Here is a 126,047-nt window from a genome sequence, read left to right as displayed (position 1 = left end):
AAATTTTTAATGTAATTTAGTCATATGACAGTCAAACATATATATTAGTCGATAAAATTTTGATTGAACGTTTTCTTACAGTCGAAAACGAATTAAATCCTCAAAAATAGTATATGTATAACTTTTGACATTGAACATTTCAGTACTTTAGACTATTTTGGTATTATGACAAAGAATAACTATAAAATCTCTTGCTCTTTAGTAATTGCAGAAATTTATGTACAATTTCAAGCTGGAATATAATTTTTCCGCACATTTATCAGTTTCACTTTATTTCGACCAATCGAGCCGTTACGTTGGGTGGCCATATGATGGCCTGAGTTTTTTTCCGAGTTCTATTTTTTCTGTGACGCTCGAATAAAAAAGGTATATTAGGCCAAATTAAGTACTATTGATGATATAATACTAAACTCATTATGGAAGGGATTGTGCTTGACAGTCATATGATGAAGAAATTATCTTTCAAAAAGTTTAATTGAAGTGTGGAGCTGGCATGTCCGAGTAATTGCTATAAAAAAGTAGTCCTTTGTTAGGGACGACATCAAAAGTTTAATGAAGGATAAACAACTTAATTCACATAGTTTTTTCACTGACCCCACACACCCTTCCTAACTTAATTTGGGAAAAATTTATTGACCAATAGGGATATATGTAAAATCGATTTTAGATTAGTTGGCAATTTTGTTTTACATTTAGATACTGACTATAAAGTTTAAGTTTCTGAAATATCAAATAATCTTTTTCAAACTTTTAGTAATTTCTGAAAACCTTGTATGTATAATGATATTCTTCATAACCAAGAGATATCATCTATCTTTGAAAATAAAAGGTTGCGCTTTCCCTTTCCCACTATTTTATTTATTATAAGTGGACCTTTTCTTTGTAGCCAATGGTGCAGTTCAGTATAAATAAAAATAAGGTGATGAGATATGTTGCCGAATCTTCCATGCATGAGTCCATATGTCATATACGTATGTTACTAAAAATCGCCGTACGGTCTTTAACAATGGTATCGTCAACAATGATCTTAATCAAAACCGCATAGCAAGCATTAAAACATCTTCGCTAGCGAAGGGTTACGATCCACTCCGGATCCGCTCTCTCTTCTCTGAAGAGAAAGCGGGAGTGGATCGTATCCCTTGGCTAGCGAAGATGGCATTAAAAGTCCCCGCTATGACAAAACCAATTAACTAAAATGTTCCTGCCGGGTCAAAAATAAAAAGATTACCTTGTAAAAAGAGTGCACACGCTGAAATGCCTCGCCTAATATCATAATATCATTGAATTTATGTTGAAAGTCTGTTCTATGATCATGACAAACCAGGCAGACAGACACGTACACCTTAAAATCATTCAATTCACCAAATATAGTTAACTTGTTTATATTATCGCATACTTAATCCTTTTGTCTACATTGCATGTTTATGGTTAAATGGGGATTGCAAAATTATAGATTGCGCTTTCAAACAAAATTCGACTCAGATTGCGAACAACAATCACATCTTCTTTTTATATTGGATGTCTTTCAATAGGATTTCTATATATGTACTAGTGATAACTAGTGTTTTTCCTGTGCATTAATCTAAAATTGAAACATTTGGGTGTTTCAGTGTTTTTTCTTTTTTTTTCTTTTGAAAAATACAGCGAAAACCATGAAAAGATAAACTAGAGGCCCTATAGTCTGTCGCTCACCTTGGTATATGCACATATATGAAACAAATGACACACTCCAACATTGTGTACGAGAATTGACTGCATGGCAAAAAATTCTATTTTGTTGATCTTGTATTACTGATATTTAAGACTGTTTTTTCTCTCTCTATCTTCTTTACTTTTAACTCAAAACACAAAAGAGGGTAACGAAATTCTCATTTAAGGGCAAACCATACCTCCCGTTTGCTGTTCTCGCGTGTGTAGTGCCGCTTTATTTTTTTAATGAACCTTTACGTAAACGATCCGGGGTATTAAGATTATTATAATACAGATATGTGCATATACGATCCTGTACAATCTGTTGATACCTATATTTTGGCATTGCACAATGTCATATTTTTCTCAGAATGTTAATGACGTCTTTACACGAAATCATTTTGATGTTGGATGTGTATGGATTGATGATTGAATGAGTGTTGGTTGCTTAAATACAATAAGCATGTCTTGTAAACGACACCATCTAAAATTTAGACTGCACTACAGTGGAAAAATTGGGTATGCGAAATAGGGACAAAAATTGTGTATTGCAATTGCCGCCTACGCACCCCTCTGCTCGAAGAGTGGTTGCAAGGGTTCTTGACATTCAAATTAAAGAGCGTGACACCCTCTCTACACGAGGCATCAAGATAATAACTTGTAACTTTATGTATATCTCTGACATTGTACCACAAGTTTCCATATATAAACACAGGGAAGGTTGGGACTCGTTAAACCAAGGATTTGTATAGTTAACTATACAAATCCTTGGTTAAACTAGAAAAAAAGGCCAATAATGATTGTGGCCAAGTTTGGTTAAATTTGGCCCAGTTGTTTCAGAGAAGATTTTGTAAAAGTTACCGATGACAGACGCCAATTGACGAGAAAAGTTCACTTGGAGCTCTGGGCCACCAACCTCTGCATCCTATTCGCTCCTGGTGGAGTATAAGGTCGCCACAAGATTACGCCATCCAGATCTCTCCTTAACCTTTGTTTCGGCTTCTCCCCAGGTCATGTCAAGCTCCTTTAGTTCTGCCTCAATTGTTCGACGCCAGGTGGTTTTGGGTCTTCCTCTTGTTCTCTTCCCCTGGGGTGTCCATCTAAGAGCTGTCCTGGTTATATTGGATACAGGCATCCTGAGAACATGCCCGAACCATCTGAAGCGCCTCTGTAAGTTCTTTGAGGATACACATGGACTTGGTCGTTTCGAGCAGATGGTCATTTGAGATACGGTTTGGGTAGAGATATTACAAATTCGCATCAGACAATTGTTGTAGAAACTTCAGAGCGATCTCATATCTGTTTTTGTTACTCGCCAGCATTCAGTTCCATACAGAAGGACAGATTAATCATTACTGTTATATAACCTGATCTTTGTTTTTCTGTTGTATTGGCTTGACTTCCAAATGGGTCGTAGTCTTTGAAACCTCTAGGCCAAGTGAGCTGAAAAGGGTGCCTAAGATCACCCCTAGTTTTTTTGTGGGGTTCGTTTTGTTTATTCTTTAGTTTTCTATATTATGTCATTTGTGCTGTTTGTTTTTGTTTTTCATTTTTAGCCATGACGTTGTCAGTTTGTTTTAGATTTATGAGTTTTACTGTCCCTTTGGTATCTTTCGTCCCTCTTTTATACAGGGCTAAATACAGTATTTTAATTTAAAATGTCTGTTATTTCTACCAGCATCAATCTAGTCTTCCACATTTGTTAAAGTTATGGATTAAAATCCAATCATTTTAAAGTCACTAGACTATGCCCTAGGGGTCAGGCTTCAAATTACGTCATACAGATATGTACTGATAGTACTGCAACTTCATAGAAAATATCATTGACCAATCACAGGTAGTACCTATCAAACTGACTAAAGCAAAACAAAATCCAAAGCCACTAGACCATGACCTAGTAGACAAGGCCTCAAAATAGTCATCAAACTGGTATGTACAAATAGTAATGCAACTTTATATTAAATATCAATAATCTATCTCAAGAAGTTTCTATCAAACTAACAGAAAACTAGACTATTGTTGACACCATACTTACCCAAGCTTTTGTAAGAAAAGCCATCCCTGGCCCCGCAGATGAGACAAAAACTAGATTGAACTAATTGTATTGTGCATTGTCAAAGTCGGGAACATTTTCAGTAGGTGTGGTTTGTCATATCTGTATGCTTTTCTCTACTTGGAATACTTGTGGTCATGGCAGATATTGCATTTTCACTTTTATAGATTCTTGATGACCATGAGCTTAATCGTATTGTATAGATACCGGTTTATTGTTAAAAGAGTGGATATTGCTTGCTATATGTCTTTGGTTATTTTTGTTGTTAGGTAGCTGTCTCATTGAGGTATATCAATCATCATTTTTTTTTTATTGTACTCAGAATTTTAATGAGAATATTATTGTGAATGTTTAATATCTTGTTATCATCACCACAGTAATAATCTTAAATCTTCGAAAAAATGGTCTAAAATGCCAATGCAGATAGGAGATAAAAAATAAAAAAATAGGGAATGTGTCCATGGGATAAAGATGTTGCCCCCACTTGCATATAATGTAATAAAGGGACCAATCTCATGAACTGTAAAAGTGGTGCTACCAAAATTTGTACTTGTTCTGATTTTTTGGTTGAGGCAAACTAAAGTTAGAGAAAGGAAACGAAAAAATAAGCTGTATTTTTTTTTAAAGGGGCATTACTCTAGAAAGGTGACTCTAGAAGTGACAAAATCTAAAATTTCAAACTTAATTAGCATTTTGTACAAGTTTCATAAGATTTGGTTGAGGCAAACTAAATTTAGAGAACAGAAACCAATACAGGAGGATGTACTTATAGATGGACAAGGTTAAAACTTAACGCCCCCTCAGCTACAGTAGGAGCTTAATGAGTACAATAGTTCGGGTTGCAGGGCCAGGTAAGCTGAAATAATAAACTGTTAGAGAAATGTCTCACCTTTTTGTAATTCTAATATTGCAAACTTGAAATTAAAATAGCAATACTTCATTAAATATGTGAATAGATATAAGAAGATGTGGTATGAGTGCCAATGAGGCATCTCTCCATCCAAGACACAATTAGTAAAAGTAAACCAATATTGGTCAACATACGTCATCTATGAAATCTTACTGTGCATTGTTTGCTTAAAATTGTGTTGTTTTCATGACTTTTGTACGTGTGTTATTCAGTTGAGTTGTAAAGCTCACTAGAGCTAGTGTTTATTTAGTTTATTGCATATGTATTAACTTTAAATTGTGCAAATATCTCTTAATTTGGCATTAAAATCATATCATAGGGAACATGTGTAATAAGTTTCAAATTGATTGGACTTCAACTTCATCAAAAACTACCTCTACCAAAAATTTTAACCAGAAGCGGGATAGACGGACAAACCAACAGACAGATGAACAGAAAACATAATGCTAATACAACTGCATACCAAAAACCATTGACTTATTATAAGTCATTTCCATTATGCAAACCTAAACCTAAACATTTACTTGAGTTTCATAATTTAATGAAGAAGGGGTGGGGCTATATAATCTCCAAGGAAACAAGATGAGCAAATGCCAATAATTTGCACACCAAATTTCATTGACTTAACATAAGTGGTTCATCTTGAACTGATCTGATTACAAACTAATATATGTAAAGAAAGCAAAAGTTTCAAAGTTAGTAGGCCATGACTGTTGGAGCAGGGCCAAATAATCCCCATGGATCCATGGAAATGAGATTTATTTATGCTTACACAACTGCAGTGCATACCAAATATTATTGACCTAGCACTAGTGGTTCACAGTAATAAGAGATAATCACAAACTAAAACATTGTTGATGCCTCCACCTGACACTGCATACCTTTGTCTCACTTTTTGACTCTGTCAAAGGGAGACAATTAATCACATTCAACTAATTCCTGTAAAAATACTTTAAGTCATGGGAAATATTTATTTATTTTATTTACAAACAAATATATGTATAAAATGTGTAAAACAATAAATCAGAATAAAATTAAGTCTGTATATAGTACAAGGTGACTTCTACTTCTATGACAATATAGATTGATTAATGAGTGTTTAAATTTGTCTGTGCCAAATGCCTAAAGCATCAAATGTAAATTTTTTATTCTTGTTTTTTTTTCCCCAGCAGCATGTTAATCTGTTAAATCAGCCTACTTTAGGGAAATATGCCGCCGCTACACAACAAAAGGCAATAACTTATTTGTCCTTTTGCACTGAAAATTTCAGGCAAGATTTCATAATAAAAAAAATTCTTGGTTTGTGTATTGCAGTCTCATCTACTTTTAAACCAAACTGTGTTTTCGTAATTGAAAACAAAAATTGAGGCTATATATAGAGCAGGAAATTAAGAAATCTCACTTATAATTCATACATCTATACATGTCTACATTCAGCACTTATAGCTTATTTATTTTACAAACCAGGCACAAAAAAAATCCAATTGTCCAAAAAGTACCATAAAAAATAAAAATTTCTCTCAAATTGTATAATATTCATCAAAGTGTAGTTTCTTCTATATAAAGTAATGCTGCCCATTCTTTTTATCCTGAGATCAAGTAAAATATAACAAAAATTACATATTATGATAACTTCTGCTTAGCAAATTCTTTACTCAAAACACTCATGACTTCACCATGCTTCATTGAACTGTCCCGTTTCTTGATCTCTTTATAATTGTTTTTGACAAACAAAGCAAACTTATTAGGTGTCTTAGCTGTACCATCTTTATTTGTAGCTTGGTGGGCAGGTTTACCATATTTATCCAGTAATACAAAAGCTCCTTTACATTTTCCACAAATAAATCTCTTTGTATCTAATGATTTAGAATGTCTACCAACTCTACAATATACACATATTTTACAATATACACATATTTTTCAATATACACATATTTTTATGTTCAAAATAAATCATTCTATATATACAGAAAATGCCATTTTTGTATACTAAAAAAATGACATCGCTACATTGAAGACCTGTTGGTGACCTTCTGCTGTTGTTTTTTATTTGGTCGGGTTGCTGTCTCTTTGACACATTCCCCATTTCCATTCTCAATTTTAATTATTATTTTTATTTGCAATTTATCTCAACTGTATGTTTTTTTGCTGGCATTTCATTGATAAATTTACCTCGATGGACTTTAAGTAGTGACGTTACTGCAATGATACATGACATCATTGCCTAATATTTTCATTGATCCTGTCCATGAACTTCAAAACATTAGGAAGTAAGATGTGAAAATTGATGATAACAAATTACTTTAATTCAAAGCCATCATTCAACCTTAAATGCTTATGTGATTCTTAGCTATTATTTCCTTCTTATTGTTATTGACCCTCAAGTTATTATTAGAAACAGTTCCATGTGTAACATCTGTTGTATTTGGTACTGTTAGAATTTCTGACATTCTTGTCTTGCATTTGCAAACAACATCAAGTTGGTGGAGATTGACTGACACCAGAAAACATGTGACTGGTGTAATGACATCATAGAAATATTTTCTTATTGTCTGCTATTTTGGTGCTGTCAACACTGACTTAAGGTGTACTTAAAAAAGCAAGCGGAAGTAAAACTGATAAATATATCTTTTTTGAAAAAGAATTTTAAAAAAACATGATAGCAGTGTCATTTCAATGGAAGAACATTTAATATTATTTTATTCAGACCTGCTTAAACAGTAACTAAAACTGTGAGAAAAATTACTGTGATTTGGTAGGCTACAAAGAATTGCTACCCCTCTTTTCAATAGACCTCCTGCATACCTGCCAACTGTCACTATTTGTGGGGGATTTCCTCCTTGAAAGCTCCCCAATGGAAATTTTGAATGAGCAATTTTGTCTATAATCTTTATCATAACAGTTAATTTAATAAGCAAATCAGCTATTTAAAGTATAAAGAAGCCAAAAAACAAAATTAAAATAAATTTGAAGGTCCCCTTAGAGAATTAGAGTCCTCTTGCAGGTAAAACCCCCATGGGCATTTTGAAAAGTTGGCAGGTATGCTCCTGGTATAAAAATTTCTTATTCATGTTAATAGACAAACTGTGATATCTAAACAAAAGTATTTACTTACTCATATTTACAATCTACACATTGGTATTTATATTTTGTTTGTATTTTATAACTATGACAACGTGTTACTACTGCAATCTCGGGATGAACCTTATTTGCTTTACTTGCCCTGAAAAATAAAAAAATTCAGATAACATTTATGGTAGAACAAGAATGTGTCCAAAGTACACTGATGCCCCACTGGCAATCATTTTCCTGTTTAAAAACTACCTTGGCCAAAAGTTTTAACATGAAACTCCCACTATTATTATCTATGTTCAGTGAAATTGGGGTCAAAAGAATAATTGGCTTTAAAATTAGAAAGATTATATGATAAGCAACAAGTGCACTAAGTTTCAAGTTGATTGGACTTCAGCTTCATCAAAAACTATCTCGACCAAAAACTTTAACCTGAAGCGAAACAGAAGGGCGCACGGACATACCAACAGACCAGAATACATAATGCCCCTCTTCTATCATAGGTGGGGCATAAAACTGACAATCCTAGTTAATTAAGATTTGAGTCAAGATACAGGATTTAAACTCTCAAACTCAGCGTTCACTGGCTAGTGATACAGTAAAAATATTAATAATTTTGATAACATGTCTGACATGGATAAATTTAAATTTTTACTTAGTGCCAGTGTTAAAATAGTGTCAAAAGTTATCAAAAATATTTCTGATATTAGAACACAAACATTAATGAGAAAAAATTAACTTCTTAATTATTGTACATTTAAATTGATATTTGAAAATTATAACAGATAACTATTGGAATTTTATAGGTACAGTGCATCATAAGCCTATGAAGGCTGGCTGACTATATGTTTCATAATTGTATTATAATGTTATATCAGGCTGCACTTTAATAAAACAATATATATATATAATAACAACTTAAGGACAGAGCTACCCAAAATACTTTTAACACATGTATGGAAACACATCAACAGAAAAAATTATAAGCATCCCCCGACATTCTTGGAAAGTCACAAACATTTCTTTAGGGTTTGATTAAAATTATCTTTTAAAATTAAGAAAATTATCTGATAAAAAGATATAAGAACTATTACAATTTAACTTGGTAACTTTCTGTTCATCAATTACAGTCCACCTTACTTTCTATATTATTATCATACTGACCAGTACTTCCAATAAGGACCATGTCCATCCTTCACACCATTTAATAGCCATACTGCTGCATGGCACAACTCATGTATCAATGTATCTCTGGTTCTCTCTGTAAAATTGGTACCATTCATGTTATTAAAGAGTCAAGTGTTTGCTTTATTTATGGGTATTTTTTTTACAGTACAGTTATCTTTGGTTGTTCTGCTTTAAGTAAGGAACCTTATTAGTGGTTGTCTGTTCATATCTGAGTGTTATTTTTTCCATAAAAACAATGGAGTGATTAGTAGATCATTGAACAATGATTCATTTAAACAGAAATTAACAGAAATAAATATTCAAACTTTTCAAACAAAACTATAGGACATAAATCAACAAATTTCAAAGATGTAATTAATTAATGAATGGCTATTATTTATTTTGAATTTATTGAACCATCAAACTAATTTTTGACTCTTCACATTGAATAATCCGCGAAGCGGATTATGTAAAATGTGAAGAGTCAAAAATTAGTTTTATGGTTCAATAAAATCAAAATAAATTATTTCCATTCATTATAAATAAATTTCTATCAAAAATAAGGCTCAAAGAACTTTTTTATATTATTTATCTTGACAATAACAACGTGCACACATGTTGGCGTATGAATACACAACGTCAGAGTGGGCGTGTCGCCATTGAAATTGGCAACATTGAAAATAAAACTAATAATTTAAACCAATCAGAAGACAGTAAATACACAAAATTTATTTATTACCTGCTGAATCACACACTTTAATGGACAACTCAATCTGGCAAGTCTTTACTGCTTCTCTGGTAGTCTTATTAACACAATACCCTGCTGTCTTTAACAATCTCTTGTTCCATACTATGGACAAGTTTGATGGAAGCTAAAAAAATCAGTTCTTATCAATAATTACCAATATAAATAAAAAGATAAACAAGAATGTGTTCATAGTAAACGGAAGCCTCACTCACACGCCTCACTCACACTTTCATTTTCTATGTTCTGTGGATTGTGAAATTGGTGTTGAAAATCTAATTTGGCATTAAAATTTGATAAAAAAAATCCTTTAATATTACTGTTGTTGAAATGACTCCCCTTCTTAATAGCTTATAGATATTCAACTAAACAATAAACTTTGATTCAAAAGATATGAAAATCTGATCTACGCTCAAATATCAAACAAAAAATGAAGATTTATAATTGATTGTTGGTTTAAATGCCACTTTTGGACTATTTCCTGGCTGCCAGTTTTTATTGGTGGAGTTAGCCTGAGTGCATGGCGAAAATCATGCCTTTTGAAAGGGAAATTTAAAGTCCTAGTCAATTACGATTAGGGCCGAGTGCACCTGCACGATCAGGGTTATAACTCACAACCTAAGTTTTCACTTGCTAGTGATTGCAGTAGTAGAACCACTTGGCCATAGAGGCTCCCAACAATGAAAAAGAGGTAAAGAAGTTGTTATGTAACCTACCTTACAATCAAAGATGGTCTCATTATAAAACTTAAACAGTTTAACTGTTAACTCTTCCTTAGTCTTTGCAAAACTGTTGATATATCTGAAATTGTATAATCTAATGATTATGGCTCCAAAATGAATAAATTTACAAAAACAAGGCTCATTTATCAGTTGTATTGCTTTTTCAAAAAAAAATCCTTTCTCGGCACAGTAGAGGGATATGAAAAATGTTCTCTAGAAAAAAAGGGCACACATGCCATTGTCAACAAGAGGCTGTCACAACGACAGCAAACCGGATTTATTAACATTTATTTGTGTGCTGGCAATATCAGAAGAACCATTACTGATGAATGGTGAAAGTGAAAATCTTCAATATCAAGAACCATAACTCCTGAACGATAAAAGTCAAAATCGTCATTATTGTACTTGACCTCCATTTTGTCATCAGTAACAACATATTAAAATTTGGGAAGCTTTGGTAGAACAGTTCATGAGTTAATGCACAGACAACATTTGATTGCCGCCCGCCCGACCGCCTGGCCTCCCGACCGCCGTACATCCCCAAATCAATAACCGACATTTTTGTCACAAAAATCCAGTTAATAAAATTAACAATGTTGTGATAGATAAAATAGCAATAATCTATAAACATTTAGAAAATAAAGAAAAACTACAAATTTTGCCTAGATACTGTTTTGATCATAAAAAGCTTAAACACATAAACCACAAAACATATTTATAAAGAAAAGCTTGATCCACAGACACTTTATTAACAAAGTTAATTTTTATGAACGAAGTTACAATTCCAACATTGTGGCGATCATTTTTGTGAACGATAGTTGTCTCATTGGCAATCATACCATATCTTCTTTTTTATATTTACAATTCCCAACATTGCGGTGATGATACACTTCACCCATTACCAACACAATTGGAAGTAGTACCTCCCTCAGAGTGAAGCCAGTTGAATTGGTACAGGATGGCCAGTGGGGTGTTGTCCAATTTGGAAATGAACTGACATTATGATCTACTGTCATCATTTCTACAATATTACCACTAGAAACCTCCATGAGAACAACTACACAGACGTGTTAGAATAGCAGCAAACCACATCGTTAATAACTTTATTGACTAACTTTCACTTTCTATTTATATCTATAACGTTGTCATTACAACCTCTATTGTTATGTTACTTTTGGCGAACCACACAACCGCAAAATTTGTACTTCACTGTTTGATTTCATGTTATATTGTCCTGAAGACGCCACCCTTGATGGCGAAACATGTCAACCATAATAAACTCTTACCATGGGGTAATTGATGGGTGTTGTTGTCTTTGTTATAATTTTATTTAAAAGTTTTGTAAAATTCGATGAAAGTTAAATAAATTCATTGAAGAAGCAATCTACTATTATAATACCTGAGTGAATCTTGGTTACAAAGTTCAGTGGGTATACTGTTACTCAGTGATCTTAGGAAAGAGAACTTCTTCACTGGTTTATCATATGGATTGTTGCCTTTGTTTATTTTACTAGCTACATCTACTGTTTTAGGAGTTTTAAAAACATCTTGTGTTTTAGGAGTTTTGATTGGTTGTCTCTTGGGTTTAGGTTTCTCAATACCTGTAAAAAAAAGAAATCACTTCTGAATTTACTTCTTCATGCATAAAGTTTAAATTAATTTTATACCAATAACTGTTAAGTTGCATCTTTCCAAAAAAAAAAAAACCCCAACTATCTTATAAATTTCAATAGAAGTGCTTTCCTATGTTCTTTCTCATATCTCTTCTGAAACAACTCTCTTATATACTATATATTCAGAAATTATTGCATGCATTTATTATGCTATTTTTTTTATAAATTTGACAAAAATGTGAGATTAATAATTTCGATATTCATAAAATCTTTCTACATATATTTGTGTCAGATATAATATGCAGATTTTTAGTTTTGCAATACACAACCAGTTGCATAATTTGCATTAATTAAAACCTCACAATAATTTCTGAAATAACAGTATATAAATAAATTTTGTGTATTTACTGTCTTCTGATTGGTTAAAATTATTAGTTTTATTTTCAATGTTGTCAATTTTGATAGTGACATGCCCACTCTGACGTTGTGTATTCATACGCCAACATGTGTGTACGGAGTTCGCTTCTCAGTTTCGAAGTAATTAACTTTTAAAAAAACTAGCATATATTGATAGGGGATTAATAAAAGAATCCAAACAGCAAATAAAATAAATAGGTAACCGTGCTTGTTTTCGAGATATGAGCCTTTGAAATTTTGGCAGGAAAATATTCTCTCTTGACTTTCCATAGCTTCATCATTAACAAGTTAAAGTTCTCAAAAACTGTAATTAAAAATTTATAAGACTTTAACAGATGGCTTGGGCTTATACATGTAAAAGATTTACAAAAAGAAATATGAGGGTCACCGGGCAAAATTTTTCAAGGCATTCATATGGATAAAACCAGAGGATTTCCGAAAATCTGACAAAAAATCCAAAACATGACAAGCCAGCTTCCTTAAAATTACTGTACAGTGAGAGCTTTGTTTGCTTTATGTTGAAGTCCTTACTTTGACTTTCAATTGATGAACAGCAATAAAATGGCTGATCCTTTGCTTTTCACATGTTTTTTTTTGCTGTGCAGGAACTTATTTTGTGTCATGGATGGATACCCAATGGCCTTTGTTTTTTTTATTATGTCCATTCTCTATAATTGATTTTAATTTGTAATTTTATTTATTCATTGCATAATATTTTATATATTCTTTTAACATTTCTTTAATAAAGAACTGTAATTATAAGCTTCTTTTTGTTATATTATTGGGTGTACAAGCCTGGATGAAACCACTTTTTGTATGAAGCAGCAAAGGGTGCAATACTTCAAATGTGCACAATAAATGCTGTTACATTGTGCAACCTTATTAAGTATAAAATAAAGCATAAAATCCCATTTTTTTTATATTACAACAATAAAACTTGAAGATATATCTAGCTTTCTGTTTGTTTTCCTATGCAGTAATTAAAGTTGTATTTTAAATAAAAATCAATTTTGGAATAAATTTGATTATTGTCTGCCAATCAAATTACGGCTTCTACTATACATACATACATGTAATGTAATTATTATTGTTTAAAATTTTTGTCAACCTACAACACAGACTGACAATAGAATCAGTTTCTTTGCCCAGTCATCAAACTCCTGTCTTCCCTGTTCTTCCTTAAATTAACTTTTTAAATGTAAAATGGTGACTGAAAAATTTGGAACACTATCTATATCTATGATATATTATAATCTCAATTCACAAAAGGTTGCTCAAGAAATAATTGGAGGAATGGTAGATTGATGTGGAACTAAAAAAAATAACAACAAAAATTCATTCATAGATAGATACTTTTAAAACTTTTAAATCAAATTTGCATGAATGAATTGTAATATAATAAGCAGGTAATCATCCTTAACACACAATCTTTCAAAATATTTCTAAGAGATTGCCCTTATTTTAGTGTACTTTGTAAAAAAATTGTGTTCATTCAATGTGAGCTCATTTGTCTATTATGTGTGTGTGAAAAGGGGGAGGTACTTATTTTAAAGAATGACCTTACTTTGAAGCTCTTCATCTGTATCTGAACTTATAACTTCTACTGTATTCACTTTCTTTCTACTAAAAAATAATAATATAAAATCTTTGTTAAATACAAGTGGCTTTACTTAGAAATGAACCATCTATAGTCTTAGATGCATGACTTTTTTTATTAGTAGTTAGTGGCTTTGAACTAGCTGTCAGTAACTGGAAGTACTCTTAAGGATGTACCTAGGTGAGGTTTTGGAATTTGGTTCAAATATTGGGACTCCTCTGTGTTTTTCCATTCAACACAATGTAAAATGTTTTGCCCCATAACACCCATTTATTTTTTTCATATAACATTAAATACCTTATGAAAGGTCATTTACCAAATTTTAGAAGATTCTTAATTTTCTTTCTTCTGTTTTGAGATCCATTTATACTAGTGCAAATATAAGGTAAAAGTCCGAGTCAGTCTTTTCCCACCATATTTTAAATCTCAAATATCTCGAAAAGGAGGTCCATGACCTATCAATATTTTTAGCTTATTTGTATCCTTCTTTGATGCTCTACCAGGTTAAAGTATCAATTTTAATTTCTTAATTTATTAATTTTCACCTAACCTCACCTAAGTACATCTTTAAGATCTGTACTTAGTGTTTTTTTGTTGTTTGGATATACAAGTACCAGGCCACGTCCATTCTGTGTTTCTTGTTAGATGTATGTTATTTATATCCATCTGATGGGTTAAGCCTTTTTAAACTGTTATAGTTTGTTCTTATGTTGTACTGTTACACCACTGTTCCAGGTTAGGGGAGGGTTGGGAACTTGCTAACATGTTTAACCCCGCAACATTATGTATGTATGCGCCTGTCCCAAGTCAAGAGCTTGAAATTCTGTGGTTGTCATTTGTTTATGTGTTACATAGTTGTTTTTTCGTTATTTTTTTGTACTTAAATAAGCCTGTTAGTTTTCTCATTTGAATTGTTTAACATTGTCATTTTGGGGCTTTAAATAGCTGAATATACAGTATTGTCTGTGCAGTTATTGGACTTTTAGCTTAAGATTGCAGTAAAAGCTATAGCCAAGCATTTTCTTAACTTAAAAGATTAATAAAGTAAAACCACAGATTCATATTATTCAGTCAACTCTATAGATTGAATATCATACCTTCTCTTTGCAGGATCAGGGAGGGGTGTAGTATACAAATCATCGTCACTTTCATCACTGCTATCATTGAACACAACAGGCAGATAATCTTCATCCCTTTCATCTTCACTACTTGTTACATCACAATCATCTACTATAAAACTGGACAGGCTGAAATTTTAGAACACATCAACAGAATGCAATTTATCAGGTATTAAAAATAAAGGAGTAGGTTTAGTAAGACTCCTTTTTGGCCACAAAATATAGCAGTTTTACAAAATTGTGAAAATGTAATTTTTTAGCTGATTACTGGAAAGTAGAATGCTTCCGCTACATAAATCTGGGCTGTTTTTGACAATACAATGCACATTTATCGGGTACTAGCATCATTAAGTTATGCTAAATTACTGAAATCTTCACAATGTGAGCATTTTAGTTAAATTTTAGACAGTTTCCATCTTAAATAAAAGTGGCCGCATTCATGTTCATTCATAATATTGAAATGTAAGTTGTATTTGATTATAATACATAACATATATAAAGGTTGAGGATGAATAAGGATGCGGCCACATTCAATTTTGACAAAAACCATCTGAAAGTGATGTTTTTTGGCATATTTCGTTAGATGAACCTGAAATTTGAGGCCAAATTCGGCCCTTACAGTACCTACTCCTTTACATTGTAAAGAAAGTATACTGTGGATTCTATATTACATGTTTTATGTTACTGTGTTTATCTTTATAAGAAGTGTAGAACAACATGAAATAAACATCCAACTCGATATACATTTCACAGGATTATTCTAGGTTGAGATTTTAAATTGGTGGTATGCGATGGCCCAATTGAAAATTGGTATACCACGAATAAAAACTAATCCACAGTATTCAATTTTATAACCTATCTTAGTATCGTCATTAAAACATGTCTCATGTCTGTATTATAATTTTAGTCTGCCTCATACTTCAGAGCTGTTTCACAGTATTGGTTTGCTCATTGTCAACGTCTGTATGGTGATATATTTTGGTCCCATTAACAATCAAATCAGTTAATTATATATGCATGTGTAATTTTATAAGTATGTGTGTTTAATCTGTGTACCATTGAGACTTTTTTGTGTTCCTCAATTTGTTAATGTGATGTTTTTAAAGAATAGCATTTCTACAAATATTCGACCCTGCTTAGTAATAGACCATATAAGTGACTTTTGACTTCCCAGTTTATATTTTTTCAAGAGGTTACCTTCAGGCTTCTATGCGGTAGGACATCCTGGTACACTGTCAAGTAAGAGCAACCTTAAGAAGTAAAATCAAGTCAATTATCAGTATTATTTAGGGGATAATTAAAATGTTAAATGTTTTCTAAACACGCCAAAATCATAAGAAAACAGTAAACTTCCTCTGTAATTTGCTCCATTCATATGTGTACTTTTTTTGGCTTGCTCTTACCTAACAGAGTCGCAGGATGTCCTACAACAGAGTACAGTAGGTAACCTAAAGTCAGTAAAAAAAATAGTCTAATATGTAGACCAAAGTGTTTTGTGGATTAAATCATTAATCATACCTGTCATCAGATTCCTCTTCCTTTGTCACTGGTCCCGGCTTTTTACTTTTCATTTTCTTAAAAACTATCACAATCACAAATTAAATGTAGTAATAATTTCAATAGAGTCAATTTTAAAAATTGTAAACTTAATAAAGTAATTTTATTGGACATATGATACATTAATTGTTTTGTCTGTTTTCTTTAATATTTCATCCTGAATATCATTGAAATATTTGCAATAATTAATCAATCATTCATTACTCATGTTACTTGCAATAGGAACCAAATAGTTTTGATGGTATTACTACAATAAACATGTGTTGAAGGCAAATATTATATTTACATATAATTCATGTAGATCTTTGTTTTGTTTTCATTTGCTAATAGCTGCTTTATAAAGAGTAGAATGACATGGTTTTTATGCCTCTGCATGGAAGCATGCAGTGTCTAGTAGTAAGACTGGTTATTTAATGTGTTTGAGTAAAGATACCAGTCTGCCTTCATACTGTAACCTAGTTAACTAGTATGTTTTAAAAAATCTGACTCAAAATATCAGTCATGCCCAACATGTTCAAAGCAGGGTTCATAGTTATATTTCACATTTACATTTACTAGTATTGACATTGCATTTAATCTAGTCTATTTTTTTTTTACTTGTGAAAACAAAGAATTTTCTTTCATTAAAAAAAATGTCATTACAACATAAAATTGATAGTCTTTATTTTTTGTGTACCTTAAGTTAATACATGATATTTTGCAATGTTTGGGAATAAAATATATAGTTTGAAATAATGATATAACTAAAGCACTTACAATCTTCCAGCTGATCATCACTGCTAGAATCACTGTCAATCTTCTGACTCCTGTAAAAGAATAAACATGATAATTATGTAAATGAGTGGACTAAATTACTCTTACATCATCTTATAATTTTTATTTTTTGTTTTTGGTCATGTCTTTTTTAATTTTACATAAAAGGGCAGGACAAAAATATTTTGTTAAAATTTTATGAAAATTTAACAAGCCAAATTAAATCTAGTCAAGGTGTTTGGTACCATTTTAAGAAAATCACAAAATTGCTGAAAACCCTGTGAAGTATGATCAAATAACAATTCAGTGAAGATAAAAGTTATGCTTATCTGATCTTAAAAAAATTAGACAACTTTTGCTGATATATGTACATGTACATTTGTAAATGACATACCTCCAATTTGTTTTGCTTTTATTTTCTACTGCATCATTAAAGCATTCATCCTCAGAATCAGTCAGAATAGTATCTATTCTACTTCTTTGTTTTTGTTCTAGGCTGTGATCACTTGTTTCATTGCTTAGTTCTGATTGGTTGTCTATGTGACCTGAAACTAGATTTACAAAAGATATCTATATTACTTCAATAATCCAATTATCACAAATCAGAGGGAAAATTTCTTTCCAGAAGCAAATTCAACTTCCAAACTAACAGAAGCAAGCTTGAGGCAAAATCTCAAAAAGAATCCAAAAAAACTTTTTCTAAAACATTAAATTACAAACATGTTTAACCCTGCAACATTCTCTAGGTGTCTGTCCCAAGTTAGGAGCCTTAGTTCAGTGGTTAATGTGTTATATTTGTTTTTTTGTAAACTGTTTTGTTATGAATTATGCTGTTAGTTTTCTGAATTGAATTGTTTCATGTAACAGACTACACAATATCGCTTTCTTTCATTGTTGAAGGCTGTGCGGTTGCCTATAATTTACATCCACTGCATTTGAAATTTGGAAAGTTGTCTCGTTGGTAATCATACCACATCTCCTTTTATTTAAATTCCCGATATTTTGATCAAAACTATTTTGAATGACTAACCTTGTTCTTTTTCACCAGTGTCTTTTCTTACTTTCTTGTTGTCCTTTCTCACTTTCTTGTCGCCTTTGAATGTGTTTATAACCAAGTCTTCCTCCTCATCAGAACTAAATATACTACCTATATGTTGCGGTTTCTTGGGTTTTTCTTGACAATTATTTTCAGTGTCATCATCAGAACTAAAGTTGTAGGAACCAGAAGAAATCATGTTTCTACTCATTTCTTGTTTGTTGTCGTTTAATACACCTTTTTCATTATTAATGCTGATTTCTTCAAAATCACTTTCTGCATCAAAGAATATTGTTTTATTTTTGGAATTTGTTTTGGGTGACAGACTGCCACTTCTATCCAGTGAAGGCAGACTTATTCTTTCTCGTAAGTCATCAGAAGACTTCACATCAGCCTGGGATGAAATGTCTTGAACTTCAACAAATGAACAACTAGTATTATTATCCTGACCAGAACTATTCCTCTCAGAGCAATTCTCGTCATATGTCTTGGAAGAACAATCATTATTAATGCTTGTTTGCAAGGATACATCATTTACCTCAACAAAATCAGAATTGTCACTTCCTGAACAACTACTACTTTCATTATTCTGTAACTTTTCACATTTTGACAGAGATATATTTCTGCTAGTTTGAATTGAAATGTCTGCCACTTCAAATGATGAATGTTCTTCACTATCTGATCTTTTGTTGTGATTTTTAGAAGATGAATTTGAGCTATTTAGACTTTTATACTGTTTATTATCAGGTGGAGACAACTCAGTAAAACTTGAACTTGAAGATGAACTGTTTCCAGTTCTAGCATCAAAATAAACAGATTTTCTTGATTTCTCTATTGAATTCAAGCCGTTTGTATTATGAACATCATTTAACTTTTCACTCATAGCAGTTGTATATAAATCTGTCTGATTGGCTTCCGAGTTATTTGTCAAATCTAAATTTTGTAATTTTGAACACAAATTAGTATTGTTTTCTGTCTGTTCTCTGTAAAGAATTTGCTGAAAATGCCCAATAGAAACTCTTTTCTTTCCAGATTTCATTACATTTAAATCTTTATAAGAATGATTTTTAGCAGAATAAATCTGATCTGATCCCTTTTCCTGTTGAAACAATCCTATTGAAATATCGGGAGTATCCAACATTGTGTCAATACTTGCTCTACTGTGGATTCTTGTGGATTCCTGTACTGGTACCCCTAAATCTAAAAAGTCAGATTCAGGAGAACTGGTACAACTTTTATGATAAGAGTGAACATTCATACTTGTACTTGTTTCCATACTGTTCTGTAAAACTTTTGATTTCTCAGAAGATTGTTTTATTTTTTCATCTTTTTCAAACACAGGATTTTGTTCTTTGTTTTCTTTATTTTTTTTGCTTTTCCTGTTTTTTCTTGTTAAATCTGTTGAGCCTGGTGTGCGACGGAGAGGAATTTTGAATTCATCTGAAGAGTCAGATAAGTGAACATTTTCTTCCATGGAATTGTCTTTTATATCTTTTAACGGTGATTCTGAGCTGAATGAAAGCTTAGTTTGACCAATTTCTTTTCTCTTTCTTATTTTTGTTTTTTTCTTTTCTTTCTGCACAGACTTTGATTGATCTGAAATGATATCAAATCATCTATTATATCTCAGTTTTTTATACAAATTTCTTTTGGAGAAAAATTTCATCTTTTTTTTCTCAAGTTAACATGTAAAAATAGTAACTGAATATAAAGAGATATTAAACAAGAGTGTCCTAAGTACACGGATGTCCCATCCATACTATCATTTTCTATGTTCAGTGAAAAGGGGGTAAAATCTCTTAATTTGGCATTAAAATTAGAAAGATCATATCCTAAGGTACATGTGAACTAAGTTTCAAGTTGATTGAACTTCAACTTCATCAAAAACTACCTCGACCAAAAACTTTAACCTGAAGTGGGACAGATGGAGGAACGGACTAATGAACGGACACACAGATCATAAAACCCAATGTCCATAAATAGGACATAAAAAAAATAGAATAAACAATAGCCATTTATAAACTAAAACTTTGATTGATCAATAACTATTCTTGTGAGTATCATGTTCAAAATCAGTCTCAGCTAAGTGATTCTGACTGTCATAAGGTATAAGTGTTTATCAGTTATTGAAAGTTCTGTATTCATTTGACAAAATTCTGTTGCTAAGTTGCTGTTAATATGTATATGGACCATAATTTGCTATTGGGCTCCGTTTCCTATAACTATAGAAAAGTGATAAAATGTGAATTACTGTAAGAAAAGTTGCAACTACATCTAAAGATGCCATTACTTTTATCAACATACAAGTGTATGCTACTCTTCCCTAGAAAAATTTTTAAAATATACGAATTTCAAGGATTCTACAACCGTATTTTTGTGTCGTTTCTCGCGTTACTTATTGCTTCCGAAGAGCATAACGCTGACTGATTTATAGATAATCGTCACCGGCAAATTCGTAACGTTTGCTTTCAAATAACAAAGAACATCGACCAATAAGAATAGTGAGAAGAAAATGCCGAGAACTATAAGTATTTATGTAGCAGATGTAAGAACAGTGGCGTGATTTTTGTGTCCGATTTCATAATGCAATTTTTAGATAATGTAATCTGCTTTGTTGTTAAAGAATTCTTTAAAACAATATGCAAATATGAACTCTCGCGAGATGTTCAAACAGGTAAATCCGAGATGATTTACATTCTTGTTTTGATCTACGTAATAATTAAGTAAGAAAATTACGTTGTCGTTATGCGTTACATTTCACACGAAACAGAAGTCCAGTTATTTATTAAAATTGTTTTTGTCCCTAAGTTCTAACCATTTCCGGTCATACGTGAAACACGTGACTAACATGTGCTAACGCCTTTACGGCCGGATGTACGAAATACTAGGTCTAAACATTGTTTTTGTTTCCAACGGGATGTTAGCAAACATAATCTGTAGACTTGTTTCGTCTTGTTTAAAAGAGGAAAATACAATTGTCAAAGAGATTGCGCCGGTGGTCTGTTATTTTTCCTATGTGCATAATGTTACATACGATCCTGTGTGAAAATAAATGCCCAATGACTTGACAAAATCGATTTCATATTTGACAGACGTTAAAACACACTTCGTTTCCTGATAATGACGTGAAGAGTCCTTGGAAAAATCAATCGAAATTACGTCTCTTATCATTGTACCAATGCTCGTTGGATTGATTTAACTTCAGCAGTAAATATTACTGGATATTTTAGGTGAATAAATATAATTTAATAACAAATACATGTTAATATACCGTTACACTTAGAATGTACAAAGTTGGAATCCTGTCACAGTTTTTAATTAATATTTTTTATTCATGTTCTGCAAACACTTATCAGAAACGCAATAAACTTGTCAAAGGAGAAGTAAACTTTTACCATGCATGACTTGAAAGGAAGTTCTTTATTGATTTTAGCCCACTAAAGTAGGTTAAAATGTGGAAACCATGTAGATAGTGTACAGGTCACAAGTATCACATTGTGCCTATTTTAAAGATTTTAATTCCAAGTTAAAAAAAATTTCTTTACTGGATTTAAAGAATGTTACATTGCCAATGATTTGGAATAAATTGTATATAACTGGAATATCAAAACCAAATATAAATACATTTTTTTGGCTTAAACATCAAGATACAACGATTATGGTATCCTGTATCAATGGAAAAATATGGAAAATTCTGAATAAATTGTACTAATTGTTTTCAAAACAAGCACATATTTAGGAGTTTTATAATACTGTTACATTTAAGATGGATTTTAAGAAAAAGTATACTGTTCAGATTATTTTAAGCAGATTTTGCAATAAAATAAAACTAAAAAAATGCTTTCGGTTTCTTATGGTTTCCTGTCAGGTTTAAAAAAAACTTTAATATAACATTGAAAATAGATTTTAAATATTAACATGAAGCAAGTAACACTAGTCATGCTAGTAATGGTGTTTATTTATGCCTTTTGAATTATATTGTGCAAAATAAAGAAAATAAAGATTGGTTTCCTGTTTGGTTTCATGTCATGTAAACGGTGAATCAAAATGTATTAATTTTTTCTCGAAAAACTCAATTGTTCCATTCATACTATTCTAACACCAACACAACCCACAAAATAAAAGTTAAAATTTTAGAACTTATAAAAAAGGATACAAAAAGAAACCAAAGGCCGAATACCAAATTATAGTCCATATCCTTCAAAAGCTTTTTCAATAGACCACTTTTGAGTTCATCCGTCACCCGCAAAAACTCGTCAATTATGCACACCTTTATGACGTCATTTACCAGATAGAGGGTGTCGCCTGTATCCCTGCACTATTTACGTTCATCAAGCGTCTAAGTGATCGTCTTTGTGCAGGATAAACTAGAAATAATGGTTGCTCTGTAGGTACTTACTGACAATTCCTTAATGACAGCATTGTTGATTGTCAATTTTGAGAATTCAATTTGCCGAATAATTCGTACAATATAGAATTATAGTTTTCCAACCACTCGCTCAACATTAAAAGGGAAGTGACGACGCCCCTAAACGCACAAATGACGGTGATAAAGGCGCGTATAATTGACGAGTTTTTTCCAGTGACGGATGAACTCGAAAGTGGTCAATTGCTTCAATATTTATACCTTCACCATCTTCTGAATATTCTTTTCTTCTTCTAGATTTACTTGACTTCTTTTTTGTACTATTTGAAAGCTGTAAAATATCAGCAAAAAACTTGATTCTCTATAAGTTTACTATATGTTAGAAGTTAGAAGTTTAACAATAACTATAAACTACATGTAGTATATCTAATGAATAAATTAAATGACCATGATATATCTAAATGCATGTTACAGTTTATTCCATTCAATTTTTAAAAATCAGACGACCACCATTTCCAGTATCAAGTCAATATGTGCTTTTCACTTGGTACTATTAACTAATCAGTATGTATTTATAAATGTTGTATTTTCTCTTGGTGTTCTTTATGCGGAAATATTCATTCTTTGTCACAACAAAGCCTATATACATTTTAAAGAAAATGTAGAAATTTGACAAAATTGTATTTGAACTGGTGAGTCAATTACTATATCAAGAATGTACAATGTATAATTTTATAGAAAAGTAAAAAAAAAATTAAAAAAAATTGAGGTATTTTCCTAGTCTTTTTAGTCATGGAAACTTACAATTTACATCATATATATTATGTAAAAATGACATTATTTCCTTTTTTGCTTTTGGATTAACCCTGGTCATAACTGGTGAGTCCAATTCCTCTAAGAGTAACTAAAAAATATTTTAAGTGAAGACCATGAGTATAGTAGATAATAGTACTTTATTTGGCGTTTTATGACTTCAGTGTCACTGATGAATCTTTTGTAGACTAAACCTGTGATCAGTGAACAACTGTTTTATCCTGGTATTGATGATCAACCAAAGTAATGTGTGGGAAAAAAAATGTTATATTGTACATGTTACATTGCATATAATCTTTTCTCATTTTTTTTATATAGATAAGACCATTGGTTTTCCTGTTTGAATGGTTTTACACTAGTAATTTTGGGGCCCTTTATAGCCTGCTGTTCAGTGTGAGCCAAGGCTCCGTGTTGAAAGCTGAACATTGACCTATAATGGTTAACTTTTTTAAAATTGTTCTTTGGATGGAGAGTTGTCTTATTGGCACTCACACCACATTTTACTATATCTATATACCTGACTGGATAGTCATTTTTTCCTTTAGTTGCTTACTTCTGAATTCTGTTTCTTGTGAGGTTCAGTGGTGTATCATTGACAATTTCTCCATAATCTTTTTTACTTTTAAAATAATATATGTAAACAACGATAGATATATATATAGAGTCACAACTAACACAATTTTTGTTGACATTGTGTTAACTGTAATTTTATCATATTCATAATAAAACATACTGTATGAAGTGCAGAATCCACGTCTTTATACTGAAACCATCCTAATTTGGATCCCATCTTTTGAAACATGGCAGAAACATCAAGTTCATCTTTTGGTTCCATTTAACTCGAAGGAGCTAAATCTTTAACTACTGTTCAGTGAATTTTTTTTTTAACTCATTTGGTTAAACCTGAAAAATAGTTTAATCATACATTATTTATATTATGTATATCGAAATGCAAGTACTGTTTCAAGTCATATACATTATGGAAGTGATAGAATATACATGTACAAGTCAATGAGACCAAAATGACAAAGAAACATTAACCACAACCAAAGCATATTGAGCATGTCTAGATCACAGCAATTTAAAATTTTGTAAACAATGTTTTTTATTTTTAATAATATTTCTCTTTGTACATTTGTATCACATTATTCATGTTATTAACGATTTTAACAACAACATTGGCACCTCCTTTCTTTGTATTTTAGCAATGTGCAGTTTACTCTCCATATCCTTACACTAAAAAATCCTAAAGGGATCCAAAACACCATTTTGAATAGCCTTCCCTTCTTTAATAAAAAATAATATAAAAAAATCTATGCAACTTTATTCCTTTCAAATACACCCATGTCCTTCCTAAATGATTTTCCTAAAACTTTTTTATGTCTTAGCTTTAATTAATCTAAATTGATTTATTTACACAATGGTGTATAATATGCCAACTTTTTTTGTTGGAATCACTCGTAGCAATCCTACCCAAGTATGTCAATCGTAATTATTTTGTCTACTGACCGACAAAATTGTATACATGTATCTTGATTTCTGATTGGTCAAATTTCATGGGAAGATCTAAATGTTCCTCAGAGTTATCTGATCTTATTTCATTTCATACGTAAATTCAAGAGAGAGTCTAAATGACATTGATGTATTGTAATGTATTCTGTATATGATCTTCACCTCCTTTAAAGGAGATAAGTGATTTCTCACTAAAGTATAAATTCATGTATCCATCCACCACCATGTTAAAAATAATCCATCACCAGTTATATACATGTATATATATATATAACATCATGTACATTTGGCTAAAACACATTTTCTATATACAGTCAATAAAAGTGTCTCTCTATACTAGGTATTTCATTGTTATTTAAAAGCTCATATTTTTGATATTTATAAATACTGTGATAAAACATCATAAAAGCTAAAATTCTGATTTTATTTGTATAGCCTATTTAAAATTAATCAGATCTAGTTCAATCTGATAACATAAATGATAAATGATATTTAATATTAAAATTTTAAATAGGGTATAATTAAAACTTAACTTTATTAAATGTTTAAATAGATAACTTTTAAATTATTATATTTAAGGGGTAATGCTAACTTCAGAGGTTTTAATTCTTTCTTTTCTCAAAGGAGACTGACTGACCCTATCGTTTTCTGTTGTTAATATCAGACAGCATCCTATATCTTGCTCTATGAATGTTAAATACATTTCTGCGACACTGAAATTCAAATGCAGATAACATCTTGATGGTTATTTTTCTGTTGCTATGTCCAGCATTTTTCGTATGGAGATAAGAGCAGTCCAGTATAATTTTGATTTATCATTTTCAGTAAGGTATTCCATTTCTCTCAGGCGCGGATCCAGAGGGGGGATATTCCATTTCTCTACTTTTCAGATTATGTTATTCCTTCTGAAGATCTTCTAAAGACGCTTTTCTGTTTGATTCTAACAATAAAATTGAGAATGAAAATGGGGAATGTGTCAAAGAGACAACAACCCGACCATATTAAAAAAACAATAATAACAGCAGAAGGTCACCAACAGGTCTTCAATGAAGCGAGATATTCCCCCATCCGGAGGTGTCCTTCAGCTGGCCCCTAAACAAATATATACTAGTTCAGTGATAATGAACGCCATACTAATTTCCTAATTGTACACAAGAAACTAAAATTAAAAAAATTTGTAAGGGTTACACGGAACCCAGTCTCGCCTATTTTTGCTGTAAATCGCAGACTCAACAATAATAAGGAAAAAAATCAAAAAAAATATTCATCTTGTTACTATTTTATGATTGTAAGAAAATCTAAGTCCATTTAAAAGTAAATTACAGAAAAAACGGAGTAATTTTTTTACAAACTTTACTTCTGGATACAATCTCATGATCATAAAAAAGCTTCTGTCCAAGTTTGGTACAAACCCAGGATAGTTTAAGAAAGTTATTAAAATTTTAAAAACTTTAACCACAGAGTGAATGTAATGGTCGCAGAAAAACTAAGTCCCTTTAAAAGTAAAATATGGAAAAAATGGATTTATTTATTTACAAAATTTACTTCTGGATACTATCTTATGATCATAAACAAGCTTCTGTCCAAGTTTGGTACAAACCCAGGATAGTTTGAGAAATTTATTAAAATTCTAAAAACTTTAACCACAGAGCCAATGTTTTGTTTCCCCGCAGAAAAAACTAAGTCCATTTATAGTAAAATATGGAAAAAATGGAATTTTATTTTTACAAAATTTACTTCTGGATACTATATCTTATGATCATAAACAAGCTTCTGTCAAAGTTTGGTAGAAATCAAGTATAGTATAAGAAAGTTATTAAAATTTCAAAAACTTTAACCAAAGAGTGAATATTTGTTGACGCCGCCGCCGACAACTAAATGTAGGATCGCTTAGTCTCGCTTTTTCGACTAAAGTCGAAGGCTCGACAAAAATGCAAGATTAACAAAGACTAGAGGCTCCTGACTTGGGACAGGCGCAATAATGCGGCGTGGTTAAACATGTTAATGAGATCTCAACCCTCCCCCTATACCTGTAGCCAATGTAGAAAAGTAAATGCATAACAATATGCACATTTAAAATTCAATTCAAGAGAAGTCCGAGTCTGATGTCAGAAGATGTAACCAAAGAAAATAAACAAAATGACAATAATACATAAATAACAACAGACTACTAACAGTTAACTGACATGCCAGCTCCAGACTTCAGTTAAACTGATTGAAAGATTATGATTTCATCATATGAATATCAGGCACAATCCTTCCTGATAGGGTTTAGTATCATAACATATATGAGAATAAAAAAGTGAGGTAAATCTTCAGTTTCTTTTCGGCACAGAAGGCAGGTGGTTTCAACATTGTTCTGATTAAATTTAGATTTGTTTTCTTGAAGTATGTACCAGAAACTAGTTTTAACTTAATAGGATTAGGTAGACGGTTTATGTCTCTTGAAGATGATGTTTTGATATAAATTAGCGGATGCAATGGGAAAATTTGTATCTAAAAAAAGAAAGTTGTAATTTATTACAAATACCCCAGATAACACTTGATAGTTTTTTTTCACAGTATCTTATATAATTTTACTAACTGGGTGATATAATAAGTTCTATTCAGACAAAACCTAACAGTTTTTTCTGAAATTATTTATTTTTATAATTTATCATTTACTGTGAGTTTTGTGTTTCCAATTTGCTGTTGGTAGACGAAATAATTACGATTCACATACTTGGGTAGGATTGCTACTGATGATTCAGGCGACAAAAGTAGGTGTGTTATATACACCATTGCATTGGTAGATAAATCAATTTAGATTTATGATATAACAAGTTTTAGGCTACAGTGGGGTTGACAACCAAGAAATCGGTATATGATGGTATAATTTTCATGACAATCTGACAAATTTTCAAAAATGTGAGTTAAGTACATGTACCTTGTGTTATATTAAATTATTTAAGGCACAGAATTCTATATATTTGTTAAGGGTTGTTCATTATGATAGGAAGCTCATACGAAGAACTAAAGTCTCTAAAGAGCTTGTGTCGCTCACCTTGGTCTATGTGCATATTAAACAAAGGACACAAATGGATTCATGACAAAATTGTATTTTGGTGATGGTGATGTGTTTGAAGTTCTTACTTTACTGAACGATTTTGCTTCTTACAATTATATCTATCATGAACTTTGCCCATATGTAACAGAGAACTATATTTGGTAAAAATTTACATAAATTTACCAAATTAATGAAAATTGTTAAAAATTGACTATAAAGGGCAATAACTCCTTAAGGGGTCAATTGACCATTTAGGTCATGTTGACTTATTTGTAGATCTTACTTTGCTGAACATTATTGCTGTTTACAGTTTATCGCTATCTATAATAGTATTCAAGATAACCAAAAACGGCAAAATTTCTTTAAAAATTACCAATTGGAGGGCAGCAACCCAACAACCAGTTGTCCAATTCATCTGAAAAATTCAGGGCAGATAGATATTGACTTGATTAACAATTTAACTTCTTGTCATATTTGCTCTAGATGCTTTGGTTTCATAGTTATAAGCAAAAAACTGCATTTTACCCCTATGTTCTATTTTTAGCCGTGGCGGCCATCTTGGTTGAATGGCCAGGTCATCGGACACATTTTTCAAACTAGATACCCCAAAGATGATTGTGGCCTAGTAGTTTCAGTGGAGATTTTGTAAAAGATTACTTAGATTTATGAAAAATGGTTAAAGATTGACTATAAAGGGCAATAACTCCTAAAGGGGTCAACTGAACATTTTGGTCATGTTGACTTATTTGTAGATCTTACTTTGCTGAACATTATTGCTGTTTACAATTTATCTCTATCTATAATAATATTCAAGATAATAACCAAAAACAGCAAAATTTCCTTAAAATTACCAATTCAGGGGCAGCAACCCAACAACCGATTGACCGATTCATCTGAAAATTTCAGGGCAGATAGTTCTTGACCTGATAAACATTTTTATCCCATGTCAGATTTCCTCAAAATGCTTTGGTTTTTGAGTTATAAGCCAAAAACTGCATTTTACCCCTATGTTCTATTTTTAGCGGTGGCGGCCATCTTGGTTGGTTGACCAGGTCACGCCACACATTTTTTAAACTAGATACCCCAAAGATGATTGTGGCCAAGTTTGGATTAATTTGGCCAAGTAGTTTCAGAGGAGAAGATTTTTGTAAAAGATTACTTTAATTTACGAAAAATGGTTAAAAATTGACTATAAAGGGCAATAACTCCTAAACGGGTCAACTGACCATTTTGGTCATGTTGACTTATTCGTAGATCTTACTTTGCTGAACATTATTGCTGTTTACAGTTTATCTCTATCTATAATAATATTCAAGATAATAACCAAAAACAGCAAAATTTCCTCAAAATTACCAATTCAGGGGCAGCAACCCAACAACCGATTGACCGCTTCATCTGAAAATTTTAGGGCAGATAGATCTTGACCTGATTAACATTTTTATCCCATGTCAGATTTCCTCAAAATGCTTTGGTTTTTGAGTTATAAGCCAAAAACTGCATTTTACCCCTTTGTTCTATTTTTAGCCGTGGCGGCCATCTTGGTTGGTTGACCAGGTCACGCCACACATTTTTTATACTATATACCCCAAAGATGATTGTGGCCAAGTTTGGATTAATTTGGCCAAGTAGTTTCAGAGGAGAAGATTTTTGTAAAAGATTACTTTAATTAACGAAAAATGGTTAAAAATTGACTATAAAGGGCAATAACTCCTAAACGGGTCAACTGACCATTTTGGTCATGTTGACTTATTTGTAGATCTTACTTTGCTGAACATTATTGCTGTTTACAGTTTATCTCTAACTATAATAATATTCAAGATAATAACCAAAAACAGCAAAATTTCTTCAAAATTACCAATTCAGGGGCAGCAACCCAACAACCGATTGACCGATTCATCTGAAAATTTCAGGGCAGATAGATCTTGACCTGATAAACATTTTTACCCCATGTCAGATTTGCTCTAAATGCTTTGGTTTTTGAGTTATAAGCCAAAAACTGCCTTTTACCCCTATGTTCTATTTTTAGCTGTGGCGGCCATCTTGGTTGGTTGACCGGGTCACGCCACACATTTTTTTAAACTAGATACCCCAATGATGATTGTGGCCAAGTTTGGTTTGATTTGGCCCAGTAGTTTCAGAGGAGAAGATTTTTGTAAAAGTTAACGACGACGGACGACGGACGCCAAGTGATGAGAAAAGCTCACTGATAGCCCGTTCGCCCTGAGTTCGTTCGCCCTCTATTCATTTATGATATGTATATGTTACATCAATGAACGAAATATATATATTAAAATTTATGTATATCTATTAAAAGTTAAATACAGAAGATTTGCCAAATTTTTATTAATTAAATAAAATTGGTCAAAATTTGGTAATTCAATCTCTCTCTGAAAATCGATACTAGAATACCATGTATTTACATTAGAGCTATATATCTGTTTACAACATATAAATGCATCACTTAATAAGCATCTCTGTAGCTTAAAACATGCTTTTAAAGATTTGTTGTATAATTCATCTTTACACTGCTTAAAAATACCACTAGATGTAAATGTGATTTCAAGATATCTATATAATTTTTCACTTCCATTCTCTTTACCTACAAAATGTAAACAGCATTTTAAAATTTTTCCTGGCTTGTTAAAAATTATAGCATAGCAGCTAGCTTTAGACAAATTAACATGATACATCGTAAATATTCGGCAAAATTGTAGACAAACTTCAACAAATTTAATTATATACACACAACGCAACACTATACTGAAAAATAAAATCAGGGCGAACGGACTCGGGGCAAACAGGTATTAGGGCGAACTAGCTGCGAAAACGTAGCTCTTAAGGTCCTTTTGATGATTTTTGATGTTTGCGGACCATATGGCAAAAAAAAAAATCAAAGGACAATAGAGCTACGTTTTCGCAGCTAAGGGCGAACCAGAATCAGGGCGGGCGAATCATACTCAGGGCGGACGGACCCGGATTCTCATGACAGGCCCGGAGCTAAATTTATGAAATGTTTTTGTTCTAGAATCTGTTGGCCTGTAGATATGATTTTTACAGGCCCGAGAGCAATTTTATAAGCCTGGGCTGCCACTCAGCGTGAAGACTGGTTACATGAATTTAGCTCATTTGGAAATAACTTTTTTACCTAAATTTTAGGATTTGTTTATCTTTTTTGACCGGAAATGAATTCTAATTTCCCGCTTTACTCTCTACACAAAAAAAATAAAATAGGATCAAGTAATTAGATACTACAATCTAAATGATGATTAAAGATAACTCAATAACAAATATGTTATATTTCTAAAGTAATATACTATCATCAACATTTACATCTTCAAAATAAAGATAATCTTTAAATCATTGACAACCGGAAATAAACATTATAAATTCAGACACCTGAATTTTGACGGTGAGTTGAATATCTTATTTTAAAATACCTCAAACAGATATTTTGACCCTTTTGCAGGTATTTTTTTGATATTTATCGTTAATTAAGTTGTTCCTGCCGTACACACTATTTTCGTCATATATTATGTGTAAGCACATCATATGATTCACTCTCTGAATTTGCATCAGAAATTTATGTTTCAGAGTCTGACCTGACATATAGCCGGTTTTCAAGTTTCTTGTTAACTTCTATTTATAACACACAACACGAATTATCAGAAATAAAACAAAAACAATCTGTGGGAACAATCAGAGATAGTTTTCATTTCATAATCAGAGATGCGGTGTCTGTTGTATCTATAATAAATAGATGAGTGTTGCTGAGGCTGAGAGTTACACAGTTTTGTGTACAGCTCTTATTATCAGGTCCGTTCGCGCCCAATACACTTTCGCACGTTCACACCCAAGGTCTGTTCGCACTCTACACGTTCGCCCCCAATTTAAGTTCAAATTCCATGATTGTTGTTTTAAATTGCTTAGGTTTAAATACTGAATGTATTTATTTAGCTTGGTATGAGTAAAACATTGAAGATTTTAAATAAAAAAAACAAGATAATTGTTATTAACAGCTTGGTCCCTTTGATCTGAAACAATAAAATATAACCAAAACATGATAAAGTTTATTCAACACACAAGAAAAAAAATTGTTGTCAGAATCTCACTTTATTTTGAAACAAGTCATTGATTGAAACAAAGTTATAGCGATACACTAACCAAAACAAGATTAAGAGTTATTTAACACAAAATAAAGCGTTGACAGAATCCCACTTTATTTAGAAAGGATTGTTATTTTTTTTTTAACTATACACTATCCAAACCTTAAATAAGATTTATTCAACTAAAAAAATAATGCTGTCTCACTTTATAATGAGACAATGACAACAAATATACTTATAGGAATACACTTGCCAAAACTTGATTACAAAGTTATTAAACACAAAACCAATAAAGATTTGGCGCAAATATGTATTGTGTAGGGTGTGTAAGTGAAAGGGGGCGAACAATAGTGGGTGCTGACGTGAATGGGCGCGAAAGGACCTGGATTCTTCCAGGCTCCTACAATCAGGTTGGGTAAATTATTGGGGATTGCAGATTTTTTGTAAGCGTGACATGTGAAATTCAAGTTATTGTGCCGTTAAAATGGGAAATGAAGTCTAACGGAACATGTCAAATTCCCCAAAAAGGAGAATTGCTTACATGTACATACATAATGTAAGCGGGATACGGGAAGCTGACAAAACAGTAAGTGAGATCCAGAATCAGACGCCCCTCCCCAATGAGACCCCCAATCAGGGAACATGTCTGTCAGTTTGGCCATCTGTATTAACTTTAACAAATTGTCTGAGGGAAACCCCGATAATTTGGAACTCTATTGTCTTGATTGATTGTGTTTAATTGTAAGTAACAGAAATACTCCACAGAGATCACAAAGGACTGTATGTGTAAAGGTGTTGCATGGTAATCAAATAACAATAATGTATATAAAATAACTCAGGCATGATCATGATGATTTTGAATTTTCATTTCAAATTACTTGTTCTGTTGAGTGCAAAATTCTGTCACTGGAAAGTGTAATTTAAAAGAAACCTTCTTCACGGGCAAACAAACATTATGCCAGGGGGAAATTCACCAATATTTTATTGTACATTTACTATCAAATTACCTTGGCTGTTGGTATAATAGTTTAATCCATCCTAGGGCACACAACGTGAGAGAGTAACGACCCCTCCGGGAGGGCCTCCCTTTGATCTGCCACTGATGTTCTGACACTACAATTGTAACAAGTTCTTGGTCAAAAGTCATCAATCCTCTGTGATACGAAGTAAGGAATATTGTTTATGTTTTAATGCACTTTGTTTTATCAAGTCTGTATGTGCTAAAAAGCTCAATCTTTTTAGAACACATATATGTGTCAGTTTGTGTATCAGTATGTGTACATACATAATTGAGCACATGCAATTAAGTACAATGTACACTTCAACATGTTCAACATTAGCCTTTAATTTGTAAACACAATAGAACAAACATAATAAAAATAAAATTGAGAATGGAAATGGGGAATGTGTCAAAGAGACAACAACCCGACCAAATAAAAAAAAACCAAACAGCAGAAGGTCACCAACAGGTCTTCAATGTAGCGAGAAATTCCCGCACCCGGAGGCGTCCTTCAGCTGGCCCCTAAACAAATATATACTAGTTCAGTGATAATGAACGCCATACTAATTTCCAAATTGTACACAAGAAACTAAAATTAAAATAATACAAGACTAACAAAGACCAGAGGCTCCTGACTTGGGACAGGCGCAAAAATGCGGCGGGGTTAAACATGTTTGTGAGATCTCAACCCTCCCCTATACCTCTAACCAATGTAGAAAAGTAAACGCATAACAATACGCACATTAAAATTCAGTTCAAGAGAAGTCTGCGTCTGATGTCAGAAGATGTAACCAAAGAAAATAAACAAAATGACAATAATACATAAATAACAACAGCCTACTAGCAGTTAACTGACATGCCAGCTCCAGACTTCAATTAAACTTACTGAAAGATTATGATTTCATCATATAAACATCAGGCACAATCCTTCCCGTTGGATTATCCACAGATATTTCATTTAGCATCCCATAAACCATGTAAACAGGGAAAATTAGAATACTATGTAGTTTCAAAAAATTATAGAATCACATCCAAAACCTGATAACATTATAATCTACAAGAAACCCACCTCAGATAGCATCACATCATCATGATGCATAAAGGCCCTGGGGAGAACATGCTGAATGGTGCAGTGATCACCTAAAAGTTATTTTCTTAATAAATCGATCTGATCTTGTTATAACTATAAGCATGATAAGTCCATCAAGCTACAAAAATAAAGTCCATTGAAACACAAGATACTGCCTGGCAGAATCTTGAACATTATCATGTTTGTAACAAATTAATCACAACACATTTAGATACTGTTCAATATAAAATGATAAAATCTTGAATACAAATATTTTTGTATGAAATAAAATAAATATAAACCATGTCAACTTCTACCTTATTTCTTCTTCTCATTCATGTCACTGGAGGACTTATCAGTTAGTTTTCAACAAACTTGTTTTCTGACCTTATTGAGAAGCACCTTCTGAAGAACACAGTTTTGCCTTTACCATATTTACCTTTATTCTTTTGAAATTGATGATATGTTACTTGATGACAGCCCCCTTTATTTACAGGATTGAATTTATCTTTTCATCTTCCCAGACTTAAGATATTAATTATCAGCAGAATTTATGTTTTTAACTTTTACAATTCTCAACGAAGATCCCAAAAACTTCACAGAAAGATAGTTACTCTTACGGAAGTTGTGCATCTTCTGAGACATGAAATTGCTTAAAGAATTTTGTCATATTTTTCTAGACTGGAAAACTCAGTGTAAAATTTGCAACATAAATATGCAGTATAATACATTTACATGTACAACTGTAAACATTTTTCTTTGATTAGTTAGAAATGATGTTACCCTACATTTGAGACTTTGGTCCATTTTTAACAAGATTTTCGATGAAAATAAATTGGTTATTGATTTTGTTATGCATGTCTGGACAGCATTTGGGCCGTGACCCGTACTGGTAAAAGCTGTTAGAACACACCTGTAAAACAATAGAACTATATATAACCTATTTGACCTTGACTTATTATTGTATATGATAGTTTAGTAAATACACACAGATGATGAAACAGCTGTTGGAATTAGGGTCCATCTGTGTTGACAAAGCATTAGATCAGCTAAACACAGTTAATTTAACACTATAACAAGTGAATATATTTTAAATTTTTACCAGTAAGGTTATGATACAATGTGTACATTTATGTATGTTTGCATGTTTCTTAACAATTCACCTATCACCCATATTGGGTTATGCTCCGCCCATTTATGCTAATTAGCTATTGCCACGGAGACTTAGACAAACAAAGCGAAAAAGATGGCGACCGCCAAGCCTTATCGTGCGGCAAGTTTGTCTGATCTGCCAAACAATTTCCAGTTGGGGTATCTTAATTGTGAAATTTCTTTGAAATGCAAGCAGACTGGTTTCAAATATTTCAGTAATAAGTTATCACACAATGTCTGTAGTACAAAGACAGTTTCTTCAGCAATAGCTTGGACTAAATGATGTTAAATAATTTTATTGAGACTAGTATTTCTGTACTGCACACAACATTTTCATTGACTTTTTTGATGGGATAAACTCCAATAACAAATGATACATATCTTTGGTTATTGATCAGATTATTGATATTCCTGCAAAATGACATGGAAGAATTATCAAACAAATTCTATATAATGAATTTTGTGATAAACATTTTCTTGGTTATGACTATGAGACATAACATTTCTGAATTAAAAATCTTATTGTTACTCCTACAATTTCCAATTTAAATACACCCCATCTTAAGGAGAGGGTATAAGCTGTTTTAACTAAATGTTTGTCCGTAATTTTTTTTAGTTTGTGAGACATCTACTTTATTAATAGGGGCTGTCTTTATTTCTAATGACATATATGGTAGATATATTTAGTATTTTACTGGAATTTAGGATGTATATGTTGATTCATTCAAATTTGTATAAGAGTTTCTGTAGGAATAGTTTATTTCATTATTTCATTGAAATACTGAAAGCGAGATGTCATTCTCACTCCCTCTTTTCCACATAACCCAAACTAAAACTATCCATATTTTGTCATAATCATTTTAAGTGTTACCATAGTTATATGTACCGGGGTATTCACTATTTTCCATCCATTTTAAAAAGAATTGTAGGTGTTGTTGAATTATCTTTCCTAGAATTTTCCATAATGGTTAACCAAATTAAAAGTTAGTCTGAACAAACATAAATTTTGTACATTTTGACATAACATTACATGTTTATAATTATCTTATTCAAATGTTTTAATAAATTGATCAGCTAGTCTTGAAGCAAAGATGATATAAGGAGTGGTACCACTATACAGCAGAATGCCTTAACATAGTTGCACACACAGAATATTAAATAACTTGTGATTTCTTAGAAATTTTGCTCATATTTTCCGAAGAAGTTCATTTAACTTGGATATTACTAATGTATTTGATTTTATAGTTGAACTGATCTAGGTTGGAAAATTCAATATTCTATAATACTGACATCATGTAAGAATTGCACAGGAATGTTAAATCTGTATAACTAAGGATCTATTGTACTAGATTTGTGTTGTTAAGTATGACAAATGTATTGGAATTCAAAACAGTTAACTAGATCAGGCAAGTTTGAAATAGAATAGCTTCACTCTTTGACAATTTTTTTGTTTTTGTAGTAATATCGATAATAAGAGACGTTACATTGTTACTGTCTAATTGGCACTGAGTTGAGATTTTTTATCTTTCAGGATCAGAAAGTCGGACACGTTATTGATCAGCAGTAACAAGTTATCCACCAGCGTAACGATTCAGCGCGGTAGGAGGTAATACCATTACATATATTGTTTATTGATTTCTAAACTAATCAGATCAATTCATTGGCTTTTGTGTTTTCACTATTTTCATTTACTAAAAAATTTATCAATGACGTCATTTTAATGGATTGAAAAGGACAAAATCGTGCATGATGTAGGAATTAGAATTGAATTTACTTCTTCTAATGAATATTGAATAATTGTGACGAAATCAGACATTTAGTTCATTGGCATTGCAATTTGTTCATGTTGGTGATTTATGTAGTACTGTAGAGTTTCCAAGTACAATATTAATTGATTATTTGGAAGGACCCATGATAATTTTAATTCTGCTGCAGGCTTTTAACATATTATATATAAAAACTACAAGGCAATTTTAAAGTCTTTGTTTTCATTAATGTGTTATATAAGCATAAACTTGCAGTTTTATGCCCTACCTACGATAGTAGAGGGGCATTATGTTTTTTGGTCTGTGCAGCTGTCCGTCCTTCCTTCCGTCCGTCGGTTTGTTCCTTCAGGTTGAAGTTTTTGGTCAAGGTAGTTTTTGATGAAGTTGAGGTCCAATCAACTTCAAACATAGTACACATGTTCCCTATAATATGATCTTTCTAATTTAATTGCCAAATTAGACTTTTGACCCCAATTTCATGGTCCACTGAACATAAAAAATGATAGTGCAAGTTTCAGGTTAAAGTTTTTGGTCAAGGTAGTTTTTGATGAAGTTGAGGTCCAATCAACTTCAAACATAGTACACATGTTCCCTATAATATGATCTTTCTAATTTAATTGCCAAATTAGACTTTTGACCCCAATTTCATGGTCCACTGAACATAAAAAATGATAGTGCAAGTTTCAGGTTAAAGTTTTTGGTCAAGGTAGTTTTTGATGAAGTTGAAGTCCAATCAACTTGAAACTTAGTACACATGTTCCTTAGGTTATGATCTTTCTAATTAGATTGCCAAATTAGATTTTTTATCCCAATTTTACAGTCCACTGAACATAGAAAATGATAATGCGAGTGGGGCATCCGTGTACTATGGACACATTCTTGTTTTAAGTAAATTTGAGTAACTTATTATCAATTTGTTAATAAGAATTATAGATGTAAAATTATAGATTAAATGAACTGTTGGTTAACCTTAGAATACAAGGAATCGCAGGACATCTTGAAGGAATGTTCTTTGAAGGTTTCATGGCCCCAGAGAACCAGTGTGAATAGCTACATTTTTTTTGTATATTTCTGTATAGCTACATTTTTTGTTTATTGCTATATTTTAGTATCTGACATCTGTTGTAATCTTTTAAAAAAATATCTTCTACCCTAAAAGCACTGCTAGGAGATTGATCATCCAAAGAGCATCTACAAACACAATCATCTATTATTGATCAGGTGGAAAATATGACAGCATTAATAACATTGATAGGCCAAGCAAAGTAGTTATTGGAATTCTCAGGAAATATGACAGCATTAATAACATTGATAGGCCAAGCAAAGTAGTTATTGGAATTCTCAGGAAATATGACAGCATTAATAACAATGATAGGCCAAGCAAAGTAGTAATTGAATTCTCAGGAAATATTATTTTATCCTCTTTTGTTAATCTAATAGGTCATTTAAAAAGATTTCTGCATAAAATTATAGATAACTAGAATGTATTCATAGTACAAAGATGTCCCACCAGCAGTATCATTTTCTATGTTCAGTGAAACATGAAATTGGGGTTAAACAGGGATCATATCAGGATTTTTTTTACGGGTACTAAGTTGCAAGTTGATAAGACTAAGTGGGGCATAGAAAGTGGGTCATAAAAAGAAAAATCTTTTTCAAGAAGCTTTTAGGGATTGATGAAAACAAAACCATCTGTTTTAACAATGTTACAATTTGTAACTGGAAATGCAGAAAACTAAATGAATATGTTGAATTTTATTAGGGTATTCTTATCCAACTGGTTAATTACATTGTATGTTAGTGACCTAATAGCTAAATACGATATATATGGTGTCTGTAAATTTCATATGGGGTGAGAGCAAAGTATTCAATTGTCTCTGGCAGATGGCATAATACAAAGTCTTATTTGAAAGAGGACTTCAGAGCAATGTCTTGTGTTATGAGAGTGAGTGCTCTCAGCACCTTACAAAATGTAACAAACTCTTGCTACAATCCTGTAGGAGCCAATATTTGGTTAAATTTATTTCCTTATACAACAATAACCTTTGTCTATTTACAGTCATTCTATTGTAAACCTGCTTGGTAAAACCTATTTATAGCATTCATGAATGTTTATTCTTGTCTAAAGTTTGCATCAAATATTTGCAACTGGACATTTAGTATAGAACAATTAATCAATTATTCATTGTATGTCTCAGCCATTAAAATTAAAGTAGCATGTAATAGTATGTGATAAATGCTTCACATGATAATGTGTGCCTACATAAAAGTAACATAATAACATGAGGTAAACAAACATTTCATTGAGTTTTTACAATATCAAATGATATTTTATGTCTTCTTTCACAACACATATTTCCTAGACATTATTAAAATGTCCCAAAACAGCTTTGAGTCATTATTAGTGTTGATTTTCTGTCATAGTTTGTCTGATGTTAAACAAATTGTGGTCATTCTAGTAGACATTATTGATCCCTGTATGGCAGAGTTCCTATGTATTCTGATTGATCACATGATCTTCTCATTCCTATTCTGCGTCATGTGAAAAAAAATTGTATTTTGAATAGTTACAAAGCATTGATTTATAGGACAAGAGAGTCTCACCTGGTCAGTTCATTCTTAATACTTTCTATGCAAATCTTTTATCTATAGTTGTTGTGGTAATTGATTTATCTTTTAATTTTATTGGGATCTATATGAATTTATGGATGAGTGTTGGTTGCTTTAAGTTCAGTGGCAAACATTCTTGCATCTTCAGAATTTTATATCAAAGGAGATATGGGTATTATATTTTGGACAACAAACAAACACAAACAACCATTTGGTTACATATATTACAAAACAACCATTTGGCAACATGTTACAGTTTTTACCAAAAAATACAATTGTTTATGAAGTGTGTTCACATTTTCTCCTCCCTCAAACTATAGTTTCTGAATAAAATAAAGTAATAAGTCTGCCCTGTTTCTTTTTTCAGGACTCAAGTTATGTTTTTTACAGTCCTTATATTATTCGGTCACTTCTTTTTTAATATCTTTCTGTTAAAGCAAATAAATCATTTAACTTTTCCAGATGACTTCACACAACTGGCTTATAATTTCACAGTTCACATGTTATCTTTTGTCAAGCAAAAAGAGTCGGCTATAAAATAAAAAAAAATCACGTAAATACATTTGTAGTTTCTTATATAGAAAATCCTGAGTTATGCATAAGAAAATGCAAAAATCTGAAAAACAATTCAAAGTCATATGTTTAAGAAATACTAGACATGCTAGAAATACTAAAAATTTGTTTATTTTTTATAGTTCATGTAAAGAGAGTTGAAAAATACCAGTAGGCTCAGGCACTGTGTGTTTTTTGGTTGAACTCTTTACTAGGGGCCTAAATATATATTTCTACACTGTATGGGTTTTGCTCATTGATCAAGGTCAAGTGCCTTATATGTGTTTAAATTTTTTTTTTTGGTCTTAAATGTGTAGTTGTCACATTTTCATCATACCACATCTCTTGAAGAAATTCTCTTCATATTTATTAGAAACAAAGATAACGGATGTCATTTTATTTTTACCTATAATGGTATAAATGCCTCTGGCCTTTCTAAGTCTTGTATTATTTTAACTTTTAATTTCTTGTGTACAATTTGGAGTTTAGTATGGTGTTCATTATCACTTAACTAGCTAGTATATATTTGTTTAGGGGCCAGCTGAAGGACGCCTCCGGGTGCGGGAATTTCTTGTTGCATTGAAGACCTGTTGGTGACCTTCTGCTGTTGTTTGCTCTATGGTCGGGTTGTTGTCTCTTTGGCACATTCCCCATTTCCATTCTCAATTTTATATAGCTGTTCTAAAATATATATAGAGTTAAATGATTCTTGTTGTAGCTAATAAGAGTGAGAAATTCCACCTAAATTGTTTTATTAATCTTAAGAAGATAGTTATCAAATGATTGAGTCTCAAATAACCTCTTGGCTAGTTTTAATCAAGAATTGATTTCATGGAATGTATAAAATGTATGCATGGTTTCATTTTAAGGCATTTTAGCAATGGACCATAGTCAAAGTGATGCTAGTAATTTCTTACATTTTAAGAAATTTTGATAAATTATTCACATTTAAAATTAAAGTTTTTGAAATATAACATGTTTAATGAATTATTAATATAATGAATGATAGGTATTGAATAAATTTTCTATAATAGTGAGTATGAACCTAAATAGTACATGTATTATGCTTATGTAAGGAAGTATTGCTAAGGTATATTAATAATTAGGGCCCCGCCGAAAAGGCGGGTCACCCTATAGTGATCAGTCTGTCCGTCTGTCCGTCCGTCCGTCCGTCCGTCTGTCCGTCCGTCTGTCCGTCTGTCCGTCCGTCTGTCCGTCCGTCTGTCCGTCCGTCTGTCCGTCCGTCCGTAACACTTTCGTGTCCGCTCCATATCTAGATAACCGTTATGATTTTATACTTAATACTTAACATGATTATTAACCAACACCCAAGGGTGTGTCATGATGTATGTACAACTTCCTAGGTCAAAGGTCAAGGTCAAAACCTTTGGTTTCAGTTGACAACCCCGTGTCCTGTGGTGAAGATCGTGTCCGCTCCATATCTAGATAACCGTTATGATTTCAAAGTTTATACTTGTCATCCATTTTAACCACCACCAGAGGGCGTGTCATGATGTATGTACAACTTCCTAGGTCAAAGGTCAAGGTCAAAACCTTTGGTTTCAGTTGACAACCCCGTGTCCTGTGGTGAAGATCGTGTCCGCTCCATATCTAGATAACCGTTATGATTTCAAAGTTTATACTTGTCATCCATTTTAACCACCACCAGAGGGCGTGTCATGATGTATGTACAACTTCCTAGGTCAAAGGTCAACGTCAAAAAACTTTGGTTTCAGTTGACAACCCTGTGTTCTGTTGTGAAGATTGTGTCCGCTCTATATCTTGAGAACCATTATGATTTCAAATATTATACTTGACATCCATTTTAACCAACACCAGAGGGTGTGTCATGATGTATGTACCACTTCCTAGGTCAAAGGTCTGTCTGTCTGTTGGTCTGTCCATCCGACGCTAACAAATTTGATCCACACTATATTTTGAGAGGACAGCTGTTATTATTTCATACTTTATACCTGAAAACATTTTCAACTTAACATATATATTAAATGTGTCATAATGTATGCATCCTAGGTCAAAGGTCAGTCCGTTGGTCTGTCCATCCGTTCGTTGTTCTTAACAAATTGTGTCCGCTTTACCTCTCAAGAACCGTTAATATTTCATACTTTATACTTGGTGGGTCATAATATATTGAAGGCATAATTCTAAAAATATGTGACAAATATCAATTGGGCAGCATCTTTAAACATTGTTCAAACATCAATCCATATATCCAGAAGTCACCTTAGAGTAGTCAACAATGAGTTCACATCATGCAGTCATATCACTATTATACTATGAAAGTAAGTTGAGAATATTTATCAGTTTTAACTTAAAATCTTAGATTAAAATCACATGTGAGACTATGTAATAACTTCCAAATAATGCTTCATATCAGATTATCCATACAACTTATTTACCCCACATTATTGACAGCGGGGCCCAAAGAGATGGCTCCCATCTCAATGAAATCTAGTTCAAGCAAGTTAATGAATCTTAAAACTTCTGTTTTAAAAAAAATCATTCCACATCCAATGTCACTCCTCTTTACATCGCATAATCTACTGTTATGTGGGAGTTTGTATTAGATTAGGCTGAAGTATATAAACTAATGTTTAAAAATACATCCATAATAAATTAAAGCAGAAAGTAAAATTAATTATTTAAATTTGATAAAATATGATATTTGATCAAATTTAAATATCAATTTTACTTTCTGCTTTAAAATTTATCAGATTATTTGCAATTATAATTACCAAGCATGTAATCCTAAAAGCATAGTTTTGAAAGTGTTTTAGCTAAATGTTTACATTATTCATGATTATTTTATTCATTCTAAAGTTAGCAAGTTCTTGAATGTATTAAAAATAGTCTTTCTAATTTTGGTCTATTTTAATTTGTTTGTTTATTTTTAATATTCATAACTTAATAAAGTTCCATTTGAAATTATGTCTGGTTGATGAAGGTGGTTCTGGGCAGTTTTTGGGGAAAGACGGCTTCAAGCCGTCAATCGAAGCCGTCAATCCCCTATGGGGTTGACCAGAGTGACACTCCCTCACATCATTCATTTTGTTTTTATACATGTTATAGTGTGGAAACCCCCCAACAAATCTTACTTAGATTGAAGAGAAGGAGACCCAGAAATTAATAGTTTGACTCTAAACACTCTTTTTTACACATTTCCCTTCTGTTTCTCACGAAATTATCGTATCTTGAACTCTCCTTTACACTGTTTACGTTTATTTTACAATCCGGAAAAATAAATATGACGAGATATTCTAAATATATCCAACCTACATTGTATTTTATAGTGACGTCATTCTTGGAAGAAGCAGGGATATCCTTCACCAGTTCACTGGTTATTTAAATCATTCTTAGAGATCGTGCACTAATTACAAATTTGTATTTGTTAAATCTAAACATAATATTGTTTACTGTAGATGATTTCTTTAACATCAACATACAATACTTTAATTTGTAGGTCAACAACTCTCAAAACAAACAAAGATCGTGGGGTTACATGAGACAGGGGAAAGAAACGATTTTATTATTTTTTTCGGGTCTCATTAATTAGAGACAAGAAGCGTCAAAAAGCGACAAGAGGCGTCAAGAAGACTATTTAGCGCCAAGAAAAAAAATATTCCTCTAGTCGCTTCTTGTCGCTAATTGGTGAGACCATTTTTTTCTGTAAAAATTCTGAGAATCTTTTTCCAATTCAGGAGCACCTCAATTGATGAGAAATTATCCACTGAAATAAAAGTAAATGTATTTAAACACTTCAAATGTGACATTTTATTGGATTAGTAGTCTTCTATTAAAACTAAATTTTTGTGTACCTACATAATCATTGTAATAGTAAAAAAAATAATAATAAAAATTTGCATTTTGTAGTTTAAACATATTTATTATTTACAAATATTTCAAAATTAAGATTTGGAAACAAGCTTCACACATTTTACATCACTCATATTGTTTTTATACGACCGCAAATTTTGAAAAAATTTTCGTCGTATATTGCTATCACGTTGGCGTCGTCGTTGTCCGAATACTTTTAGTTTTCGCACTCTAACTTTAGTAAAAGTGAATAGAAATCTATGAAATTTTAACACAAGGTTTATGACCATAAAAGGAAGGCTGGTATTGATTTTGGGAGTTTTGGTCCCATCATTTTAGGAATTAGGGGCCAAAAAGGGCCCAAATAAGCATTTTCTTGGTTTTCGCACTATAACTTTAGTTTAAGTTAATAGAAATCTATGAAATTTTGACACAAGGTTGATGACCACAAAAGAAAGGTTGGGATTGATTTTGGGAGTTTTGGTTTCAACAGTTTAGGAATTAGGGGCCAAAAAAGGGCCCAAATAAGCATTATTCTTGGTTTTCGCACAATAACTTAGGTTTAAGTGAATAGAAATCAATGAAATTTAAACATAATGTTTATGACCACAAAAGGAAGATTGGTATTGATTTTGGGAGTTAAGGTCCCAACAGTTTAGGAATTAGGGGCCAAAAAAGGACCCAAATAAGCATTTTTCTTGGTTTTCGCACCATAACATTAGTATAAGTAAATAGAAATCTATGAAATTTAAACACAAGGTTAATGACCATAAAAGGAAGGTTGGTATTGATTTTGGGAGTTTTGGTCCCAACAGTTTAGGAAAAAGGGGCCCAAAGGGTCCAAAATTAAACTTTGTTTGATTTCATCAAAATTGAATAATTGGGGTTCTTTGATATGCCGAATCTAACTGTGTATGTAGATTCTTCAATTTTGGTCCCGTTTTCAAATTGGTCTACATTAAGTCCAAAGGGTCCAAATTTAAATTAAGTTTGATTTTGACAAAAAATGAATCGGTTGGGTTCTTTGATATGTTGAATCTAAAAATGTACTTAGATTCTTGATTATTGGCCCAGTTTTCAAGTTGGTCCAAATCTGGGTCCAAAATTAAACTTTTTTGATTTCATCAAAATTGAATAAATGGGGTTCTTTGATATGCCAAATCTAACTGTGTATGTAGATTCTTCATTTTTGGTCCCGTTTTCAAATTGGCCTACATTAAGGTCCAAAGGGTCCAAAATTAAACTAAGTTTGATTTTATCAAAAATTAAATTCTTGGGCCTCTTTGATATGCTGAATCTAAACATGTACTTAGATTTTTGATTATGGGCCCAGTTTTCAAGTTGGTCCAAATCAGGATCTAAAATTATTATATTAAGTATTGTGCAATAGCAAGTCTTTTCAATTGCACAGTATTGTGCAATGGCAAGAAATATCTAATTTACAATATTGTGAAATAGCAAATTTTTTTTTAATTAGAGTTATCTTTCTTTGTCCAAAATAGTAAGTAAGAAATATCTTATTGCAAGATTTTTTTTTAATTGGAGTTATCTTTCTTTGTCCAGAATCAACTTAAATCTTTATTATATATAATATACAATGTATATTCACTTTTTACTACCAACTGATAAATTTAAATAATCTTTACCATTCAGTGATAACAAGCAGTTTTTTTACATCTTAATATTCTATGATGTATTTAAATGAGTAGTTATTGTTGCAAACTCCATTAGAATATTTTAATTGAGATTAGTTTTGGAATAAGGGAAAGGGGGATGTGATTAAAAAATTGGGTTCAATTTTTATACGACCGCAAATTTTGAAAAAAAATTTCGTCGTATATTGCTATCACCTTGGCGTCGTCGTCGTCGTCGTCGTCGTCCGAATACTTTTAGTTTTCGCACTCTAACTTTAGTAAAAGTGAATAGAAATCTATGAAATTTTAACACAAGGTTTATGACCATAAAAGGAAGGCTGGTATTGATTTTGGGAGTTTTGGTCCCATCATTTTAGGAATTAGGGGCCAAAAGGGGCCCAAATAAGCATTTTCTTGGTTTTCGCACTATAACTTTAGTTTAAGTTAATAGAAATCTATGAAATTTTGACACAAGGTTGATGACCACAAAAGAAAGGTTGGGATTGATTTTGGGAGTTTTGGTTTCAACAGTTTAGGAATTAGGGGCCAAAAAAGGGCCCAAATAAGCATTATTCTTGGTTTTCGCACAATAACTTAGGTTTAAGTGAATAGAAATCAATGAAATTTAAACATAATGTTTATGACCACAAAAGGAAGATTGGTATTGATTTTGGGAGTTAAGGTCCCAACAGTTTAGGAATTAGGGGCCAAAAAAGGACCCAAATAAGCATTTTTCTTGGTTTTCGCACCATAACATTAGTATAAATAAATAGAAATCTATGAAATTTAAACACAAGGTTAATGACCATAAAAGGAAGGTTGGTATTGATTTTGGGAGTTTTGGTCCCAACAGTTTAGGAAAAAGGGGCCCAAAGGGTCCAAAATTAAACTTTGTTTGATTTCATCAAAATTGAATAATTGGGGTTCTTTGATATGCCGAATCTAACTGTGTATGTAGATTCTTCAATTTTGGTCCCGTTTTCAAATTGGTCTACATTAAGTCCAAAGGGTCCAAATTTAAATTAAGTTTGATTTTGACAAAAAATGAATCGGTTGGGTTCTTTGATATGTTGAATCTAAAAATGTACTTAGATTCTTGATTATTGGCCCAGTTTTCAAGTTGGTCCAAATCTGGGTCCAAAATTAAACTTTTTTGATTTCATCAAAATTGAATAAATGGGGTTCTTTGATATGCCAAATCTAACTGTGTATGTAGATTCTTCATTTTTGGTCCCGTTTTCAAATTGGCCTACATTAAGGTCCAAAGGGTCCAAAATTAAACTAAGTTTGATTTTATCAAAAATTAAATTCTTGGGCCTCTTTGATATGCTGAATCTAAACATGTACTTAGATTTTTGATTATGGGCCCAGTTTTCAAGTTGGTCCAAATCAGGATCTAAAATTATTATATTAAGTATTGTGCAATAGCAAGTCTTTTCAATTGCACAGTATTGTGCAATGGCAAGAAATATCTAATTTACAATATTGTGAAATAGCAAATTTTTTTTTAATTAGAGTTATCTTTCTTTGTCCAAAATAGTAAGTAAGAAATATCTTATTGCAAGATTTTTTTTTTAATTGGAGTTATCTTTCTTTGTCCAGAATCAACTTAAATCTTTATTATATATAATATACAATGTATATTCACTTTTTACTACCAACTGATAAATTTAAATAATCTTTACCATTCAGTGATAACAAGCAGTTTTTTTACATCTTAATATTTTATGATGTATTTAAATGAGTAGTTATTGTTGCAAACTCCATTAGAATATTTTAATTGAGATTAGTTTTGGAATAAGGGAAAGGGGGATGTGATTAAAAAATTGGGTTCAATTTTTATACGACCGCTCTCGTCGTATATTGCTATCACGTTGGCGTCGTCGTCGTCGTCGTCGTCGTCCGAATACTTTTAGTTTTCGCACTCTAACTTTAGTAAAAGTGAATAGAAATCTATGAAATTTTAACACAAGGTTTATGACCATAAAAGGAAGGTTGGTATTGATTTTGGGAGTTTTGGTCCCAATATTTTAGGAATTAGGGGCCAAAAAGGGCCCAAATAAGCATTTTCTTGGTTTTCGCACTATAACTTTAGTTTAAGTTAATAGAAATCTATGAAATTTTGACACAAGGTTGATGATCACAAAAGAAAGGTTGGGACTGATTTTGGTAGTTTTGGTTTCAACAGTTTAGGAATTAGGGGCCAAAAAAGGGCCCAAATAAGCATTATTCTGGGTTTTCGCACAATAACTTTAGTTTAAGTTAATAGAAATCAATGAAATTTAAACATAATGTTTATGACCACAAAAGGAAGATTGGTATTGATTTTGGGAGTTTAGGTCCCAACAGTTTAGGAATTAGGGGCCAAAAAGGGACCCAAATAAGCATTTTTCTTGGTTTTCGCACCATAACGTTAGTATAAGTAAATAGAAATCTATGAAATTTAAACACAAGGTTAATGACCATAAAAGGAAGGTTGGTATTGATTTTGGGAGTTTTGGTCCCAACAGTTAAGAAAAAGGGGCCCAAAGGGTCCAAAATTAAACTTTGTTTGATTTCATCAAAATTGAATAATTCGGGTTCTTTGATATGCAGAATCTATCTGTGTATGTAGATTCTTAATTTTTGGTCCCGTTTTCAAATTGGTCTACATTAAGGTCCAAAGGGTCCAAAATTAAACTTAGTTTGATTTTAACAAAAATTGAATCCTTGGGGTTCTTTGATATGCTGAATCTAAAAATGAACTTAGATTTTTTATTACGAGCCCAGTTTTCAAGTTGGCCCAAATCGGGGTCCAAAATTAAACTTTTTTGATTTCATCAAAAATTGAAAAAATGGGGTTCTTTGATATGCCAAATCTAACTGTGTATGTAGATTCTTCATTTTTGGTCCCGTTTTCAAATTGGCCTACATTAAGGTCCAAAGAGTCCAAAATTAAACTAAGCTTGATTTTAACAAAAATTAAATTCTTGGGCCTCTTTGATTTGCTGAATCTAAACATGTACTTAGATTTTTGATTATGGGCCCTGTTTTCAAGTTGGTCCAAATCAGGATCTAAAATTATTATATTAAGTATTGTGGAATAGCAAGTCTTTTCAATTGCACAGTATTGTGCAATGGCAAGAAATACCTAATTTCACAATATTGTGAAATAGCAATTTTTTTTTTAATTAGAGTTATCTTTCTTTGTCCAAAATAGTAAGCAAGAAATATCTTATTGCAAGATTTTTTTTTAATTGGAGTTATCTTTCTTTGTCCAGAATCAACTTAAATCTTTGTTATATACAATATACAATGTATATTCACTTTTTACTACCAACTGATAAATTTAAATAATCTTTACCATTCAGTGATAACAAGCAGTTTTTTTACATCTTAATATTTTATGATGTATTTAAATGAGTAGTTATTGTTGCAAACTCCATTAGAATATTTTAATTGAGATTAGTTTTGGAATAAGGGAAAGGGGGATGTGATTAAAAAATTGGGTTCAATTTTTCTCATTTGAAATATCATAAATAAAAAGAAAATTTCTTCAAACATTTTTTGAGAGGATTAATATTGAACAGCATAGTGAATTGCTCTAAGAGAAAACAAAAATTTTAAGTTCATTAGAACACATTCATTCTGTGTCAGAAACCTATGCTGTGTCAACTATTTAATCACAATCCAAATTTAGAGCTGAATCCAGCTTGAATGTTGTGTCCATACTTGCCCCAACCGTTCAGGGTTCAACCTCTGCGGTCGTATAAAGCTACGCCCTGCGAAGCATCTGGTTCTCATTTGAAATTTCATAAATAAAAAGAAAATTTCTTCAAACATTTTTTTGAGAGGATTAATATTGAACAGCATAGTGAATTGCTCTAAGAGAAAACAAAAATTTTAAGTTCATTAGAACACATTCATTCTGTGTCAGAAACCTATGCTGTGTCAACTATTTAATCACAATCCAAATTTAGAGCTGAATCCAGCTTGAATGTTGTGTCCATACTTGCCCCAACCGTTCAGGGTTCAACCTCTGGGGTTGTATAAAGCTACGCCCTGTGAAGCATCTGGTTTTATTAGTACCTGTTTCCCTGTGATAAGAGTTGTAACTCGGAACTTTAACAATGGAAATTTAAAACTGAATAGATTTTTCAGTTCACACTTTCTAAAGAAAAAAATTAAAAATCCAAGAGTACTGTCACAAAAAATGGAAAATGGCCCTAGCCTGCAGTTCAGTGGTACACAATCAAGATTTCAAAAAATATTGTAGTTGTTGTGAAATTACAGAATTCAGTTGTTTTAGATAATTAGCTATCAACTTTAATCAAATGTTTAGATTTAGAAGATGCAGATCTCTTCCATTGGTCCAAATTGAATCCTAAACTAAGGAAATGAAATTACATAAACAACAATTGATTTCAATATTGTCAACCTTTCTACATGTTCTAGCTGTTCTCTTTTTCATTCTTCATATGAAAACTATCAAAAGATACCCCCCCTTTTCCAAAAACATAATTAAATAGAAACAAGGGCCGTCTTTCCCCTCAGAGCTATTCAGCTCTTTGATTACTCCTCCTGATCATTATAAAATATTGTAATAAGTAAACATTAGAATAATCCTTTTATTAAGAACATGTTTCACATGTACTTCATCACAAATTTAAAAGAAACATGAGATAATTCTATGTTGTTGGTTTTACTAGCACTCAATTATAGATAGCTATAGATATTCATAAGGAATCATTAGGTTTATATAAATTTACATTTTGGTGTCCAAGGAATGTTTGTGATTGGACATAACACATGTATCATAATCTGTGTTATGCAGATGCATACTTAAAAAATGTTTACAGGGGAAAAATAATAATCCAATATAAAAGTTTAGATGATATGAATTGATTATAAAGAATGAATAAAAAGTAAGATGTAAGACAACAAAACATATGTCTTGCCATAGGGTAGAAAATAATCCATCTGTATCATCATTTTGATGCAGCATATTATATCATGTCAAAACCTCCTGTAGGAAACTATGTTATTGTTATATATTTACATTCAAACAGTTTACTATTTTGTCATAATGTACACATTATAATTGATATATTTTATAAGTGTTTTACAAAGGTGTACCCTGGTATGGACATACAAAGGAGAGAATATCACTAGTGAATTTTCATAAGCAATATTTGTCATGATAATTATCTCCCTTTGATGAATTAATATTTATTTCTATGTCAAAGATATTTTAAATTATTTTGTTATGTAGAGTTCTGTGCATTTTTAAAGAATTCTTTATGACAGGTTTTACTATTTTTGTCAAGATTAGATTTTGAGATTAAGGATTTAGATATTTTTCAGTAATATTTAACAATTAGTTTTATAGAATGAATTGATGAATAAGGTGAATTAGCACCTCTTAGTTTGTCATGTCCTTTGTGGATTTTCGAGTGTGGATTCAGTAAAAATGTATTCATTATGTGATATTATGTTTGAAATTAATGTTTGGTAACCCTCTAGAATATATAGTCAATAGTGGTATTATAAAGAAATAGTCCAGCATTTTTTCATGAAAGACTACATCTGAATAATCAGTCATTTATTTCATGAATAACAAGAAGAAATGATTAAAATAATAATAATACTTTATTCAGAAGTAATACAGCTTATAGAATATACAATTTTACAATATTTTTTGAATGCATCAGTGAAATATAAATACAACAATTATACACAATACATGCATGGCGGAGAATGAGACAAAAATTCATATGATAAATAAATAATACAACTACATATTACGAATTTTTTCAATATTAAACAAAAATTTACCTAAATTATTAAGTTCTTTTACATTGTGAACTGATAACAACTGTATAAGTTTAAAAGTGGATGGATATTGCCAATAATATTTCTTAATGTATAGTTTTCTTACATCACTATATCTATTACATTCTAGAATAACATGGTATTCATCTTCTACAATATTGTTAGTGCACATAGTACAAAATCTATTTTCTCTATCTACATTGTAATATCTGCCTGTTTCTATATTGAGGCTATGTGCGGAGATACGATATTTACATATAAAAGGTTTATATATTTGATTAACAGGTCTATCTAAATAAAACTGCAGTATATCTGTGTCATATATATATCTATAAAGTATACATTTTGATGAATTATTAAAAAAAGAATTAGCATCAGCAATAAAGGTATCTTTCATTCTTTGTTTTAGCTCATGTATGAATATATCAACATTATTTACACTTTGTTTTAGCCATACATCATGAAAACCATAACTACATAATATATCTTTGACTGAACAAGCCCAATTCGATTTGTCATTGGGTTTTTTAAATGAACTCTCCAACATATCTTCATAACATGCTTTAAGTATACAGTTATCAGTATTTAATAATTTGAACCAAAATTGAATCAGTCTTCTTTGTCTTTCATAATACATTGGATAACGTCCCAATTCACAGTAAACCATGTAATTAACAGCAGTTTTTCTAACCTTTAGAATTCGTTTTAAAAAACATAAATGTACTAAAATAAGGGAGTTAATTTTTGAAAAAAAGGTGAAGGAGAATAAAAGCTTATGATTATTAAAATAATGAACTTAATGGTTATGTAGGCAAGAGCTGTAATTGGATTCTACTTATAAATGTATGAATATATATTATAGAGTTGAAAATTTATTGTCATAACATTGGTTGTAAACAAAATTTTGGTGCATGTATTTCAAAAAGCACAACAAATAGGTCCTGCAGATTTTGGGGTTCACTTTTTAGTTGGGGAAAACAAGGAACTAAGAACAATATATTACATGTATTATGTATAGAAGTTAGGTTCTTAGTTCATTCTCACCTGAAATTTAAAACAATTTAGAAAAGTATAAATCATGTGAATGATGGTTATCACAGATGATTATTTTTACTTACTTCAGGTAAATGGCTTCATACATTTTATTAATACCACTACAATACATGGTATCTTTGGTTCTCAGTAACACAGATTATATTGTTAAGGAGATAAGGGAGATATATGCCCATAATTAAATTGAATACAAAATTGATTTTTTGAAGGGGATTACTTTACAAAATTGAAAAGATTCCAGTTGATATATAAATTAAGACAAATGCACACATTCAAAACAGAGAAACGATCATTATATAATTCTCGGAGGAGAAATTTACACCAAGTTACAAACTCTAGTGAAATAGACTGCTTCAAGTAAAGATTAGAATCTTTTTATTCAATTGTAACTGATCATTATTGGAAAGTCTATTATTTGCCATAGGATATGCACATACATTTTTGTTATACTGTAACTGTTTTGGTGTAAACAAGAGTGAGGCCCATTCACCTTATTACTATTTTGAAATCAGGGCCACTTGACACCAGAGACTGTGGGTCTTGAACTATTGACAACTACCATACAACAATCACTTTTCCATTGTTGTGTCAAATATTTAATATTATGATGAAAGACATTTTCAGAAACCTCTGTGATGTCCAGTAATGGCAGACATTACAGTGATAAGGTGTATCAGGAAATTGCAGTAAAACAGCAAATTAGGCAAAAAAAACCAAACTTTCAAATTGACACTTTCAAGTCTTGCACCATTGACAAAAATAAAAAAAAAACAGGCAGCAGAAATAATGTGTTGTGGATTTAACTTGGCATATATATAACGCTTTTTAACATAATTATTTCTAAGGTGATGTATGACAAACTTTGAAATATAATGTCAAATTCAGGCCCTCCTACATTGTCCTAGTTTAAACATTTATTTATAGTGGATTGGGAAACAAGTTTTGCAACTTATCCCTTTCCACTTTGCAGGTGTGGGTGCTGCCTTGTAGAGGCATTAACCTACTCTTTTTTCGAAAATCTACAAGATTGTCTTTAATATGGCTCTCTCTTAACACGGGTCAGCCAATTATTGCCCCCTTCAGACGGACTATCATCGTTTCCTGAAGACCATACTTACAAATGTCCTAGTCTTAATTCTTTGGTAATGTAATTGTACTTAAATATTGGATTATTAAATGAAAATCAGATATTTTGTCCTCTACACCAAAGATAAGTGTTATGTCAAGGCAAATTATCAGACAATTTTTAGAGATCAAATGTTTTAGATGCACAGAGGAGATTTGTGTCTGCAAAATTCACATTCAATGTTGACTTTGATCTTCAATAACATGCACAAATTAAATAGATTATTCCATGTTTTATTACCATTCTAAAAGCTTAGGCAAAGAAATCCCAGAGGAACTATTGACGTATATGAATATTTTGTATTGTAATAGATCTGTAAACCATGTTTGGCTTGATTAGAAAAAGAGTGGGATGTTCTGGTTTATATTCTCCCTGATGTCTTAACCATATTTTAGAACAAGTGACCAATTTCTATATTTGTTAATCCATAAAGGGACACTACAGTTAGCTGTTTGTCTGTTAATTCATCCAGGTGTTGATCAAGTGTCACAACATCAGTAAATCTTTGTCAACAGACAACTGATTTTGATTAAATTGGGAAGAAGTTTATTATATACGAATAAAAAACTATTTGGTTTATACATATGAGAGAGACAAATAACCAAAAATACATCCAGAGGAACATAATCTGAAGCAACATAATCAACATAGACTGTGAAATATGTCTTTTGGAAACTGCTCTGATATACTGTAAACCAACTTATTTTCGCGGATACTTTATTTCGCGTTTAGCCCTTTCGAGTCCATTTCGCAGCAATTTAATTTCGCAATTTTCTAATTAACTTGATGTTGTCAAATAATGAAAGATCCAAGTTTTCCATATTTGCGACGATTTAACTTAGCAATATTTTTCTACTCGCGAAAATAAATCGCTCACGAAAATTAGTTGGTTTACAGTACTTTATATTGAATACAGACTAACAAAGATCTGCCATCAACAACTGATTAAATGAAGGCATTAAAATATGACAAAGGGCAAACACTGACGAAGTTCCAGACTTTTGGAAAGGGCAAAAGAACATGTGACAGGGTTAAGTTCTCCCTCTTTTGATTTGAATATTTGAATTTCATAATATTAGACTAATCTAAGATCACTAAAAGTTTTACTTATTCAGACAAATCACTCTTTTAGAATAAATTTTGCATATATTTCAAGCATATTCAGGTCATCATTGAGTTCAACATTTGCACTACATTTTCCAACAGTATAAATGGTCTTTTTGGAGATGTTGCACATGATCATCAATTAATCTTGACTTCAATTGAAATGGCAGGGCATTTTGAGTTGAATTGGTTCTTGAAGTGTACTGAAGGACAATGAAGGAGTGTTAACAGTGTAGATAGCATGATATTCTAGCTACCTGTAAAGGTCCCCATTTAGGTTCAGCTTCTCATCAATCACAACTATCAACAACAGATATTCCTTAGGTTTTGGATTGTCTTGGCCAATTTGAAACTTTTCAAAACCTCTGTATACTAAACACTTGCTGGATGTTACCAATTTAATAGGATACTTACAGAAACTTTCTTCCTACATGAATGGAAGCTTATTGATTTCCAAAGTAATTAGCAAGTTTATTATATATTATGATTCACATAACAATTACCAATCATTACAAATGCATTACACAGGAACAGAGATCAAATGATTGGAATAAACCTATTTTGATGGGATAATTCTTTAAAACTTTATGACTTCTTATGTAAATTTTATCATTTAATGTTTCAGATGATGTCTTAATAGATTCAGAAGTTTAGAAGATTAACAGACCACCCATTACAAAGTACCATGGCACAGTCACCTATTGACAGTAAGTTTCCATGTTGTGTATCATTTATATGTGAAAGTGAGTACCAGCACACCAACAGCTACATGTATATGAAAATATGGTTTAATTGCCAATGAGACAACTATCAAAAAGAGGAAAACAAATGCTGATGTAGGATAGCCTGTATCAAGGTGTTTCTCAGTAGGCTTTTATTTCATAGGGATCCATCCTGTCTAATGCGAATCATAGGCAGATCCAGTGGGGGCCCTGGAGGCCCGGGTCCCCCCTTTCGTGGAAAAAATTTGGTTAATTATATAGGGAATCACTGAAGTGTGACTTGAGCAGGCCCCCCTCTCTTAGGTCAGTCAGTGGGGTCCCCCTTACAAAAAGTTCTGGATCCGCCACTGGTAATCCCTATGTTATAGAAGATATTGTTCTGATAAGACAGGTAATTAATAAACACAAGTCAAATTACTTAAAACTATGCATTTACATTTTCTTATACAAAATTTTAGTTTAGACAGCCCTCTGGCTTGCCAAGGTTTGTTCTAGAATTTCTTAATGCTTTCAACAGATTAATTGTCAGTTTGCTGGAATCTTCTGAGATTTATTGGCCCTATATCACAGTAAGACCAATTTAATTAAAGGCTGACACTAATAATCTGCCTTTACTGTATCCTACAATATATAAATTAAAGTTTAGGAAACAGTTTTCAAGGTGAATTAAAGAAAAAAAGGTAAGTCATCATATAGCATTTTCACAAAGTTGTCATGGTGTACATCGTGTAAACACAAATATAAACTACAACCATGTGCCATGTTTTGAATGGCACAACTGAAACCTTGAATCTTGAACTCTTGTTTTAGTTTATTTTCACAATTTAAATGTGAACAGTTTGTGGACTAAAAGTCATTTTAGAGAATGCTTATTTCATTTGATAGTAATATGTATGTTTATTTGATAGTAATAAATGTTTGTTGATTTAGTGAACTTGTATAAGTTTTAAGGCTAATTTGCCAATTTGGCAACAAGCTTTTAAATGGATAAACTTAAATTAAAGCTCATAGAGTAGTCTTATGAAATTGTTATGACAGACATATTTTAAATGCTACACAAATACTTATATTTTCTAACAAATCAAAAAACTCAGAAGGATTTAAAATTATTTATATCAATTAGAATGTATCATCACGTACGATAAAATATAAACTATATTTATATCAACAATTTTAATGATTACTTTCATTTATTTGATGAATATTTAATATAAAATTCACTGTTATTATAATGATGTGTATACATTATCATATAGGTATAAACAATTCATGAACGTGATAATTAGTCCAAAACATCGATGTACATCAATACTGTTGTGGGAGTTTCAAATTACGTAATGTGATGAAATAACGATTAAAAATGTTTTGATGGAAATTGTTCATCAACTCTGTCTGCTCAGAGTACCTAACTTCCATGAAATAATCTCCACCTTTATCTTGTTTTTCTTTCACTATACATCCCTATATTATTGAACTGATGCATTGATTTTCTGTATTCATGTTCAAAGGGAGGTAACTCATCCTGAGTCTCAAACAAGGACACACCATTGCTAGATTGGTAAGTTGCTGTTTTGGATATTAGTGATAGAGTAGAGGAATATTCAGAGACTATCAAATTCTATTCTGTGTTCTAGTGATTAATGTTTCTAACACTATAGAATGTACACTCCAGTAACATTTTTTAGGGGAATTATAGGGTTTTAATCTCTAGGTGTCTGTCCACTGGTTACTTGCTCTGATTCCTCATCTAGGTTACAAGTTAAAGGTTTAAGTGTTTTATGTGACACAGAGTTGCAATACAATGTAAATATACCCAGATGAACTATTCAAATTATAGACTTAAAGGTTGGTTTGATTAATTACATGGTTGTAAGGTTATTGCTACCCAGATAAAGTAAATTCAGTGAATAAATATGTGTCAACTATTAATTAATTAGCAAGGACTGTCCATTTGAGAAGAGTTTTCTGGATAACCCTGAAGTTCTGTGCTTCTTTGATTGGAAGATAATGTTTTTTTTATAAATATTATTGTAAGATGAATCAAAGTTAGGTTAATAAAAAGAAAGGAAAAAAAAGAATCTTCACTATACACTACAGGGATGAAAATTAATGTTGACCGTGCAGGAAGTTAGTGTGAATCAAGTGTTTGTAAACAAGGCTATGCAAATGATGTTGTTTTTAGTCATAATTTGGGCATAAGGTTGGTGATGTCAAATGGATATGATATAGCTGACATACTCAATGTAACTTCAAAACAGAGAAGGTGTGGTCACTGTGAAGGGTCTATTGCTATTAAACTTAAGGTATATTGGGCTAATATTATTCTTGATCTTCCATTCTCTATAGTCTTTTATATGCTTCTGATATATGACCACAAATTAAGTACCATTTCAACAGTTACTGTTTTAATGGAATTATAAGAAGCAAGACTTCCTATTAAAATGTTTGTTCTGTTCAGTGAAAGGGGGATAACTCAATGTCTAATATTGCCTTAGAAAAGTGATTTGTCTCCCTTTAAGCAAGAATTTTATTATTACTAACTGTATTGATTTTACCTTCCTTTAACATGAATCATGCCAGACAGATTGTTAAAAGGTTTCAGAATTGACTGAAATAACCGAGTATAGACATTCACTTGTCACAAAGCATTCATAAACCTGGATTACCATTTTCTTGGAATTTAATTGTAGGTACCATCAGAACTGAACAAACGTAAACTATGTCAACTTATTTTAATGTCTACATTTTTAGGACAACTTTCTTTAAAAATCACTGCTTTTATATCCTTACATTGTAATTACATTTAGAAGACAAATGTTTTTGTGTCATTTAATGCTAAGTACTTATTATCTTTACATTTTTATGCATTAAACTTACTAAACACCAGCATAAAAACTCCTAGACATGACATGGATACATGTCCTATAAAACAAGCCAGAGATTGTCAGTCAATCCACATTGGAGGCTTGATTTAAAAGTGAATCTTTTACTCCACATTCTGTCTGTAAAATGGACCCAAGAGAAAAGTATACTAAATGAAGAATTGTGTATTAGATTTAGCTCAAATGCTGTGTTCTTAACAGGACCCTAGCCAGGAGTTCCTAGAATTGCAAAAAAAGCAATAGGACCATTGTATCTGACTGCTACATTTAAATTACTGGTTGAAAACATCAGAGGAAACGTTATTTTTAGGTCAACTAGCAGATTTATTGTCAATTTTGTGTTGGAGATGCTGATTAGGGATTTTTTTGTTAGCACCAGCCATCTTTACAAAAGTATAGCTCCAAACACCAGAATCAGTAGTTGCAATAGGCATGAACACATTGCAGTAGAGTCATTAACACTGCAAAAGTTTTTTGGGACTAATGTTGATTCCATCATTTCAATGTACATCTTTTAAAATCTGAGTTTTGAGACAAAGTGAAAAATTTGTTTGCATCTTTCTTTTGAAAATGAAGTAGACCTGTTGTTGGAACATTATAAAATATGAGCTAAATGACTTTTGGCCATCAATGGCAGTTCCAAAATGTTTCATAAAAGGGGGGCATGCCAGTCATGCTTCAGTGATTTCCTATATAATCAACCAATTTTTCCCCATGAAAGGGCCCCCTGGATCTGCCTATGGCCATCACCTTAAGTTGTCCTTAATATGCTCAATGGACACCAAGTTTGAAGATACTGATGGTTAGGTAGTAACACTAGTACTAAGGAACTGTTAATAAAATATTACCATATACAGCTTACATTCATGTAGTCATGCAATGTCTTACATGTGTGGTTGGTATCATTTAAGTAATAAGAAGGTACATGTAGGTTATTTTCTATTATTGAGCTTTTCATTAAAGAATTGCAGTAGTCATGGTAGTGCAATTGTGTTCTTTCAGTTGTATTTGAATTGAAGTATGCCATTCATAATTACCTCCCTTTGTAACACAAACTGTTTCTTCTTTATATTTCTCTTGAAAGACTCACCTTATGGAAATGTTAGTTTGCTAAAATATGACTTTAAAAATTTGACCTAATCTGAGGTTATATTATTTTTGGTTGTGAATTGGGTAGTGGTATAGTATATAAAGAGCTCATTTCTTGGTCTTCAGTTTCTTCCTGTCAACATGTGTAGCCTTAGATAGTTCTTTTTCTCAAGGAAGTAAAGTACAATTTAGTATAACTACTTGATAACCTACATTTTGAGACCAGCCAAAGAACATTATATGATTTCTCAGCCAGTATATCGAAGCCTTATAGGAGTGATATGCTAGGAGGTCAACATATCCTTGTATGTATCTATAATTTATTATTGTGGGAACAAAAAGAAAAAGACAGAAAACTGTTGTACTGTTACAGCACATTTCAGTTAGTATGTAGCTAATGGTTATATCTTTGGTTAGCTTGCTTGTTAGCTGAACCGTGAAGTCATTGTGAGGTTAGGTTTACTACCCTCCTTTTAAAGTAGCGTAGTCCTACATAGAGATAGATTGGTTATCTGTTGGGCTAGTCTACTATTAAAGGAGGGTAGTTTACCTAACCTAACAATGACTTCACGGTTCAGCTAACAAGCAAGCTAACCAAAGATATTACCATTAGCTACATACTCACTGAAATGTGCTGTAAATGTAACATGATATCATATTTCAGCCATTCATATTTTCATACAAACTACATTTGTTAATATTTAACTCTTTGCTATAATTTTACAGTTTATGAACTATATCAAAACTGCTCCCTGTCACCAGAACTTTCTCCCCTCTGCATGCACCCTCCTACCAATGAGTAGAGAGGTGGAGGAACATTTGACTTTACCCATATGTTATTACCCTATTTTACTTCCTGGCCAATAATTCACCCTACGAATCTTCTTGCATAATCTAATGAACAATTTAAAATTTAAATTTTACTTCCCATTATTGCCTCTCAGAATGTAAATTTTCAAAGTGAAGGAATTTAAGAGTTACATAACAAAAGATTTATTTCTGTAATATTGAAATCTTTTCAATAGAACCTTTCACACTATTTTTGTATTTTTCGTTACGATAAGTTTCTGTGGGATCTAATATGGTAATGAATTGTGAAACATTTACCCTAGCTTAATCTCCTTCAATTTTATCGTGGAAAGCTCTTAGGAATGCTTCAGATACTTTCTGTGAAATGCAATTACTGTACGATGCCGTAATTTTATAGTCCATATAATGCAACGGAAGAGAACCTTGTCTCTAAATATTGGTTTAGAAATCACATTTGCATTCTATGGCAGATAGATGCAAATAATGGTCTTCAGAAATGTGTCGTCTCTTTTGGTAAAAATTATGAGTTTCCTGTATGTTGCTATGGAAACACAAATTTAATAAAATGATGTAAATTGATCATACAAATGACAATTTATTTGTGAGATAAATAGACTACGTGGCCATTCTTGGTAAATGGACATTGTATACATTGGGTAATTGACTGTCATGAATATACGTAGAAAAGCGTAAATTGAATTACCAAGTTTTCGTAGATTGCAGACAAATGTGACAATATATGTTTATTCCTTCTTAATGTAATTTGAAAGTGGAAAACAGACTTGATTGCAAGCCGTTTCTTTAAGTACAAAGTAAATAAAATGTAAATGTATCTATCAGATTGTCAGACTTTCTAAATAGTCTTGCAATTAGGGAATTTGTTATTCCTGTAATTGTATCCTTGAATTGTCATAAATTTAGAAATTTACAAGGAACAAAATCTTATGTGCAAAATGGCATATTCGAGATGAAAGTTTTAAAAATTATACTTAAACATTTCGTGAAAAACGTTTTTATATTTATGACCATAAGGCATTTAAAAACATGCCTCTGAAATCATTATCAATATAAAAAGGGATCCAGTTTTACCCCTACACTTTTTTTTCTTGTTTTAAGTGCAAATCAGATCAAGTACCAATTTAAAATAATGGATTAAAAATCTCCTTCAACTTTATTCAAATTTCACCTAATATCTATTTCTGAAAACATTTGAACACATTGTTGAAATAATGTTCTTCAAAATGAATGTTTGACTTCAATGATTGAACAATTTGGTCGTTTGATATTTTGAAGAATATTTGATCACCAGTATAACAAATGTAACAAGCCTGAGATTTATACACAGTTATATTCATTACAACCATGTCCTTGTCAAGAATGATCAAGTGAAATTCTCTATCAGTTCTACGATGAAAGAGCATTAAAACTTATATATTAGATACAAACCATCAAAAGAAGAATAATGATTTTTGCATCATTGCTTTCTAAGAAGTGGTTATTGAGTTTCATCTTCTGGTCTCCTTGTGGTATTTTATTGTAATCGAGATCTGTCATTTGATTCGGGTCTGTTTCTCTAGAAATCATGTTATTGATGGAACTAATTAGGAAAGATAACCTTTAGGGAATTGAGCATACTTAGCACAATTTTCTGTCACGTTGTATTGATGAAAGCATGAGTTGTTTCCCTTTTCAGCAAAACATTTATTGAGATTGATTTTTAAGAACTACTTTAAATAAAAAAAAATATTGAGAGATTTTCATTAATGTGAATAATACGACTGGAAGAGAATTGCAATAATAATAAGAATTCTGATATCTGTTACATTAATGTGTATTTAGCTTTTTCTAAAATTCAATCACATTGGCACAACAACTAAATATTTAATTTCAAATTTTGTTTGGTAAATTCAAAATCCCAATAATAAATTCTCCCAACCAATACTGAATTTACAGTAGATTCCTGAATTATATTTATCAATAAAAATTTGAAAGCATTGGTTCCTAAATCCACATAGATCATTAGATATTCAGACTCTAAATGATTTTCACCAAGAGTACGTGACAATCAAAACACGGTCTAACTGACCTTAAACTGTACTGCGCACAAAGAGTGTATCATCTGCTGTCTTTTGTAATAACTTCCTTATATTATCTCTTTAAACCCTCCGTTAAGCCATTAGACACATGTTGTTGCTCAGTAATTGGCGACAATTCTTCCTGATTTAATTGTTTTCCGAATGATTTTCATCTTTTGGATATTTAGTGAACAGAGATAGTGGTATAAATCACTAAAGTCTCATACCCAGAATTATTCTTACTTCCTGTAACTTGGTACTTTTTTCTAATTTTATATCTTAGGAAACACTTGTTAATGTTCAAGCTTTTATAACGGGCAATTTAGGTTGTTATGCAATAAATTGAATGTACAAGTTTTTTTGTGGAGCCTTTTTTTGCTGGGTTGCACGAAGTGCAATACTGACTTGTAGTGCAGTTATATTACTTTTAGGCTAGGTTGCATGAAGTGAAATACTGACTTGTTGTATAGTTATATTACTTAGACCATTGTAGTCTAGGTTGCATGAAGTGAAATACTGACTTGTTGTATAGTTATATTACTTAGACCATTGTAGTCTAGGTTGCATGAAGTGAAATACTGACTTGTTGTATAGTTATATTACTTAGACCATTGTAGTCTAGGTTGCATGAAGTGAAATACTGATTTGTTGTACAGTTTTGTTATTTCTCAGCCCAGATCCTTGAATCATCAAAGAATGTTCACATAAAATATCATCCTAAATTAGATTGCAAAGGTTGTTTACATTAGATGAAAATCTCATTAAATACTTGAAACCTAAGGGTGGCTGGTGTATTGTTAGTCTTCTTCTGACCCACAATGAAATGCTTGCCATTATACTAATTGGGGTGTCTGTTTGATTGTGTGGAAGTATATATGATATTCAGAGCAACGTTTGGTTAAAATGGGCACATTTTATCTTCAATTATGCCTTAAATTATTATAAGGCAATGTCTTGTTATTCCAGTGAAATAAGGGCTCTCCTCAGTATCAAGCTTAAATGTGGTTTTAGTTAAGAATTACTCAAATTTTTGCTTCTTGCCATACTAGTATGGTCCTATACGAATGCATAAATATAAAATATCATAATTATAATCTTTTTATTTCATCTTATATAAAAAAAAAATCATTAAAAAATTACGTTTCTTTTGTTCTGAAAAAAAAATTGTCTGGAGTTTTTCCCTTTGTTATCTTTTTGCTTTATATTTCAGCAATACAAACATAATTTCCTTGTTCAATAAAAGTACATTTATTATCCATAAATATAAAAGAATCATTGACTCTAGTCTTTGTCCAAATTGGTCAGTAAACCTTTGTTATGAGAATATCAGTCTGTTTTACATACCAAAAATAATCATATTAGTTTTATCCCTATTATTTATAACTTGTATCTTTTATAACTTTGATACCATTGTTATATGAGAGATAAGATTATACTAATTGTGTCCTCATAATACAAATTATTCAAAAGAATACCATATTCCCTGTTCACAAGGACTTTAGCTAAGAATAATGGCAAATACTAGAAATGATCCAAGTAAGTTACAAATAGATTGTAAATATACCCCACAGGAGATGTACATGATATATAGAATAAAGTTGTTTTTGTGCACTATTTTTTTTTAACTCATGTAGTTGAACTGATTTGAGATGAAAAAAAACAAAACCAGCATTGCTATATGTGTTTTCCTTATTCTACATTAGCTAGAGGTATATACATAGTGGAGGGTGCAGTATTTCCTCACTGCGTTGAAGACCCATTGGTGGCCTATGCTGTTTTCTGCTTTCTGGTAGGGTTGTTGTCTTTTTGACATATTCCTCATTTCCATTCTCAATTTTATTTGAATTGATGGACCTATTAACTTAGAAAAAGTGTCGAACCAAACATAAATTGTAATGAATCCATTCCACTTGATGCCAAAGCTTTAGTGATTAATTTGTTTGTTACCTACTATAATAGAGTGAGATAGAATTAAAAATGTTTAAGGGAAGGTCAATTTTAAGAATCAAACACATTTTTGAGAAAGAGAATTGTAGGATTGTGTAATAGGCATACCGTTGGTTTTCCCGTTTGAATGGTTTTACACTAGTAATTTTGGGGCCCTTTATAGCTTGTTGTTCAATGTGAGCCATTAGGCTCCGTGATGAAGGTTGTACTTTAACCTATAGTGGTTTACTTTTTAAATTGTTATTTGGATGGAGAGTTGTCTCATTGGCACTCACACCACATCTTCCTATATCTATATATTACACATGTTATAACAGCACATGGTTCGGAAATAAGTTTATCTTTTTCAAATCTCATATTCAAATAGAAAATTAAAAATGTTGTTAAAGTACAAATTAATGAACAGTTTGGAATAAATTTTCTGCTTAAAAAAGGATAAAAAATCATGTGGGATTGTTGTAAATTGTATCTGCTGCATACTAAATGGTTCTAAATGTTCATTTCCGTACAATTATTGCTTATTTAGCCTGTTCGTCAAACCTTTTCAGTATGTGTTTCTAGTTCCTTTAGTTTAATGATGAGTATCAATGTTTTCCCTGATATTGAATCCTAATCTGTGTAAAAATCGACAGTTCATGTTGCTTCAACGATTTTGCAATTTCCACGATGTTGTCGTAACATTTAATATATTATGTGATTAAAACCCTCTCTATGCAATAAACTAAGATCTAGAAGGATTAATTTGACTTCAGTTGTGTAACATCTCATTCAAATGGCAGCGTCCTGAATAAGGACTTTTTTCAATAAACTTTTTTTAAGAGTGTTCCCTCAGGGGTCTGAGTCATAACTGTGATTTAATGTCCCTATCACAGTTGTATTATTGCTGCAATATCCTGTGTTAACACTATTTCAAGCCTCATTTATGGGGATTCATGTGTGAGAGAGTTAAAGATATTGCCAAAACTTTTTTCTTATCTCATTACCACATCTTACAATTCCATATTGCTTCCTCTTATGATAGAATCGTTAAATGCTTTTTGTTCGGTTTTTAATAACAATTTGATCGTCCTTATTGGATGAACAAGTTGTTGTGTTACTTGGTAAGATGCTTAAAGACATTTAATAATTCCTGTCAAGTAGGCACGCTGGTTTTATAAAATCATGTTAAGGTATTCTTACTACAAAGGAAACCTAAAGACTTTACGAGATTCTCAGCCATTTGATTTCTTAAAAAAGAAGCCATAACCATACTATTTATAAGAGACTGATAGCTGCTAGTGATTTTATACTGAAAGATTAACCAACTTTCCATATAATTAGGTCAAATGTGTTAAGGTTCTATATATACTTTAAATGCTTAACTTTTTCCATTGAATAAAGTTTTTAAAATGATATAAAGTGAACTTTTATTAAGTTTTCCGAAGACAATAAATGAAATGTACTTCATTTTAGTACAAATGTATAAGTCCAAAAAGGTTTGTCAAATATATAGTGTTTTGTTTATCTTTGTCCAATAACTTTTTTTTTAAATTTAATTATTTTGGAACTTTTTATACAAGTAATAGTTGAACTTCAAGTATACATTTTTCATTTTGATATTTTATAAATTGATATTAAATGAATCAACATCATTCAGTATAAGATAAAAACAAATAGATAAAAGAAAACATTGGACAGAACACAAGGCAATAAAAATATAAACGAATAAACCTGCGTGAAAAAACCCAAAAATAAGTTATAAAATTGAGAATGGAAATGGGGAATGTGTCAAAGAGACAACAACCCGACCAAATAAAAAAACCAACAGCAGAAGGCCACCAACAGGTCTTCAATGTAGCGAGAAATTCCCAAACCTGGAGGCGTCCTCTATGCTTCTATATAAATGGAGTTTAGAAAAAAAAATTGTTTTATATGATATATATTGTAAAAAGTTGTAAGTTACGAATACTTTATTCATAATGCTGTACTCATGTGTTATTCTATCCATACTTTAAGCATTGATGTACTTTACTACTGGAGTCTGGATTATACTTTGTACTTTAAAGTAACTGCACAATTTCTACTAATTAGTTGCATCAGGAAATATGAAGTTGACTCAAATGAGATTTTTTGAGATACTGATATTTGATTTATAGGTCTATAAATGGAAAAGTCATGTTATATTTTCTGAAATGATATCTGTTAGATTTTGACAAGTTTTATGTGACCTGTTGTCTGCTTCCTAGGCAAATGTTTGATTAACTTTCAAATAATCTCAAAACTTGGATACTTTTGATTAATTGAATTATGTTTATTAAAGATTCGTCACTCAATCTGTAGACATTTGTGCAATAAAAAATGTTATTTCTGGAAATAGAGCTTGGTAGATGAGTTAATTATTGTGACTTTTGTAAACTGTGATACCAAAGAGAAGATAGGAAATATATTGATAGCTTTTAAGGCAATTTTTCTTACTTAATATTTCTTATTTTTCAAAAGATTAATGCATAAAGCTTCATACATAAAAGATAGAGAAACAAAAATTCAGCGCAATAGTACATTTTGCCACAAGATTCAGGCATTTTCTGAAGAGCTTGACATCTGTGGAATATTTTTAATGACTGACTAATCCAGTTTGTAAATAAGTTCAGAAAAGGGAAAAGCTATCTTTGCATAAAGCAGTGCAATTTTTTTAGAATTTTATTTACTCTAAGGGATGTTGGTTTTATACAAAACTATTAAAGTTAGAATTTTAAAAGCATTGGCTAATTATAATAGATTTGATAAATTATTACTGGTTCCTAGAAATTTTTAAACTTTTACCACAAGATTCTGTGTGTGCCTAACTTGGAGGAATTTAAAATGATCGACACATAAGTACAAACATTTGTCTTTTCAATGAAATAAAATTGAGAATGGAAATGGAAAATGTGTCAAAGACAGACAACAACCCAGCCATAGAAAAAACAACAACAGAAGGTCACGAACAGGTCTTCAATGTAGCGAGAAATTCCCGGAGGCATCCTTCAGCTGGCCCCTTAACAAATATATACTAGTTTAGTGATAATGAACACCATTCTAATTTCAAAATTGTACACAAGAAACTAAAATTAAGATAATACAAGACTAACAAAGGCCAGAGGCTCCTGACTTGGGACAGGCGCGAAAATGTGACGGGGTTAAACATGTTTATGCATGAGATCTCAACCCTCCCCCTATATCTCTAGCCAATGTAGAAAAGTAAAAGAATAACAATAGGCACATTAAGACCATTTTGTTGAACTGTTGTAGATGTCTTTCTTCTGTTTTTGAGATTTTGGGTTCATATATGCAGTGTCTCTTTAATATGAAATATTTGCCACTGACATTAAACTATAACAACAATCAATCAATCCTTTAATTCTCATGAACAGATGACACGTTAGGAATGATGTCTTTATAATATATAATTGTTAATGTTATAAATGGGCTGGTTTTCTACCAAAGTTTAGCATGATTTTATGCCAATGTCAGTATTTTATCAGTGTGGGAAATTATACTCAATAAAACTTCACAATGGGAATCAGTAAAAACGCCAAACAGATAGAAATGTTGTGTTTGTGATTTATGTGTTTAACAAGAAAGCCACATTATTGTTCATGTCAGTACAGTTTATTGACGGGAATGTGCTTTAGAGAAATGGGATGTTATTTTATGGGAATCATTGTGTTCTGTAGAGATGAGGGATTGTATTGCTGATTTACTTGAAGGCTCTGTAAAGATTCCTCTAAATCAATATCTTAATTTGTTGTGGCCTTTTGAACTGGTTTTCTTTTACTGGAGTTCTAACAACATTCCTCTTATTGCGTTCTTAATAAAACGTAAGGATATTATTATCCTCTTACTGAAGGACTGATTTTGTTTAAAATGGAAAAACAGTAATTTCTGAGGCTGGCTGTCGAACAGTTACAAATTTTACTAGAAATTGTTTAGTCCAGTTGAAATATGAAGTCCTTTATTAACCAAGTTAATAATGATAGCAATGCTAATGAAAAAAAAGGTTGTGGCATTATATGTAATAAAATTGTTGTTTAACACATTTTTCCTGCGTTAAATTCAGATTAGGACTTTAAAAAAATTATTTTCTATTTTTTCAAAGGATGGCCAAAACAAAATGATGGCTTTTATTTAGTTACCCAATTCTATGATTTTATGCAATTGCATGTAAATTGAAAATTTGCTCTAGAATACTAATAATTTCCTAAATGATAAATATTGACGGTTACACATAATGTTAATAATTTATGGAAATTTTTTAAGGATTTATGAATATGAGTTTTATCTAAATTAAAGATATTACAAATTTTATGCTAGAAAACCGATGTAATGAAACCTTTCGCCTGACTGTATGCTGTATTTATTGTGTAATATGCCAGAACTTTTCGTGATTTGTATCAATTCATTTCAAAGAATCATAAGAATAAAGATTTAAAATGCTAAAATGCTGAAATTTGTCATTAAGTAATTCCAAATTGTTCAGAACCAAAATTACATAACTAGCAATTTAACCAAAATTCAATTTTATATGCATTATATCATGTATATATGAATATTTTTTTCACTAAAATTACTGGCTCCCACTGGATGTAATAAAAGCTATCTCTGCAAACATTAGTACTAGAAATAATGTAGTTACTCAATAATGAGTCGTTGTATAACAATTGTTATTTTGTAGATTAAGGGATGGATTGCTGATGAAACTGACAGATATATACATTTTTTGGTATTTTTTGTGAACAGGGAAAGCTGCTTTTTTAAGAAGTAAAGAATTGATAAATTCATTTTGATACTTAAAATTGGTGTAAGACAAATCATAACTCAGTTTCGAAAACAAAAATGAATTTGAAATTAAAGTACTGTTAATTATTTTTTTCTTAAATATAACCTATCAGGTTGATTTGAAATTAGTGTAAGCAATCAGTTGAATGAACTTTCAAAAATGTGTTTTGCTCATTGTTGAAGACTGTACAGTGAAGTATAGTTTTTTTAAAATAAAATATGTTTCTGTGTCATTTGGTCTATTATTGAGAGTAGTTGTCTCATTGGCAATCTTACCACATCTTCTTTTTTCTTTATTTACAAATATGGATAGAAAAGGGCTAAGTCCAACAAAGCCATAAAAGAGCTTTTTCTTTCATTTTTTGTCGAGCCTTCGACTTTTGTCGAAAAAGCAAGACTAAGCGATCCTACATTCCGTCGTCGTCGTCGTTGGCGGCGTCCACAAATATTCACTCTGTGGTTAAATTTTTGAAATTTTAATAACTTTCTTAAACTATACTGGATTTCTACCAAACTTGGACAGAAGCTTGTTTATGATCATAAGATAATATCCAGAAGTAAATTTTGTAAAAATAAAATTCTATTTTTTCCGTATTTTACTTATAAATGGACTTAATTTTTTCTGCGGGGAAACATTACATTCACTCTGTGGTTAAAGTTTTTAAAATTTTAATAACTTTCTTTAACTATCCTGGGTTTGTACCAAACTTGGACAGTAGCTTGTTTATGATCATAAGATAGTATCTAGAAGTAAATTTTGTAAAAATAAAATTCTATTTTTTCCACATTTTACTTTTAAACGGACTTAGTTTTTCTGCGGGGAAACATAACATTCACTCTGTGGTTAAAGTTTTTAAAATTTTAATACCTTTCTTAAACTATCCTGGGTTTGTACCAAACTTGGACAGAAGCTTATTTATGATCATAAGATAGTATCCAGAAGTAAATTTTGTAAAAAAATAACTCCATTTTTTCTGTATTTTACTTTAAATGGACTTAGATTTTCTTCCAGTTAACATAACATACAGTCTGCAGTTAAAGTTTTTTCAAAACATTTATAAGATTCATTAACTATCCTAGATTTTTACCAAACTTGGACAGAAGCTTCTTACAATCAAAAGATAGTATCAAGAGGAATATTTTTATTGATTTTTTTCCTCATTTTTGTTGAGCCTGCGATTTACAGCAAAAGTAGGCGAGACACTGGGTTCCACGGAACCCTTACAAATTTTTCATTTTTATAGTTGGTGTGAACATTGTGCAATGAAAGAATACTGTGTCTGATTTTTTTTCAGAGACATCTATTAAAGTACCTTTGACAAAAGAGGCATTAAAAAAATCCATTTTCTACTTGAAGATTGATGCAAATATTTACAAAGAGAAAAGTTGAAATAATGTTTCCAAAAGATTAAAAGCTAGACTTATTTATCTTGTGTATCTCAGGTTTTAAATATCCGTCTTTAGTATCAGAAATGTAATGATCAATTGAATTTTACTGTAATTACCTTCTTAAGAAAAAAACCTACGACGCAGCAATTTCCTGAACGCTGATTTGTTACATCTTTGAAAATAGAGAAACAATATTATTGTTGTTAGACATAATACAGTAAATTACCGATTCCATGACAGAAACAAGCCAGGATCATAGTTAATGTTGTGAACGGAGACAAATGAAGTATGTCCAGTTAGCTTCTGTAATTAGATTTCGTATAGTTACATTCTTTAGCCACAAATAATTGAATTTGTCAAAATCTTATGACATGAATCAGTGTTATTGACCATAAGAAATCCTTCCGGAGGTTAGGAATGTTGAAGTTGTTATAGTCCAGTCTTGGTGATTTGTTTACTTGATTGTGTTTGATGTCAATATCATACCTTTAGTATAGAACTAAAAATCATGGTCTATATGTTTGATGTCAATATCATACCTTTAGTATAGAACTTGAAATTATGGTCTTGATTTTTTGGCTGTTACATAAATCAACAGCTGTTTCAGAGTTGTTTCTTCAGTTCTAGAGTCTGTTATTGAGCAAAAAATAATACACTAACTTAAATATTGTAAAATGATTTGAAAACGATAAACCTTATCTAGCCAACAGATATGTAAAACACAAGGGAAAAAGTTTTTTGTGAGGAACTGCTATATAAGGTATTTTGTCTTGGTATTCTCATGGTCAGTAGAAAGACCCTTACCAAAGGGGGATTCCATTGGCAACAGGAAGACCCTTGCAACATTGGGGATTCATGTTTGCTATGTTGGATATAAATGTCTTGTTAGAATGAGGATGAAAATACAATACTTCATGTAGAGAGAGAGCCACACTCACTACAAAGTATGAACACTTGCAACAACTCTTTGAAACATTCATTCTCTAGTTAAATCTGTGACTTTAATCTATTCCTCTAGTAAAATCAGTGACTTTTATTAATTTATCTTGTTGAGTCATTGACTTTAATCTATTCCTTTGGTTGAATCAGTGACATTAATTTATTCTTTTAGTTGAATCAGTGGCTTTAATCTATTCTTTTAGTTGAATCAGTGACTTTAATCTATTCTTTTAGGTGAATCAGTGACTTTAATTTCTTCCTCTAGTAAAATCAGTGACTTTTTTTAATTTATCTTGTTGAATCAGTGACTTTCGTCTTAGTGATTCCTCTTGTTGAATCAGTGACTTGATTTTATTCTTTTAGTTGAATCAGTGACTTTCGTCTATTCCTCTTGTTGAATCAGTGACTTGAATCTATTCTTTTAGTTGAATCAGTGGCTTTAATCTATTCTTTTAGTTGAATCAGTGACTTTAATCTATTCTTTTAGGTGAATCAGTGACTTTAATTTCTTCCTCTAGTAAAATCAGTGACTTTTTTTAATTTATCTTATTGAATCAGTGACTTTCGTCTATTCCTCTTGTTGAATCAGTGACTTGGATCTATTCTTTTAGTTGAATCAGTGAATTTAATCTATTCTTTTAGTTGAATCAGTGACTTTAATCTATTCTTTTAGGTGAATCAGTGCCTTTAATTTCTTCCTCTAGTAAAATCAGTGACTTTTTTTAATTTATCTTGTTGAATCAGTGACTTTCGTCTTAGTGATTCCTCTTGTTGAATCAGTGACTTGATTTTATTCTTTTAGTTGAATCAGTGACTTTCGTCTATTCCTCTTGTTGAATCAGTGACTTGAATCTATTCTTTTAGTTGAATCAGTGGCTTTAATCTATTCTTTTAGTTGAATCAGTGACTTTAATCTATTCTTTTAGGTGAATCAGTGACTTTAATTTCTTCCTCTAGTAAAATCAGTGACTTTTTTTAATTTATCTTATTGAATCAGTGACTTTCGTCTATTCCTCTTGTTGAATCAGTGACTTGGATCTATTCTTTTAGTTGAATCAGTGAATTTAATCTATTCTTTTAGTTGAATCAGTGACTTTAAAATATTCTTTTAGGTGAATCAGTGACTTTAATTTCTTCCTCTAGTAAAATCAGTGACTTTTTTTAAGTTATCTTGTTGAATCAGTGACTTTCGTCTATTCCTCTTGTTGAATCAGTGACTTGAATCTATTCTTTTAGTTGAATCAGTGACTTTAATCTATTCTTTTAGGTGAATCAGTGACTTTAATTTCTTCCTCTAGTAAAATCAGTGACTTTTTTTAATTTATCTTGTTGAATCAGTGACTTTCGTCTATTCCTCTTGTTGAATCAGTGACTTGAATCTTTTCTTTTAGTTGAATCAGTGGCTTTAATTTTTTCTTTTAGTTGAATCAGTGACTTTAATCTATTCCTTTAGTTGAGTCATTAACTTTAATCTATTCCTCTTAGGTTGAATCAGTGACTTTAATCTATTCTTTTAGTTGAACCACTTACCATGTGTGGGACTTAAGCTCACAAACTCATGTGTTGAAAGGCTAGTGATTATGTCCACTCAGACACCAAGGCCTAAGTTGAGTCAATGATATGTAGGTTAACTTACTGCTAAAGGTGATTCAGTAATAAAAAATGTACTACTCAATTTAAGTGATTAATTTTTATAAAGTATACTAAAATTTTAGAATGGGTATTCATAATTTATTATTGATATGTATACGCTCAAATAATCGTGCATTATAAATGTCTTTTTAATGTAAAACTTTTTCCTGAGATGTAATGACAATTCAAGTGATCGATAAAAATAAAATCATGACTAGTTTTAGAGAAATTTATCTAATCAGTGTAAAACTGAAGAGATTTCAGAAGATCTCCATTCATGATGCATGAAAAATTCTAATGCTTAATTACCTTGAAGTCTTTTGAGATTTAGATAAAAGAAGGAATTTAATTGAATAACAATGGTAAAGTGTGACTACCCGAAGTTGATGTTGAGTGATATCATAACAAAGGGTAGATATAGAAATCATATCAGTGATATCATAACAAAGGGTAGATATAGAAATATACTGTAGAAATCATATCATTGATATCATAACAAAGGGTAGATATAGAAATATACTGTAGAAATCATATCAGGAATTAGCACTTAAGGACGTCTGCTTGGCATGATTTGAAATTTTTGTCAGATTTTCGGAATCTTCTGGTTTTATCCATTTGAATGCCTAAAAATAAAATCCCCATGAACCCCTATTTTTCTTTTTATAAATCTTTTACATGTATAATGATAAGTCATTTGTAAAAGTCTTATAAAATTTTATTTATTTTTTAATAGTGTTTGAGACATTTTACTGGTCAAAGATAAAGCTATGGAAAATCAAGAGAGAACATTTTCCTGCCAAAATTCCAATGGATGATATCTCGATAACAAGCACATGGACCCCTATATTTTTTTTGCTTTCTTTATTCCTCAATTTATTCCCTTTCAATACATACTTGCTTTATGAAAAGTTATTTATTTTGAAACTGAGCAGGGGGTGAGACATCCTTAAACTACCTGTAAAATAGATAAATAGGAAAAATAAGAAATCATAACAAACAGTACCATATATCAAAGAAAGCTATAAGTACTTTGTGGAACATCCAGTAGATAATCTATTATTAGAATCAGACCTTTTACTATCATTGTTTTATTGGAAAACTGATTAAATCACTAATTAAATGAACTGTTTAAATATTATCCACAACTTTGATTCTATTACCACAAAAATTAACACTAGTTTAAATGTTAACATATTAATTGAAGGTTTATCGAGGTACAGCAGTGTCAGGAACTCTATAGAAGTAATCTACCGGCACGTTATTGGATAAATTGATCTTCTACGATCGTCTGAATGAAAACAATCCAATGATTTTGTATGTTTATTCGTAAAACATGGAAATTTTAAAAGAAGGGACATATTCAATTTGTTTTGTGCCTGAATAGAAGTTCTGTATGACAAATGTGAGATGAATGGATTGAACAAAACGAATTACGTTAAAAGAAATGGATTTCATTGCTATGCACAGATTGATATATGGCTTTTGGTTTTAAATTTTGCACTATTCTTCAAGTGATCAAGGGGGAAATTAATCGCAGAATCAGATTTCTTTAATCAGGAATTAACGTTCTTAAGCTCAAAATGCAATTCTGAATCAAAAACTAAAAGTTTTGTCATTCATAAATTCATAATTAAATGTTTGGTTCATTTTTCTGATTGAATGATAAATTAACAATGTGATTTAAAGTTACAATAGTTACTGTTCGTCTAAGGGTAATGGTTTATAACTGCTGTACTATATGGAAACAGGACTGTTGTTTTGGGATGCCTATATTGTGTAAAGTTGATCACATTATTAATAAAGAACGTTTTTAAATAGACAAAATAACAGAAAAAATAAACAGAATCTTTTACATAATGTTTAACTAACGAAAAAATAAGTATTTCTTCTATGAATTATTATATGACAAATAAAGATATAAAAAAGCAATCATGTGAAATTAGGAAATTGAATTGAGCCAGTACTCGCTCGTTAGATAGCCCTTGAAATTGACATTCCTATGATGAAGTGACATATCAATATTTAGTTGGTAATATTTGGTGAAGACCGGAGAAAACTTCTGTGTGATTGGAAATAAAACGTGACAGTCCAGGAAATATTGTCTGAAAACACGACCTTAAATAATGAATGGATTTTAATGTAGAAAATTATCTGGCTTTATTGTGTCATCAAAGAAATGGAGAATTTAAATACATCAGTTTGAAACTAAAACAAATGTTTTTGTCTATTGGAAAGTTGATAAAAACCAATTAATATTAGTTTGATAGAATATGATAAGACATGCATGTTTCAGTATATCTTTTTATGGATAAATAGCAAAACTTCTTGCATTTCTTAAAAGATTTTTGTTCAGTTGCAATTTAAATTTAGAATTTAAAAAAAAGAATTATAGTAAAATGAACAATTTTATTAAATAATTTTATGCACATGTGAAAGTTCATTATCCGAAGAAATTACGTAAAACAAAAGGAAAAGTAGACTAAGAATATTAGTGGCACACGAGGGATTACTGAGCAGTTTTACAGTATAACGTGATGTACAAAGTAACAGTATAACATCAAATCTAGGGAGAAATTATTTTAATCAACTATTCTCAACTGTAATTAACAGACACTCCTGCTTTCAAATTTTTCATTCAAATTACATGGAAAATATTCATGTTAAAAGGTATATACGATTTAAATTTATAGACTGATAGAGTTAAATTTTATAGTCATGCATTGGTTATTGGACATATCTTCAGAAGTCTTCTTGCATCTTTTAAAAATGTTTGACAAGTTACTGTCTCGTCGTCTTAGTTCTGTAGATGATTGTTTATGGAAATCGGCTCTTTTTGAATAACAATGTTTGTATTATGGAATCTTGTGATTAAGCATAAAAGGATTGTATTCCGATGAGGACCATAATAGTGAAACACAAATATATTTGCTCAAGTGAAAAGTTATAATAATGATTCGTGACTACAATTTACGGAAACAACATAACATTAACGAACTTTGTCATTACAATTGGATAAAAAGAAGCTTTGATCCCAATATGGTCTGTTCACATAGAAAGCGAACTAGAAAATTTAACTTTAACTTATATGGAACTTTACACAGACGATTGAACAGATTTGAAAAGACGTGGACATTTCATCATAATCCATTGCCAGGTAGGATGGAAAATGTTGTCACAAATTATCTTTTTGAATCTACAGATGAGTACCGTATAGTACAGAAATTAATGTTCTATACAAATCGTTGAACAAATCATTTGTTTTAATGACTAAAGAAAAAAAGTAATAAATAATTTACAGGTGAACTCTCAGTACCAACATAGAAGCACTATATTGACGTCAACGAAATAAGACAACAATAAAAACATGTTATAACATATATAATCATAGTAGGTATATTCATTTAAAATAATTAAACTTGTTAAGCATGTAAGCTTTATTTTCATGAGAATAGAACTTATTTGCAAATTGCAAAATTTATCAGGAATATATTTAATAATTCAAGAAAAGTTTTTGTAAGTTTTCATTTGAGAAACAAATGTTGACAAAAGGAAAAAAACTACAAAATCAAGAATTGTTTAGGACTCGACAATTTAAAAAAAAAAAAATGCCAACAAAATTATTCTTTAGATAACACTGCTGATTGTGTGCCAAATCTTCCAGTGTTAAAAGTTTTGTCAAATTTATTCTTGAGATAACATCTCACATGTGAGCTTCATGTTTCTGTATTAAAAGTATGGCAAGTTCATTCTTGAGATATTCTCTGATGTGTGCTATAGTCATCTGTGTTAAAAGTTTGACAAATTTATTCTTGAGATAACATATCTGATGTGTGCTAATTCTTCCTGTGTTAAAGTATGGCAAATTTATTCTTGAGATAACATATCTGATGTGTGCTAATTCTTCCTGTGTTAAAGTATGGCAAATTTGTTCTTGAGATAACATCTCTGATGTGTGCTAAATCTTCCTGTGTTAAAGTATGGCAAATCTTTTCTTGAGATAACATCTCTGATGTGTGCTAAATATTTCTATGTAAAAGGTATGATAATTTTATTCTTTAGATAACATCTCTGATGTGTGCTTATTTTTCTGCATTGAAATTAGGGCAAATTTATTCTTGAGATAAAATGTCTTCTAAGCAAGGTCTTTAAGTTTTGCGTTTTTGCTTTCAATGAGGTTGTGTGTTGAAATAGAATATAATTTGGAAACGAATATCCCTAATGCATTTGGATTATATGAAAGTAATAGACCTTCAAGTAATAGGTCTACTTTATCCAGAACATCTCTCAGTTCACCAACAGTCAGTGGCTAATAGATTAGTTTTTTCAACCTAATAATTGTTTTTACTAGAATTTGCTGGTCTCTTTACTTTTGCCAGATATAATGTTGCCTCTTTTGCCAGATATAATGTTGCCTCTTTTGCCACATATAATGTTGCCTCTTTTGCAAGATTTGATGTTGCTTGTCTTTCAAATGATTTTTTTTATACTCCCCTCCTGTAAATTCCAAAATGTTTTGTTTCAAATCTTCAAACCAAATTAAATATAATAATGCATTGTAGGCTATAGACTGAGTAGCAATGCCAAGTAGGTTATTCCCAAAAGTGAATTCTTGCATAACAATCATCAACATGTCACATTAAAACCTTTCATCCATTTATTTTTCTTAAGTGTTGCTCTTGTTATTGATAACTCAAAAATTTGAAATAAAGTTTTTTGGACATTAAATTTAACATTGAAATCCAAAGGGAGAAAACTTGTTCTACTCTGTTAATTTTTTCGTTTTACTTTTCAAAATTGTGTCACTTGAGATGAAATCCCTGAGCACCAATGTGAACTATAGTAATATTAATGTGTTTTATTTTAATCCCAATACATATGTGAATTTGACATATAAATAGCAAATTTTTCTAAAGACAACTTTTTTTAAAAGCAAGTGACAGTTTTTAAGTCCGCAATTTTTTTCATCATGACACAGACTTAAATTTGCTTATAAAGACATTAAGTGTTATAACCCATTTACATCAGCTTTAAGAAAGACAGAATTACTTTTCTCCTTGACATAAATCTTCACGTTATGTCATTGCCATGGGAACAATCACTTGGTCTTGGAAAAAAATTATAAGAATATTACGCAACATTCTGACCTCTTTAGGTTTTATATTTACACAAAGCTATGCATTTGTTTTTTTTCTCTCCATTAAAATATGTTAGTTGATTAAAACATCTCATGTTTCATGCACATTTGTTTTATTTTAATAGCTTTGACAATACAAGGTGTTCCACTATTGAGACTGGTATACATAATTCTGGTCTGGGTGATGGGTGGGTGGCTGTTAAATAATCACGATCAAAATTTTATTGTTGTACAGCCTTGTAACCAAATGCTGGTTAACAATTAAATTATGAAAATGAAATTTTCAGGACTAAATGAAAATTAAATTTATGGTTGTCTCAATACAAAGTCTGTATTTAAAGATGATGTTTAAGGACAGTAACATTACATTTCAGTTGTTTCACCAATTCTTTTGCAAACATTTGTTTTCACAATAACAGAAACATTTTGAAAAATACTAAGTCATTCTGAAATAGAATATGCTCATATAAAACAAGTTGATTTAAGTAACTTTACTTTACTTTTATCAGATATCCACTTAAATAATTCAGATTTCAGGAGCAATCAATCTTCTTCTATTTCAAGTATTTTTTTCACTCTCAAGTATATATCTTCTATTTGGAAATAAAGAAATATTCACTTCCTTAGTAAGGCTTGCAGACAAAACAATGAGAGATTGTGTCTGCTTCAACATGACCCTAGACAAAAAAAACATCTACAGATGGACATTATCACACCTAGACACTATAACAAGTGATTTATGATGTGAATTGAGACACCACTGCTTTGACTAGTTTACAGACAACACTACAACAAATGACCTTTACTATGACATGACAACTAACAACACTTTTACAGGTGGCCTTGTTTTAATATGTGACAATGCTGTAGAGGCTTTGCTCATTGTAAATGGCTGTACAGTGACCTATATTTGTTAATATCTGTGTAATTTGGTCTCTTGTGGAGAGTTGTCTCATTAGCAATCATACCACATCTTGGTATTTTTATATTTACTATGACATAGCAGACAACACAATAACTGGTGGTCTTTACTATGACCTGATAACAGACAACACAATAACAGGTGGTCTTTAATATGACCTGATAACAGACAACACAATAACAGGTGGTCTTTACTATGACATAGCAGACAACACAATAAGTGGTGGCCTTTACTATGACCAGATAACAGGCAACACTCCAACTGGTGCCCTTTACTGTGACAAGATAGCAGACAACACAATAACAGGTGCGCTTTACTATGACCTGATAACAGACAACACTACAACAGGTGCCCTTTACTATGACAGGATAAAAAACAACACTACAACAGGTGCCCTTTACTGTGACAGGATAACAGACAACACAATAGCAGGTGCCCTTTACTATGACAGGATAACAAACAACACTACAACTGGTGTCCTTTACTGTGACAGAATAACAGACAACACTACAACAGGTGCCCATTACTGTGACATGATAACAGACAACACTACAACAGGTGCCCTTTACTGTGACATGATAACAGACAACACGACAACAGGTGCCCATTACTGTGACATGATAACAGACAACACTACAACAGGTGCCCATTACTGTGACATGATAACAGACAACACTACAACAGGTGCCCTTTACTGTGACAGGATAACAGACGAAGCTACAACAGGTGCCCTTTACTAGTACTTTTAAAATCACAGACAACGAACACAACAACATGTGCCCTTTACTATGACCTGATAACAAACAACACTGCAACAGGTGCCCTTTGTTTTGACAGGAAAACAGACAGCAAAATAACAGGTGCCCTTTACTATTGCCTGATAACAGACAACACTACAACAGGTGCCCTTTACTGTGACAGTATAACAGACAACACAATAACAGGTTCCCTTTACTATGACCTGATAACAGACAACACTACAACAGGTGCCCTTTACTGTTACATGATAACAGACAACACTACAACATGTGCCCTTTACTGTGACAGGATAACAGACAACACAACAAAAGGTGTCCTTTACTATGACAGGATAACAGACAACACTACAACGGGTGCCCTTTACTGTGACAGGATAACAGACAAAGCTACAACAGGTGCCCTTTACTAGTGCTTTTAAAATCACAAAAAATGAACACAACAACAGGTTACCTTTACTGTGACTTGACAACAGAGATAACTTAAACAGGTGGCCTTTACTTTGACAGGATCACATACATGTACAACTCAATAACAGAGGGCCATCACCCTTGGCATAACAGACAACACCTCAACAGATGGCCGTTATCCTAAACATGATAACAACACTCTGACAGCTGACCTTCACCTTTGACTTGATAAAAGACAAAACTGCAACAAATGACCTTCACTTTTGAAATGAACACTTTAACAGATGCCCTTCACCCTTGATGATGTAAACATCAAGTCAATATGGTTTGGCATTCCTTCAGTGATCAAATCAGAAATCAAGAATTCATGTATTCAAAAACATAATTACCAGTTTAATTCTTCTTTGTGTTAGCATCAAAACAATATTAATAAAAGTATGAACTTTGTGAATAAATATAATGAACATGTTGAAATAAGCAATGCTTATGTAAAAAATAATGAATAGTTAAGGTTCGATCGATCCACTTAAGGAAAACTGGTTTTGAATTTTAAGGTGCCAGTAGTTTACTGTTACCTGATATTTTTACTAGTAATGCAATAGATATGGCAACTTTTTCCTGAGAAAACATTTAACTCATGTGGGATTTTGTTTATAAAGAATCGTATTTATATTATAGCGTGTACTTTGCTAATTATATCAACATAAGAGAACGAAAGCAATTTAACATCATAAATCTTCCATTTATTGTAGAATTATGAAATGTAAAATTATTTATGATATGCATTATCTTATAAAAGACGTAATGACAGTCTACAGGAGATGAGTATATCATGTTGTATTGATCCAACGTGTCTTTAATGAAAACAGAGTAGGGTATTTATAACAACATAGGAAGATGAACAATTCAGAGTTTGCATGTAAATTTCCCAAAACAAGGAAATTGGCAACATCAGGCAAGGAAATCAGTAGCAGATCCAGGGGGGGGGGGAGGTTATCCTGATGTTAGAATCCCCCTTTTGTTTGGATGATCAATGCATTTTAATGGGGACAGATATGTGCTTTCCCTGATTTACTTTGATGTGAGGTGCCAGAACTTTAGTTTGTGGTAACTCCAGCTTTACAGAGGATACAGACTGTAATCCATTTTGTAGTGGGGTTTAAATGTTTTGCAGTATTGTTGTATGTGAACTATTTTCTTCTTTATTTTGTTCATGGTGTTGTTTGTCTGTCTTTGGTTTTTAATGCTTCCTTGTAATTTTGAACTTTTTAAACTGTAGATGAATAATAGATGGGTGGAGACTTTTTTTTCTTTTTATTAGAGAATTTGTTATTGTATTGCAGATATTTGTAAGGTTTTCATAATTATTTTAGAAAATAGGACAATTGAAAGCTTAATACATTGAAAAGAAACCTATCAAATGTTTAAGACTGTATGTTGCCTCGAGATGTTGTTTAGTTATTTCTGTCTGGGGATATAATCATATTGATATATTAGCCTACATCTTCTTTTATTTGTATATATAATAATTAGGCAATCTAATATTGTATTGTAAAAGTCTGCAGGACCTGAAATGCATCAGTAATACACCAATTACAGTGAACACACAAATATCATTTCAGATTTAATTCATTTAGATATTTTCAGAATTGCCGATTGTGACATTTATATGTATCATGTTGGGATTTAGGAGATCATTCAAACATAAACTGTGATTTCTTGTTTTGGTTATTAACTTTGTTGAATAACGTTATTTATTAGTTTTGACAGCTCGTCATCTTTCTGAATTGGATATTGATAAAATATTGTCATGGTATTACAGAGACGGTATCACAAATTCAGAAAGCCGTAGTCTCAGAGGCTTGGAAGCAGAATTTTTTATGAGGAATTTCTAAAAAGTATTGTTGATTTAAAATTAATCATCAATTTAGAATCAGTAAATATTCCAAGGAGATATAATACGTACAACATACATGAAGCCTAATGTTATTAATGGGATTTTCCACAGAGAATTTTTATTTTAGAATATTCTTTCACGATGGGTCAATTTACTGAAGGCCCAAATCTCAGGACATGGAAAATTAGAATCAGAATATTTGTAAATCAAGTACCTAGCTATACAAGTTAAAATGAATTTATAACATCTAGTACGTGTGATTAGGAAGATAATTATAAAAAATAGTTTGTAACAGAAAAACAACAAACCAAATAAGTACTATAAACTTAGAAATGATTCTGACGTTTTTCATGAAATCGCAAAAAAAAATATTATCTCATCATAATTGCCCTTTTTTCAAAAATGGCAATAATGAATGTAAACAATAATTTTTTATTGTTCTAGCTATATTTGGTCATGCTGGTGTCTTTTATAGCTTACTTTATGGTTTTGCTCATTGTAGAAGGCCTTACATTTATAGTTATTTACAACTTCTTCCCTTTGTCACTGATGGAAAGTTGTCTGGTTGATATACATACATTATTATTACTTCAGTGTAATGCTGAAAAGGTGACTGCAAAAAATGAAAAATAATCAGTCTGTCAGGTTTCGTGCTAGTGTTTTGCTGCAGCTATTTAGGTCTATAAGTACTAAACAAACTTGTATTGAAAAAAATGTGTCTTGGATCAGTATAAATGTCAAATGTTACCTGTTAATTACAGTTTGCATGTCACATAATTACCTTTTATTTGATCTGTCCGTTAGGACAATTTTTTTCTACACGAAAATAGGAAATGATTTCTGTATTTGTGGGAAATAATCTGTGATTAATCAATCAATTACCCTCGGATTACTGACAAAACAAACTTTTTCTTGTAAGATTGGAAGGATAAACAGACTCAGTACCAACTTGTCAATTTGAACTTTTTATACTCAATGATTTTGACTGCTTCTAATCGATTATATGGATTTCTTAACTGATAAAGTTGTTTTTTTCATTTAGCATTGGTGTCTAAAAAAAGCATTACAGGTCAAAAAGAGTTCATGAATCCCTCAGGTGTTGCTATTCATTTTTTCCGTAGACAAAATAAGATTAAATATTCAAAGAACATAATTATATACCAGTATATGTTCAAAGATCAGTTACTGTGTGATTTATTAATATGAGAAGAAATTGATTAGAAATATCTTTTTATCTTATTTCATTTTGTAAACAGAAAATCAAATGCTGTTTGGTGAACAAAGAAAAGAAATATGATCATTACAACTGTCACAATCATTATAAGAGCCTTATGTTTTTATCCTTGTTTGGATGACCATGAGTCATTAAAGAAATGAAAACAACACTTTATAAATCACTTGTGTCCAATTTTAGGCTTCTCTTCATTTACCTAATTATCCATGCATGTTCTCAGGAATGTTAAATGCTGAAAGTTTGAAAGCTTAAGATCAATGTATAAGACAGAAACAGTTGTAGAGTTAAACTTGTGCCAAAAACAAGACCTAGGGTTAATATCTTTCTATAATTAAATATAGCAACTAAGCAATTACATTTGAATTCTTCCTCCCTTGACAAAGTTAAATTTGAACATTTAAAATATACTTCCTGATACATGTATCCTCAATGTTCATGAAATTGTTCTTCAGGTCAATTTGGGATATACATTTATATTCTAAATATTGCTAAATCTTTCATTATTCTTCTATTTTTGTAGATGACAACCACTTTATCCATGATTATGGAATTTGCGTAAAGTTAAATTGCTATAGGATAAATTTGCTGGTTTTAGATTTTATTGTTATTTCATGACAATAGATGGTGTGTTTCTCTAGTCTACATCATGGATTAATTTTGATTTTATTCTTATTTTTGTTAAATTGTCGATATATTCGTGATGGACTTATAAATTATAGCAGAGGATGAAACATTTGTTTTTGCATTATTTATCAGTATGAAATAATTTTTTCATATTATAACAAGTCCTGTGGATTGATTTATTTTATGTAAACTAAGAAAACAATATATTTTTATGGAATCATGATTTTATGGTTTAATTACATATTCTCTATTAAAGCCTGTAAAAAAATTGTATTTTGGTTTACACTTAAATTTTATATTCCCTTGTAGACTTTGAAAATAAATTCATTGTCCACTTATATTATATAAAAATTGTGAAATCACAAATAATATTAATACCTTTCAACACGATGTATGATTTTTTTAATTTTTTTTTGTAATAATTCGATATACATTTTCCTAAATCATGAAAATTAAATAAATAGTTTGTGCAATGACAAAATTGAGTTCTTGAGAATTATCTTTTACTTAATTCAGTTTTGAAATGTAAAAAAATCAGTGGTTTCTAAAATTAAATCAAATATAAAGTATCTAAATAAAGGAATCACCAGACAACAACCAAACAACGCAATAAAACACCGACTTTTGCTATAAATAAATGTAACAACCACTAATCCCTTCCGTTAATTAGTTTCCTTCATCATTAACTTTTATTGAAGAAAATATGTCCAATGTCTTTAATTTTCTTTCTTATTTGATTGATTACAAGGATTAGACAAGGCAACTTTAGCTCTCCAAACTTTATTGAACAGCACATCAAGAATTATTTGGGATCTTCCTTACAAATTATAAACATTTCATTTTGTAACATGGTATCGTGTGTAATTAGGTGTTAGATTGCCGTTTCAAAGGAAAGTATCCAATTTGTTAAAATAGAACCGAAGCCTGATATCCGTTTCTCTGACAGTTTGATGAGGAATTCAGTATAAATTAGAATTTCTACTCAGTTCAAGAATCTGGCTGATTTTCATTAGTATAAAGCAGACAATAATTAGTCATTATAGAAACTCCAACCACTTTCACTTAAGCACTGTTTCAAGATTTTTATACTTGGTCAGCATTCACCATGAAAAATTCAAGAATCCTGTAGGAGAGCACACACCTCAAAAACAGAAAGAAAAAAAAATGTGATGATTTTTTTTGAAAGTTAAATTTGTATATACAGTGTAACCAGTGTTTAATTCGACACCTGATTATTCCAACGTCCTGCTTTAACAGGCACATTTTCATGGTCCCAAAATAGGCCTTACCCTTGCAGAAAAACCTGAATATTCCAACATCCTGCTTAATCCGACAATGGACATTTTTTTATGGTCCCAAGTGTGTGGAATTAGGCAAGTTCAACGGTAAATGGAAGTTATTATATGAGATTTTCAAATAATGAAGTCATACACTGGTTTTTCAACTTTTTAACATTGATTTTATTCCAAAATTTGAATATTGTGTTGTTTGAGCTGCATAACCTTTGTAATTAAGGTAGCAATGGCTTTAAGTGTGAATCAGATTGACCTGGCATAGATAGTTTAATTTTAGATTTTTAAGGTTCTATGCATCATAAAATTGTCAGATTTGAATCTAATGGCAAATAAATCTTATACTTAATAACGATGGTATCAAAACACATTTTTCATTAATCATGTAAAGTCATTAGATGATTTCTAAAAAATAATATAGTTTTCTTGAATCACAAAGACATTAAATCGTTCTAGGCAGAAATTGTAAAATATTATTACAAGGGATGAATATAAAACAAATCAGATGAAATGTTACGACTGAGTAATCTCTGAGTCGATCAGGAGAGGATATGATAAGGAGCGCTGACTAATGACTCCATACTAATAGTTTGGAAATAAATAGTTATAGTTTTAATTGTCTACTATTTGATAGAATACCTGATTATTGTTATACAATGAATAGTTTTATGAAATAGAATCGTTGCAATGCTATGGTTCTTAGGTTTGTCTGTAAAAGATTAATAAAATGGATCTGATGGTTCAGTATGGCTTGATTTGGTTCACTCAGACAGCTGATAACATTCTCTTGTTAGTATTGGATGATGTAACACACATTGGAATAACAATTGAAAAGTTATGAAAAATGAAAATAACACTTTATCAATGTATTTGTCTGAAGCCAGTTGCTGGTTTTTCCTCTATCTGAATTACGGAACACTCAAACCTAAATATTTTGAAGGTCAGCGGGACCTGAAAAATGGCCAAATTCAACTTTGCCTGAGGGAATCACTTACAAAGGTTGGAAGATTAACTGAGACTAATCAAATATTGACTTTACATCATTAAATTCTCCAAATAACAAAAAAGTAAGATACATTGTATATCAAAACACAACCTAGGGTCGACCTGACTCTTTAACATAGGATGAGGGTTAAAGACTAGTTAATTTTAGAACTTAGCATTCCCTCCCCTTTTGAAGCTTTATTACTCGAAACCAAATATTTGAGTCAAATATGTTGCTTGCACTATGAATGATCTGAAAAATATTTTCTGAAGAAAATATAGACTTAAACACCTCAAACCTCAGGGTTGATCTTAGCTATATGATATGTATTAAAAAGGTCAATTGTTCTTAGCCATATGAAATATGTATATGATATATGACTTACTGGTCAATGATTATTACTATTGAATGCAAAGTCTTGTTGTTTCATCTTTATCATCTGGGTCAATGAATTTGGAGCTAGACAGTCATTTGTCTTATTGGTCTGTGTGGGTTAGTTAATTATTTAAAAAGTAGTACAATATAAGGCTATTTTTGTCCATAAAATAAGGTCATATGGCAATTAGCATATCATATGGAATAGTCTTTTGTACATTGACATATAGTTCCTTAATATACAACACTTTTATTGCATTTGGGTATTATCTAACTAATTATTCTAAGGTTATATTGTATTGGTTTGTTTTACAATATCATTGTTTCTGTTTCATGACGGTTTTGTCAGATTTGTGAGAATCTTGACCTTTGACCTGTAAAGTTCTAAGTAGTATAATATCCTTAGTAACATAAAAACAAAACAACCTCAAATATGACTCACCGATTTGTCTAAGTTCTAAATCAGCCTGAGTCTAACTAGGTGGTGAATAAATCTAAACACAGACTGCCAAACATCTGCCATGTACACTAAATACCGTCTAAGACAAAAAACAATGTCTCAGTTTTTTTGTTGTGAACTAAATATTGCTCTAGAAATTAGTTCAACGAATATATTTATGTTTTTTTTTTCTTGGTGTATTATATCCAGCAGCAAATATACTTACTTACTTACTTAATCCTCTTCATGTTCTTGAACACATAAGGCATAAACAAGGGACCTCCAACTCGTTCTATCTTTCGCGATTCTTTCTATTTGATTCCAGGTGTAACCATGTCTTTTTATCTCTGCTGCTATATCCAGCAGCAAATATAACCAGAGTGATAACAGCTGATATAATGTGATGATACATGTTCATCCTCACCACATTCTGTATGTGTCTGTCCAAAGTCAAAAGCCTGTTGTTTGGTTCTGTAGATCATATTTGTTTTTGGCCATAAATTAGGCCATTATTTCGATGGTTTTATTTTTTTTTTGGCATGTCAAGGCCATGGGCTTTTATGGCTTTATGTGTGATATGGGTTTCAATTATTAGTAACAGCAGTATTGGTAACCTGTAGTTTTTACTTTCTTCATAATGACATTTGGTCTCTGGTGGACAGTTGTCTGATTGGCAATCATACCATATCTTCTTTTTTTGTATACAACTTATTATAGTCTATCATGCTTAAATTGAATTTTAACATGTTATCTCTCAAGGTCATAGTCCAAAGTTAACTGGCAGCAGTCCTTTTGCGCCAATTACTATTTTTTAGGGGTATCATTTGCGCCAAATTTTGTTTTCCAAAATGTATCAATTGCGCCAATATTCGGAACTCATTTGCGCCAATTTACCTGTACACATATCTACCATTAATATTAATGATTAATATTTATTTTTGGCTAAAAAAGTTTCGTATGTTCGAAGATATGAAGATGAGCATCTGGAGCGAAATGAAATGACTTGAATGAATTAGACAGTCCATGTACAGACAGCGAAGAAAACTTATTGCTTTGCTGAATATTTATTACAAGATATGCCAAAAGAGAAGAAAAATGAAGCTTTTGCTGAGTATATTTTATTCAGATATGTTGACACAGTGCTTTGTTCCCACCATCCGTATGGACTGAAACTCTATCTACCACAAGACTTACCAGTAATGGAACAGAAGCATTCCACAGGAATTATAATGAACCCTTTAGTTCTATTTCATCCTTCAATGTTTGTCTTTTTGGCAATAAAATGAAGTTACAAGCTATTTCATACATTAAATTTGGAAAAACCCATGCAACAGCAGTAAGAAAACGTATGTTTCAGAAAAAAAAAACAATCAGTTGCCGTGTTAATGTAACTGCTGGTTCCAAGTCCGAATAAAGGAGGAGGGAAGTCATTTTTCTTCTAATTGGCGCAATCGTATGTTTTATTTTTGGCGCAAATGATACCATGCAATTTTAAAAACAGGTGGCGCAAACGTAGCATTGAAGAGAAAATGTTGTGGCGCAAAAGGACGCATTTTTGGCGCAAACGGATCTCTCCCAGTTAACTGTAATGGACATGATATTTAATAAAAAGCCATTCAAGGTCAGACATCTTCTGTAAGATAAAGATTATTTTCTTTGGTAATCAGTTCTATTTACATTTAAAAAAATGGTTTAAATATATGATTCTAAATATAATACTGAAACATTAAGATTTCAATCAGTAAATAATCCCCTTTATTATAACCAGTAACTGACCAGTCAGTGAAGTTGTCTAGCTATGTGTGCAGGACATTACATGTACATTTATTATTTACTATTAATGTGTTGTCAAGATTTGTATGTCTTCCAATAAATATTTATTGAAAAACCCCATGGAAAACCACAGAGACTAACTATTCTTCATTGTTGATTAGCTCTCTGTTGTTTCTAGACAAACAGTACTCCCTACAGTTGTCGTCTGCAAGAACCAAAATGTCTGCCAGTATAGACTAACCTCTATTCCTTTTTAGAATAATGGTTTGTGAAAACTAATAAATATTCTCAATCAGACTGCTTTGGCAGGACATGGAAAAAACTATCAATATGTAAAAATAAATATGCATTCCATTGTATACAGCCAGTCTGAAGAAATATAAAGAAATTGCATAACAGCACAGATGCATCTGTCATGCAGATTTTTACATATAAATTTTTATTCCTGCAGTAATTTATTATGCTAAACTTGTGCAAAATCTTTATATAATGACGCTATTATTTTGGCACCAACTTTTATTTAAGAATTGAATGCTTCTTTTTGTAAATTTATTGGGTGGTAAATGCGTTGACCGAAGTACATTTTGTATGAAGCGCGGAAGCACTTCATTCTCAAAATGTACGCACGGTCAATGCTTTTACAACCCTATAAAGTTTCAAAAAGAAGTATTCAATACTTATAATTACATTTTTTAAGCTAAAATCATGAAAACACGATTTTTATCCAGTTTTATTTAATTCACCTGTGCACTTTTTTGTGGGACCTCGTGTCATCATGCATGATAAATGTTATTGTCTGATGCAATTGTTTACGGAATAACATGTTAGCCAATCAGAATAACGTATTATAATGAAACTTACATCTTATGTAATTATTGAAAAATCGTATATTCATGGGTATTGTATTTCATGGATTTACCATATGTGTACAATATAAAAATAAGGAGATGTGGTATGAGTGCCATTGAGACATCTGTCCACCCGAGTTCAAATGAAGTAGATAGATGCAATTGAAGGCAAATGTACAGCCTTCAATATTGAGAAAAACCCATGTTGTATAGTTGGCTTTAAAAGCCTATTTAAATAATTACTTGGTTAACTTTTACCAAGGAAATCCACAAAAAATAGAACCTGAAGAATGATAATGACATCAAAGTATGCAAATGTCTCCATCTTTACATATTACTATAGATCAAGTAGATAAAAATATCAAGATACTGGAGCCAAAACATTTCCTAAGTAACTTTCAATTTCTTGGAGAAAGAAAAAAAAAGGAATAATAAGTATCTTTGTGCTGAACATGATTCATAGAAATACTTGTAAGGTTTAAAGCCAATACATGTCTTAGTATACTTTAGTGCTTTTATCTCACAATCCTTTGAATCATTGCATGTTTTCAGCTCATAAATATTCCTTTTAGTATTGTCAATGTGCAGACTAAAAGATTATAATGCCATTTGTAGATAATATCTTAAGTTTCTCGTCTTTGGGAGACATGAAAAAAATTAGAGGAAAAAGTAAGTCAAATGGATCTATTTGAAATCACAAGAATATTTATGAGGTTAAGAACATGTGCAATGATCATGGCATTAAAAAATGGTTAGGCAGTACATAAAGGTCATAAAGTAAAGATGAACCTTAACATTGACAAAACAATGTGTTCATTTTATATCTGAACAAGTGAATATCACTTACATTCATGGCTTCTTATAAGTGCCACATTTTCAGGGTTTCATTCATTATGATGTCAAATTCATCCAAATCAAAGGGACACTATGACCGTATTTGATATTCTACAGTGATGATATGTTCACTCTTTCATTTTTCACTGCAGTTGCAGTGTTGTTGGGAAAAGATAATGCTAGAACACTGCATTATATATTTATAAAATCTGAAAATAATTCTAGACACTTCCCCTATTTACAAATATCTTATTTTTTTCAGACGTTGAAAACACCTATTTGAGTTTTGCAAATCCAAATTATCATTACGAAGATAGAAAGAACAGTAACGATAAACTGAATAAAGACGTTTACCAAAACGATAGCAACATTTATGACGAGGTTGACGTGAGCACCATTTCTCTTCTTGATAAACAAAAAGGTGAAGAAACTAAAGACATGAAAGTAGAAAAAAAAGAACTAGACAAATTGTCTCAAAAGAAAAGGCTTTTGTTAAATGATGTCAATTCTTCGGACGATGAGGTTGCAACATCCACAGATGAAGAAACAGAAAACAAAGATCGGGGAAAAAATGAAAAAGTCCTAAGTGAAAACAAAAAAAACTTGAAGAATAGTGACAGTGGATTTGAGGAGATGGATACTTCTAAAACAAGTAGAAACAGGAAGAAGCAAGGGTTTATGGGATACTATACAATGTTAGAGGCTAAGGCCAAGGAAAAACAACTGAAGATTCTAGAAACTCCTGATACGGAGGAAGATACACCAACAGGGGGTAGCAAGTTTACAAAGTTAGTTGACAGATATATACTCTGCTGTAATGTTATTTTTCAATTGGCATTTGTTTCATCTACGTATACTGGTTATAGACATAAACCTTAATATAAAAAAGACGATGTGGTATGATTGCCAATGAGACAACTGTCCACAAGAGACCAAAATGACACAGACATTAACAACTATAGGTCACCGTACAGCCTTCAACAATGAGCAAAGCCCATACCGCATAGTCAGCTATAAAAGGCCCCTATAAGACAATGTAAAACAATTCAAACGAGAAAACAAACGGCCTTAGGTATTTTGAGCGTGCCAAACTGAACATGAATAAATAACGAATAGAAATTATTTGGCTAAAGTCTGGTCCCTGGTTGACCAGTGTTTTAATTTCTGAAAATGGTCTTGTTTTCTAGCGGTCAAAATTAACCAGCCAATATAAAACCATCAGCGTTTCAAATAGTTATAGTAAATACCTGATTAATTATTGGCATTAAAGTATTTATAAAATGGTTTCCACTGAACAAAAGCAATCAATAATCATTCAATCAACTTGAATCAAGGACAAGTGTTCTAGACAACCAAATATGATGACTGGTATTTTTATATAGAATTGAGATATGTATGTCCACTGTTTAGGTTTTCTTAAAAAAAAAAAATACCAGAAAAGTTATTGTAATTATATTAGTAATGTCCCTGTGCTTTGCTCTTATAAGAATGTAAAGTAAAAACTCTGTTTTCTCAAAACATCTTACGACTAAAATTGATTTTAGGTTACTGAATTGTTTATGACTTACTATCATTTTTGTGGTAAGATTTTTTGTGAAATAAATGTCTGATCAATGTCTCAACCTCAGTTACATAATAAAATATACATCAATACAATTTGTAAAAATTTCAGAACAAAAACCATCATTAAACTTGAGAATTTCTTTATACGAACTTCTACTTCCAGAAGTACTACTGCTCTTTACAATTGTCAAGTGAGCTGTTGAGGGCCAATTAGTAGTCTATCATCCACTGGCTGTGAAAAAAAAATAATGATTAGGTTTAAATGAAATGAGTCTTTAACTGATACTTAATGTAGAATGAATACCCAGCTGGTGATGGTGAATTTAATGAACGAATATGTCCTCATTTTATAATCTTATCAGCTTTAATGGTTGCAAGATAAACTTTTATTTGGAACATCTTTGTATTGTCCATTTAAGGTTAATTAGTTTATGTTATCCTGAAATCTATTGTAAAACAAAGTCTTTTATTAGTCTTTTATTAGTGCAAAGATATATAGCAAACTCTCTTCAATTGTTTTGAAATTGAAAAATATATCGCTAAACTTATGTTCATCTCCTTTAAAAATAAATTAAAATCAACTTTTTTTTAAATTTATTTTGTCCCATCAGACAAATTAATTGCTGTAATAATGAACCTGTATGATTGTATAATGATAATTAATAGTTGGAAGATGAAATTTTAGTAAAAAGAAACACAATTAAAAACACCAGATGCATTGAGTTTCAATTATTTATTTTTACCAGACAGCATTTATAAAATTTCTTGTCAATTTCAGGTTTGGGTTTGACATCAACTCTCCCGACTCTAATGATAGCGGTATCCAATCAGATGCTAGATCAGATGATGGAAGCAGTCACGTTCACGGTCCAGTGAATGATGACATCTATGCAGTGGTGTGTAAATCTACCAGCTCTGACCTAGGTCTGCTGAGAATAGATCACAGTGGTAGTGAAGATAATACTCCAACAGAAGAGGTGAACTTTGTAATCTTGGAAAATATTGTTATTCATCAGTGTTTTTGCTTGTCTGTGGGTTAAATGTAGTTTGATGTTAAAAAAGATGTAATATCTTAATATATATCAAGATACCAGACATAAACAAATACATCTAAGTGATTCAATATTGTCAATATCAGGAGCCAATGTTCTTAGTTCTTTTTATTATGCCCAATTTATGGGTGTTATGTTTTCTGGTCTGTGGGTCTGTCTGTTCGTTTGTTTGTTCGTCCTTACTTCTGTCCGTTAGTCTGTCTGTCCCACTTGAGGTTAAAGTTTTTGGTCAAGGTAGTTTTTGATGAAGTTGAAGTCCACTCAACATGAAACTTAGTACATAGTTTCTTATAATATGATCTTTCTAATTTTAATGCCAAATTAGAGATTTATCCCCATTTTCATGGTCCACTGAGCATAGAAAATTATAATGCGGATTGGGCATCCTTGAACTTAGGACACATTCTTGTTTAAGTTTAAGGTACCTTATATTGAATTGACACTGTAACTTCATGATGATGAAAGAATGCATATTTGTTAATGTACTCGATGTTATAAGACCCTACCCTTTTAATTAAAATAATGAAATAATTGATGTCAATGTAGAACTATAGCTTTTATATAGTGATTTTGGCTCAATTGACTTTTGGCATTCCTGCTATAGAAACACTTTAATAAAAATGGGCTTTGTTCTACTTACAAAACATTTGAGAAAATCGTAATGTTGGTTTTTGTTTTCTTCCACGACCAAATCTGTTAAAATGTCTATAAAGTAATTGATGTTGTCTTTCAATTAATTAAATGATGTCTGTGCCTTCACCTTTATTGTCCCTTGGTTGGATGAAAGTGAAAGTTGTGGTCTTATCTTATGACATTAATTATTTGTGAGATGCCAAAACATTGAAATTGAAATCTGTATTATGACATCATTAATGGAACCTTGTATGGATTAAAGGATAGGATTTCACATTAATGTTTCCGGAAAAGGATAAAAAATGAAATACTGATATTTTAAACAAAAACAAGTGAATGAACATGTACATTGTATAGAACTGTTTATCTGAAGCTTTTTTTTTTTTTTTTTTTCAAAGCAATTAGTCACATATAAAATGTGTTTTTATTTCCTGAAAGGGAAACATTTGAGTGTTTTATTTATCATAAACAGAAACATAAATAGAGGATTATGGAGGGGAAAAAAATGTTTGTGTAATTTTGTTTTGTTTTTTTAAAGCTTTTAATGGAATTCAAGGTTAAATAAAATACTGATATAAAATATGTTAAATTGCTGTCTCCTTAATTTTTCACTACATCTGTTACTCAGGATTAATTTTCTCTGATTAATCCAGAAGAGACCATTAAAATACATTTCAACACAAAACATCATTGAAAATAATCTATAATAATAATCAGAAGGACGCCTCCGGGGTGCGGGAATTTCTTGTTGCATTGAAGACCTGTTGGTGACCTTCTGCTGTTGTCTGCTCTATGGTCAGGTGGTTGTCTCTTTGGCACATTCCCCATTTCCATTCTTAATTTTATATATGCATTATTTTTTGTTATAGGACAATCCAAAGAAACAGAAAGAGGAAAGACTTCCACCAGGGTGGGAGAAATGTGAAGGTATAGAAAACAGAGTGGACAAAATCACTGTCATTCTCAATAATGAGGACTTAATAGCTGTTTACTTCTTATGTATACTGAGAAAATGGGAATAAACCAAATACTTACCAAAAGAGTACAAATAAAGCAAATTTTCTTGACATGTAAAATTGAATAAAGGAAAATGGTCTTATGTGGCCAAAAGTTGAGGACCAAAAGTGTCAAATATTTGTAATTTCCTCATATTTCAAAAGTTTTTATCAGAAAACTGTCTGTGGTTTATTTCAGATCTTCTGGCTCTTTTAAAAAAATTGAAACTGGCCACCACAAAATAGTCAAAAGTGCTGAAGGTGATATTAAACGCTAACAACCAATCAATCCTTAATTCTCTTTTTCTTGAGAGGTTGAATTTAAGGAAGAAATATAAATGTTATTTATATATTATGGAATATGAAATTGACTAGTTTGTAAAATCAGGGTAAATTATGAAATGACAGATTAATTTTATAAGGGAAATCTGTTTATATGGTGCTTGTTTAAGAATTTGACTATACAGGATTCAAATGTAAAAGAGGTACATTCTTCTCACAATGGTAACTGATTCTTCAAATTCTATTTAGAAAATTAGAGAAATATTGATAATTTGCAAACTTTGTTTTAGTTTTCCTTTTGTCTTTATAAAAGGACAGAATTAAATATCCAAATTTTCTATTATTTGACAGATGAAGATGGAGCATATTACTGGCATATCAAGAGTGGGACTATCCAGAGGGAGCCACCATCACCAGCTCCACCAGATACTAAACATGTGACCATAAGATCTGTATCTATAAATAGTGATAGTGTAAGTATTACAACAATCAATCAATCAGTCCAAGGTACCCCGTAACATCAATTAACGCAACGCTGGTAAAATATGATGTTGTAATTGGTTTAACACGGTCACATGGTGACCCCTATGAGATTGTAGGGATGTAGTAAATTTCATAGGGTGTTCATGACGTGTTAATGGCGACGTCATCTATTAATTTTGTTGATCATAACGCAGCAGAAAAAGTCGAGCGTGCATTAAATTCTTTATACAGTTAACAACTGACCCCCTAAGGACCACAGATGGTGAATAAAATCCATAGCGGATTCGGCCTCTGGCCTCACCCCTTATGAATTTTACTTATCCTCTATGGATCCTTAGGGGGTCAGTAGCAAACCATATAACTTATTATATGTAACCATAGGAACATAAGTTGATTGCTGTTAGATTTGCAAGTATTTTCTTTCACATACAGATGTGATAATATGCAAAGGACCGTGGTCAAATTCTTTTGTAATACAAGAAATTAGCTCTGAAAATATTTTCCTTTTTTTATACGACCGCAAAATTTTTGTCTGGTATCTGTTGAGTTTATTTCTCATATTTCTTAGAACAAAGTCTAAAGAAATGTTGAGTTATAAATGATTTGGTCGAACATTTGTGCTAGCATTTAAATTATTTGTTTCATAATATGTTGGGTAGAATTGAATATGTCAAACATGTCAACTTCAGGAAAACTCCATGGGGACTTCAATCTCAATAGGGTCTAATGCTTCTCTTATGCATGTCTAAAATGTTTCAATACAATATTCTATGCTTTTGTATAGAAATATAAGTGCTTAAGTACCATTATAACACCCTAGAGGTATTCTGTTTATTTAAGATAGGATTTGTAGAATCGGGTATCACCTCTTGTGTGGGAGATCCACTGTAAATCAGGAAGTCTGTCTGGTATGTAATATCAGAGATTTGGAAATATTGTTAATCATATAAAAAGCCTTTTGTATTTTGATTATTAGAGTACAATGACAAATGTAGATGTGTTATATTTACTAATTTGCATATTAGCTTAATATCAATTGTTAGCCAATTTAATCATTTAAAAGTGCCTTAGTGGTTAAACATTCCAACAACGAAAAAAATAAGCTGATATAATACTTAGCACAATTATGAAAATTCTCTCTGTGAGGTAATACTGAGGTGGTCAATAATTTTGAAAAATGCTTGCATTGTAATTAATAGTGTTATTTTAAGCTTGCTATGTATGATGACACTTTGATTTTGATTCTGCTTGCCTCTATGTATAAAAATTAGCTTACTGTCAGCCCAAAAACTTTGTAGATTTAAGGGGGTGTTCAGGAAAGGTTCTCCCTTATATGGAGCTTCATATATGGTCAATACATAGACTTTTTACATGTGTTACTCTTAACGTATTAGACCTCCCGCTCCTTTTTGAAATCCTTGATCCACATCTGATCCTTCAATGTACATCATTCTTTGATTCTGATGTGTCTAACATACTAACATATTACAGTTCTGATATTAATGACATCTTTAAAAGGTTCAAACTTTATATGAAGTTCAACCTTAACTAAGCCAAAAATGTATATAAATCTCTATTAGAACTTTGTTTGTAAGAATATATAGAATAGTTTTGTCTTGGGATTTTTGTTTTATTGAGAAAATATATATTTATGGGTTGATTTAAAAGGAAATTGTATGAGAAATGTGAGAAATCGTATGTAGGAGTGGGGTTACCTGAGACTTAAGGTCTATGTAACGTACTTAGTCAACTATCAATTATTAAATCTTTATCCCTTATCAATGTTGCTGTGGTTGTAAATGTCTTCATAATATAGGACTCATTTCCCAAAAAATATATTTTATGGCTGCTGTATCAAATTTTAATTAACAGAAGTACAAATACACTTATTAGCTTGCAAATAAAATACAGAAACTCCCAGATTTTATACTAATACCCCAGTTTGACATAAGTCAAATGAAAGAACGGAATGACTTTGAAAAGCCTTGATATATAAGGGGTAAACAAGTTCTATTTCATACTGTTAATCATATAATTCCTAGAAGAATTACAATAAGTTGCTGGTAATTGATTTCAATAAGCAGAAAATCTCATATTTGTAATGTAAACAAAAGAAATGTATTTTTTGCTGCAGAAGTATCATGGATTTTAACATCCTGTGTAAATTACATCGATTACTGAGAATTTCATGTTGTTAATTACAGATGGTTTTATTGAATTCTTTTTGTTTGATTCCCATCTTGATAAATTATGTAAATATTCCATTTAAAAGCATGTTAGAACTATCGTGAGCCACCGTGGGCTGTAATGAATAAATTGTCATACTGGGAAAAAATAGTTTAAAGAATAGAAGGAGGCTTGAACACATGTGAAATTGTGTATTATCAAAAATTGTGGTAATTTTCACAAATTTTAAAAATTTCAGATCAATCAATTTTAATTATTATAAAAGTTGTTCTTTTACTCCTGGAAATTCAAAAATTATTGCAAAATAATGTGACGTGGTTATAATTGCAATAGTTTAAAATTGCATTTGGAACTTTTTTATACCACCGTAAAATTTAAAAAAAAATTGGTTGTGTATTGGTATCACGCTGTCTTCAGCGTGGGTGAAGGCGTCGGCAACGTTGTCCAAAGATAGACGGTTTCTGGATAATAACTTTAGTACAAGTAAATAGAAATCAAAATTGTTTTAACCCTATGTTTATAACTAAAAAAGGAAGGTTGGGATTGATTTTCGGGGTTATGATCTCAAAGGTTTAGGAATTAGGGGCCAAAAAAGGGGCCCAAACAAGCATTTTTGTAGTTTCCAGTCAATAACTTGTGTTTAAGAGTATAAATCTCTCTGAAATTTTACCACAAGTTTCCATACTACAATGGGATGATTATGGAGGGTTATATGAATCAACAGGATTTTCTCAATTTTTGAAAAATTAAATTCACATTGAAGTCTAAAATTACGAAATAGCAATAAATAATTTCTGAATTTACAGTATATTTGCCAATTTCTTTTAGTACTGGGTAAACCTTTATTTATATATTATATCCATTTGAATTAAGGAGGTACTTGGTAACTTAGGTGAGGTTTTCAAATTTGTGTTAAATGTTTGGACATTGGACTCCTTGGTGTTTTTCCATACAATACAATGTAAAATATTTTGCCCCATAACACCCATTTACTTTTTTTTATGACACTAAATAGCTCATGAAAGGTCATTTACAAAAATTTTTGAAGATTCTTGATTTTCTTTCTTTTGTTTTGAGACCAAAATAATACAATGCAAATATAAAAGTCCAAGTCAGCCTTTTCCCGCTATATTTTAAATGTCAAATATTTCAAAAAGGAGGTCCATGGCCTATCAATATTTTTAGCGTATCTTTATCCTTAATTGATACTCTACCAGCTTATAGTATCAATTTTAATTTCTTAATTTTTACCTAACCTTAATAGTACATCCTTTAGATTAATTCAACATGTTTTAAGTGAAAAAAATAACTGACTTTAATAGTTTCAAAGAACTTATCATGCCAAATAGTTTTACAAATGTACTGAATTTATACAACATAACAGGAATTATGTCTAATAAAACAGATTTTATAATGATGATAAAAAATTGGATTCTCCAAAGATTCTCTTAACTTAAATATGGAACATGTTTAATGCCTCAATGGACATGTAATCATTTTTAGCCTGCACATAATTTCTGTTTATAAGCATGACAAATACATTATTATGTAAGATTTGAAATCAAGAAGATGCACTTTTACGCAGTATTTCTATTGCATGTTATTGCTGAATGCTCAATTTAAAAAAAAATGGATAGACCTTTGATATATACAAAGGATGAAACTATTTCCGTTTCTGTAAAATGCGGTAATATGATCCAACACCTTTGTAACAATAGACTTTCTAAAAGTACAAATTGAGGAAGCAAGGCCTTACTGGTATAACATGAAATTAAAGATAATCATTTTATCATTGTGGTGTAAGAATTCATCTCTGTGTTTACGTGTGGGAGCATTATACAACTTTCAAGGATACAACTTAAGTATCGTGTATGTTCATTTACAGTAAATTGTGCTCAAAATAGTGGTTATGATAACATTGTCATGATATTTAAAAGTTGAATACATCTGTATGGAATCAGAGGCAGATTTAGGGGGTTCAGGAGGCTCCCTTTTTGGGAAAAAATTTGGTTGCTTATATAGGGAATCACTGAAGCCTGACTGGAACGGGCCCCCTCTTAGGCAGTCAGTGGGCCCCCACTTCTGAAAATTCCTCGATCTGCCACTGGGAATCTGATGTTTTAGGGGTAGTTAGTAGATTCAAGTTACCATGAGTACATGTATATGAATCACTGCAAAGTTTTCAGGTCCAAATGACCATAACAGGAGTAAAAAAAACAAAATTGATGGTTAGGAGTTAAGTGCATTCCCATGTTAATAATATAAGTTAATTTCATCTCCTTGTATGTATGAAACACCCAAACATAAATGGTTGGTACATCAAAGAGACCAATTATGGCAATGCAGTTTATTTAATGCATTGTTTTGATCACTGACAATTAATGTTCAAATCAAATACATGTATAATCAATAGTTGTCCAAAGTTCATATGCACTGATTTTAATAAGTGGATGGCTTCTGTATGATATAAATTGATATAAATCAGATATCATAATAATTACAATGCATGATTTATTATGAATTAAAGTAGAAAGGTATGTGTCATTGTTACAGGAACCAATAAACAAGAAATATCATCAATGAAAGCTCTAAAAACTCTAAAAAGTATAGGAGTGGAATTGGAGTTGTGTTTTCAGTGGCTTCGCTGTCTTCCTAATGTCTGTTCTAGATCTGGGATATCTGACATATAATGTAACTACAAACTATTTTTTTACAGATAAGACATGATAAATTATTACATGTTAGCAAAAAAAATTAAAACTAATTTAGAAAAAAATAATCTACATGGTATTGTTACCAAGGACGTATTATAGCTATATATCCTTAGTATTACAAAATGGTAAAACACATTTGAAACAATTTCAAGAGTAAAGTTTTCATAAAGTATTATTTTTTGTGGGATAGTTTTTTTGCTCCCCCTAGAATTTTAGTAGCGCATTATTCAGTATGCACCAAATTTTTTATGTTATTTCTCCATAGACAGAAAAAATATTACAGTTATTTCTTAGAATTTAATTCTAAATTCCATTTTAAACCATAGAAAACCATGAAAAAATGTTTATGACGTCACGGTCACATGACTAAATTATGTCTATGGGCTCATCAAAATAACGTCAGCCAATCAGAAGACGTGTTACATCTAAAATTAAATTATAAGATTTTAAAGCAAATACACTTTGTGGGTTTTATTGGTTTTCCATTTCCAGTAATATTCGCACTAATGAACCTTCATATGCTAAAAATGAAATCTTTTCATGCATCAGATTGATAGATCATGAGAAAATTAACTGAACAGGTCTTAAAATAGATTTTCACAGTGGTTAGTTTCCTTTCGGTCGTTTAGGGATGACAAGTTAAGTTTGATCTTGTCAGTATAACGCTATGTATGCATATCTGTCAATGGTAATTAAATGTGAATATAGGCAGCAAAACCTTTAGTTACATTGCATTGTCAAAATTGTCCAAAATGTCATAATTTTCTGTTTGATGTATTTAAAGTGATAACAAAAATTAAGATGGAAACGCTTGACACGGAAATATAATTATGTAATTTCAAAAAAGTTTTTCTAGAATGGAGACAAATTAAGCCTTCATTCAGATATTAATTTGAAAAATTAGTCATAAGACCAGTTACTGCCATATTTGAAAAGTTTAGTTAATATGAATAAAAGAGGTCTGGTGTTTGCATCAATGAGACAGCAGCCAATGAACTTTGTTGTAAGAAATGTTTTGGTATTACCTAATATTTTTAAAACATCCCTATTAATCCTAACCAAAAGATGTTGTCATTGATCCATGCATCATTTGAGTGAACTTTTGAAGATTAACATCTGTAATTTTTTTCTAAAGGTTACACTTTAAAAATCAAGTTCAATTAATCAAACACATCTAAGTTTTATCCATGCGCTGAAATGAAAAGAAAGATTCTGATCAATATTATAGAGCTAAGGGCACAACTTGGTATCATTTGTGTAATACCCTTAAAAGTCTGTTGATATTTACTTTTTTTTTCTTCTGCTCTAAATCTGCAAATCAAATTTCAACACAACTTGGCATCCTTTTGAACATTCCTTCATTTTGTAATGGATGGTTACACAGGTTTGTTTGATGCAACAATGACTCTGATTGGTCAATTTGTTTTCTTCATTTGCAAGAACAAATCTATTGAAAAAATTTTAAGGAATGATTATTGTGAATCCTTTAATATTGATTTTTTATTTGAGTGTATATTTGAGTAATATATTTTCCTTTGACAGTTAAGAGGTATTTTCGAAACTGTGTCAGTGAATGTATACACATATTAAACTCAGTCATGGTAGACAAGAGAGACGGGAAGAAATAGTGTTATGAAAAGCATTTGAAACTAAAGTTTTTGGATTAAAAGTGTGTGTCTTAATGTTCTTTAACCCTTTACTTCATGATGACGCCTTTTGACGCCACCCCCTTTACTCCATAATGACGCCTTTTGATGCCTGTGTATTACCTCAGTTGAAATGCTTTGACTACAAAGTGTCTGCAGTAGACTTAATAAAATTTGTATCCAATATGAAAAGGAATATCATAGGAATATCCGACTTAAATTTATTTGATGAAATAGTTGTTTTTCGCAATGCCTTTATACTTTAAAGCATATTTTTAGCATTTAAAAAAAAAAAAATCCTATGACAATCAAGTATGCAAAAAAAACCATTTCATTGGAGGAAAGGGTTAATTCTAACAAGGTTTCGTTCTACATATCAACTTTCAAATGTTTATATTTAAAAATGCTTCATGTACTTATGTTGTCTCTGGAATTGTTTTTTTGCAATCTTAAACCCCTACTTTATTTAATGGTATTGTCACATTAAAATGGGTCTGTATGTAGTAACCTGATAACATGCATCATGTTTTAGAAACTTCTATAGGCAAAGAAGATTTGATTACTTGTGAATTTGCTTTTATTGAATGATCGTTACGTCTGCAACTAGAGGCACTCCGTTTGTTTTTTCCTGACAAGTTAAGTAATAAAACCTTATCATTTGATGTGGTGAATACAAAATTAAGATTAGAAAAAGTCACGTTTTGCCTCAGAACTTGAGAAATATAATGTTTTCAAAGTTTTGTTCAAATTATATCGGAAAATTTATTGAGTATTTGATTTTTTTCCTTCCGCTAACTTTGATATTAATATTAATACTGTCTGGTTCTGTTAGGAAACAATAACAGGGGTAATTACACCATTGTGATAACATGTGCTTCTAAAATCTCTGTTCAATTTATGATTTATGAATAATATGAAGAGTTAAATAGTGCTGACGCCACTTTCAGGCATCAATAAATCAGGGCTTGCTTGTCAGATGCTTTTGAAACACTAGTTCTGCTAAAAAGACAAGATTTCTGTGATTAACTGCACATAAATGATAAACAGCACTTTAACCATCTGAATTCAGGCAATTTTTACATGATTCACACTTTTTTTTTTAACTTAATGTGCACTTACTCCAGTATGCTGGGATTGATTGCCAAAGTAATCTTTAAATTTTATGTATTATTTCTGATATTCTTGAGTCAAATTTCTACAAACTGCCTGTTTAGTGTTTGTTGGGATACGTGTGAATTAAGACTTGCTTTTGATTTTCAAAATTGTTTTTGTTGGTCATTCTACAGTGCTAGGACTATAACAGTATTTGACACACTACTTTTTTTGCCTTTTAGTATCCTCAATCATATTTTCTACAGAGCCATTTTCTTTTCTTCTAATTAATTGCCTTATTAAACTATCCCATTTTATTTTTGCATCAATTTCAATATGCAAATTAAGGGGGTATCATGCACTTTGTGTGCAGCTGCTTAAATTATATAGAATCAATGCATCCAGACCAAAATTATAGATTGTAAATTTTACAGATGTTTGATGTTGGTCTTTTAGAAGATTACAAGCAAATATTGAAATCTGTGAATGTTTGCCAGTTAAACACTATATTTTAACAGTATTTTTGACAGTTTGTTCTAAATATTGTATCTCATAATTTACGTAAAGGACTTAGAAAATCATAGGATTTCTCCAGTACGAACATTTAATTGTAATTTATAGCATGTATTTCAATAATTTCCAAATAATTCTCCTTTTTGAATTAATATTACAAATTTATTGTCGAGTTAATATAACAAAAATATTCTAAACTTCAGTTTGATGGCGCCTGTTAGATAATGTATAGTTAGTAAAGTAATGAAATTTGATAAACCAAATTTGACTATTTCGACTTAATTGTATTACACTCCTAGAACATTGAAGAGATGTAATTTAATAACTGTTCTAAGAACTTGTCTTGAGAGCATCTTTATCCTGTAGTTTTATGTTTTTGATTAAGGCATTTCATTAAAGATTTGCAATTAGTATTGAAATGAAATTGAATTTATCAGATAATGACATCTAGGGAATTATACAATGCTGGCCATAAAACTTTATTTTCCTGGAATTTATCTGATTTGTGGCTTCTTAAGGTTTAAACAACATCACTGTCAAACCGGATTTTTATTTTAAATTTGTTTTACATTATCTGAGTTGTTTTTTTCACTGTGAATTTCTAGAATGGAAGTTTTTGTGATCTTCCAAGATAAATAACTGAATTTTCCTTGTTAGGTTATAAAGCTTTGTAATGCATGACCAAAGACTATTTCTTCATTGTATTATCAAATTCTTAAGTCACTTGGAAAATAGAAAGAGAAATTACTGTCATCTAAACTTCCAATATTTCAAGATCTTTTCTAATTTACGTGGCTATATTATTAAATCCCGCAGGGAAACTTGATCTTTGATCTGTCATGTGATAGCTCCTTCTATGCCTGACCGTAACTCATTAGTCATGCGTTTTCAGGGAACCTGGACAGTAACATTTCTAATTACGGTAGCGTCTTTTCTTTAGAATTAAGTCTACGAGATCATGATGGGAAGATATGACATGTAACAGATCGGATATACTGTCTGCTTTACTTATATCAGTAATGGAATATATAATAGATTCCTAAGAAACGAGAGATTAGAAAGTGTTTATCTGTAAGAAATTGTTGCTGAAATTAAAATTTATTGTCATTGTATTGACGAAGGTTGTCTGATTTCTTATTAGTATTGAATGATTGTGTAGGGAGTAGAAGTACATTGATTTATATAAAGGAAAATATGTTAGACAAAGGTATTCATGTTTTATAAGGAAAATATGCTTTTACAAAATAAAATCTATGGTGAAAACTGTGAAAACTGAAAATGCCTAAACAAACCATTTAGAAACATTAACTGTGAAATAAATTTGGCAAAGGAAATATTCTGATAGATAACTTAATTATTTCTTTGTCTTAACCATAAACCGCCTCTGGAATCTTATGCTTGTATAGGTTGTTTGAGATCCCCTGCTTGGTCGTGTTTCTTGGCTATGCTTGGCTAATCTAACAGCATTTAGGATCAAAAGCAATGACTATTTGACTTGAAGTCAGAAAACTATGTCTTGAAAAGATAACATGTCTTCCAGAAAACTGTTCTTTTGTGAACTTGCTATTTGAAAATTTGCTCATTGTTGGTATTATACAAAGCTAAAATTGTTATAAATAGAACACTTTGTCCATTGGGTGTGTTTGAGTATTCCCTCTCTCATTATGTTATAAATAGAACACTTTGTCCATTTGGTGTGTTTGAGTATTCCCTCTCTCATTATGTTATAAATATAACACTTTGTCCATTGGGTGTGTTTGAGTATTCCCTCTGTTGTTATATTATAAATAGAACACTTTGTCCATTGGGTGTGTTTGAGTATTCCCTCTCTCATTATGTTATAAATAGAACACTTTGTCCATTGGGTGTGTTTGAGTATTCCCTCTCTCATTGTGTTATAAATAGAACACTTTGTCCACAATGTGTGTTTGAGTATTCCCTTTCTGAGTGGAATGAGTATATATTTATTTATTTTTGTTTATTTACAGAGCACATTGTCAAGTGATACAGATTGTGACTCCGTACCTTCCACACCAACCAGTGGAACATCAGAAGATCCACTAACAGCATTCGAGGGACATGCTTTACAATATGCAGTTAATTCAATTCAAAACATGTTAGTAATTATGTCAGGTGTACTGGTGAAAAGTTACTTCTAGTGTTTGTTTTTTTTTTACATCTCTATAAGCATTTCTTTGTAATTGTCACAGAATCATCTAGCAATAACACTAGAAACTTTTGTTGTAACTTAATTTATTGTATTTTGATTGGTTAATACTAGGATGATAATATACTCTACTATGTGGCTTATATTCTATAACCTTTCACGGAAACACTTAATCAGTGTGATTTATTAAATTTAGATGGTTAATAAGAAGTCATAATTTATTACTTTCAATTTAGAATTTAAAAGACAATAATAACTGAACATTTAGAATAAAAAACTAAATAACACATATGTTTGCCTTGGTAGATAAAGTTTTCTTGAGGTTACATACAATTTGCTCAATCACCCTCTCAGCTTTGTGTTATTTATATAATGTTTGAGTAAGCCATGTAAATGAATTAACATTTCCTTATGTCTCTTTGATTTGAAAATTAACATTAAAAGCTACAATACTGATGATAACAGTGAGTTCTCCGCTATTCTCCTTAGGTCCTCCTCAAGAAGTCTGTCTGCAGTTCCTAAAGTGGAAACAAATGGTCCAGAGAAAAAAGATGATAAGAAAGCTGTGAGATTTTCTGTTCGCTCTCTTGGCTGGGTGAGAATTGCTGAGGAAGATTTGACACCAGAGAGGAGTAGCAGGGCTGTTAACAAATGTATCGTAGATCTGACACTCGGTAGAAATGATATCAATGATGTTGTTGGTAGATGGGGAGATGTAAGTGTGATAACATTGCTGTTATTGACTGGAGTAGAGGCAAACTTCCTTTACGATTGATTGAAACACCTGTATTCAATAGGGGAAATGTGGGATGATAGCCAATGAAACAACTATCCACCTGAGACCGAATAAAGAAAGTGTTGGCAACTTTAGGTTGCTGTTGGCCTACAACACTGAGGAAAACTGATACCATATAGATACCCAAGGCCCAGATATGACAAAATTTAAAACAGAGCAAAGGGAAAACCAACAGCAAGACTTATGCTAAGAAAAATTAACTAAAATAAAAACCCAAATATGTCAGACAACAACCAAAACAACTATTGAATAACAGGTTCTAGAATAATAATAATTACAAACTGAAGCAGTAAATTACTTAATAGACAAAATGCCTTTTGCAAGCTTTATGATGATATTTACTAACACATTTGAACATTACTATATTTTACCTCTTGTTTCTAATTTTACACATTTTATGATGATTTTTCAATTGTTCCAACTTTATATCATTTTAGGGAAAAGATTTGTACCTTGATCTCGACAGGGATAGTTTACGTTTAGTAGACACTCAAGATTTCATTGTAATTAATGTACAGCCTATTCAGTCCATAAGAGTTTGGGGAGTAGGGAGAGATAATGGAAGGTATGTGTACAATTACCACTAAATATGATGGTAGATTTCATTGTAAAATAGGCTCAAAGTTGATCTTAGATAAACTTAGCTATTTTAAGGTCCATTTTAGTCAAAAAGCTCTTCACATGTTTATGTCTAAATAGTAAATCACAAAAATACTGAACTCAGAGGAAAATCAATACGGAAAGTCCATAATCACATGGTAAAATCAATTAACAAAACGCATCAAAAACGAATAGACAAGAACTGTCATATTCCTGACTTGGTACAGGCATTTTCAAATGTAGAAAATGGTGGATTAAACCTGGTTCTATAGCGCTAACCCTCTCTCTTTGTTGGCTTTAAATGTTTACCGTTTCAGATGAAGTTAAAACTAGGAGAGAGCTAGGAATGCAAGAAATTTATCAAATGTTCCTTTCATTTAGTTGTCAAACATTTATTAAAACCTTTAAAATATCAGTATTTATATAACTTGCCTGCAAAAACAGTCATTTGACACAATTTTAGAATATTGCAGTATTGTTTCATCAGTGAGTAGCATTTCTGATAACATTGAAATTTTCATTGAAATGGTTAAATTTGACTTTAACTTTTCCAGGAGGAGTCTTTAAAGATTAGTTTTGAACTTTTAAACCTATTTGCAAATTGTTTAGATCTTTTGGGAAGAGATTAAGAAATATATTGTTTAGGATAATATTTTTTATGTCTTGAACAAGTACAAAACATTAAAAATGTAATTTCAAAGATAGCAAAATCCATCACTTGATTGAAGAAACTAATTTGCATAATTGTTTACTATATTGCTTTAATCAGAGAAAGGTAAATTTATTGTTGTACTTTTATTGTTATTTCTATTTGTTTTAATAAATATATATTTATTCATATTTTTTTTATTGTCAGATTTTTTCTACCATATATAGATGTTGTTCATATTTATTATTTTTACAGGCAGATTTCTAATTTAAAATAAAGGATAAAAATGTTTTGAATAATTAACACTTACAACTAGCACTTAAATCACACTACAAAATATAAATTCAGGCCTTTTTCACTAAAAAGTCTGTTCTTAAGTCAATTTCAATAATGCATACACCAATATTTTAAAATGCAAGTTTTCAGAGGTTCAATCAATTACATAATAAAAACATGTCCAACTTTCTTTTGACTGTTTAATATATATGTTTGAATAACTGGGAATTCATTGTTTATTATTATTCATCCTAATAAGTACCAGGCTATATATCATACAAAAATTTAAAAAAAAACCCACACAATTTATGAAATGTTTTGCTCTTTGCACATGCTATAGCAACAGCAATCACTTCATCATCATTACCAATTTTTACGTTACTGTATTACTGTTTCATTTTTTTTCAATTGATAGACTTGTAAATTATTTTATTATCTGAACTATTGCATGTTCATATTACTATTGTATTGTAATTTATTGTTATTCAGAGCTTACTTGATAAGTATGGTTTTACTTGTGTCCAATCCATTTTATCTTAAGTAAATAAAATATGTTTAAAATAAGTATTGGGTTTTGTTTGCAGAGATTTTGCTTACGTAGCCCGAGACAAAACTACAAGAAAACACATGTGTCATGTCTTCCGCTGTGACAATCCTGCCAGACAGATTGCCAATACATTACGAGATATTTGTAAACAGTTGATGATGGAGAGACGACTCCAACAGGCTGCAGTTGACCAACGATTGTCCAGACCAACAGACTTGCCAAATTTAGAGATTGCTGGTCAACAAGGGAACCAAAAAGCTGTATTACAGAGCTTGTTAAGAAGTAATAAATACTTTAATAACTGTTTTAAGAACCTGTCTTTAGAGAGTCTTTATCCTGTAGTTTTATGTTTTTGATTAAGGAGGGTGGTAAAGGGGGAAGCTTGCACAAAAAAAGCGAGAAATAAGACATAATTTCACGGTGAACGTGAAATAATTTCTGTAATGAACGTTGCACGAAAAATAAATACTTTTATGTGAACCTTTTGTGACTTAGTCACTGTCTTCTTGTATATATTAACTCTTTGTTTTACTTGATATTCCGGATTTAGTATATACATTTATGATATAATTGGTTTACGGCTTTTAAAAAAGTCTTTCTTGACGATCTCTGCCAAGTGTTTGAATTTTATTTGAAAAATACCGAGCACACAATTAAGACTTTGAAACTCATGATGCACTTAAAATTAAATAAGCAGAAAACGTTGAACAAGGCACCCGTCATACACGACTGAACGTAAAATAAAAAAGTAAAAACACGTTGAACCTGAAATAAAAAACGGCAATCATTATGCAAAAAAAAATAACCCTTTATCACCCTTATTAAGGCATTTCATTAAAGATTTGCAATTAGTATTGAATTAAAATTGAATTTACCAGATAATGACATCTACGGAATTATACAATTTTATATAAAAAAATATCTTGATAAAAGCCACAGTTGGATTTGGAGCAGATGCATGTTAGGGAAATAGGGAGGAAATGTCTTCATAGGATACAAACATATAAAGAGTATTATTCATGTTAGTTTGTATCAGCACTAATTTTTTCCAGTAACTAATTTGGTTACCCATGTTAACTACTGGTATAAAATTTATTTTATTATTTCTAGGTGCATCATTCCCTACACCTATGGAGGAACCAAAGAAAGTCATCAGATGTCATTATATAGGGTGTCAAGCCGTTCTCAAACCTGTGGGTAAGGATTCATACTCACTCGAATAATTCACGAATTAAGCATCCATCCACATTAATTTTGTTGTATATCAGTAGTTTAGTTAATATCCTAAGCAATGTGTCTTGTTGGCATATTCCAGATATCTCCTTGTATGGTCAACCTGGTATGGTCAATAGGAATTTAATTAAATAAAAAAATTTGAAAGATATTTTTTTACAAAGAGAAAACATACAAAAATTATTCCCATTACATCAATCATGTTTTATAAGAATAACTTAAATTAAACAGGTCTTGAGCAAAGTATGCACTCAATTTTCTCAAGAGGTGCATTTCTAGTGAAGTTTAACAGTTATAAGTATCATGATATTGTATAACCAATTTAATCAATTCAATTATTGTTCTAAGTATTTTTTACATCTTTAGTTAATATTCCCCTTTTAGTTTTCAATAATTCATTCATAATAATCTTCAACAAATACCATATTCTACTTCAGGGGCGGATTTAGGCGGGGGCGTGGCAGGCGTGCGCCCCCCCTAAAATTTGCAAAGTATGGGTTGTCTTGAATGTGTTTCAGTATCAGAAGAGACCATTCCTTCTTAACATTCAAAGTATATAAAACAGTCAGTTTAACAAGGGACTTTCTATACTAAGTAACTTGGTAACATAATCAACATGTCACGTTTACTAATCAACTGACCTACGATTTATTAAAGTTTTATAAATATTATATACTTCAAAGGAAGGTGTCTGACTGAAACATAAAAAAAATGTTTTAGCAGTCAAAGTACAAAAAAGTGTTACATAGTATTTGACGTTTTTATAATCAATTTCTTTGATAATCGAAGTGCCGAATTATGCATGTATACTGTATTACATGCATGGCCGGGATCCCCACAAAATAAAAATAACTTCGTAAATGCATCTCATTCTGATTTTAGTGGTTTGTGGCGAACACAGTAAATATAAAGTCTGGCACGACCTCCGAAAATATAAAAAGTAAAAACATATTATCATGATTATGAAAGGACAATTAATTGAAAATCACGGCGAATAGTGGAAATTTTCGTTTCTAATATCTAGTATTGGTTATGTGAGCTGATGTTATCTGTCTTGTCTCACTTTCCTTTCGTCGAACTTTCTGTCTATTTGTCAACTCTTTACATTTCCATCGTCCTAACCAAGTTTGTCTCGAGGATGGTGTTATGGAGTGTTAAAGTAATTCTTGTGAACCGGTTTCATTTCACATAATTGAAACCATGTTGAATGGCTAAGACACATTGGCGATCTGCAAACAAGGCATTCTTATTTTTGTGATGTTTCTGTTTTTCTGTTTATCACAACTACCAGCACCAATGTCTTTCAAGGATTGGTTGACAGATATTTATTATCTGATATTGATATATAGATTATTTTAGAAGTGCTGGTGTCTTGGTTTGCATAGAAACACAGAATCAAAATAAAATGTTCGCACAATCTTAGGCTTCTGTTTTGGGCTGCAGCTTTATAAACTCTATCATAGATATGCAGAATGCCCGGAATCTCTTACATGAAGTGCAAAAGTAATTGGTGTTAGGAGATTGTTGAAGATTTTTCAAGTATGTAGGAGACCTTGCCATCATAACAGAGAGGTTTTTCGCGAAACAGGAACATATTGTTTTACATCTGTCCGTCCATGATACTAGTGATTGTAGATTGTTGTCAGGTCGGACTTAGGTGATTTCTACCTGAAACTTGCTGACTGTACCTCACAATAATTCGAAATACCTACATTGCACCCCTTTAGAAGAATATTTCTCAAAAAAATAACCTCAAAAATAAATAAACATTGCGCCCCCCCCTAATCTAAAATCCTGGATCCGCCCCTGTACTTGTACTATCATCAAAGATGTCAACAACTAATAAATATTCCTGTCTGATTGTGGTGCCTTCAAAATGATTGACAAAGTATTGAAACTCTTTGTATTGGATGTCAAATTAAACATGCAGTTTGAAAATTAAACTTTTTTTTGTTTGTGAAAAATATGTTCATTCTCATGGACTGTCAAAATACCTTTGATGTATCAGAGTTTTCAATTGATGACTGTTACTTGCTTAATGTCCAGTGGAAACCATTTCATGCATATTTAGAACAATTCTTAGTTTTTTCTGCACAGCTGAAAAATAACACTTTTAGTAATGTTCCTAACCTTGATATCTTAGGATTAACTTACAAGTTTATACCATTCCCAAATTGTTCATACAAGTATGCAGGCTCTATTTAATTTCAAATTGATATAAATATGAACAGAGCACACTATATATATGTGTTATATTGACAAGACATCTTTTATTTTTGTTTTAGGTACAGAAATCCTGAATGGAGCCATTATGGCATTGTATAACAAGATTCCCCCAGAGAAATGGAAGTTTGTTAATGTTGGGATAGCACCATCTACAATCACCATTACAGAACATGTATGTACAATGTATTGTCTTTTATGATTCCGATGTAGTAACTGCCATAAGTATGAATTGGAAATTTTGTTCAATGTATCAGATAATAAGATATGTCTGAATAATTATCATAAAATTGAGAATGGAAATGGGGAATGTGCCAAAGAGACAACAACCTGACCATAGAAAAAACAACAACAGAAGGTCACCAACAGGTCTTCAATGCAACAAGAAATTCCCACACCCGGAGGCGTCCTTCAGCTGGCTCCTAAACAAATATATACTAGTTCAGTGATAATGAAAGCCATACTAAACTCCAAATTGTACACAAGAAACTATAAGTTAAAATAATACAAGACAAACAAAGGCCAGAGGACAGGCGCAAAAATGCGGCAGGGTTAAACATGTTTGTGAGATCTCAACCCTCCCCCTATACCTCTAGCCAATGGAGAAAAGTAAACACATAACAATATGCACATTAAAATTCAGTTCAAGATAAGTCTGAGTCTGATGTCAGAAGATTTAACCAAAGAAAATAAACAAAATGACAATGATACATAAATAACATCAGACTACTAGCAGTTAAGTGACATGCCAGCTCCAGACTTCAATTAAATTATGTCTTCTTCATACGAATATCAGGTACAATCCTCATATTTGATTAGAATTTAATTTTAAATTCTTGGCAAAGTAGAATAGCAGTTTTTTTGCAAATTTCATTATTATACCCCTGCTTTAAAAAAAGGGATATACTGTTTTACTTCTGTCTGTTTGTCCGTCCATCCATACATCCATTTGTTCGTCTGTCTGTCCAGTCCAAGAATATTTTTCTAGGAACTACATAACAATGATTTTTGTAGTTTAGTTTCAGGGTTTATACAAGTCAGCTATACCTGTGTGATGCATTTTAAGATTCATCACTCAACAACTTCCTGTTTACCATCAATTCTTATATGGCGTTCTTCTTTCGCTTTATGAATAAACCCATGCTCTAAATCCAATAATTTTGTTTGCACATGCATATAGTGACTATTGCATTTAATATATTTCATTAACTTAAAACATTTTTAAACTCTTGAATGATGCGCATGTGGTTACCAATTCATTTATTATGACTGTAATGTGTTGCATTCTGAAACTGACCTAGATAAGACAACCTTTCATGCTGGCTGTTCAAAAACTCGTCCCTATGGAAAAATCACAGTGCCAGCAGTTTGCTTCTTTACAAGCAAAGAAGGGAGGTTCATGGAAGGGCCTACACAATCTTTTTACCCTTATACACATCAGACATGGAAGTTACCTTAAATGTCCTAATCAGAATCAAAATAATTGATGCAAGCTATACTTTATTTTAGTTTTTAACATGGGTAGGCATTACATTCGTGTTATTTTAGCCCTAACTATCGCTCGAGCAAAAATGCTCATGAATATAATGCCTACCCATGTTAAAACCAAAATAAAGTATAGCTTGCATCAATTATTTCTTCAGTATTTGGGCTGGGTATCATCAACGGACAGAAACTTACAGTTTCATTTGTTTTATCTGGATTTTTTGTCCTTTAATTAAAAAATGCATTTGAAAGTGAATGAAAAACACAAGAATAAAAACTTAGCAGCAATCTATATCCAAAGGAACCAACAATATGTCTGATTTGTTCATAATAAACTGAAAGAATTGTTTGCTATTTACACAAATATCCAATAACAGGAAGAATGGGTGCTAAACTGATTCTACATTTGTTTCAGACATATTATAATCATGAATTGCATCATATTCAAGATAATAAACATAAGTGTTAAAAAGAACTGTCGATATTTTAAAAATTTAGGCATGAAGGGAGATTACGTTTCTTTTGTTTTTACAGAAAACAGAAGTTAAACTGGATGAATGTCGTGTCAGATTTCTATCATTTATGGGAATAGCAGCTGATAATGTCAGGTAAGTTCAAGGTCGATTGTTATCAATGAAAAATGTATAATGAATCATTATTAATATGCTCATAAACATTTCTTTTCTATAAATTTTCTATATATAGATCCATCTGAAAGAAATCAAGACAAAAATTTGACACTAAATGTTGTGTTTCAGTAAATAAAAAAACAAAACAAGAGAAGTATACCAAAATATTTTTGTAACAAAATCTGTAGAGTGGGGTGCTCATTTTCGCCACATCTTTCCATGTTTTCTACAGTTTATGTTCAGGTCTAAATGTTTTTGAAGTATACTGATATTTCTATATGAATATAACTTCAAATGCAAAATATTCTCAAGCTTGAAAACAGGTTTGTTTGAAAAAAAACATCTGAAAAGTTAGATTAAAGGGTGTTTGAAATTTCAGAATGTTTTGTCAATGGGGGACACATATTCGCCGTTTTTACATATCTATTTAAAACCAAATAACCGCAGCTTTTAACAATTTTTATCAAACCAATTGTATTATAGATGAATAGCAGACATTTCAAAGGTGTGAAGAATTCAAAGTTAGGGCATTCAGCCAAATATTTACTTAGAAATACTTCTTGAAAATCATGTTTTTTATTTAGGAAATTGTCCGCAAATCGTTGTCCGTTTTTCGGTCATTTTCGGTAGGAGCTGCAATTTTGTCTCAGTCTAAAAAATTATTATATTTGCTATAAAAATATAATTTAGGGGTGCATTTCTTCCATTTCAGCCATCCTTTGAAGTTTTACACCTCAAAATCCTAAAACGGCGAAATTGTGTCCCCGGCGAAAATGAGCACCCCACTCTATAAGTAAATTAGTGTAGATGAATATTTTGTGATGGAGGATGGCACAGAAGAGTTTATAAAAAAGAACAGATTGTTTATTAAAGACAAGCAAATAAATAAATAAATTGTAAACGGTCATTATTTTGCCATTTAAGTTATAGTTACACTAGTTCTTTACCTATTTTTTTTCCTGCTCATTTATAACTTTCTGACTTTACTTTCCATTTTAAGGTTATGTGGTTTTATAATACATGGACCTGAGGATCAGTTTAATTGTCATGTATTCCATTGTGAACCATCAGCAGGGGCACTGTGTAAAACAATAGAGGCTGCTTGTAAGGTTAGTTCACATTGAAATTTCACAAGAAAAATATTAAAAATTGCATTCAGGTACTGTTAAATGTTAATCATATTATGTAACCCAAATAATCGGTCTCTCCTACTTGCAAGGGCCTGAATTCCTAACACTTTAAAAACTCTTCACCAATCCTGGATTTTGATTGGTGCCCTGTAGAAGAGGTGACCAATCAACAATCAGCTCAATTTTATCGAGAAAGGTAAATCCCGAGCTAGTTCTGAGTGGTTGATTGAAGATTTTTCATTGTCAATGCATTCAGGCGTTAATGTAGTAATGGTAGATCAGCAGAATATAACGACTGAATTATTGGGGTTACATATTATGTGGCATTTCTGAGAAGTACAATGAAAATCTGTCTATCATGTCTATAGTCCTTCAAATTATTTTTATCATGTAAATTTTCATTCACTGTAATTGTGCAACTGTTTGTATATAGAATTAACAGCACATGTCATTTAATCAAAAATGGGATTACATGTAATATTGCATTAGAATACATATTTACTAAAGCACTTTGAAGAACTTAACTAAAAAAAAATTGTTAATGAGATCAAAAGAGGGTAAGAGGAACCATATTTTAAAAATGTGATGAGATCAACATATAATTATTACATCAATAATTTTGATTTATATCTATTTTTTACAGCTTAGATATCAGAAGTTATTAGATGCCAATCCAACCACCCCAACTAACAGTAATAAATCAGATAACAAGGTAAAGTGCTGGTCAAACTCTAAATATATCTCAGGTTTGATTTTCATTGAGTAAATGTATGGAAATCTTGTCTGTTTTGTGTGCCTGTCTTCCCTTTTTAATGCTTTAATTTTATTGCTAATTTTTCTGCTGAAGAAAATTGTTCTTTCCTCTCCTACCTATAGATACTGAAAGTTTTTTTCAGTTTTAAAGAATAATTAATTTTATTTAGATAAAAATAGAAATAAAATATGTGAAAAGAACAATAGAATACATTTCATAACATTTTACTACAAAAAAAAGCTAAATAATCATATAAAAACTAAATACATTGAGCTAATATTTGGAAGCTATTGAGAAGGACAAAACATTAATGTCCTTTTATTAAATCTAGATGGTTTGATCATGATTTACTCTGATGTTTAATGTTGTAACTGTCATGTATGCATTTCTTCCACACAGTGAAACCAAATTTATCAAGTCTGTTTTCAATGGCTTATAATTGAAAATTATGTTGTTTTTTATTTGTTTACTTGCACATCCTTCAAATAAGACATGCATGAATGAAATTAAAGACTAAGACCAAGTTATCTTTGCACACATGACTTCTGTAATTATTATTGTTTTGTGTCATTTATTTATTACTATGTTGACTTTATTTTGTTTGTTGTTGTTAATTTATGTTTAAATGTTGTATTCAATTTTTAGCTCCAAAACCTAGGCGCATCAATTTCAGCTGGTTTGAAATCTGGTGCCGAATCTGTTCAGACTAATATTATACCGGGTATAAAAAATGGGGCCCAAACAATGCAAACTGGACTTAAATCAGGGGCTCTTACAGTGCAAACAGGTGTTATACATGGATTTTATGGTGTTCAAAATGTTTTCTCCAAGATCAAAACCAAAGTGAGAAAGGCAGAGAGCAGCTAGTCATAGAAGAATAGTTAGGATCTTACTACAGCATTAAGTATGTGTAACTTGGAAGATATATGTTATCTATTTCCGTAATAATTGTGATTTAAGCTCAAAGAAAAATAATCACTATAACTGTGAATTCATTTATTTTCATGAAGATCAATTCTCCTTTTCGCAATCTAAAGGATTATGGATAATCTCATTGTTTGTATAGTCGCCATCAGCTGAAATTCGTAGGGGTCATCTGTAAAAAAATTCTAAACTATAAAACCATGTTCACTCGTGATATAGTTTTACACATTCCATTCATAAATCGCATAGAGAAAAAACACTACTGACCTACCTTTTAAGTGATTGCACTGTGATAATCCTGACCTTCACATTTTCCAAGACGATTTTGAATGGTGGAATCGGGCATTGTTTTTACCGGAAGTGTTTCCGTGGAGTTCAATTTCATAAAATTTGCATAAAGCGCGGGAAACTTTATCACATCAATGAAAAGAACATTACAGGAAACTTCGAAAGTGAAGTGTTTCATATGTAAACAAATGATCCTCATAGACAAGAAGATGGCCGAGTTATAATGGAAAACATTCTGGAAAATGTGAAGGTCAGGATTATTACAGTGTGATCACTTTTAAGATAGTTCAGTTGTGGTTTTTCTTTTGACGATTTATGAATGGAATGTGAAAAACTATATCTCAAGTGAAGGCGATTGATAGTTAAGATTATTTTTAACAATAACTTGTAGAATTTTAGCTGACGGCGACTTTACACTAAAATGAAAATAAGGTGGCGTCATTGGTTGAATTATTGTTGTTTAGAAAGTTTTAAACCAATCACAATGTTTTGTTGTATGCTTATGAAAATATTGCCCAGAATGCATTAGTTTCTTAAATGTAGAATTTTCATAGATGGAGGACAACCTTTGTTTTTCATTGACATTTGAATGTGTGGTTTTGCTAAAGTATACAAACAAATCATTAGTAGAAGCTATCGTTGAAAATTTAAATCATGATTTTCCTATTCCAACAAAATCTACAAAGACTGGTAGAGTGGGGTGCCCATAATCGCCGGGGACACAATTTCGCCATTTTATGATTTTGGGGTATAAAAACTTCAAGGGATGGCTGAAATGAAAGATATATACCAGTAAATGATATTATATAACAAATATGATTATTTTTTAAAACTGAGACAAAATTGCGGCACCTACTGAAAAGGACCAAAAAATGGACAACGATTTTCGGCCAATTTCATGAAGAAAATACAAGAATTCAAAGAAGTATTTCTTTGTCTGAATACCCTAAATTTCAGTTCTTTTAACACCTTTGAAATGTCTGCTATTCATCTATAACGAAATTGATTTGATCAATGTTGTTTAAAGCTGCGTTTTTTTGGTTTTAAATAGATATGTAAAAACGGCGAATATGTGTCCCCAATTGACAAAAAATCAGGAAATTTCAAACACCCTTTAATCTAACTTTTCAGATGGTTATATTCAAACAAACACATTTTCAAGCTTAAGAATATTTTGCGTTTGAAGTTATCTTCATATAGAAATATCAGTATACTTCTAAAACATTTAGACCTGAACATAAACTGTAGAAAACATGAAAAGATGTGGCGAAAATGAGCACCCCACTCTATCCCACAAATAATCCACAGAAACACATATTTGAAAAAGATTTCATCTAAAGCCAATTGATATTTTGACAGGAGCAAGATAACTTCATCATAGGAAAGGATTTTATATTGGTATCCAGAAGTGTTCACCATATCAATCAGTCATACTTTTTTCACAAATTATATTGTGTGTGTTTCACTGTTTCTGTTGTTATATGTTTTTCGTTTTTTGATTGTGCACTTACAATCAGTGTAAAATGTTCACATTGTATATTATATTTTTAAAGTTTTATTATGATTTTGGGATATCTTATGTTCTGTTGTTATGGTCACTTGAATTATATATAATCTTTAGACAAATGAATTATTATATTAAAATTCATTATACACAAAATTGAATTAGTACACTTTGCACTAATATAAATAGCTATGACATTACACTTTTGGTTGATTAACCTGAGTGTAAGAAGTTCATGCTGAATTTAATTAAATGCATAATATTGTTGACATGAATTTTTCTTTTTCAGTCTTTTGGTGCTTGTTTTCGACATGGAGTTAAGAGCATGATAGAATCAATGAAATCTCCTGTCTAATAACACCAAATAAGGGGACATTCCAAATTGGGCAGACGACAGTCAAGCATAGAGCAGACGACAGATGAAGTCTGAATTTCCATCTTCCCAAAGATTTGTTGCATTATATAAACTGTATCATCACTTCACAGTGTAACATTGATTTCCATATATCTTGTTAATGTAATATTTATTATAGAAGTGACCATAGAAAACACAATGTCATCCAAATTATTTTAATTGTCAGAATAACAAGACAATGTAGGTGTTAATTTTAATAAAACTTTGTTTTAAATTTCTCACAGATTAAATAATGAAATTTATAAAATTGAGAATGGAAATGGGGAATGTGTCAAAGAGACAACAACCCGACCAAATAAAAAAAACAACAGCACTAGAATAGAATAGAATACTTTTTTAAAACATCTGACACTCAAATCGTTATAACATTCAAAATTTGCCGTCATTCTGATTACAACTGTAGCGTATATCACATTAATATACTTATTATGTATAACTAGTCATAAACCTTATCAGGTTATATATTGTGAATTAAAACTTAAGTCTTCATCTATTTAAACAATACATAAAAAGTTAGACAGTCCAAATATAATTATAATTTGATTTAAAAGAATGTCAGTAGTCATATATATGCCTCCCTATAAGTATTTTTAATCTACACAACATTACACAATTGATACTACCTCCAAAAAAAAAGTTATTTAACATAATCAAAATTGGTGGTTTATATCTTTCTGTTTCTATAAGATGTGCTGAAAATCTTTCAGTTTTTATATTGGAAAATAATTTGGATGACTGCAGAACTCCATAGGCATTATAGAAACTGTCGTAAAGTAGCTTTCGTAGGGCATTTGTTATAAGAAGTTTTAAGGTTGTAAGTTGTTTGTGATATATAATATAATGTGCAATACAAAAGTTTTATAAAGACTTGTTTTTTAAAAAGGTTGCTAATTTAACCATTATTATTTTTATCTCAGAGAATTTTTCACTGCCAATATTAGGAATAGGAAAGGAATGTGTAGCGCTTTGTCTCTATGGTGCTAAAATCATGCAGTTTTTAAATTTAGAAAATATTCATAGACGATTTAGGATTTAAAGACTTCATAGTATTTTCACCATTTGCACTGTGCTCCCCTATTGTTATATTTTGATTTTTGCAGCTGCGGAAAGAATTTTATGATATGTGAATTTGGCTAAATGATTTTTGAAAAAATTTGGAATGTCTTTTTCATTATTCTTCATAATCAACCAGTCATACAAATTAAACAAGTTCATTTATGGGTAATATAAATGTCGGACGTTGTAAATTTTATAAATCATTTTGTTTGTCAATCATGAAAAACTCTGTTGTAAAAGCAAAGGCAATGTTTATTTTGTTTTGAATTTTGTTTTGTCTTTCAAATTGTATACATTCCTTTTATTTGCATTACAAACCAAAGACACGTTGTGTTATTCTATTTATTAAAATGTATCAACTTGTTTATAATGTCGTCTGCTGCAATATTCATATAGCAGATCTGTATAGATATAAAACCTCATTTAACCTATAAAACATGCTAGATTCTATACTTCTAGATCCTGAACTTACTTGAAACTTCTTACCTATAAATTAGACTAAATAGCAACACTAGATGAAACCAAAAATAGTTCAAAATTGAGTGCCATTTTTTTGTTATGCAAAATGATTTCTGCTGTACAAACTTGTTAATCTATTGTTAATTTGTTTATTTAATTTTTACACTTTTCTTCTTTTGATTGGTAAAATTCTTCTGAAAGTCAGACATGTTATTGTTCATTAGTCAAATTGAGTTTTATAAACGATTCTAATTTTTTTTATACTATTTTTTTTTGTTTTATATTTGTTTTAAACATATGTGACTTTGTCAAGATGTCGTCATAATAAGAATTTACCTTTTTTTTGTTTGCAATTAATTAACAATTTGATGAGCTTAAATTATTTATAAAAAAAAAAAAATCAATGTTAAGGATCATCTTAATTACAAAATAAGTCATCATTAAATGTCTTGCAAGTATTTTTCCAATTGTATGCTTTCCATCTGAAACTTAAAATTGAAATTGATATTTACTGAAATGACTTTTAAATAGAATATTTTTTATGGTTGATATTTAATAAAACAGTTTTAATTTATTGAAAAGTGTAGTTTTATTTTGAATTAAAGTTTACAGAATTAAATCCAGTAAATCTTATTTGATTTTTTCCCCATGAATTTAAATAAGAATTGTTGACAGTTCTATAAAAGTGATAAGTTTTCAGTAGAACTTTTTTTATATAAATGTAATTGTTTATTATGATGCATATTAAAAATTTAGAGTTTGTAAACAGTGTATTATTTATATATGAAATGTGTAGTTTATAGATAATTATATATTAGATCTTTTTGTTAATTGCGGTTGTATTGTTTACCATTATAATTTGGTCAGTAACTTTATACAGTTTTAGATTTTTTTAAAGTTTTGTGTTCATTTGATTAATAACTGGTGCTTTTGGTTGAACTTAATGATTTTTTTTAACAGTACTTTTTATGCATTTGATGAAAATTTTCATCCATTTTTAATTTTTTAAGATGATTTATTGTACAAGTCTTTGGAAAATAGTTATATTTATAGACAGAAGTTACAAATAAACATCTACAAATTTATCCCCTGACATTTTAGTCAATTTGTTGATCAAATTTTTATTTTGTCACAAAATTTACATGTGAATTTAGGTATATTTCATGATAAAAGAAACTTGGTAATCATTGTTGAAATAAGTCTCAAATTGTTATAACTAACTCGGAGCAATTTTGGTGTTTGACATCTGATAAAGACACCTGCTTATCATTGAAGAACATGTGTTGACTCATGATCTCTTGAGTTGTTGGGTTGCTGTCTCACTGATAACTCTTCATCCAAGTCACAATTTGTATCAGTTTGACTGTCCCTTTGGTATCTTTCGTCCCTCTTTTGTAAAATATACCATATAAATGTTTTAATCAGATCTCATTCTAAACATATTCTTCAGATTTTGCTATCAGTTATCAAATCAGCATTTATCTGATGAGATTTCTGTACAATACAAAACATTGTTTTAAAAGATGTTTAGATCTGCCAATATGGGCATCAATTTTAAACAATTTTGATTTACTATTATCATTAACAGTTTTAACATCCTTATTTCCGGTGTGTTTTTATTTTACTAATCCAGTTTTATGATTGTTTGTATAATATGATATGTTAAAGCTTGTTGAGTAGTTGTAGATCTGTGATTTGATTTTGGTTGTGATTCTGTTTTATTGATTATTTTTGAGATATGTATAAATGTGAGCTTTAAGTTTTGAAACAATGTTAACAATCTTACAGAACTTGTCTAAATAAGTTAGCATATAAATTAACAAAAAGACCATTTTCAAGATAAGGAAGAACAAATTTTGAGAGTTAGATATGTGTTACCATACAACTCAGTTTATTTCCACTTGAACTATTTCTATGCATTAAAATTTTTGGTTATATTCTAAGATATTTTCCTGAAAATCATAACTTTTATATGTCATTTTCAATTTTCTGAAATTTTCAAGATTTTTTTATGTTTTTATACAGATTAAGGTTAACAACATAAACTTTTTATACAGTGTGCATAAGTTGTTGTTTAATAGATGTCAGTAGCTTTCCAAAAGATTTGATATATTGAATTTCACAGAAGTTATTTCTTGATTTTCCTTACACGAATCAGTTTGATACTGATAATACATTTAAGGTGGTACTTAACACTACAGGGAGATAACTCTGTAAATTAGCTAAACGTTTTAATCACATTGTATTGTGAAGGAAATAAAAAGCTTCCCAATGATTAAAATCAGTGTTTGTCAACTGCTATATAACCAATGAAATTTTTCTGATGAAATGGTTGGTACAAATGTTTTGAAATTTTAATTTTTGGGAAAAAGGGTTAAAGTAAATATTTTGTAAAATATTTATGAAAATTAAATGAGCCAAATTAATTTTAGTCAAGGTGTTGGGTTACTTGGGAACCACCTTAAACCGTACACAAGTAACAATTTTCTTGTCAGAGAATTGTTCTTTTTCCATATAATCCAGAGTTTTTAGTTTGATTCTGCAGTGTTGAACCAAACTGCTCATTAAAAACTCTTGGCAATTTTAAAGTCAAGTATCAGCCAATATTCTTCCACCTTAGAGAAATATGTTTTTCAATATCTAAAACAATTGTCTCATTATTATATCCAAGTCTTATGGCTATCATTATGTTGAAATGCAATGATTGAAGCCAAGTTTACAAAAAATAATATTTATTGTAGTCCAACTTCTATATCTTTATATTATCAAATTCATCTCTTTATAACAAGAAGTTTAAAACCATGCTTTTTATATGCACTGTATAATAAATACTCAGCCATTTGTGATAATGGTACACAGCTACTTATGTTTGTTGTTGTATTATTTCATCATTGCTATTTATAGATCATGTTTATTCCATATCAGTTTTGTTCCTTTTGCTATGGATGTACATTACAGTTTTTTGCAAGGGAAATAAACTTACACAAACTTAATTTTGTTATTTTGTTTTATGCATAGAATTCTACATGATAAGATGCAAGCTTGTTTCCAGTTTTGCTGGTCAACATTGAGAAAGTAAAACCACACACATAAGAAAATGACTGTCTACTGATGGTTATACCAGTCTCTAAAAGTTTGGATTTTATTGCAATCATCTTGTACACCCAATCTTCCATGTCCAACATTCCTGACATTTCCTATGAAACTAAGGAACACAATGACTTCATATTTAGTTAACAGCCCGACAGTGACGATTTGAAATGTGTATGCATTTTTGGGACCTTCTACAAGTTTTATAATAGTTTTGACTTATGCATGGAGTATACTTAGCGCAACAAACATGCATTTATGTTATATTGTTATATACAACACTTTGATATAAGTTTTTAGAGGTGTTGGTTTTATTTTGAAGTATTCTTCAATTTAAGCCAGTTCTATTTATCTTTCATTCTTCAACATTCAAAGAAAAACTTTCTGAAGTACTTTTAGTAACATGACATGGTCTTATCCAGTCTTGTTGAGAATTGGATGTGGATTCTCAAAACATAAAATGTGTGAAATGCAGACCTTTTTTTAGTCATCATATGTAATTGAAAGTTGATTTATCTCATGATGTCTCAAAATTTTGAAACTTTCACTGTTTATTGGGGAGAATGATAATGGTGTCAGAAAGATGTAAGACTTTTTTTTTTTTAGGAAACTTCAAAAAGTTTAATTAAAACAATTTAAAAGTGCTTACAGAAAATTTTGGTAATAAAAATAAGGCGCAGAAACCGCCAATATAGTATAACATATAGAATAATTTAGTTTTGGCATTGAAAAAGTAGCTGCTGTAGAAATTGAACACTCACTTTTAGGTCATGTACTATGTCTTCAATGAAGGCTTATATTTTCACATAGCAAATATTAATAATGCTTAAAAATTAATCTTATTCTTTTTCAAATCAGACATTCAATTTGAACAAAACCAGTTAATTATTATTTGAAACTTATCTGAAGAAGATTATGATTAAAACTAAGATTTTGGATTTTGCAAATGACTTTCTGGAAAGGTCTTTATTTGATTGATTGTTAGCTGATTAATGTCCAGTGGCAAATATGTCATGCATGTGCAGAATGGTGTAAAGGTCTATAACAGCATGAACTTAAGAGAATTTCTGAAATGGCTACATAAAACATTTTATAATGTGCAGATCATTATGCTAAAAATTATTCCTTTCATAAAGTATCTACAGGATGCAGACAATAATTACACTAAGTTCCTACTAATTATCTAGACATCTTTCTGAAGGATGTGTTGAAAGCATACAACTTTAAGGACTGAACAAAATAATAACTAAAAAAGGGACTAGGATACCAAAGTGACATTCAAATTCAGTCGAAAAAGACAAAGCAAAAAAAGAATCAATCAAAAGACAATTACACAAAAACATAACACAACATAGAAAACTAATGACTGAGCTACACAAAACACAACATAGAAAACTAAAGACTGAGCTACACAAAACACAACATAGAAAACTAAAGACTGAGCTACACAAAACACAACATAGAAAACTAAAGACTGAGCTACACAAAACACAACATAGAAAACTAAGGACTGAGCTACACAAAACACAACATAGAAAACTAAAGACTGAGCTACACAAAACACAACATAGAAAACTAAAGACTGAGCTACACAAAACACAACATAGAAAACTAAGGACTGAGCTACACAAAACACAACATAGAAAACTAAAGACTGAGCTACACAAAACACAACATAGAAAACTAAAGACTGAGCTACACAAAACACAACATGAGCTACACAAAACACAACATAGAAAACTAAAGACTGAGCTACACAAAACACAACATAGAAAACTAAAGACTGAGCTACACAAAACACAACATAGAAAACTAAAGACTGAGCTACACAAAACACAACATAGAAAACTAAAGACTGAG

At 31.1% G+C, this 126,047-nt stretch overlaps 2 protein-coding genes across 6 annotated transcripts; one reads left to right on the top strand and one right to left on the bottom strand.

Moving 5' to 3' along the window:
• Positions 1 to 5,614: 5,614 nt before the first annotated feature.
• LOC134697258 (uncharacterized) lies at positions 5,615 to 31,409 on the bottom strand. Its single transcript, XM_063559415.1, has 15 exons — positions 31,332 to 31,409; positions 24,362 to 24,531; positions 23,077 to 23,146; positions 18,444 to 20,045; positions 17,808 to 17,964; positions 17,417 to 17,466; positions 16,622 to 16,685; positions 15,083 to 15,232; positions 13,953 to 14,011; positions 11,758 to 11,959; positions 10,353 to 10,437; positions 9,631 to 9,763; positions 8,889 to 8,985; positions 7,768 to 7,875; positions 5,615 to 6,534 (listed from the first exon to the last, which is right to left on the bottom strand). Exons 2-15 carry the CDS (start codon positions 24,461 to 24,463, stop codon positions 6,276 to 6,278), a joined length of 3,138 nt encoding a protein of 1,045 aa, XP_063415485.1. The 5' UTR covers positions 24,464 to 24,531; positions 31,332 to 31,409; the 3' UTR covers positions 5,615 to 6,275.
• A 128-nt stretch (positions 31,410 to 31,537) lies between these two features.
• On the top strand, positions 31,538 to 124,090 carry LOC134697153 (protein Fe65 homolog). Of its 5 annotated transcripts, XM_063559218.1 has the most exons (18): positions 31,538 to 31,595; positions 37,042 to 37,116; positions 55,623 to 55,704; positions 91,065 to 91,590; positions 93,144 to 93,342; positions 94,920 to 94,977; positions 95,679 to 95,800; positions 105,951 to 106,078; positions 106,619 to 106,844; positions 107,363 to 107,490; positions 109,035 to 109,279; positions 110,108 to 110,194; positions 112,516 to 112,628; positions 114,473 to 114,546; positions 115,568 to 115,676; positions 116,341 to 116,409; positions 117,097 to 117,355; positions 119,457 to 124,090. In XM_063559218.1, the coding sequence occupies exons 3-17, from the start codon at positions 55,683 to 55,685 to the stop codon at positions 117,316 to 117,318; spliced, it is 2,328 nt and encodes a 775-aa protein (XP_063415288.1). In that variant the 5' UTR covers positions 31,538 to 31,595; positions 37,042 to 37,116; positions 55,623 to 55,682; the 3' UTR covers positions 117,319 to 117,355; positions 119,457 to 124,090. The 5 variants fall into 5 exon arrangements, with proteins under 5 accessions (XP_063415288.1, XP_063415290.1, XP_063415287.1 ...); XM_063559220.1 differs by lacking the exons at positions 31,538 to 31,595; positions 37,042 to 37,116; positions 55,623 to 55,704 and adding an exon at positions 58,288 to 58,405; XM_063559217.1 differs by lacking the exons at positions 31,538 to 31,595; positions 37,042 to 37,116; positions 55,623 to 55,704 and adding an exon at positions 64,049 to 64,111.
• Positions 124,091 to 126,047: the final 1,957 nt, after the last annotated feature.

Source organism: Mytilus trossulus, chromosome 14 (genome assembly GCF_036588685.1).
Source record: "Mytilus trossulus isolate FHL-02 chromosome 14, PNRI_Mtr1.1.1.hap1, whole genome shotgun sequence".
In the NCBI taxonomy this organism is placed as follows: Eukaryota; Metazoa; Mollusca; class Bivalvia; order Mytilida; family Mytilidae; genus Mytilus; species Mytilus trossulus.
The sequence above is the reverse complement of the archived record's forward strand: the minus strand, read 5'-3'. Positions and strand labels throughout refer to the sequence as shown.

Excerpts from the sequence above, each read along its gene's own strand:
- LOC134697258 (XM_063559415.1), bottom strand. The coding sequence starts at position 24,463 with ATGGAACCAAAAGATGAACTTGATGTTTCTGCCATGTTTCAAAAGATG. Across the intron at positions 23,147-24,361 it reads TGGATTCTGCACTTCATACA|CTTTCAAATAGTACAAAAAA; the intron begins GTATGTTTTATT and ends GATATTTTACAG. Across the intron at positions 15,233-16,621 it reads GAAGAGGAATCTGATGACAG|CCTGTCCAGTTTTATAGTAG; the intron begins GTATGATTAATG and ends CTAAAATTTCAG.
- LOC134697153 (XM_063559222.1), top strand. The coding sequence starts at position 76,229 with ATGATTCGTGACTACAATTTACGGAAACAACATAACATTAACGAACTT. Across the intron at positions 109,280-110,107 it reads ATTACAGAGCTTGTTAAGAA|GTGCATCATTCCCTACACCT; the intron begins GTAATAAATACT and ends TATTATTTCTAG. Across the intron at positions 112,629-114,472 it reads CAATCACCATTACAGAACAT|AAAACAGAAGTTAAACTGGA; the intron begins GTATGTACAATG and ends TTGTTTTTACAG.